The sequence below is a fragment of the Phaethon aethereus genome, assembly GCF_964289735.1.
Source record: "Phaethon aethereus genome assembly, chromosome: 5".
Lineage (NCBI taxonomy): Eukaryota > Metazoa > Chordata > Aves > Phaethontiformes > Phaethontidae > Phaethon > Phaethon aethereus.
Window position 1 is genome coordinate 18,978,994 of NC_138579.1, and position 144,179 is coordinate 19,123,172.

At 40.8% G+C, this 144,179-nt stretch overlaps 1 protein-coding gene across 1 annotated transcript; it reads right to left on the bottom strand.

The window, feature by feature from the left end:
- Positions 1 to 4,527: 4,527 nt before the first annotated feature.
- On the bottom strand, positions 4,528 to 101,652 carry SLC24A4 (solute carrier family 24 member 4; the record flags this gene model as incomplete). The annotated part of the gene is made up of 17 exons (XM_082001060.1): positions 101,159 to 101,652; positions 95,551 to 95,661; positions 38,995 to 39,071; positions 37,719 to 37,793; positions 35,598 to 35,682; positions 32,617 to 32,720; positions 31,817 to 31,891; positions 30,789 to 30,814; positions 30,036 to 30,089; positions 28,820 to 28,962; positions 23,804 to 23,973; positions 21,900 to 22,044; positions 11,620 to 11,786; positions 9,404 to 9,518; positions 7,148 to 7,260; positions 6,440 to 6,505; positions 4,528 to 4,680 (listed from the first exon to the last, which is right to left on the bottom strand). The coding sequence occupies exons 1-17, from the start codon at positions 101,313 to 101,315 to the stop codon at positions 4,528 to 4,530; spliced, it is 1,836 nt and encodes a 611-aa protein (XP_081857186.1). The 5' UTR covers positions 101,316 to 101,652.
- Between the last annotated feature and the right edge of the window lie 42,527 nt (positions 101,653 to 144,179).

Sequence of the window (144,179 nt, forward strand, 5' to 3'; positions counted from 1 at the left end):
CTAGAAAGGAAGACAACAAAACTCATGAGGGATTTGTGCAACTAGAGCAAACACATAATAGAAACAAGTGTATGCAATTAAAGCACAAAGGAAATCAAATACAGAATAGAATCTTCTCTATAATTTCTAAGTATTAAACTAGTAAAGACCTTTTCTACCTGCTTACATGTTGACAGAATGTTTACAAATATAATCTAAACCCACAAACTAATTATATGTTTATTACAGCTGCAGCAAACATATAAAAATAAAATAAAATTGGCACGCCAACGACTGAGCCAGGAGAAAGACGGTGGACTATGCTGTACCTTTTGGGAAGACTTAAGGTATTCTAGGCTACAGTTCAGCCCAGAGAGCAGCCCTCAGATCATCAAATAGCCATTAAGATAACTGTAACTGTAGCTTTTTAGATGTAGACATGTAGATCCTAAGCCTGAAATCTTTACCTAGGCAGTTCCATGAATCAGTAGGATTCAGAGTACCAGGAGCTAGACTTCCATTACACAGCTTCATAACGCAGTACAATTGTTAAGGTATATAAAGGGAATCAGACACTGTTGAACTCAATGGAAACACCCTCACTTGCTCACTACAGACAGGATTGCACTTTGTGGGTCTACAGGGTTTGTGCCACTCTGGTGGAACTGCAGCAGAAAAGAGCTGCTAAAAGCTCTCCTTGGCCAGCTGTAACTCAGTTTTGATCCTGCTTGTACACCAGGGAAGATGCACAGTTTTGAAGTCTGAGACAAGGAACCAGTTCTCTTATCTACAAGACTCGAAAATGCCATCGAAAGTGGCATCAGCAAAGCAGAAGTCCACAGATTCTGGCCAAACCTTTTAATTAGAGTAAGAAATAACATCTTTAAACTACAAAACCAATAAAACATTAAAAGATCTGAATATGATAAAAAACCCAGAAACCATGCTCCACTGCCATTTTAGGAAACAATCCAGCAAGGCACTTGGATATATGCTTAGCTTTAAACATGGAATCAATCCTACTGAAGTTAAGCTTTGCTGGATATGGGGTATCTTTTTCTGAGTTGTACTAGTTTTCAGTGTTAGTATGCTGACAATTTTCAGATCACAGTAACAGCTTTCCCTCTCATACCCACCAGCTTTCTTTTTGCTCTTGAGCTGAACATTAACTTACACAACATTGTGACATACATTCCAACCTCAGCCAGCTAACTTTTGCAATGGTGAGTACAACAAAATGGCTACAAAATTTTACAGACACAGTATGAACAGATGCAATATAGAACTATACTAACCGCAGAGAGCCAAGTACAAATCATTCCTTTTCTTGATTGGAAAATGGTAAAATTTGTAGTGGTTTCCCAACCACATGAGCAAATTTTTTTTTGTATACATGTGAAAGGCACTAGTCCGCTACTAGTCAGCAATAGCCTCCTGAATTACTGATACAGTCCGATGTGGGTTTACCTGACATACAACAGTGTGACAATTAGACCTTTCTCAGGCCATTCAGTTTATCTTCATGGCTTGGTCTATAACTGCCATCTTTATTTATTTTAGCATATGGATAATGACTACATAGGGACTCTCTTAAACTGCTTCATCTGGTTATGTGTCATCAAGGCCCTGATACAGCATATAATAATTCTTTGGCAAACAGTACATCCCTGGTCATGTGGTAGTGTCAGAGGAGAATCCTACTAATGTTATTTATAATGATAAGCATGGCATCATACTTGTCTCATAGCAGAAGATGCATACGAGACCACCTCATGAAATGCAGCATTAGAATTTAATATAAATTGTCCTGAAGTGGGTCTATGTTTTATGGAGGGCCATAGATGACGGACCGGCCATGCAATTCAAGGTCAGTATTACCTTCTGAGACTGTCTCTTGCTACAACAGAGCACTCTAGTTTCCTGGAGCAGGTGATAATTCAATTTCAGCAGAATAATTCTAAATTATGTCTGAAGGATTCATGACATTAGCAAACACAATTTCATGCATATATGGGCTGGGGATCAGCTGCTACAGAACAAATTGGTGCCTCTAGTCTTCTAAAGTTGCCTGGCTCAGAAGTATGAAGGTACAGTACAATTTCCTAGGTCTGGCACTGTAAACATTGATGCCCGCATCACTGTCAACTCAGCTAACCACTAGGCATTCAAAACTAGATTTTGGAACTACTCTTCTGTAGCATAAAGACATTTGAGCTGCTTGAACTGTGCACAGAAGACCAAATGTTTGCTTGGAGACAGCTAGTTATCCAAGCCCACTGAACAGCAGAAGACAGGAAAAACCCATTTACTCAGCCTCTCTCTCTGCTCCTTTCAGCCTCCCATCTAAGCCATCACAAGATTTTCAGCAGCTAACTGTCCTCCTGAAAGATAGTAGGGAAGAGAGTAAGACTAGAGAGGGATGCTCTTACAGTGGTGCAGCAGTATGCTATATCTTCACAGCCTTTCTGCAACAGAAGACTCATCAAGATGAACATGAATTCCATCTCCTCAGCTTTACACTGCAGCAAAAATGTCCTGAATGCCTGGAAATGGGGTCACCGGCATACTTGAGATCAAATGTTTTTACTGTCACGCTTGCCTATTTAATAAAGCAATTTCATAATGCTGTATTTGTTGCCGTCTTTAGGACTGGCTAGTTTAACTACGTTACTACTTAAGGTGAAAAACCCTAAATGGATACCAATACTGACATTTATAATGAAGTGTAAAGCAAATAACAAATATGTTGGTCTTTTTTCCTTCGGATTATATTGAAAGGATCCAATTACTAAAAAAATTAAACAGCAGAATATACTCCTTCATTTGTACTAAAATAATTTTAAAAATAGCCTTAATTGTAAACACATTGCCTGGTGTAAACAGTATTCTGCATGTGAGCTGGCTAAACATAATTATTTATCATGTATGTCAAAATAAGGAACTTTCTGATAAGTATTTTTTTGTTACGGTTTGATAGTATGTTCTCATTGACACAATAATGGGATTTCTTATATATAGTCTCATGTGCAAAATATTAATATATTTAAAAATGCATCAACTGTTAGTTGATAAGATTTATTTTGGTCTATAAACATTAAAAAATTAAAAAATCTATGTATAAAGTTAACTGTGCTTCTTCAGAAACTTTATGTGATCATTCACATACAGCTTTAAAATATTTTTAAACTTTAGGAGCAATTCAAGATACACTCTTTCAGTGATTTGCAATCATATGACTGCTACAATATGGAATGTTACCCATTATTTTTAATACTCTGGGCCAGATCTTGCTATCAATTACATCCAGAGTAATCCCTTGTATCAGATTTATGCTGGTGGAAAGGATATCAAAACTTGGCTTCTACTGGGGGTTAAAAAGAAGTATAACATGCTTCAAAACTTGCACGCAATCAAATCAAGGACCATATTCTCTTGACAGACTTGCTCTTGTCTAGGTGTTTCTTATCTGCCCTGCTCAGTATCAGACACTCATCTTCATTAAGCTTCTGGGAATAAAAAAAAAACATAGAGAAGAATACACCAGCTTCTTCACTGGTAAGTTTCTTCCTCCCACCAATCAAATCAAATCATAATCAGGGAGGGTTTTGTTGTCAGAAAGTCTGGATTATGTTCAGATACTACTCTCAGCTGATAACAATAACTGACAGTTACTGAGCACCCAGTTATATTTTGTGTGTTTAGTTTATTCTGAATTTACACCAATGGGCTTACAAGAGCCAATGCAAAGTTTTTCTTGTGGTGTAATATTCCACAAATGTTAGTTTATATTTATGTATACAGCATTCCTCAGTAATGGTAAAACGTATTTTTCAAGTATGAATTTCTGCATGTAATTCTCTTCTTCAGTATGCAGATACTTTGACTTTTAGTGTGCATCATCACAAGTGATACAACATTGAACCATTTCCTCTTCTTCCTCTGCTGCATTGTTCATGTTCATTGAAAAGAGGGATAAATATTCAACACTGCTATCAAAAACTGTCAGTGCAGTTCCTCTATAAGCAGAGCACTTGAAGGGGGAAATGATGTCCTCAACAGTGCATGCCATGATATGTGCCTTGGACTTTCTGGTCTTGTAGTTGAGATATTTTGATTGAGCCAAGAAAAGTTCCGGACTTGCCTCTTACTCTTCCATCAAAAGTAAATGTCAAAACCAAAAGAACTATAAAGATTTTTCTCCCATCCTCTTGCTAACCTTGGTGGTGGTGGTTGATTGTCTGCAAAAGGAGAATGAAAACCACAACAGATTGTCCCAGAAATGGGTCATTTTAGAGTTCTGCGTAAGATCCACACAGCTTTATGATTGAGCAGCAATAGCCAAAGAGAAGGAAAATGCTTTGGTTGCCTCGAGCTAGCATGTTAAAAGAAAGGTATGCTTTCCTTCCACACAGGTCAAAGTGCCTGTTAGCCGATGAAGCAGGAACGACACTCAAATTACTGATGGAAAGAAGGTAGAAATGTGAAATGCCTCCTGTCATTTACAGCACATGTAGTCAGAAGAATTTCAGTCTCTCTCCTTGTTGGGGTTTAAAGTTCTTCTCGGCACATAGGGAAGTTGACAAAGGTGAAGACATTAAACTCTATCAATGTAGAGAAACACAGGAAAACAGCATAAAGAAACAACACGTAGATGCCTAATTTCCTGTCAAGTTTCCACTTATTTACATGGATTCCAAACACCTGCAAGCAAACAAAGTGTTAGTTAATTAAGCCCCAAAGGAGACTTTTGGAAACAACTATAAGCTAAAAATGAGAGTCCTTCGAATTAGAGATCTGAATGAAGATAAAAATATATTCTCAGTATTTTATAGATGAAAAAAGCAACATATGTTTTTCTGATCAAGAAAAGGAATGTAACAGCCCAAACGAAGAACTCAAACTCTGTCCTGACTCTCAGTTGTCCTAAGATCCTCTTACAAAATATTAAATGAACCCACTTTAAGGCCCCTTCACAAGTTCTTCATGTAACTGTGAAACAGGCCCCTAGGTGCTCGGTTTCAGTCTGTAGTGCATTTTCAGTGCATGGGGCACATTCTAATCAGGCAGCACTCATTCACTGATTCAGTATGAACTGAAGGAATGCACTGAACTACATGAATGCCTCTCCCTCCAGTGTTCCCCTACAAGATCCTTTATGGACCAGTAGTATACCAGCACCTAATGTTCATTTTTTCACCAGCTTCCGAAGAGGTGCTTGCTTTCATGTTTTGCTCAGCTCTAGAACTAAGGGGAGTTACAAGTTACAGGTAGCAAAACAATGAAGTTCTTGTGAAGGCATCTGTTTTCAATGGTGTTGAGTGCCTCTGAATTATTATTTGTTTTGCTCAAAACTCTCCACTGAGTTTTGCTGGGAGGGTCTGTGTGAAACAGCGTATCCAGCAGAACGACTGAGACAATAATAGATGCTTCAAACTTAGGTGATACGGCTTCTGCTATGAAAAGACTCTTTTAGAAAAAGCATGAACAACTAGCATAGTAACACATCTGCATAATCCTCCCATTTTTTTCCAAAGTGCTGATTACCAATAATCATGCAGCAACATCAGATGCAAATGTCTACAGAACATCTTTGTTGTTTCACAGGCACTGTGCAGTATGGCAGAACCAGGGATAGAAAGAAAAAGAACAGACTCCCACAGCTTATATAATCAGATGCATTAGGAAGTTAGAGGCAGAGTGAACAGCCCTGGTCATTCTATCACTTAAGTCATGCACAGGTGATGTGGAGTTTTGTGAGACCTAGTCATGCAACAGTGTGAAATCTCCAGTGATGATTCCCTCCTCTACAGAGACTCCACAGGCAACCAGTGAAAGATGTTAGTATAAGAGGATATTTTTATACCTTTGGGATTTGATTCTTCCCACAGAGGGTTCCCTGGAAGTCAGCAGGATCAGACCTTAAGTACCAGCAAAATTGACTTTTGAGACAAAATTGTTGTTTCACCTTAAAAAGTCATGTGTTACAAGGGCAAATGTCTTATGCTGAGTGACATTTAGCATGCCTATTTGAAGTCCTGAGGTTCACAGTCCTCATACGCTGGTCTTCATTAAAGGTTTTGGCTACAGCACTTGGTTAGTCCAGGCTGGTTTTGTAAATCAGAGACAAGGGCAAAAGGTGATGATGCATACTTGGGTCTTGTCCCACTATAAAGTAGAGACGGGCCTGGGGTATGCAGCTGGACACAAGAGCACAGAAGTATTACTGAATCCCACAATTTCAACACTGCCACTGAAATCAATGGGTCCTACACGTATCTCACACCAAATGTCAGATTTCAGTCCTCACTGAGGACAATGGTAGCTCTTCAACTCATGGCACTGCTAGAAGACTGATACTTTACAAGAATCAATGCTTTGGGGATAGTCAGTATTTCCATTTTATCCTTCTATAACATGTAAATACCTAGAATTTTGCAACTGGAATACTCGAAATACTTACAGTAAGTGCTACTGATCCTAGCAAAAGTGCAACTGAATAGACCAGTCCTTTGCTGTTTATCTTAACCTGTGGGAATTAGGCAGAGAAGAGACCTTTAAAACACTCAGCATATAACTGTGCTTTTGAGATCAGAAATCAATTTACTGATTTATGGTCCACCTCTGTTTTGAATAGTGACCGACTTACACATTGCAAACTATGCAAATCCATGACAGATTTATCATAATGAAGAAGAGGACAATTAAGGAATCAGAACAAATGTGTAAGTAAACCCATCTCCATAAAAAAATAAATCAGTGTTTATAATGGACTTTATGTCAAAAGATCCTCAGCAGAGAGAGAGAGAAATGCTGCTGTTCTCATCTTACAGACAAAAATACTAAGGTACAGGGAGACAGACAGGTGTACTTGAAGCTGTGTAGTAAGAAAATTACAAAGCCCTGAGCAAACATCCATGTCACTATTCTTCTGCTACACAGTATAATGTACTTCAGTTGACAAACTGGCAATTAATTGTAGCTTGTGGAAAGAGAACTGCCTCCTTAACTCCTGGTTCCTTGGCAAAGAACACCTTATTTAGCAACTAATAACATGCTCAGCAGGTTGGGTTTTTTTGTTTTTTTAGTTTTATTTGCATGCTTTCTTTTTAGGATTTTTTTTTTTAAATAGACAAAAAGAACAAATTAAAGATTTTCCAAGTATACATACAGTTGATCCCAAATCAATCACCATGGTCTGCAAACCCCATGGAACGCCAAGGCCCACCAGAATGTCAAAGACATTGCTCCCTATTGTGTTGGATACTGCCATGTCACCGAGGCCTGCAGAGGAAAAAAAAAAACAACAAACAACAAAACTCTTGGGTAAAAACAAAGTATAGGACCGTTATTCTGTGTACTAGAGGAATCTAAAGGGGAATGATCTGCATTATCTAAGCCCCCTTGGACTGTCCAGAGTACATATCTGAAGCAGGGAGACAATCTTTGCATGACTTCTGAAAAAAATGTGCAAAACTTGCTCACTCAGCTACATCTTTCTTGTGTCTTGGAAAGCCTTTACTGGGTATGTTGTATCCATTCAGCATCTGAGTTCAGTGCCAATTAAAAAAACAAGCCTTGTTCTAGGTAGTCTATAGCCATAGGGAACCTGGAGATTATGTACTGGATTTAGTATGTGCATGTGGCCTTTCTCTCACGTGAATAATGAAAAGTGATCCTGAAAAGAACCCAACCAGATGGTAGTCAAAGATACTAAGCACTTTTGTGGGCCTTAATCAGCAATGATTTCACTTCAGGAACAACAGAATGCTACAGGAAAGGAAAAAAAAGTTAATGGTGATGAAGTCCCTAGGCATTACTCGAAATCTGCTCCTAATGCTCACTACTGGCTGGCATCTCATTCTGCAGCACTGTCAACAGATGAGAGGAAGGCAGAATTTTTCTCTGCCCCCGCTAATTTCCCCTAGGCACTGGCCTAACTACTGAACCACTTCCACAAAATGAATACTGGAAAGGAAGAGAAACTCTGACGTAAATGGGACATGTCCCAGAAATACTTTGAGGGTACTCAGTGGAGACAGACACTACCACACCGTAAGTACAGTATCTTCTTGCAGGAAGCTGCCGAGAGAAAGGTTATGCTTTGGATCCATGCTATGGTAGGGTCCATCTCTACTTTTTAGGTATTTCTCTGCAGTCTGTCAGTAAACATTTCTCTTGAATCCAAGTAGTGAGAAGTCCCTGTATTGTCTTTGAGAGAATGGGGCTGCTTTTTGCCAAGTTAATGCTTACCTTCACTTTCAGAGGGAACAATCCCTACAGTAGTTTTGCCTAAGACTAAAGAAGAACTAATCTGAAGAAACAATCTGTTCATTTAAAAATGTAGCACGTTTTCTTTCTGTTCTTGCAAAAATCTGTTTACTTTAATACTACATATGGAAAACTAATTTAGTAGCAAGGTGGTTCCATAAGAATCCTTAATACTTTTTAATACTGCTTTTTGTGAGATTTTCCTGCACATAACAAATAATACAGCCGGAAAATGAAATATTTTAAATATATAATTCTTTTCAGTCAAGCAACATTTAACAGCACTACTCCTTATCTCAAACTACAAAGGTGGGGCGTTTTGAATACTTAATTTATCACTTCAGAACCCTTGTTGTTTGCCCAATGACGTGTGCTGGAGATCTCATTATCTGGAAAAAAATTACTATTTGAATTGGAATAGTGGAAAGGAATACAATTAGGACCTTTTCTTATTCTACTGCAGTACAGGAGATCACATGGTCAGGTTTAATGCTTTTCAACAAGGAGGAATGTGGCTACAGTATTTCTCAAATAAAAAAGGAAATGTAAAGAACCGAAATCAAAACTTAAAGATACACGAGAAAGCCTTTGACAATTTCAATTGGAAAGCTAATGAGGACATAGCTGACATTCATCTAAAACCCATTCCAGTGCGGCTAGTCGTATGTCCCAATGGGAAAGAGGTCTGCATTTGGATGAGAAGTATGCCTGGAGCAATATCACTTCTGCTGGATCTTCTTAAACCACTTCACTTTGCTGGGTTCAAGAGGTCTTCTAGAAATCAGTACTTACATGGACAAGTGCTGGTCAGCATATATTCTTCAAAGTAGTTTTTAACAGCTGATATTCCAGTTTTGTCTACTACTTTTATCTTTTTACCCTGACTGATACATACCATGCATGGGATATCTGAGTGTTGAATGACCTTCTAGAATGCTAGGGTGTGCCCAGTCCCAATAAGCAAAAGATAACAGGACAGGGATTATTTTTTTGGTTCACAATAATTAGCAAAGTGTTTTGGCTTTTAACGAGGCCCTGAAACAGTAAAAATAAAAGAAAAAAAGAACAAAATTGCATTCAGAATTTATGTGTATGGATGAAGCAAATCACAGAGCATGTATGTAAGATTATAGTTATGCTTCAGCAGACACAGTACCTTGTCTTGCTACTATTAAGCTGGCCATACAGTCTGGGACGCTTGTTCCTGCAGCTAGGAAAGTAATGCCCATGATCACATCTGGTATCCCAAGGGTGTATCCAATCACAGTCACCTGAACAGTGAGGAAAATAGATTAACCTATGACATTTGGAAAGTCTCCTCATTCCAATACAGTTTTGGCATACTCTTGACTTTGATTTCTGACATGGACCCTAACACAATTAGACTCAGGATACTTATCCATTTCTGCAAATTAAATAATTGTGGAATAACCAGTCTAAAACCAATCCTGTGAAAAGTACTTTGAGTCATATTATTCAATAACTTATTCATTCAAAAGGACAGCAATCAATTTATATTGTGATATACGGCAGAGATCTAAAGAACTTATTTTATTCCAACACATGAAGAAGGAACCAGTTTCTTGCATGACTTCTGATATAATCCCAAAGTGAGCAAGTCTGGTTATATTATCCCCTGAGAGTCCAGATGCAGCTTTAAAAAAACTTAGGGAATGTCTGAAGCTTGTAGCAGAGCTCTTGGAAAGGACAGGGAACTGTATTTAGCTGGAACATCCGAAGGCGGCTGAAAAAGCATCAACAAAAAGGGCTGAACAGGCAGCTGAAAAGGAAGTAGCTTTGTGAGAGAGAGAAGACTGTATCAGGGACAGGCAGCTGCTTCCCTGCTGAGGGTGGAAGTCTTTAAGGCTCTGTGTTGTTCTCTTGAAATAGTTCGTCGTTCTCTTCCATGAGGAAAACTGGACTCTTTGCCAAAGAAAAGGTGTATTTTCGGAAGCCGCTCACAAACCATATTCTCAGGGGCAACCCGTGACTCAGAAATAGGAGTGGGCATGATTCTCCTGCTACAAGTGGTAACAGGGTATTAAGGTCTAGCTGCCTTTTAAAATTAGCTGTGTTGCAGCCTTCATGAGCACATCTCTCATTTGTGAAGGGGATATCTACAAATGTAACCAAGGTACAGAGCGTGGCCTTGCAAAGGACATACAGCAGGAAATGAATGCATGGCTTTGGCACCGTTACGCCAGGCAGAATGAGTGGCTAATAGATGATTTTCTCCAACACAGTCTACATTAAGAGAAAAGAGGATTACTTTACATTGCAAAACTTATATAGAAAGTTGCAAAACTTACACAGAAAACACAATCTTCCATGAGAGGTAATATAAATATAAAGCAGTTCTCAAATGCCTGACACATTTGAGGAAGGTAGAAATGTTCTGCAACCAAAAATGATTTGGCAGGTAAGAAGTTCTTGAACAAAAATTCTTCCATATGCATGATATGATTAGAAAAGTGTATATATATATGACTATGAGTGTATATATGTAAGGCTATATATATATTCCAGTATGAAACCAGCTGAAGGTTTCTTCACTATATTTTCCCTTAAAAGGAAAAATGGACATACCAATTCTTCAGCAGCATATCCTACCAATCTTCCAGTTACAGTTATATACAACTTTTACCTTTTCCTACATTAAAAGGTGGAAAACCAAATTTTCTAGACTTCAAAAGTATGGCTAATTTTTCCATCACAGAAACTATTTGAGGAGCTTTCCTATTCATGCCTCTTCTCTGACTGAAATTGTAAACTTGTGAAACTGAAAAAGGGCAAGAAAGAAAAAATAGGAACTTATTCAAATCTTCAAGTAAGTGTGCTCCTGAATTGACAACAATTTACAGATCTACACCTGACACACTGCTTCTCACAGATCTAGGGCAAATGGAAACATACCAGCAATCATAATACCCTTCACTAAGAAGGATTTTCTTCCATTATTCCAGTCTACCTGAGGTTTTACACCACTTCTGAGTCTCCAAATTTTACCATCCATCTGCCTTTTACGCACATTTCAGTGTCAGATCCTGGAGCCAAATTTCTAAAGGTGTCTCAGCTGCTGACAGTTAAACGTTTTCATTTAAACTCCCTTTTACTAGTAGGATGTGGATGTCCACGTTCTTTTGAAAATCAAGCTGGCACCTTCCTGTACTGTATTGGGCCCTATACAGTAAAGGCCCAATCATCTGTGCAGAAAAGACCAGCAGAAAGCTAGAATTTTAATAATTAGAGTATGAGCTGAGAAGACTGCACTACAATTGCATGCCCTTTTTTAAACAAATACACAAAAGATCTATTCTCTATTTTGAGATGCACATTTCATTCAGTACGGGAAGTCCTGCTACATGCACTTACCATCCACACCATGAAGTAGGAGAACAAGGCAATCCAGAGAGTGGATAAGATGAATGTAGCCATAAAACACCTCTCCCAGCGTGGTTTGCTGCAGTTTGGAATAGTGCAAAAGAGCACGAATATCAATGGCCATGTCAAAATCCATTTAATTTTGTTCACTTTTCCATCTACAGGAAAAAGAAAGGAAAGAACCAGTTTAGCTTTCCCATTACTATCCCAGGCCCAGTTACACCTCTTTGAACACAGCAGATGATCCCAGAAGATCCCACAAAGACGTTTACAACTGTGCATGTCAACTAATTTTCCAGTGTACCTTTCACTTATACTTGGTATCGTCACTCTCATCCAAGTTCTGCATGCACATCCAGAATCTTATAGTTAAGCCTGCCAAGGTCTATGTAAATCCATGAAAGAATTACAATTATTTGAAAGCACAGCTGATTTTAAAACCAAAATTAACAGTCAGGTTTGTTGCTCTCTCAAACAGCAGTATTGCTATTAATCCAAAATGTAAAAAACTCAAAACCAAACAACCAAAAAAACCCCACCCCCTCACCTTTTAAAAAGGAAGATGGAAATACTTGTAGTGAAAATAACCTGTACCTTCTGTGCAACAACAGAAAATACTTTCACAGAAAACAGAAGCACAGACCCAACCTATGAACATGACAAACTTGTTTCACATGCCTCACTGTGGTCACTTGGGCAGAACTTCAAACTGGTACTTAGGAGATACAGACTTGTTAACTCTCTCCAACTGCACATAGCACCACCTTGAGACGGTCTCTTATCCTCTGTAAAAGGAAACTGAAGATACTGACTTCTCTCACAGTTCTCCAAAATCAACTGGTGAGAAATACCAGAGAACTGTTATTGCTGAAGGCAAGTACACAGCTTCTGATTTTTTAAAAATGTAAACTATTAGATATGTGCACATAAATCTTAATATATGAAAGAAAATTATTTTGTAATTGGGCCATAAATAAATGGGGCACTTATACGTTTCATGAGGTATCCTGCAAGCTGGGTAACAAATTTGTTTATCAGGCTAAAGCAGAGTATCACAGCCAAAGGCATGGTGGGTTTTGTTTGGGTTTTCTTTACATTGTTTTAGAATTATGCTAGTAACGACTTCCATCATCAACTGATAATGATCTGCATGCGATCTAATAAAATATGTCATTTTGAATAAAATGGTTGATCACATTGAAGAAAACTATAATAAATTATTTAGCTAAATTATAAAAGGCAGGTAATAATCAGTGAAAGCTCCTATCAATTTCACCAGGAATCTTCTTTCAGCAAAGACATTGGGATTTAGGATTTGTTTAACAGGAGTTTTTCACAGTGAATTTAATTATATTTAAACCTAGATTACATTTAGACCAGTGTGCACCAGATGCAATGAAATTAAATATTAAACATTTAAAAATTAGTAATACTTTTAGTAATTTGGGAGGCTACTTACTGGTCTAATTTAACTTGGCACGTCCAAAGCAAGTCTTTATTCATTTACATATACATTTCAGTATGTATTCTAGTACTAAATTGTCTTGCTTAAGTTATGAATCCACTCCTTAACTTAAGATTTCCTCTGTGAATTCTGAGATGCCATCAACCCACCAGGAAATCTTAGACTAAGCTTGGCTTTTTATTCCCATTTAGCTTGTGGCTGTGGAACTTCTAACATAAAACCACTGAAGTCTCCTATGGTCAATTCTAATTCTAGAATTTTACATGTTACTGGGGACCTATTACAGATTTTACAGGAAAGTCCTTTTCCCCTCGTTACATATACTGCTACACAGATTTTTAGAACAGCAATCTTACCTGTTCTGTCCAGAAAATTACACTTCTCAGTTCACATCTCACTTGAGTTCTGTTAACAAGGCTGTAAATGTCCTATGGTAATTTATACCTCCTCCTGTTTAATTTGTTACAGTTTGGATCATTAAAAGACTCCTGCTAGTTAATTTGTACTCTTCATCTACCCAAGTTGCTAAGTTTCGTTCACAGTCAAACAAGTCAGCATGGCCTAGGCCAGTAATTTCCTCAGTGCGTAATTCCAAATGCAGGGTGAGTGGGTGACCGTTTGACGGGAAAAAATTATGGATCCGACTCCGATCTGATGTGGGTGTAATCATTTCAGTGCTGCTACATACAGGAGATTCTGTCCCATTTCTCTTTTCAATAACATGAATAAAAGAAACAGAATTGCCTGGAGAACAAATGGAGAATAAATAGACGCACTCAGCCTCTGCAGGGAATAGGTATCTTGTCAGGGATCCTGTCTAGTACCCTGAATTACTTAAACAAATGCTTAACTGTGAGAATTCACAGTGCCTTACCACTGGCATTGCTATGCTTGCCTAGTTCCAGGAAAGCAAAAATATTAGTGGAGGACTTGCCTCTCCCCTGTCTTTGCACAGTTTGCATGGACATGTGTCAGATTAAAACTCCTGGCTCTATTAGTGGTGATGCTTTATGCACACAACATCATGAGTCAGAACTGCTTTTTACAGCTAGATGGTTTGTGGAAGTGACATTTGCGTTCATTACGCAGCAACCAGGCTTGAGACTTCAGGGAATAGCAACTGCATGTAATTCTGGGTTTTGCCGAGTTAACAGAGAAGCTGACTGGCCATGTGCAGTTAGCCTGGAAGGGTCCTGAACCACCATGGCCTAAGCTGCCTACTTGACACACCTTACATTGGCTTCTCCGTTGTGTCAGGGTTTGCTAGCTTTCATAAACTTTAATATAAAGCCTTAAGTATATCTGGCCTTGGTTCCGCCTCAGGCCATTTTCTTCAGCTGCTACTATATGCTGGGTCACGGAACTTGTATGGCACCCAGTGCTAAAGAAGTATATTCTTATACTGTAACTTGCTAGTTTCGTAAGAATTTGGGAAGTAGAATTTAGTTTAGCAGCAACCTCAATAAAACGAGACACCATTTCCTCAGGAATTGAATGACTTCATTTCACCTGGTTTAGATGAATGCACAAACAATATACAGATTGAAATTTTTATTTATGTTTTTTTTAGTTCTTTTGAAATTACTTTTTGTGCTCTTTGCTGTTTTGTTTTTAACTACCAACTCTAAAGTAATCATTAAAATGATTTAGTGATAAATTTGTTAAATTGGGGTATGCTTTTAGCTCATGCCAAATTGTTTTACGATTGTCTCTTAGCTCCCTAGTACATCTGCAAGGAAGAAAACCATCATCCTCATTAAGGTCATTACTTGATACACAGCTGTTCTGCAAAAACAGGCAAACAGTCCCATTACAAGACCTTAGGTCTGTTTTAACAGCAGTACCAGCCACTCCTGTGAGCCCTGGGTCTGAAGGCTCCTGTGGCAACCCACGTAGCTGAAGAAAGGAGTATTTTGTTTGTTGCACCCCCCGCAACAGTAGTTAAAGAATATTGCTTTATTACAGAAAGCAACACTGGTCTATATTCTGTTCACTTAATACTGCTGTAAAACAGAACAATGAGGTTTTTTGCATGAAGTTGTTTTTTCTACATTATCCATTTTTCTGTTTCTCTAGGTATTTGGAAGCTAAGTATTTCAGAGAGGTATCATTACAGAGGAGCCCGATTACAATGTTTCTGACAATGAAGCAGTAGCCCTTATAACATGGAACCTTTTGCTAATTTTCAGTATGTTTCTGGGTTTGACATCTTTCCAGATGTTATGCTCACAATAATTACTTTCACATACAGATAGTGTCCCGGTGAACGAAGACAACAACATACATCACAGCAGTGAAAGGAAATGAATATTTCCTTAAGGCACTAAAGAAAGTGCCTTTTACAGGAAAAATACTGTGCTACTTGCAATATTCACACAGACTTGAGAGGAGCTCAGTATGAAAGTGTGAAACTACATTTGTGTTTTCATTCAGATCAGGAGTGTATCCTTGAAGTAAATCTCCTCAGTGTCCCCATTTACTGTATTTTGGTTTGCAATTTACTGTATTTTACTTTGCAACACAAGCAGCCTTGCACCACAGCAATGAGATTCCCTTAGTATAAAGCTGAACCAGAAGCACAAACTTAAAAGTGCTCCAAATAATAATGGACATTTAGTCCACGGGACCAGGCTAGAGCTAGTCTGAAACAGAACATCCAAACGCACATAGCACAGACAGCCTACATGTCCTGGTCAATAATCTGCATAGAAAATGCTTTTTTTGAGTTTAGACAGACTGGAGTGTGCAACTACACTGTCAGGAGTCAGATCTAAGTTATTGTAGTTAGTTAAATTTGATAGCTTTTCCACTTAGTCTTCCCTTTAAAAGTGTGGCAGTCAAGCACAGATCACCGCTCCACATATAAGCTACTATAGAACATGCCTAAACCTTCACACATGAAAAAACCATCTCCTTACACAATGCAATTAGTAGCTGACTGATCTAAAAAAAAAATGGTAACATCCCTGAAAAGCATGACTAATTGGCACACAGGATTTTCATAACTGTATTGTTATGAATTCACATAAATTTCTAATTTAAGGTAACCTGAAAAATGGGAAAGGTTTTTTCTAATTTAAGTCTATCTGCAAAGTGAGAAAGGCTTCCTGGAGCTTACTACTGGTTTCTATTTTTCTGGGTTTTTTTGCTTTTGACAATAGTAAACTTAGAATAAAAATAAGGAACATCCAGGCTGGCCTAGGAAGATTACTGATGCAGTTTTTTTGGTGCTCCACTTTATAATTTTTAAATTTCCTTTTTTCATTTGGAAAAAAACAAACAAACCCACCCAACTGTTTTTTCTCCATTGAAAAGTGATTTTTAAAATCACCTGTCCCCTTGGTCCTAATTAGGCTTTATATTTACAAAGATATATTTACACCCACATATCATTACCAATATTAATTCAAATCTCAACCTGAAAATGTGTAACAGTAAGACACACACCTCCACACTGCGAGCTTTGTAATAACCCAGACAGCAAGTAAACTTCTGCTAGAAAGTGCTGTTCTTCATCAGAGTTGAGACTGATTACATGTAAATTAGCCAATCTGAAAGCCTAATTCATTTCTCAGCATGTACAGTACCCAAAACACAACAGAGGAATATAAATTTTTGTCCCAAGTATGGGACTTAACATAGAAACAACTAAAATAGAAACAACAAACTCGATCCACTGCGAATTTTCCATCAGAATTATTTTCCACTGAAAAATGCCTTTGTTGCAAAGTACAAAATTTCTGAGAAAATGGTTTTCAATTTGCTGTTAGGAAAATTAACACAGCAGCTGTTTCTCCACCTTCTTGAGAAATCCTTATTTGATTTCAACTCTGCAACTTTCTCTAAGAATTGTAGAGGCAAAAGGTTCTGTGTTACCACACTAGAGACAGGCTATGTAGCATGTAAAAGGGTATCCGAGAAGGCCCAACCTTTGTCAGCCTTCCAAGTGGGCAGTTGATGTATTAAAGCATTTTTATTGCAGTTCTCCTGCAACAGAGCTTTGGGAACAGTTTTTTCTTTCTGTGGAAAATACCGAGGCTTTACTTCTCATCCTCATCCAAAACAGACTATTTTCCAAACTACTGACACTTTTCTCGGAAGTTCCATTTTCCAGAATACAAGTTCCAAATTCCAGACCATGAGATCTGTCCAAAACAACTCAGACTTCTATTTTCAGCCTGTGCCTTTACCACACTTTGCATATTTGGACTTATGCCAATAATTTTCTCTGAAAAACACATTTTAGGTACACTGGCAAAAAGAATTTGCTCCAGTATGAAGAAACAAGCTTTACTCTCAGAGTTATTATAGGTTTACACAGGACAATATTCAACAAAAATAAAATGTAGCTGAGCACAGGTACTCCCCATATCTTGTTTGACTTGGTTGGATTTCGGTATGGTTTATTTTCTATGTTTTAACCTTGCTGTCTACTTTATCAAAATTTTTTTAAGGGAGATCTGGGATTTATAGACTTCCTCAAGTCTCTCTTTGCCCTTTCAAGAATGAAGTGATAAGTTACTAAATTAAATCCTTGCCCACTTCACGCTGTGTATCCCCCTCCAAGATAAAGCACATTCATTGCTCTTCTGGAGCACATTTTCCAGTATTTTCTCTACAAAAGGAGTCTGGTTCATGAGCTCCAAGAACACGACGCAAATCAAAGTGCACTACATGAGGACAACAGTGAGATGTGCCTTAGAAGCACACTCGTGTTCTGAAATAAAATTCTAAGGTAGATGCGCCATTACATAGGCAGTGGCAAGAGGAAGCTCTTCCAAAAAAAGCATTTCAGAATACTACAGTTAGGTCTTGCTCGGAACTACCTTCTTGGAAAAACTTCTCTCTTGCAACATCAAAGAAGCTATGGAAACTAGCTCTCTTCCTAACTCGGCCATCTAAGTCATGTTTCCAAACTTTGGCAAAAGCACCATAAAGTAGGCCAAAAAGAGTCTGAGGAACAACTACAAAGAGGAATCAAAATTCACAGTATTCACAAAATTCACAATAAATCTTACTTCAAACACATTAAGAGCAGGAAGTCTTCTGGGTCCACTGGTGATCAAAGTATAAAGGAGCACAAGAGAAGACAGGGGCACTGCAGAGAAGCTAGAACCCTCTGCATCAGTGTTTGCAGAGACAGAAACCACAGAGGCTTCTACATGGAACTCTTTCCTGCCTCTAGCTCAGCCTTGAGGACATAAAACTCCACAGGGGATATAACAAAGAGCTACAGCGTCCTGGGTGTTCATGTGAGGTACATGGGGTTCTTTGTTCACCACGTTTTCCAATAGAAGAAGACATCAAATGAAGCTAGACGACAGGTTCAAAGCAAGTAAAAGGAGACAGTTCTTCACAAAACCATGAAGCTCCTTCCCAAAGGATGTTGTGGGTGTTAAATGTTTGCAAAGATTCACCAAGAATTAGACAGGTTAATGAAGAAGAAATACATTAAGGATTTTTAAATACTCAGACATTTGATCCAGTCCTGGAAGTTCCTTGAGCTGAAAACAGCTGAAGGCCAACTTGTCCTGTCCAATTTTCTTCCCAAGGCTTCTTCATAAAGTCATGGTTGGAGTCAGAATATTTGGCAAGACAAACGTTTGGTTTGGCCAACTACAAATATTTTTTACGTTTTTAGCAGATACTGTTAATTCTTCTTTGTTTCTATCCTACATGTCGTCTTCATATTTTGGATCCATACAAAAATGGGTAGGATTGCTAATCTCCTTCATTGTCATCTCATTTTAGGTCTGGGAATTATTATTCCTATTTTAGCTAACACCATCATGACTTACATAAAGCATCCATGGTCCAATCCTGTAAGAGAAGGAATTCTTCATTTCTGTGAAACCAGCAGGAGCTGAGAACACTGCATATTTTAAAGGATCCTGAACATGTGACAGTGAATGGGATTTAAGCATCCATTAGGAGCTGCACAGAAGTGCTTTTCAGAGTCTGGGCTCTAAAAGACTACTGAGCTATGCAAGGGCTTTTACACAGCACTTTGTTGTCAACACATGCCTGCTCAGTTTCATCCTGCTTTATTCTGATCTGTGGGGGTTTTTAAAAGTTTAAGACCTGTTTCCAAACAATTGTGACTAAACAAATTGTAAAGCACCAAACAAGCCCTTCTCTTGGAAGATAATCATCATGGCCTAACGGTTAGGTAAAGAAAGAAATTCCTCTTATAAAGAGAATGTTTCTTGCTGCACAGAAACCAAAGGCAAAGGCTGGTTTGTATGATATCGTATGTAGTTTCCAGAAAAACTATATGTGTTTCAAGATGGGCCTGAACCACACCCCGGGGCTGAATCTCTCTGGATGTTTGACACATGGGATCTAGGCTGGATTTTGTACTTCGAGACTGTTTTCATGCTACAATTTTATACTCTATTTCTGTGTGCTACAGCGCTACATTTATTGCTGAGCACTGCCATTGATAGAGGATAAAAGAGAACAGTAAGTAGAACTTACAGATGGCAAATGATTACTGGGAATCACTCACAGATGATGTAGTGCTTTAAACTTCACTTACATTTATTTCTGTTTCAGAAAAAAACTTGTTCTTGCAAAAGTATCTAGAATACACAATTTGAAGGAGGAAAGTCAAACCCCAAACTAGGCTAAAAAGGTGACTACAGAACAGCAGAACAACAGGGTTTGGGCCAACTCATAGCCATTTCTGTTGGAATACTGGAGTGAATTTTCTACTTTGCACACCGCAAGCAGTTGACTTGGAAAGTCCTATTGGAAAGTGAAAGCCTATTCTTCATAGAGCTCTTTATAGTACTGAAAGAATACATGAACTTCTGATCTTTAGAAAATGTATGTGCCTTATTTCTGGCCTGAAAATATATCAAAAGAAAACCAGAGGGGATTCTGGGAAACTGTCTGCAAACTACTGTTTCCCTAAAGCCAGTTTTAAATGTCAAGATTTTTTTAGGCTACTGATTGTGCCACAGTACTTTAACAACAACAAAGCATGATGATGGTTCTTCACATTTTCTCTAAAGTTATTAAAGTGGTACTTCTGAAAGCAAAAATAATTCTCCCTCAGAATATGAGTTGAGCAATGAGAATGCAAGCAATAGATAATCATCTCCAGACAACAGGAGTAACAAAACCTGAAGATAATGATGAGGATTTTAAAACGATCACTTTACCACTTTTATGCAACTCTGAGTTCTTGTTGAACTTCTGCTCCATTCCAGTATGAACTGTATCATCAGTGGTTCCACTTTGGCCTGTTACACCTCAATTATCTTTAAAGACTTTCTCAAAAATGCAGAAAAACTGCATTTAAAAAAAGGCCAATGGCATAACTAACAACTCCCTCCTTAGTTCAAAGCATTTCGTCTATTGCAAAAAGACTTAGGAAGCTCTACTCCAAAATCTACTTTTTAATCACACAGAAGTTGTCTGGGTCTTGAAAAAATCCAAATATGGTCTCCAAGGTAATGTTTGCCACTTGTTAAGATTTCTGTATTGTCCTGGAATGTAAGAAGAAATGGATGATTACACTGCCCTCATTAAAACTTGAATCCAGAAACTTGTTAAAAACAGCTCAGTTAAAAACTTTTCTTTGCCGACACGTGCATTGAATCCTGCATTTTTAAGATGGTTTGGGGGAAACATTTTTGGGTTTTAGAAGTTGGTTATTGCTGTTATTATTGTTGTTATTATTAACAACATGTTCATGTGCACAAGCATATTGCTGACTTGGACACACTTATTTCACGATACAACAGAAACAGTTTTTTCATTATCTCATTGATTATCAGGAGCCCATCTAATGGGCCTATCTTCAATGAATCAGTTTGATTCCATTCTTCACCCGAGGAAAAGTCCGTAACTGTTGACTGCAAGAAGCTCCTGTAAGAGCACACAGTACAGCAACACATGAAAACACAGTTTTATCCAGTCTTCACATAGTATGCTTCAGTGCTTGTTCAGTCACAAACGTCTCTTCTAAAATGATAGCAACTGAAGCAAAGAGGTCTCTAAGAAATTAGAATCACATACAACATGGGAAACTCTTCCTTCTTTTTTATGGCATGTAATATTAATTTATGCCAAGTAATATTTGTGTCAAACAGTAACTGTGTGACAGACGACTACTGACTACATATCTGTGAGGGGTGGTGATCTAATCTCTCCTGTCTAATCTCCAAAGCATTTGGGGGAGAGTCAGCCTGCAACGTGCTAAGGGCAACAGCATAATAAGGTTGGTTAAATATAGCCCTTCACACCAAGGAGTTTCCAAAAAATTTGAAAAGGTGGATATTATTACATACTGCTATTCTAAGAATTTTAAACAGTGTCAAATATATTAAACACTCTTTCTCCCCCTAAGCCTTTCTTCCTCTTCATCCAAGAAGACTCCCCTACAGTCACTAAAGCAAGTTATTATATATTTATATATCTAGTTGCCTCTGGCCTAGCAATCTCCAGCAGGCCATTATTAACTGTTGAGTTCAAAATTACTAGCAGTTCAGTGCTCATCGGGTTGGTCCGACATGTTTTTTAATATAAACCTGTCTTACCTGCTTTCCCTTTGCCTCTGGCAAACCAGCAGTTTCTACCGTTACGGTACATGATGGCTGAAAAACACTTTCCTAAGATCTGCTTTTAGCCATGTAGATCTCCAGCCCAGTTTTACTGTCATCAAATCCAGCCTTCAGACAGTCAAATCAATCCCCTTCCTGCTCTCTCCCCACATATGTTGTCTTTTCTTACAAGCCAGTGTTTGCATTTTCATTATCTTCTGTTTCCTTATTATAAACACCTGGAAAGTAAGCCTTACCTGGCAGTGAAAAGGGTGACAGACTGTCCTGTTCATTTTCCTCCTCTTGGTTCACCACAGAGATGTTCCCATTTTCAATATTCTCATGTCTCCCATTCTGAAGTGGTTTATTTGAGCCATTGGCAGACTGGATTAACCGCTGACGCTGCAGTATCAAAGAAAAAACTGCCATAGTTTGGAAAATACTAACTTTGTTAAATATGGGTTTTGCTGTCTGTCCAGCCCCAGTCACGTGAGCCATGATGTTTCTCCACAAAGCCTTCCTTCCAGTCAGCAACATACAAATCTGTCTGTGGCCTACCTGTCTTCATTAGGCCAGTGTTTACTGTCCACCTCAAAATTACAGGTATGAGTCTTTCAAGCCATGATGGAGAAATTTGTTATATCTGTTCTTCTGCACCATGTTTTAATGGGCATGGTTAGTCTGAAGCTCTTTTCACTCAATGGTTCCCACTCAAACCAGCAACAGCACCATAATCTAGTGGCAACATTCAAGACATTTCCACGCTGCTACTAGTTGGCTTATGAATGACCCCATTACCCAGGATGTCTCCTACTCAGGTCCAACTCTTGTCCCTCCTTCTCGTCCCCATTCCTTGAGGTAAATGTAATGGTCCTACTTAAAATTTCAAAAGCAAGACTAATGCCTGTTGCCCTTGTCCGAGTATACACTTTCATAAAGCTCCTAATTGCCCCTGCAGACATGTATAAGACTGTTAAAGTTCCAATACATAGTACAACAATTGCAGGATAGGTTTTAGACATCAGTATATATACACATTAATACACTGGAGAATTTAAGATGTAATGGCAATTTCCTACTTTTATAAAAAAATAAGTATTTTTAGTTTGTTAGATGAGATAAAGCAGGGTTGAGAAGTGTCCTTTTTTCATGACAAATTGTTGCAACTTCCTAAAAAGTGCTCTGAAATGCCCTGAAAACTAAAGTAACTGCACAACATGCAAAAATATTCTGAAACTAGTGTTAACACACTGTAATTAAAAAGAGAGAAGATTCCTATCTGAATATTTTGCAAAACTTTGGCAGTGAGAATACCTAAGAACATAGATCCAAAATGCTCTGGTTTCAAGAATGTTTTTTGCAGATGTTTAACTAGTAAGTACCAGCTCTCTGTGCACATACCCATTAAGAAAGAAATTTTTTCTGATCAACGAATTGCCTTCAAAGCAGAACTTTAAAAGAGTCAGCTGCTGCTGTGTGCCCTATCTGATCTGCTCTTGACTGTACGCCATCAAGCTGACATCCTAACGAACTTTTAACAGTTTTACTGTTACTTCATACAAGCTCAGAAGAGAGTCACTTGGCCAGTCCTGTCACTTCAGCTGCAGGCTATGAAACAAGCAATATATGGTGGTGACAATATATCAAGTAAGAGTTAATTGAAACTGTTCAGGGCAAATTCCCCTCACAAAAATATTGGTCCATTTTCATTTTGAGCTGATGACTATACTGAAGACTAAACAGGTAGGGAAATATCTGATGTGATCCTGATGTGCTGCTAATATAAGAGCAGTTGTTACAGATTTTTGGCTGCCCTGTCCATTATCCTTTCTTAGCGTGACTGCTTTTGTAATGATCAAAACCAATTCTTCTGCTGCGGATAAAATCCAAATGTGCACGCACACACATGCACAGAAACAAGCATCTTTTGGCAGGGAGACAAGGGAGTCCCTCCTTAGTGACTGCCCTTCCATTAAGACAGGCAGCATCACCAACTGCAAATCCATCTTCAAATCTGCTGTGACATAGCTGCTAGAGAAAGACATAGCTCCAGCCCATCCCTAGGAACATGGGAGAATCTGAATTCCAGAATCACTATGAGCATGGCTCTTTGGCAAGCCCTCTGCCTCATAGTCATTTTTTGCTTTCTTAATGAACTTACCTCATTAATGATGAGTCGGCTTGCCATCCGCATTCTGGTGCGTGGTCCAAATTTATTTGTAATCATAATCCGTAATCCAGCTTCAGGGAACCGGTATTTGGGGGGACTGGAGCAGATGATCTCATCCACCATCACAACACTGTTTTTGCCATACTGCTGCACCCCCTTCACTAATGATCACAACGGACAGAGTTAGTTGTGGAACTGATCTTACCATACTTCCCATCACCCAGTCATTCTTTTCAGGCTTAGGTGGGGGTCATATTCATCTGAATGCTTGAATTTATGAATTACTTTCTTGTCATATTTCTGCAGCCTGCTGAATCTGCTCATCAGCTGTGCACTTCATTTCGATCACATGCTGAAAAGGGATTTCACTCTGCTAAGGTAGCCACCAACCCACTCTCAGATGAACGGGAGCAGTTTTCACCCAGCCATTTATGCTGCAGTACCAATTTTCTTTGCTTTATGTCCCACTACAGTTTTGTAAGCCTTCTCTAAAACAACTTGCACTGTAGCAGTGTAGACAGTGCTCCTGGAACCTCTAAAGCTATCCCATTGGATCAAGGTGCCACACGTCCAGAAGTCCCTAATGTTGTGCTCACTCCTTCTGGAAATCCTCACTTTACCGTCACAGAATATTGTCAGTATCTCTAACATGACAAGATTCGAAACAATGAAAAACAACAATTGTCAAGAACAAATGTATGTTATAAGTAAGCCTTTGTTAATATAAAGGAACTTGTACCAAGGTTAAGAGTTTTGTTTTACTGTGTGAAGAACAGAGACAGAGAGACAACATTGTATTGGGAATCAGCACAAGTACAGGCAAGGACTTTGAGCTCAACAACAAACCAATATTCTCACAAATGCTACAGACTACACATAGAAAGCAGAGGAAGGCTCAGCAGACAGGAGACATACCCATGTGGTGTTAGAAAGCAGGGCAGGAAATATGCATATGACTGTAATAAATATTAATTATTACATGTAATAATATGTACCGGACAAAAATAACAAAATTCTTTGCTGCTTGTTTTCTGCTTTGCTTAGCTTGGCTTCACCCTCCCATACCCCTTTTGCATTAGGTTACTTACATTAAGAGGAGGAAGAGAATTTAGGAGGTAGAAGTGAAAGATAATAATTAGTGCATGGTTCAAGTCAGGAAGCAAAGGAAATCTAAGAAAACATTCAACTCAAACAAAGGAATTAAAACGGACCTGTTCTAAACACAGAAATCTATATTGTTCTTTTTTTGCATTGTGTTGAAATATTTTTGTTTTTCAGGAAGAAGACTGGATCCATGCATGCATGTAAATCACATCATGCAATAAAGGCTTTGCTGTCTTAAGCATCTTCTAACATATTTGAAATTGAAGAAATATATCCTTCCATTATAATTCAACAAGAAAAGCCTAGCAAGCCTGTAACCCACCAGTAAACAGCTATATCTTTTACCCTTTAGCATTTGAGTGTCTTGCTTTGTTTCACTAAAATGAGTTTTCAGTGCGTACGCTGGGGTCACCTGAAGTGTCATAGAAATCTTTGGTTTCACAAAGAAATATGGCCTACACAGAGAATCCAGTCTGTAGTCTCGTCTTGCAGCTTAATATCTCTAATGGAGAATAGAACTAGTAGTAATTTTGCATTTGGTAAATATAAAGGAGCAATTATTCCCCCCCCAGCTCCGACATCTAAAATAAATTAACCTAGCTGAGTACTGCAGCTGATGATGCAAATAAGGAACACATCCATTCCAATGACTCTTATAGTTACAGTGTGGCAGCTTTTCTGTGAAGGAATATAGAGCCAGATAAGCTTCCTGGGAACCAATCCTCATAGAAGAGGACTCAACCACAGTAGCTTACTATTTGCTTTAGTTAGACAAAGAAAAAGAAACGTTTGACATCAATCCTGGTACAGAAAAGGGCCAGATATCTTTTCAACAGTCTCATCAGACTAACTGCTCTCACGTGAGTTTCTCCAGTGAAGTCTCCAAAGTCCTTCTTTATCTTACAGTGTCATGGAAAACATGGAAGCACTGCAGTTACTCTGGAACTGTTTCTTAGAGCGCTAAGGACACAGTGACCAAACATACTCAGCTTTGATGAAATACCATGATAAAAAACTCAGCACTGATGTAGAATAGATCACTATAAACATACATGTATATAAAACTATAAATATATATATAAATAACTGCAGCTGTTTTGACTTACTGCAGCACATTGTTCTTATATTTTCATAACAGCTCTTCAGTTTCACTCCCTATGCCCATACACATACATACCTTGGCCCCATATGGTACCAAAAGGCTCCACCTAAAAATTGCAAAGGTAGTTTTCACAAACGTGAGACAGAGAAAAGCCTTTTTCGCTTCCCCTTTGTGATAGTCCTTAGAAAAATATCTTCTGAGAATGGCTTTTCCTTTCAACAAACTACCTAAGGGTCACCACCATCATGAAGGGTCATCACCAACAACCCTGTCAAAATCAACAGAAAGCTTCTTGCTGACTTTAGTTGACTCCTGATCAGGTCCTCAGAAACCCACTTTTTTCAAGAATTTCTGGTTTTAGGCAGGAATCAAACCATGCCACCTGGTGGAAATTTGGCTCAACATAATAAAAGCCAAGGGCAGTGAGCCACATGTTCGTACTTTTAAAATAGGAGCATTATTCACGAAGTACAAATATTTTGCCTTTACCTGTGTGTGTAGAACTCACCCTTGAAATTGAATTTATCTCATGGTGAAAAGCTCTCCTTTTTCTCTCTGAAACTTGAGTAATGGTAGCTTTTATATGGTACCACTGGAAGCTCTTGAAAGTAATAAAACTTGCAAGCATAAAAGAGAGCTGTGCAGCATGTGAACCCCCCTTTTATCTGCACCTTGAGCAACAGGCTAACCATCGTTGGTAGGAAGAAAGTTCCTCACCCAAAGCAACTGTTCTTTTTTGGGAAGTAATCAGACTTTCCTCCTGTGGAAAATTAGATTAAGGTTAGACCTACACTCTGGTGAAGCCAAGGGAGGTTTTTCAGTGGATCCTGAAACTCACTAACCACTGGTTGGAGGTAAGGCAGAGGCCAGCTCTAGTTCTCTCCCTGCTACTAGCAGTGCTCCTGTTTCTGAAAACTGCTGCTGGGGAAGGTGCAGCTCAGCTTGTGAAGCCAGCCACGTGTCAACTAACAGTGAATCACTGATAGGTCATGGCACATTTTGTCTCAACAGGAGGGAGATGCAACAGGTAGCCATGTGGTGGTTTTCTAGAACAGCGCCTTGACACAAAGCACCCATCTACAAAGCAACTAGGCTAACACTGCCACCCTCTCCCACTGCTCACTCCACACCCTGTCACCTCCTTAATCTCTTCTTCGTGTCCTCTCTTATCCCAGGCAGGTGTTCCTGTGATAATATATACACTCACACTTTGGACAATGGTCACTCCAACACAGCACGTATTTGTGTTAACAGGTGCTGGAGAAGGCAAAGGGCATCTGACTGAAACTGCAATCTCAGTGCATCTTTGAGGGAAATTAGAACAGAAATCTCCTGTGGACATTTGCTAGTGGAGACACCATTCTCACGAATCCAGGTTTTTATTAGCTTTCTTGCTCCTCTTCCTAAAAGTTCTCCATGTTCTTCACAAGCTTTCAATAATCTTCACATTTCCTGAAAAGGAAATAGGTAGACAGCCAAGCCCTCTGTGCTATCACTCCCTTACCACACAGTGGCTAGAGAGAAGAGCATGCAGGGAGAAGACATCAGAACCCAACAAATGCCTCAGAAGTACAACACACTAGTATGTGTGCTCTTTCACTGGATCACCCTTTTCCTGTGTCCCCACTTGCATACATAAGTAACAACTGCCCTAGGAGGTATCCTCTGAACCTTTTATATATGTACCTCCACAGCCAAGTGACAGACTTCACTACATCATAGTCAATGTTCACAGAAATTCATTGTAAAATGAGATCAAAGTATTTTAAAGACATTATCATTTAATTATGCTACAATGTGCCATCAGAAGTAATTTTAAATCTCTATTAAACTATTGTCTGAACATCCCATCTGAGACCAGAGTATCAGTGTGCTGTCATTGCATAAACCTGCAGTAAGTGACAGTATCTACATTGAAGAGATCACAGACTAAATCCTAAAAGCAGAAAAGAGTGGGATTCTCCGAGTCTCCTCTGAATTCCTGTTTGCCACTATTTGTTCTTACATGAGGACCTTTCCAAATGCTACCTACATCGCTGCTCAGCTCAGTCTCCTAGAATGGGAGATGTCTGCAAAGAACAAAGCAAGGGGACCTCACTCATTAAGAGTACCCCAAGAGCTCACTAAATCACCTGGTTTGTGCTTTGAGAAGGTAGGAATGATTTTGCTCTACAGAAAAAAGAGGAGTGGAAGAGGGATAAGACAATGATAAAAACAGGCTTACAAAAAGCCAAAAATACCCAGATACGTTTGCTTACCTTAGTACCAGCAGCTGGGTATCATCTTCCTCCCCTTTATGACAAAGACACAGACAGCAAAGAACCTGCATTTCTTGATTTTACATATGAGCTTGGCAATGTATGCAGAGCTATTTATAGGCATGTGAAAGCCAGTCTTCTGAGGATCTGAACTCAACACATAATCCCTCTTACCCACTGATCTGCCCATGTGCTTTCCTTCAACACCCAAGTCTCAGCTTCTAGTTCCAAACTAGTTTTTGAAGTGAAAATTACCTTCTTCCTGGCAAAAAAAAAATATTTCTTTCACAGTGTTGTAGCTCATCACTGAATAGGAGACAAAAAGGGAGCAAAACTGTCAATGTGCAAAGCAGCTTGTTTTCAGAATATTAAAAAAATAAAGTTTTTTTTTCATCTGGCAGTCTGATTGCTGAATTGACAAGTTAACTCAATAAAAATTCCTGCTTATGATTGAATAGTAACACTGTTTTGATCTGCATTAAAGAAATAAAAAGGATATCCTGTGAACTACTCTTTTTCCAAGTCCTGTCTGCTCAGCCTTACCTTTCCATAGTAATGGAATGGATGGGTCATCACAACTAGAGGCATAACATTTATTACCATCTTCCAGCTCATTGTTGACTGTGTCACCATTTCCAACATTCTTGCTTTTAAGAGAGAAAAAACTTTGCATCCTCGCATTGTACCTGAAAGCATAAAGAAAAGGTCTGAAAAGGTTAGATTGTTGTATTTCCTCATCAAACTTTTAAGTATCTGAGAACAACTTAATGCAGGCAAGCAGTAAAGCCTAGATGCATGTTCTCTGACAACTAATAGAAAGTCACGAGAAAGGACTATCCAATTCAGTGGCAAGCTGATAGGAAAGCAAGGGCTGTACCTATCTCTCATGAGATACATCAAACTGCAAAAAGACACTAGAGCAGATTTCGTGAAGGCAAAACACTGGAGCTGCGGATTTTGGACCCAGGACATTCACTATACAATGGCTTCTTTCCTCCTGCATCAGCTCGCAATTCACCTCACTGTTTCTCTCAATACTGTGTTCCCCATGACAGGTGCTTGAGCATTTCTGGGACTGCTGACCATACCCTTCTAAAGCAAGAATGCATCTCTTTTAGCACTAGAGTGAGATCTAAGAGGGCTGTCAATGAACTCTGCTAAGACCTGATGTAGGAGAAAAGGGAGGCTGAAGTTCCAAAACAGTTGTTTTGTGAGGGGAGGGTACCAAGGGATAAGTCTAGACAACTCGCAGTAGAAGGGTGGACTCACAGATCGTTGCCGTAACAGTCAGACCTCTGACTCTTCTGTCAGAGGCAGTGATACTACAGAAGGGTGTCAGTATGCAATCTGGTATGAGACAGTCTGAAGATCAATACATGCTTAGCAGTCTCTCTAATGTTCTTTGACCTTGTTCTCCAGAGGTTATAAAATATGTATAACAGCTGACATGCTGTGTGCTTACAATCCGGAGTACCCAGTGCACTTTTTCATATATCTTTGTATAAATGACATTTTTCTCTCAACTTTTTCTGAAAGCTACTTTACCTGAGTGCACTATGAAAAGGATGCATGAAAATACTTGCTGTTGACTGAGCACAAACCTAGCGCAAAACTGTTTAAGCAGGAAAAAGCAAGGGCTCTTACACAGAAGCATGACTGGTTGTACTGCCCTCAGCAGGAAGGCCAAGAACAAAACCACACCAAAAGAATTATGGTCAATTAACACCTAAAGGGTATACAGAGGAAAAAAAGCACTTACTTCATGATAAGTATGTAGAATGTATACATAATGATGAGTATAAGGCTTTCCCACCTCAAAGAGACAAAAAAAGGTATTATAAGGCCATTCAAACAGCTGTATGCTTTACAAGTTTTATGTGGGAGTGTGCATTCAACATTTAGTACAAGTCACATTTGTGTACACAGGATTCACATCATTAAGATTAGATGGTGTCTCGGCAGAATGGGGGGGAAGTAGACTCTGAAGTTCCAATAGACACGCAAATAAAATGTAATGCATATACTTCAGAAATGTGCTATGCAGACTGAAACCATAGCTACCCTCTGAGGAGCATAAAGCCAAGGTCTTTTGTCATTTCAGTGCTGAAGCACAGGCCAGGCACTCTTGAGAGGACCCTTTTAGAAGATGCTTATGACCTTCCACTAGGATCCCACCTTGGATTGTTCTTTGGGACACTTAGTACCCCCATAAATGTTAACAGCCACAATCAGAGCAGCAGAACTTTGGTTATCCTCTCTGCACATGTAAGTCTTCAGGCCTTACATGGAGCCTATTTACTTTGTTAATGTTTCCAGGTTCTCAAATTTTCTTTCCGTTTTCCTTGATCATCATAAAAAAATATAACCAAAGAAAATACATAGCATTTCCTAGGTGTCAAATCCAGCTCATACTCCCAGCACGTATGAATGAAAGCTAATTATACTCCAACTCTATTTACTGATCAGTCTCATAGCAAATATGGGACTGTAGGGAATCATTTACACAACTTACCATATTATTTTCTCATCATATATGAACTAGAAGAAGGGGAAAAAAAGGAAACACATAAATTGACCATTTCTCTGCTCTATCTTGAAAAACAGTCAAAGTTATTTAATAAAAATGTGTCATACCTAGCAAGAAGCTAATCAAGTTTTGACCCTTTCTAACCAGAACTTTCACTGTATGGATTGTGCCCCTCACAAAGCACAAACCTTGTGAACAAGGCTTGGATCCTTGGATCCTTCTCAGTGATTGTTATAAATACTATTTAGTTAAACAGTGTGAGCACGTGAAAGACACACAGATATGCACACATGTACCCACACGCTGTGGTATGTAAATGACAGCTAAGTCATGTATTCTGAAAAGACTTAGCTCTGAGTCCTTTTAACAGCTAGACCAGCTTTAGCAAAAAACACAGCCGTTTTACTTCTCTTCTTAGGCCAAGTGGTTATACACATTTTACTCCACCCTGTGTAACTCCTGTAACTGAATGGGCGGCTAGTGATCCATATTTATTACAAAACAAAGTGGATTCTTCCCCTCCCTGCCACCAGACACAGTAAATGTGTTCATTCAGGAACTACTACACTGCTCTAGATGAATAAAGTGGTACTTCATTTGTGATCTATTTAGAAAAATTTACTCAGAATCTGTGAAATAAAATTACTGTGTAGAAACAAGAAACAGCCACCCTCCCTATTTAAAATAGAGGTGCAGCTCAAAATTTTTCATCTCCACAACAAGCAGTCCCCCCAGGTCAGAAGAGAGCCCTAACTGCAGTGTGTAACAGTGGCCTGCTCGCCTGCAGAACTTTACAGACTGGTACAAAGTGGATGGACATTGATGGACACATATTCTGTGGGGTTGTATGAAGTTCTCATATTTGGACCATATTGTGGAGCTGAACCCTCACTTCCAGATGTCACTAGAAACAGGTAGGAAAATAATTGTTTACCAGTGTACACCAATGGTTAGCAGTCTGGTTCTTAAAAAATTCAAGCAATGAAACACATTAATTAGTAAGAGCTACTTACAACAATAAGTACGATCACAGATATCGTGTAGTACACAGAGTCCCGGAACACAGCCCACTTGGTGAGTCTAACCACCTGGAGGGGAAAAAAAAAAAAAAAAAAATCATCACACCTTCAGCCAACAAAGATATGTTATTTTAAAGACAAAACAAAGGCCTCTATCTTGCAATCACTTAGGTGTGTGAGCAGAATTATTATTAGCAATGATTCCGGAACCAATTGCAGTTTTATGCTAGCAGGAAAACATATCAGTCTGCTAGACAATGGATCTATAACAACCATCAGCAATAAAAAATCATATAGAAACTTCCATTAATGAAATACATTTCTTACTAATGACATTCTGATTTGTCACAATTTCAGTTGTAAAGTACAATTCATTGTACTGCAGCAAATCAACAGACTTAATACCTGAAAAAACATGATACACAGTCTAACCATCTACTAAGTAGATGGAGTAAAGCTCATGCTTGTGTCCTAGATTCTTTCATCACCATCAGTACCAGAAAGGATTAGTAGATGCCACTGATCAGTTGACTGTGAACACAGGATTGTATGAAGAGGAACCAGTTTCCTCTGTATGCTACATGTTCAGAGTGCTGAAACTACAGCTGAACTTTTTGGAAACATTTGCTATTTGTAAAGCATTTGTAAATTCTTTCCAACATTTGACATTTTTCACAAAGCCAGCTCATTTTTATTTTTGAGTAATGCTCCTTTTTTTTTTCTTTTAATATTTGCTCATGGAAACCCCTAAATTGTAAGGAATTGAACTCCATAAAGATAAGTATCTTACTAACCTGTCCTGCAAACATTCCACAGACACCAATAATGCAGAGGATGTTGAAAACTGCTGAACCAACAATGGTCCCTACTCCTACATCTCCATGAGTGATAAATACACCTGCAGAGGGAGAAAAACATGCATAATCACCTCTGTCATTTCATTTTAGGTCACAGGCAATTACTTAGAATATGTACTACATTAGAACAAGAGACTGTTTAAAAGTTTAACCAAAACATGTTTCATAATAAACGCTCACTTCTCTGCGGAATTTTTTGTGCTTTTAGTCTAGCTAACAGTTCCCCATTTTTGGCTTAATATCTCTACATATATATTTTTATTAAAAGTAAATTATTTATTAGCTGGTTAGTTCAACAGTAAGTCCTATATTTCACATCTTGTTAGTGGTGCAGTAATCCATTCAAATGAATATAAAACACCTCCAGTCACATCAGAAGCATGGAATTTATTTCAAACAGTATAATAAAGCACAGAAACCTTTCTCCCAGGTATTTGATATTTAGTGTGTTCTCCCTTGCAATGTCTCATGGGAGTAAGAGATTCTTCCCTCAAAAACCTCTGGGTGCTGTAATATGTGCCTTCTGACTCACAGACAACCAGGATTTAGACTTAACCTGTTCTAGTACCAACTTTGAGATTTCCCTTAGTATTGAACCCACCTGTGCCTCAGATATCTATTTGTAACATAATTGTATCAGAATGACAAAAATTAATGGCTGAAGAGGACCTCCAGGGTTTATTTAATGTAATCTTCAGCACTGAGACAGAACCAAAGGTAACGTGAACGCACTACAGAGCTGTACATACTTGTACTTTAAATCCTTATATAAAACGAAGCCTTAAAGGCTTATGCTCCTTACTTATTAAAAAGTTGGAAATGAGGTTAGTGCATTCCTTTAGACTGTATTTCTCGAAAGTTTGTTAAAATGTCAGTTGGGATAGTAGCAGAAAGCCCACTAAGGCTTTACTAAAGACAGATTTATCAAATTTAAGCTACTGTGCTGCTAGAAAGCTATGACCTACTTGCCATTACTAAAACTTGGTAGGACAAATCCCGTGACTGGTGTGCAGCTATCGATGGCTACAGGCTGTTCAGAAGGGACAGGTGAGGAAACAGGGACAGAGGGGATGCTTCTACATCAAGAAATGGATAGGTTGTGAAGACCTGTCTCTGAAGAACAGCCACGAGCAGGTTGAAAGCTTATCGGTAAGAATTAGAGACCGAGACAACAAATTGAACCTTGTGGTTCTACTATAGGCTGCCCGATCCAGGTGAGCCTATTGACAAAGCCTTCTCACTCAAGCTACAGGAAGCATCGCACTCACAGGCTCTTGACCGGCTGGAGGACTTCGACCACCCCGACATCTGCTGGAAAAGTAGCACAGCGAGCTGTAGGCAATCCAGGAGACTCCTGGAGCACAGGCAGCATAACTTCTTAGGACAGCTAATAGACAGCCCTACCACAGCGGATGCAATACTGGACCTGTCGGTCACCAACACAAATGAGCTAATTGGTGACATTAAGATTGGAGGCAGCCTGGGCTGCAGTGATCATGCTCTGGTGGAGTTTGCAGTCCTGAGGGATATGGGGCAGGCAAAGAGTAACGTCAGGACCCTGAATTTTAGGAAAGCAAAATTCCAGCTCTTCAAGGAGTCAGTCTATAGCACCTCCTGGGAAACTGCCCTCAGGGACAGGGGGGCAGAACAGAGCTGGCAGATCTTTAAGGACGCTTTCCATAGAGTTGCAAGAGCTCAGGAAAAGAAGGCAAGAGGCCTGCATGGCTGAGTTGAGACCTGCTGGTCAAACTAAAGGGCAAGAAGGAAATGCACAGGCAGTGGAAGCAGGGACAACAGGTACCCTGGGAAGAGTACAGGGATGACGCTCCCCAGCTGTGTAGGGATGGGGTCAGGAAGGCCAAGGCGCAGCTGGAGCTGAACTTGGCAAAGGATGCAAAGAATAATACGAAGGGCTTCTACAGGTATATCAGCCAGAAAAGGAAGGTCAAAGAAAGTGAGGACAGGCTGAGAGAGTTGGGGTTGTTCAGCCTGAAGAAGAGAAGGCTCCGGGGAGACCTTATTGCAGCCTGCCAGTACTTAAAGGGGGCCTCTGAGAAAGATGGGGACAGACTTTTTAGCAGGGCCTGTTGCAATAGGACAAGGGGTAACAGTTTTAAACTAAAAGAGGGCAGATTTAGAACAGATATAAGGAAGAACTGTTTCACAATGAGGATGGTGAATCACTGGCACAGGTTGCCCAGAGAGGTGGTAGATGCCCCATTCCTGGAAAAATTCAAGGTCAGGCTGGATGGGGCTCTGAGCAACCTGCTCTAGTTGAAGATGTTCCTGCTCACCGCAGGTGGGGTTGGACTAGAAGGCCTTTAAAGGCCCCTTCCAACCCAAACTATTCTATGATTCTATGAAATTTGCTGCTTTCCTCTTTCTCCATCAGTGTAATCCTGTGTCCTTCCTTCTCTTAATAGGTACTACTTTTGCTATTTAGATCTCCTCTCTATGCCAATAATCTTTACTATTTCAGAGATTACTTCAGATAATTCTGTAATGTACACCATGTCCTTCCGCCTTTAACAGATCTGACCTATCTATACATTCATTTGTTCTTTTCCCATGTTCCCTGTTCTCCTACTTCCTTGCTAAAATTAATTCCCTTTATTTGTGAAGAAAGAAGCCAGAGACATTAAATATCTCAAATTCTCTCTCAGAGGACTGCAAAAAATCTCTGCTTTTACTTCCTATGTTCAGAATCAGTCACTCCTCTCTGTGTTTTGAGAGGAGATTCACAGTTTCATGAGATATTTTGAGTAGTTAATTATACCATGAACCACAGACTAGCTGACAGCTGCAATTGCCGATTATAAATTGACAGAAAAATGGTAGCACTTTTGGATACCCCTGCTTCACCTGCTGCTAATTTTTTAACAGCAGATCTCATAAAAGCTAGTGTGTGGGCTCCATACCTATAACAGATGCAAACAGTTCTGGAGTGGAGCTCCCTGCTGCCATGAATGTCGCTCCAGCAACATCTTCACTCAAATGTAGTTTCTGGAAGAAAAGCATTGGTAATTTCACCACTGCTACTGTACTTATATTGCACAGTTCTACAGTTGCAAAGACAGAAGCTCTTCATTTTCTGGCCACAGTGCTGTTAAAGGATGAACAGTCACTATGATACAAAATTAGGGAAGGCAAATATACTTTGGGCATGTAAAATGTTTATACCCTAACTCAGTGAAGTGTCAGATAAAATTACCTACTTATATATAACTGAATAGCCAACTGTAGCTTACATGTAGCTGATTAGAGAAAAGCATCTCTGCAGATTCAAAAAGATTGTAAACATCTCAAATTGTTTTCATTAATTTGCTTCTGGAACTCTAAACACAATCATTGAAGAATTAAAGGCAATTCTTGTGACTTCTAAGATTTGAAAATAAAACTCCATAAGAAAAATATAAGCTCTGTGAAAAAAATCTTACAAACAGCAGGCCTGATTCTGGTTTCTCTTTACAACTGTGTTAATCAAAGTGAGTCTGCTGACTCAGACAAAATTAGTCCAATTAGACACAGAGAGGCCTGTGCACTGTAGACAGATCTATTTTTATGACAGTGTCTCTTAGGCTCTAATAGCATATAGATAACTTTGGAGTTCTCAGACCAGCAGAAGCATGCGTAGCTCCAGAAGTGGGCTGCATCAACTTAATGCTGTCTGAAGATCTTCCCCTTGAACTATAAAGAAGGTTTTATGGAGGAGCTTTTTCCTTTTTGAGGGTCTTTAGACTCATCCTTAGTACCTTATTTTTCTTCTAAGGATAGAAAAGTGATTAGTGACAAAAGGACCAGTACAGAAATCCTGTATTTTTCAGGCAGTATGCAACATTTTGAGCAGATGAAACTGGCATGCTACAGAACTTGACAAACATAAACACAAGCCCTTAATGTACGATTCAATCTATTACCAGTCACACTGTTGCAGGAGCTCAAATGTAAAGCTCTTCTCAGCTTTTTTAACGTTCAGCAAAACATGAAACAAGTGGCAAAGATTTTATGAAGTATCAGTGGCAAGTTAATTGGTACAACCCAAATGGTACAACTTAAATATGGTGTATAAAGTGCATGCTGAAGACAGAACATCTGAAAAGGGAAAGAAAAGATCCCTATTGAGTGTTTTACTATTATTGTCCCTCTCCCTTATTCTTCTATTTGTTGTTCTGCTGCTAAGTGTAAGTACATAGCTCTGAGTAACACTAATAGGAATTTAGTACATATATCTGTAAGAAAATAGATTTTTTAAGTAGCTACAGGAGTTTTTCAGAAATCGATCACGTACATTTTTGTTAAAAAGAGATGAGATTTTCATTTTGCCTGCAAAAGGGAATTAAAATCTTGGTTTGTATTTTGTATTAATTTTGTAGCAGTTCAAAAAGCCTTACTTACCTAACACATTTACATGCCAAGTATAAATTCTACCCTGTCCCGATCAACTCACTTAATTAGAATCCTACATGTAATTTTGCAAAATCTTCTCACCAACTATATAAAGGAATTACATTTATTTACTATTTTTTGCATATAAAAGATGTATTCTCATTTCACATCAAACCAAGGTACATACTTTTCCCATGCATTCTCCCTTTTCTCCACTTTATGCTAGGACTGCATATGCTTGCTTTCTACTTGCTGATACAGTGGTAGATGTGCAATAAAATTTGCATAACCAACACATTAATTTGTCTATGTATGATTTCTTTTCACAGTGACTTTTAAAACTAGGAGTACAATAATAAACCCAACTCATCCATATGTCGTATCGATCCTAGCTACATGCTTCAGGCATTTAAGGGTAGGTTTTGCCATCTGATTTCATTAAATCTTTCCTTTTTGATCCTTGAGTGTGGCCAGGGAGACCAATGTGCACAGATCACAGGTTCATTTTTTGATGGAAAGCTCAAATCATTTGAAAAAGACTGGGGTCAAAAAGTTCACAGGAATAAACGCCAAACAATGATGGCACAAAATGTTTGATTCTATAATATTCTCTAAACAGATTTCCAAAAGAGGAATAAAGTTCTTTAACATACCTCACAAATTTTCTCTAAGGATGGAACAAAGAAGTCATCGCATACTATAGCCAAAGCATAGAACATATAAAGAGCCTGTAAAGAAAATTAATTCAGGAAATACTTCAGATTTTTCCTGTACATGAAAAAAGAAAAGAAGGCAATGCTGTATTTATTCAGACTAGCTGAAATACATAGCTTCATTTTTTATTCCACTCCAGATAAAAATCCATCTGCTGATCAATTTATGGCATAAAAACAGATTCTTGAATGTAAGTTTAAGTTTAGAACAAGAATGTTTGCCAGACCCTAGAATATGAAAGGTACCACAGTTTGACAGAATAGGGTGCCACAACAGACCTCATATAAAGAAAAGTAACAGGTAAGGCTTACAAAGTCACCTAATCATCATCTATATTTTCAATTAATTATCAGACCAAATAATTAAATAGGAAGTAACACCATGTCGATTAACAATACTCAAGAAATCATCACACTTGGAAATAAGCAGACCTTCACCATGGCTCACTGCACCAAGCCTCTTAGGAATGATCCTAGTTCCCTGTATACATGCTATTCTCCCACTCTCTTATGTGGCTTTATGCGCTGTGCTCATGCAGTGGGCCTAATCCTGCTGTTGTCCATCAAACACAACTTTTTACTTTAGTTTCCCTGAGCTGGGAATGGAAAACTGGAGCCCACAAGCCTTACTTGTTTCATTTTTTCTACAATAAAACATAAAACTCCACATGACATTTTCTGTATTTCTTCAGGGTGGTTTTGGGTTTTTTTAATTACAATTGCATCTTTCACATAAAGATAGAATAGGAAAGAAAGAAAATCAAGAATCTTCCACATCATGCTTGGTGTCATCAACAAAGCAACCTCAAACCCTGTTTATACTAGATGAAATACAAAGAAATAGAAGTATGTGATCCATGCGGACAGAATTTTATCTCCAAGTGGATGAATGCATAGGCGCTGTGCAAATTCAGACTTGCATAATTTTCTTAAATAAATCATAGATTCATAGAATCATTTAGGTTGGAAAGGACCATTATGATCACCAAGGTGAACTGTTAACCTAACACTACCAAGTCCACCACTAAATCATGTCCCTAAGATGTTACCTTTTGAGCATTTGTACCCATATAGACATATTAGAAATACTGAAATCAAAGTATTAGAAACATGTGAATATATACAGAGCTCTATTTAGTAAAGCCACTAAGATGATTAACGTCTTACTAGACAAATAAAAGGAAAAAAAATTGAAGCATAGTAGAGGAAAACTTACAGCAATTATATGAAGCAGAACTCCTCCTTGCTGCCTTTCTTTATTTGTAAATACATCTTCAGGAAATTCATTAATGGCTGAAAGAGAAATATACTTTTTTTTTTTAATTTTACAGCATCTATAAACAACGACTGAAAAATAAGGATGCATCTGTAGAAATATATGACCAAACATGAGTGTATCTTCCAATTTATTACATTATAGCTTGTCACTTCAGAATCTCTTTTCTGCTCTGTAGAAAAGAGAGATAACTGGTACTCAGGTGTTATTAATTATCATTATTCCAGTGACTTAAACCAACCTCCAGTGTACTAAGAGTTTCACATTCTTAATGCTTTATTTTTATTATAGTCTCCTCTGTGTCTCCTTTAAATGTACTTCCAAAGTGATAGGTACAGGCACAAAAATTCATCCTGAAATAATACTTCGGGCTTTAAGAGTGCCTTGCCTGAAAAGTTATGCAATGGTTGTAACCTTCCATCAGGTTCTTAACTACAAACTTTTATAGAGCTCCACAGTCTTGCAAATAGTTTCACAAAGATTAAAGTGATTCCAAATACTTTCTCCAGAAAGTCTACTATCTAAATCTGGCAAAGCAAGGAGCAAGACTAAAATCGTAGGTGGACGATAGGAATGTGCAAAGACATGAGTTTTGGGATTATTTCTCGGTGACAGTGAAGTTATGTGGAGCGTCGTTAAAGGATCTGTGTTCCACGCAAAGGCAACAGAGTGATAAAAAGATTCCAGGTGGTGGAGACAAAGACAGCAACTAAATCAAAGGCCTGAAGAAACATATGAGATAAAAAACATCCAGATCGACAAGACAGGCAGGGATTGAGATCTACAGTGCCTCAGACAGGAATCTGGCAAGTTTAAGGGTGAAAATTATTTCAACTGCTGGAATCCAAATGCACTGAACTCATTAAATTATTATTCAGAAAGAGATGTTCCTTTCCGCATGGAGTTGTAGATGTAGGTTGACAACAAGATAAGTTCCAGAAGGTTCTTATGAACTTACCATAATATACTGAAACTTTGGGAAGGAAACAGAGGAAATACATGATCATCTTCCCCATATTCAAGTCTGCCAGTTTGAAGAAATGCTTAAGAGCACAATATATGATACCTATGCTGTTCCATTTTCAATGTCAAAGGCACATTTTCTCAATTTCTCGATATAATTCTGCAAATAATAACTATGAACATAGAAACCAAGAATTCGAGGTATGGTTGATGCTTTTAGCTACTAAACTTCAAACACTCTAAGCTACCCTTATTTTCAGGAGATGTGGCACTGTAACTCTCTGAAGATTACACTTTTTACAGTATCTTAAATTTGAGTTACTTGTAATCACCAAGCACTTAAAAATCTTAGCTGGAGTAAGAGGATAATCTAGTTTTAAAGACCTGAATGACTTCTCATCTCCTCAATCTTTGAGTTCTATATAAATACAAAAATGCCTATTCTCATCTATACTACACACATCTACATATGTTGCATATGTCTAGCTTGACAAAGACTTGAACAGTATCTCCATGCAAAGCTGAAGATCCCATAGCTCTGTTTTTTCCTTAGGGCCCACTACCATAAATGTATTACTTTTGAATTAATACACTGTCAGCAGGCAGTGTTTAAAACCTTATATATCTAAATCATACCTTCCTTTCAAAAGTCAGTGTCACTATTTTATGAAATCTCTCTAAATCCTCCAACATAATATTTAAAAGCCACTATAGTTTTGTTTAAAACTACTAATGGCCTATAAAATAAAAGTTCATCAACAATGACTGACTGCAATTCCGTTACTGATTTTCAGTAGACTTTTCAGTAAGGCCTGTTCTTACTGTTGTATTCTGACTGGAACCAATATCAACACTTGGTATGTTGAATAGAGCTTTCCCAAGATATAGGTGCATCTTTTCTTTTAAATCTTAGGCAACAAAAGCTATATAAAGCTATATGAAATTTTGCTTAGCTACCCCTGAATGGGATTTCCTACTCCTAGGTAAATGTTCTATTCCTGGTCCTCCTTCTGTAATCACCAGGAGAAATGAAAGCCGTAGTGGATAGAAATATACAAATGCATCAGCACAATAGCACAGTAATACCCAGTCACTCATGGAATTATGGAATACCATTCAAGGGTATGCAGAGTACTTCAGCGACTAAAGACCATCAGCACACCAGTGTTTAGCAGGACTAGCTTCAAGAAAGTGGGTATGGGTTGCTATAGAACTCCAGTCTTCAAGGGCCGTGATTTGCACTGTAAAGACATTTGTGACCCTGTGAAACAGCCTGGGGAAACAGCATTGCTATACAAAAGCAAACCACACCGTAAATAAAAGACATTCGTCTATTGAGCCAAACAGATTCAAGTATGTCTAAAATCAAAATATGTGAATAAAACATCTTCCTTTCTGTTTAGTTTTCACCATTGTGACCCTCAAACAAGGAAAAGTATAGTGGAAGTACACAGAAACAGAGAGAAAACTGGCTGCATTGCAGTTCTGAGACACTCTGTATATAGAGTTGACATTCTTACTCTTCTACTGGAAGACAGTGCAGGATAATCCACAAACTATTGGTCAAGATGCAGCAATCTGCAATGCTTTTATCTACAGATAAACCTTTTAAGATGCCAAGAGAAGCTTATATGCATGTAACAGCCAAGCAGGTTCCTTGTAGTAATATACTGCTATATATAGTAATATAGTAATATGTAATACAGTAAAATACAGTAATATTGTTCCCCCCGTGTAGCAATCAGGAAGGAATACCCTTCTGGAATAATATTGGAATACCATCAAATTTAAGAATTTCTTGTCAGCTACATTAGCTGCCAAAAGCAAAATTTCTCAGAGGAGCTATTCCTTACTACATGAAATTATGGCAAAAAATTAATCAACACCCAAAGCATGCGTTTTTAAATAAATTCTCCCCATTGACAATTAATAGTAACTAAAATAATTAATAACTAAAAACTAAAAAAGCATTAAGGGGACTTCTCCTTTGGGAGAAAAGACCCAGAGCTACAACTGCTGTCATCTTACGCAATATGGCTGTTCTTGTATCACTGGCTAAAATACCACACCCACGTGGATTCAGGACATGTGTATTATTTTTCTCATTGCATCCCCCATTTGTCCTCTGTCTCCTCCATTCAAGCAGTGGCTGTGAGTATACATGTATCCCAGCAATGCACTAGGACAGCAGAGACCGGAGCCCCAGCCTGAGTCTCTAGCAATGATAACATGACCCTGCACGTGGGGTACATCCTTTCACGTAATCTGATGCAAAAGGTTGCAGCTCCCATCAAAGGTGCTTGTGCCAGGGGCACCATTCCCCTTACTGCCACCGTATAGGTGTACATGTCCCTGTCCCATAACTTGGCAAAATGGATGCATCATCTGGGAAGCTATTACCTACCTGGTAATCTCATTCAGTTGACTGTAAAGTATTTCACAGTAAAACATTAAAAAATGGTTAAGTCAGTATAAACAGAAGTTTCTAAAAGCATGAATAAAAATCACTATCTTTCTACTTATTCTAATATAACTTTACTTATCCAAAGTTAATACTAAATAGGAAATTGGAAGACGAGAAGATATCAAAGGTAAAAGCCAGAAGATAGAAATTACCTGAGGCATGTGGCCACAAAGCAAAAGCAAACCAGCTTCACTGCAAACCATCTTGCCTCATATACAGTCTGGTGATGTAGTATTCGTAATAAATAGCTACTTGTAATAAGTATCTGCTTGTCTCACAGAGGTAATTTTAAAGAGTTAACATGAAGACAGCTTTTCTCAGAGATACTGCTCCTCCCTACACAGAACTTATGGCATGCAATTGTTCTTACACAGGGACACTACAAAATCTTTAAATGTCAGGGAAACGAAGCAAGGCTCTGAAACTTGGTAAGTAAGATTTCTTCCTTAATGAAATGACCACCTGCCAGTAAGTTCCAACGTGAAGTCTGGAGTTTTTCAGTATAAGCATTTGCTGTCTTTATGGCTTTATTATCCAGACAATCACAGGTTTTGTATAATTGTCATCTATAAATTCTGTATACTTTGTCTACATGCACTGTTCTTTATTTACTTGCTGTATCGTGGTTTCAATATTTTAAACAAAGATTTGGTTTTCTCATCTACTGCTATGATAACCTGGTTGCTCAGGAAAAGGCTGTTTGGATTCCCTTGGCTCCTAGCTTAGGCCTGGGCACCAACATCACTTAACTGAGGGGGGCAGTGGTATTCCCTCATCTGTATAAACCGACAGAGGGGACAGGACATTATCATGGAGTTTGAGAAAGCACGGTCGGCCCTCATGGTACGATCTGATGTGTGTGCACAGCAGGGCACCGCTCTACTTCATACAGAGATATTTTCTCATGTATGGGAGTCGGAGCTATCTGGCAGCTCGAGTGGGAGCTACATCTCCTCGGTTTCTACTGAAAAGAGACAGAACAGATGGGAGAAGGAGATGGAAATGAAGAGCAGTACATCTAATGGAGCTAACCTTTGCCAAAAAAAGGAGGGGAACATACACCAATCATCTTAAAATCAGCTAGAAATACAGAAATATTTATCCTGCTGGTACTGTTGCAAACCCATGGCTCCTGCAGCTCATCTTATCAAGCACGGATTTATTGAGGGGGAAGGGAGGTCACCAAGAAAGCCAAGTCTATATTGGAACTGTCATCATTCCGCAGCTTGTTCCCTCTCCCTGATCACAAACTGAGTGGGGAAACAAAAGCAGATTATCCAGCCATGACTTGGAGGAACACCACCACCTTTTTCTTTGAGTGATGGAAACACATTATGCTATGACAGAAAGGATGATTCACCTTTGATATTGAGCTCTGGCTGAGCTGTCTACGGCTAAAGAGCTACACAAGGCATGCAAATAGCACGCCTCAGAACAGAGTATCATAGCAGGTGCTTAAGCTGTCTGCATGGCTCTGGAGCAAAGATCTGGTATGTAGCAGCCAGGGCATGCTGATTTTGGCTGGGATAGAGTTAATTTTCTTCACAGAAGCTAGTATGAGGCTGTGTTTTGGATTTGGGATGAAAATAATGTTGATAAGGTACTGATGTTTTGAGTTGTTGCTGAGCAGTCAAGGACAGTCCAGCTTCTCACGCTGCCCTGCCAGCGAGCAGGCTGGGGGTGCCCGGGAAGCTGGAGGGGACACAGCCGGCACAGCTGTCCCAGGCTGGCCAAAGGCGTATTCCATACCATACGAGGTCATGCTCAGCATATACAACTGGGGCAAAAAAGAAGAAAGGGAGGGACATTTGGAATTATGGTGTTTGTCCTCCCAAGTAACCATTACGCGTGATGGAGCCCTGCTTTCCTGGAGATGGCTGAACACCTGCCTGCTCACGTGAATTCTGCTCTGCTTGTGTGCACAGTTTTTGCTTTACCTATTAAACTGTCTTTATCTCAACCCACAAGTTTTCTCACTTTTACCCTTCTGATTTACTCCCCCATCCCACCGTGGAGGAGTGAGTGAGCGGCTGTGTGGGGCTTAGTTGCCGGCTGGGGTTAAACCACGACACGGGGTAACCCAGGCATGCCAGTGACACCTGCCCAGACTTAGGCTGTTACCGGATTACTTCTGGGTACCATCAGAGCATTGCTCCCACATGCCCTATCCATACTGTGACAGGCAGTCTGCCAATGAAGTTAAGTTTCAAAATCTCCTAAGCCTGACAGAACATCTCAACAACCACGTGGATCTGTGGTTTTATAACCTGCCTCGACATGTGATTTCTTCACCTTATCAGCAGTTGATTTACTCACAGAGGCAACAAACATGCCAACTCTTAATACCTGCTAAGCGTTCAAGCCTGTTACAACTCTAAGTTTCTCCTCGCAGGGAGAATGGAGCTGTAGCTGTTTGAAAGGACACATGCAATGGGCTCCACTCTGCCTCTGCAGGAAGGAGGTTAGGCAAATGATGTACACAGGAGCCCACTCCTCTTTAATACCTGCATCATGTTCCTCTGTCCCCTCAGGACATGTTACATCGACAGATTGCAATATGTACCTATACTAATATAATCTGTTAGAAGATTTGAGTGAAAGCCAAAAAATCATCGCTTCTTCCAACCACATCTCCTTGAATGCAGAATATATGAGCTGAGTTGCAATGAATGGGATAAGTATATCTTCAAATCACTCTTGCTTTCAAAATATTTGTGGCTTTGGTCCATACTGCTCTTCAAAATCAGTGCACTGGGAAGATTTTTATAGAAAGAAGGTTAGACACTTTGTAAGTGTACTGATGGCAATGGGAGAAATTCCTCCCACATTCTCTTTACCACCAGTGTCAAGAGGGTCAGTCCCCTGTCACGTTTCACATATTAGCTCAGGTGCTGAAGCGGTGACAGTTGCAGAAATGACTGTGGTGAGCTCAGTACAGCCAGCCAGACATGTAGATGTAGGTAGTCTCAGGGAAGGGCATAATACACTCATCTGATCCTCTTGCATAACCTGTGCACTGTCAGTATTGTGGCAGCAATTGTGTACTTTAGAAAAGAAGAGCCGGGTTGCTTTTGCTGATAGAAAAGTATTGACTTGTTGTAGTTATGTATTCCAGTGTCAAAACCGGAAACAAAGCCAACCCAAAGATTGTATTATCACAGTGAAACTAGGTTACTCATATGTAAAATGTGTCATATGAAAGTCCTCCTTTTTGATACCACTTCCCAAATTAGATATAGTAAATTTTAACAGTCATTAGAAAATCATAGATGTGCCATAGTACATTAATGCTATATTTTTTACAGAATTACAGAAAGCCTGAATTAATGAAAAAAAAAAAAAAAATCACATATATCCCAAATCTTAAAGTAACCTTTTCTAACACCACAAGCTAGCATATCCTTAATTCCAAATTGTCAGTGGAGAAAAATGGTATACTCAGCAAGTGCTTTTATGAAAGCTGGTAACTTAAAAAAATCTTACAAGGACCAAAGGAAAAAAAAAAAAAAAAAAAGAACAATTTACTGATAATCCTGGATGCCATCTGGAAAAAGCACGAATTACCAAGCTTCAAGCTCCCATTCCCATTAGACAGCTGTTTCCAGTTTTCTGTAGCAGGATGACATGTGGATTTTTCCTCAAATACTCAGTTCAGCTTCTGCTGGATACTAATCTAGGCGCCAGCGTTAAAGCAATTCAGGAATAGGCAATTCAAATAAATGCACACGTTTACTTGAAAAATTCTGCAAGATAATTCATTTAGGGATAACTCTTTACTAAACTGTTTTCACAGATTATATACCACCTGGACAGCAACAAAGCACCCAAATGAAGTGCAATGAAATGATACAAAATATCACCCAACTTCTTTGAGAGACATTTGTGCATCAGTGTAATGCCATGTGATGCCAAAGATCAAGCTTTCTATGTGCAGGAAAAGTACCATATGGCAGGAGGCACAGTGAGCATCCTCCTCCATAGCCCTCACCTCACAAACAGCAGAATTATGAGCAAGTTTTATCTCTGTGGTATATTAATTCAATTTGCATTGCTCAACCAAAAGAGGACTGCCAAATGCGATTATCCGTGCAATGGTAAGTGGCAGCTTATGAAGCAAATAACTGACTCAACTCTAAATCATTAAATCCATTTAATATATGTATGTAAAGGATGGTGTATTAATGAAATAGCCTTCAAAACTCTCCTTCCATTAGTATGAAATTATGCAAATATCTATACAAGTCTGGATAAACTACAATAAAAAGTAATATTAATACCTTATTAAACCCTGGACTTACATTTCGTTTATCTTCTCTTTTATAAAAAAGAAAAGTATTTGCACTTATTAAGGCAATGTCAAACATTCAAATAAAATTACATTAACCATTATCTGCCAATAAAAGAAAATCGAAAGGCATGATGAAATCTCATCTCCCAATCTAGGGACTCAGTGATGAATGCACAAGTACTGCAACATGGGGATGTATTGGCACATCAGAGTGCAGCATTTCATGTGTACTGGGCTTTCTGTTAATGGTTTTAATGTCCTCAAGATAACTCTAAAAAGACCCCAAGGTTTGGAATCATGGGTTTTATTTTTTTTTCTCCCTGGCCTCCAGCTTTAGAAACTGCCTTTAAAGAGCTAGAGATCAAGAACCTCATGATAAGTTTTCTTTTCTTTCTGAGAAGTTAGTTATTTAACATTATTTTCTCACATGGATAGCTCTTGCCTGATGCTTTCATACAGCTGTATCTCAACCTTATTACTGCAAAGTGGTTCCATAGAAGACAGCTGGAACCTGCCTGGAAAACCTCTACCACAGTCCAGGATTTCAGTACAGCTATCAAACCATAAAGTCCACTCAAATTAACTAAGAATGAGGACATGAACATTTCTAAATCAGTGCTGAACAGAGATGAAATTACCAACACCTACTTTTGTTACAGTCTAAGAACAACTTACATTAAAATATTTTAATTCAGTGGACCGCAGTGCCCTAAATCTGCCCCCGTTGGACAGCTCTCCAGGGCTTACGTGAAATAAGCTGTTGGCCTGTGACCAGTCACAGAATTTCTGAACTCTGCTAACATCTTCCGTGATTATGGTACTGGTTTTCCACAAAATCCATGTGTATTCTTCAAAACCCCACCCAAGGACACCAATCCTTTTATTTTACACCTCAGTGATCCTAAACCAGGATACTAAGATGTTTTTCACCTTCTCCCCTTTTTTAATTACTGTCTCACACTGCCTCAGTTGTGTTTACATTACTCTGAGACAAGGTTACCAAAGCAGTTCAAACTCTAGCAGGGTCCAGCACCGGTGCAGCTTATTCCAACATGTCATTTCCAATCTTAGGGGGAACAATATGGTTCATCGTCCACTCAGCACTGAATAATCACTGTGGAATAATGTGAACAAGTTTCAATTGTACTACCTCGTGACTGTTCTGTGAATTAACCACAGATATCAGTCACCATCAAAAACTGGTATCTTCTCCATGGAATTTCCTCCTGCTTTTTCTCTTTGATCTTCATGCAATCGACCTCCCCTTCACCTCTCCCTCATTTTTTGTTTCCTGAATGTTGACGATTTCTATGGTTAACAGCCTCGTGTTTCATTTGAGGGAGGGAGCCCTCTGGCTATGCAGGGTTTTGGACTCAGCTTGCCTGTGTCCTTTTTGAACAGAGGTAGAAAGCGATGACCCTGGCAAGATTGCTACCTGATAGGAAAAAAAGGTTTGGAAAAGGGGTAATGACTGGGTTAACTATCCATACTATGACTCACATAACAAAGGACAGATATTAAAAGGTCAGGCAATTTTTCATCCCAATAGAAGAAGAATCATTCCTTATGTTTTTCATAGGCAAGCCTTCCAGCTGCAAACAGGCTGGAGAAGCAAACATCACTTGCTTTCTATGAGTTTTTGGTATTACCACTTCAAGCTCAATGAGGTCTTGTTTTGGTGTTTTTTTGCTCCCAGTCAGACTTTAAAATCTCTTCCAGACCTAAAGGATGGAAAATATTTATGCTAGTTGATCAGCCTATCCATTCATAAACTCAGTTTGTTCACCTCTACACAATAAGGCCGGAAGTCTTCTGCCAAGGAGAAGCTGTGTTGTCTGCAACATCAATGATGTCTGCAAGGGGATTTCACTACAAATCCATTAGTAAGCTGTATAGCCAGGGAAAATGACAGTCTGGTTTCAATACCAGACGGCTTTGAAAATCAACCAGGCAAGCTTTAGCATTTCACTGAACAGATTATGAGAAGTGTAACGTAATTTTAAGACTAGTGGACTAGTGGTTACTGTGGACTAGTAACCCTCTTTGAAACACCACCACACTCCATTTGGCACAAAAGAAAGACATTTTTAAAGAAGGTGGGTTATAACACCCCAATTTTGTTACTGAACATACATTGGAGCTGCTTTTATATATACTGTTGTTGTATTATGCCTAACAAACAGCTTGACAATCAGAGCAGACCACTACCTCCCTCTTTATTCCCAAGATGACTCTTTCAGCAGGTGTACAAGGAACAACCACTGCAGAAGTTGTCCTTCGCATACTTCCCTATGAAGTATGTGCTTCACATACTTCCCTATGAAGTATGTGAAGGACAACAGAATTTCATAGCTGGAAGAATCTCTTTTTCTGTGCTGCTTTAATATGCGAGCAAGATGGATCAGTTAAGTGAATCTGGCCCGAGGTTGAAGTCTCCTTCAGCTCTGAACTTCTGAAGAGCTCATTTGGCAGATGTCAGCCGTTTCAGAACTGGGATACATTATTATTCCATTGAAGCTACGTAACAATGGGATCAAGACTAGCCTTCAAAGATAAAAAGAAAAGCTGGCTCCCAGTGACAAGAGCTAATATGAAAGACAATCACATTTATGAACGGATATAGATGGAGTGGCAGGAAATAACAGTTTTCCTCAGAAAATATCACCGATACTGTTTAATGAACATCTCTGCTTGCAAACTGACTATAAAAGTATTTTTCTATACAACCAAGTTCCTTCTTCCAGGCCTCTTCAGTGAATAAAATAGGGTGTTACCACCTCCTCATACCTGCTGGAGATAGACCTCAAGTAACACAGAATACGAGGCTATTTCCTGCCTGGTACAACCTCAGTAGCAGTGACAACCACATTCAAACTGAAAAAAAGTCTGGCAAAATTTGACTTGATCAAAGCCAGACCACAGAAGAAGTTTGAACTGCTGGTAGCTAGGAAAGCTACCAGGTTACCTGAAAACTGAACAGACCACATGTAGAAAACACCAAAAAGAAGAAACAAGCAACTGCCAGAGCTGCCAGAGCAGCTATCTTTCCTAATAGAAGTGCACTTTAAATAAAACTGCTACTGTGACTTCAGCACAGTTAATGCATAATAATATGCTTTTGAATCTCTTCTACTTCAGCAAAAGCTGCAGTATGGCTCATTTAAAAGCAGCTATATTGGCACATGCCATTCGTTTTTCCCAAAGGCATGGAAAAGGAAATGAAATTCAATATTTAAAATAGACCGATTTTTACTGTTTTTCTGATCCCAAATCCAAGTAGTGAATTCAATGACCCAGGATAATTGTGATACTCTCCAAATTGAAACAGCACAAGAACTATAGGTGGTATCTTCTACGAGGCTACTGGTTTTCTCGAAACAAATGGGCAGAGCAATAGCAGACTTAAGTCAGGCCTACAGAGACCAAACAAAGGCAGGCATGAAATAAAGTCAGGCACAGGTATTGTTTGAACTTTCTTTATGTAGAAGTTTTTCTTTCTGGATATAGACTGAAAATGCTAGAAGGCAGCAGTAAAAAGACCTACTCAAACATTTATTCCACCCCCTGGCAATTCAGGATTGTTTCCAACAGTGAGTTTTCTCATGCTTTGTCCAAAAAGCTCCATCAATCAAGAGGGAACAGGTAAAATACAAATATACAATAATAAGGCAAAGGAAGTCCCTCAAGGCTGTTCATTCGGAGACCCTTCTGGGGCCATAATTCTCAAGAGGGTTCACTACTGGCAAGCCAAGATTTTCAAGGAACTCAGCTCACCACGGACACCATGCCAAGCCATTATGAAAACCAGGCTGTTGATGCCAGAAGCTGCGATTAGCTGATTAATTCTCTGAGTTTTGCTTTTATTTTGGAAGGAAGCTGAATTTTGAAAATTTGTTTCAAGTTGCACATATTAAGCTCTCAAAAAAAAAGTGTTAAAAAACACTGGATCTATAACAAAATCAGGTTTTGGAGTCAAGCATTTAGGATAATTTTTTGTTCCATGTGCCCACTGGCGCTTTGAAAAAATTCATTTTCATATGGACAAACAGAAGCACAAGTTTCTCCCTGTGAGCCATGCTCATGTGGTATAGCCAATTCTCATTGCTTCGTTGTAAACCATGTGGTATTTGGTTTTTTACTTTTCCTGAAGCGATAGTCCTGGAATGATGCAATTATGTAAGAATATCAGCTTTCACTTCAAATGAAAAATCTGCTTCTAGGCTTTGTGTTTGTGGAAGAGGGCCCAAGCCCAAAATCTGAAAGACTTATAAAACCCAGAAGACAAACAACAACAACAACAACAACAAGACCCAGACTTGTTTATCTTTTAAACAAACATCACAATTTTGCAGGGCCAGGTTTATACTTTCTCAGCACACAGGATTACTAGCATTACTCCTCAGTTCATATGCTTTAGCTCAAAGTCACAAATACATACACATTTCAGCATGCAGTTTCTGCCCAATGATAGAAAATGATGCCAACATGTTGCTTATACCATAGGCTAAAGACTACTTCACCTTTTCCACACAAGTAATCCCATCTAAGGCAACCAAGACTTAACCCTCCAGCTCCTATGTCATGATTCATTTACTACATAAATAATTTTTCACATGGCAGATTTGCACGGTTCTCTGCCTTTTTTTTCCCCAGCCAACATCCCTTGGGGCATTTTCTTCTTACTCTAGAAATTCAGTAAGGAGCTGTAAACACGACTGGAGTACTTCAAGAATGGTAGCTTTTCAGCTATCTATATCTCTACTATATAGAAATATATCTCTATAGCTCTACTATATACTTCATCAGCCTCACATTTGATAGGAAATCTGGTAAGTAAAAAACAGCTGCTTAAAAGATTTGGAGCCTTCCACATATTTAGCAACATCTTAAGCGGCACTTAATATTTAAGGGAGGGAAAGGGTGGGGTTTTTTTTCCTAAATGGATAGTAATTATTTCAGAATAAAAGCGACCTTTATCCAGAATAGAGGCATACAGCAGGAGAGTCCAACTGCCAGAAGGTAAAAAGATAAACATTACAGTAATTCCACAATCCAAATTTACAGTCCTTCTCACATTTTGTCCATGTGAAATCCTATTCCATGATTATATGTAAATGAATGTTGCAATGAAGCTGATACCAATTCATATAAAGAGAGACATAATCTTCACTTTGAGCAGTGCAAACATGAAGCTGAGTACAAGGCCAAAGGCCACAGAAGTGAAATTAGCAAAAGGAAAGAAAAAGGGAAAAAAGGTGCATTGATTTAGTGATGTCACAGCCGAACCATGAAAGATTAGTACAGGGGTTTTTTTAGACTTTAGAAGTTAAGCATAGAAGAATGTATAGTTTAATACAACACAGGTCTCCCTTTAACCGAGCCAGGTGAGCTGCCAGTAACAGAGGAACTGCTGTCACACAAGCTTCAGCACATATGGTACAAGCCCAGTTGGAAGCCTGGATATATAGGTCATAGCTGGAGCTTCTGCTTCACTGCTGCTGGTATCACAGCTAGTTCGCTTAAACTTGGGTGTTTCTCCATTACTGCAGAAATACTCCGGCTGTAAGTTTGGAGTGTTGCTTTCTAAGAACAAGCATCACACTGTCACAATCCTGCATGCATGTACACTTTCTGAAACCAAGTCAGAGAACAGCACTTCTCATGCCAAAGCAGCCATCAGAAGTGCAAACTATTTAAAAAGTGCTAGCAGATTTTATTTTAATTTCTTCCCAAACTTCATTGGCTGACCAGCAAATTGATGAAAGTGGTACCTAGAGTTCTCTCCAGCTTACTCTTCACTGGTTTACTACCACAGCATGCATACAGACTATGGGGTAACCCTCAGCAGAAAATCCCAAATCAGCACATCAGAAACATATTTGTACGCAATGGACATTTGCACTTGGCTCAACAGGCACCGAACTACATTGGCCTTCAGAAGCAAGAAAGGTACATTTATCTGGAGTCTCAGAAGGACACCGATGGGAAACAATCACTGTCTATAAATATCATTGAGGTAACTATGTAAATGAAGACAGGGAATTATGGAGAGTGTCAGAACATGGTAGGAAAACAATCAACATCTTAAAGCTAAGGAATGAAAACAGAATCTGTTAAATATATGCACTAAATTCTTAACAAGTGGAGAAATAGGAAAATGACATACTCATCTGATCATACCAAACAGTAGCAGGTATTTAAGAGAGATATATTACAAAGCGCTTTCTGAGACCATGTACAGCAACTTTAAAAAAATCTCTAGGAGCACCATCTAAAACATTCTAAGGAAGCATCACACCAAGATGGTGCCCAGCAAAATACATGTAGTTAGAAATAGTTGACTCAAGGGATCTTTTTTAATCTGGTCTGCATGAGGCTTGCCTCCAGCATAACCCACATCATACTTTACAGTGCCACTCAATGCAGTAGGACCACACAAGACATAAGCAGCCATAAAACACACAGGTGCTTTCACACCTGCCCATATAGGAATAATACTGCATTATTCTTCATTCTTAAAAATAAGCTTGTATCATCATCACCTCATTGCATCAGGTGGTTCAGAAACTTTTTGCTCTGCTACCACTTGTTTGCAATGAATCGAAGAGGAAGGCCCACCTTCTTAATATATATTAGAAATACACAGAATATATATACATTCTATTTATATTCTCTCTATATGTATCTATTTAGGTTTGCCTCAAACTGTTAGGTGAAAAAAACCTGCCATGCAGAAATAAGGTGGTTGCTTGTATTCCTGCTGTGCACCAGAAAACAGAGCCAGAATCATAGTAAGAAATCTGACAGAATATGGCTGCAGTAACAGAAGGGTGCTGAAAGACCAGCGTGGTCACAAAAACAAGAAATGTGGACTAGGACAGTGAGTACTCAAAGATAGCAGATCCTCACCACAAACTTCATCTGCCTTCAGCTGATGAAAGATGAGCAGAGCAGGAGTGATGGCTTTAAACTGATGATCGTATCTCACCTGCCCCGAGAGCCAGACCTAACATTTCAAAAGTTAATTGTATGCCCATTTTGGATTACTAAATCTATTAACTTATAGTGTCACTGTGTCATGTAACACCAATCTCTTTCACAGTCAGAGGGAAGACTAAATGTATGAAAATGCCTCATACGGTTTGCACCTCCCTTCAACAGCCTGGCTGAATGTAGCTGATGAATGCAGCGAGCTGACTAACCTGTCTGTGTATTTCTATTTACTTGGATTCAAGAATTTGCAAACCAGTTATGAACGCCAAGGGACATTACTAGATGAGTACCACCCTTCTAGTCTTTTGTTCTGTGAAAATGCTTCTTCTGTTACCTTGCAATCATCAAATACTGGGCATAAAATCTGTGCCTGGTTTGTGAAACAGTAAGGCCTGGTAAACCTTTCTTGCTTATATAACAGATTACACCTTTTAAAATACGTAACTTGAGCATGGCAGTGCTTTGATTCAAGTTGGCTAGCCTGTCAGAAAGTACTAGTTACAGCTTACATTAGCACATCTCATCAGCTGCTAACACAATCACTTTGCAGTCATTCAATCACTGTGTGAAGCTCTTGAGTTATTTTCCAGTGCAGTTGCTCTCATCTATGTTAAACTAATCTGAGATAGATCATTCAAGTTAATTTTGCAGTGAAGACACAAGCTGAATGAGAGAACATGACTTTCCCAACTGCATGGTGTAGTTAGTGCCACACTTGGGAACGATGCGTACCAGTTTGATTTCCAGCAGTTGTTCCATCCACTAGGCAAACCTCCTCCCATTCTTACTGTGAAGCATATATTGTGGTTTAATACAAGACTGGGCACTTGACCAAGTAACAGCTTGGGTTTTTCAGCTTTTTTTTTTTTTCCCCCCTAAATTAAACAGTTGGGAGATTTTGAAATGTGTCTGCAGATGAATCAACAGCTTAAATGGTTCAGTGAGCAAAATAATTGTATGGATTTTTGTTGTTGTTGTTCAACATGGGGATTTTAACATATTTGCAGACATAAGAAATTCAACTAAACTCATTTCAGTTCAATTTCTGTTCTCTTTAACTCTCATTTCTTAACTGTATTTCTGCTGAAAGGCTAATATTGAAATTAAGAAACTTAGCACTACAAAAGTTAATGGAGCTTTGCTGATTTACATCAGCTTGAGATTCCAGCCCACATATTTTTCTTTAATTAGAAAAGTTCAGAGGCATAAACAGGGCAAATACTGCATGTGCAAGATATTGTTCTCAGGTATGAGTTTAGAACTAGACAAAAGAATTCTGAAGTAGAAAAAATGTGTGGATGGTGCATTTCAACAAAGACAGAAACAAAGTTTTCATGGCTTTTCATAACAACTATAAGGCACAAATCAAGGACCTAGGTTCCATAACAGGCTATGACTGCTGCGTCCCTGTAAGGTCATCAGCACAAATCCAGTCCACCAGTTACAGAAGTTACTATTAATGTTGGTCCCATTTCAATTAGACTTCTTGTTTTTTGAGTCAGGCACCTATTTAAGTACTCTGATAAAGCTCCTGTGATGATCTTATCCAAAAAAAAGTTACCATGCAAAGACATATCTGCCTTTGCAGTTTATTTCACTGAAGACAGTTCAAGGTATAACTGAAGAGGAAAACCACATTCTACTAGACTACAGTAGTATTTACACTGAGGAATAATTATAAGAAATTATCACTGGTAGGCAAAACAAAATCCTACACACTGAGAAACATATGTTGACATTTTAGCCATTAATTATAATCAATGGCACTGATGCCCTTTTCTAACAGATTCATACAAGTAAAGTTAACAGAAGTCCAGTTCATGCAGCTACTATAAAAACAGCACAGACAAAATAAAGCCAAGCTAGAACACAGGCTCTGCTAAATATTCAGAATCACCAGGTACTGCTTTCTACACAGCTGATGGGGAAAAGTACCGAGACATCTGTGTCAGACCGGGCTCCTCATTCCGGTTTGCAGTCTAGGCACTGTGGGCACTATGCTCCACTAACTGCATGGCGAACCAGTGGTAGCCCTGGATAGAAACGATCTGAATTACTTAGGCATTCTCCTAAAATGCGATGCCAAAAGAGCTGCCATACCTGAGACAAATTCCTTGTAGAAAGCAATCAGAATATAACCCCTTAAGGAAGCAAGAATAATGTCCGAGTATTAGAGAATTCCAGCCATATACAGTAACATACACTGATAACATCCCAAGCTAAGCTTTACCCCTTTCACTCAAGGCATTTTGTGGCAGTTAGGAATGTGATTGCCATAAATCACTGAAATAAATTCAACTATTTGTGGAAATATTTGGAACACAGGAGATCATCAGAGGACTCAAAGACACAAGTGGTGTTTCACACTGGAAAGAGGTCTGCCCTGGTTTTCAGATGAGGCACACCACACTTAAGACTGGGCTGTGAATGGTGAAAACATAAGGAAATGACAGGTTCTGACACATGCAGTAATAACTGTAGACCTTAACAAATACCAGCAACATACAGTGATGACAGAGGAGGCTGCAGCCAAGGAGGAGTGATGAGATACTGTCCGCAGGGCTCTGCCACAACATCAAGTGGGAAGAAATTTCTTTGAAAACCAAAAGCAGGCACAGCTTCTGAGAAAAGGAGGATGGCACAGCTGTGCCAGCAGGCTGAGGAGGTGTCAGCAGCAGCTGGAAGAAGCTGAGGAGGGGGTGGTAATTGTCTAAAATTAACATTTAAAGAAGGAACAGTGTACCCATAAATAACTGACATGAACCATCACAAGGCGAGTTGAATCTTTTCCCACTATTAAGTGCAGCCACTTTAAGGCATCAGAACATTGATTAACCTGCAGTGAATAAAGCACTGTTAAAAGTATTGACAGCAAGAGCACTGTAGGAAAACTAGATATAGCATACAGAATAATGCTAATGCCTACAGAAAAAAAAAATACATACACAGACTTTACAAAGTCACATTTCCCCACACATTTGATATGCAATCACATATTTAATTTTCCCTCAAGAGAAAAAACCAACCACCTCACCTGGCGTAGCTCTGGGTTAAGGGATACAGACTGAAGGAGGGAAGTGTTGGGAGGAGATAGTTTACATGCATTTGGCTTAAATGCCAGCTGCACTTCTAGCAAGCCTTTAAACACTACCATACTGACATCCTAGAGACACGAGTGAGGTCACAGGCCTGTATATGTTAAAAACAATCAAAGTAATAGCCTAATTTTGCAAGCAATTTCCTACAAATCAAATCCAACAAAGTAGAGCTGCAAATCAGTTCACATAAAGGTCACGCCATCATTATGGCATGTTCCCCTTGTTAGGAGAAGCTGAAGTAGTGGATTATCTTCACAGCATTTTTAAAATTCATTATTACATATACACTATTTCTAAAAGGTATGTACATAATAATACAACTAAGCACAATAGTTAATGTCATATAAACAAAAAGAAATCATAGACAACACTACATAGGATAAAGAGATTACTGATAAAGAAATTAGAATTACAGAATCATTAAGTTTGGAAAAGACCTCGAAGATCATCAAGTCCAACCGATTGCTATGGGAGTAAAACGTTTTAAGGAAAAAATAACAATCAAAGACTTCTTATGAAGACACAAAGAGCTAAGAAAGAGAGGACTGAAACAAGTGCAGAGCCGATGGAAAGAAGTACACCAAATAAAATGAGGACATTCATAAGGAGTGAACCTGTGGGAAACAGAGATGTTCAAAACATTTTAGCCAAAACAATCAAATTGTAATTCCATGAAAAAAACCACAAAAATAAGTAACAAATAAAAAGCCTGATCAAACACCTTCAGTCAGGTAAAAACTGCAGTTCAGGGCAGGTAATCTGCAAGACTTCAGTAATTTGCAATACTGAATTCTAAAACACAGTAAAATAAACCCAGCAGTATTTACTTAAGCCCAGTTATATTAATGGTAGCTTTCTCCTGAAAAATGACTGCACATTTTGTCCCAGCTCAACATCGCTTTTCTTTACATTTAAGAATCTTTTCTCTGCCAATATCTAAATTGCTTTTTGTCTGACATTTGAACACTATTAATTAATAAACGATAACAGTTGGGCTACTATTCTGTTCTCAATTCAGGCAATACCCTGACACATGACCTTGAACAAACCACTTGCATTCAGATCATCTGTTTCCCTTCTCACCATTTTATCTCTTCTGATGATTGGGATACAAAGAGGTTTTACAATTGAAGATTTGGTAAATAATAGTATCTACATAAAATGGCAAGCTAAAAAAATATTTTTCTTGTTATCAGACATAAACATACCAGTAAGAATAAAGAATACAATTTCAAGACATCTACTGAGATATATGAGACCTGGATCATGCAGATATTTGTTAGTTGGACTTGCTATTACTTCAATCTTAGTATCTGTAAAAGCTTAGTTAACAGTATCAAACAGACATGAGCTAGCTGTGTTTTTCTACTTATGATCTATGTGTCTACACAGGCTTACGTGTGTGTATTATTTTAGACAATGCTACATTTCATGCTTTTAAGTGTTAAACTCTACAAACTCTGAGACTATCTGATCCTGTTAGCATGTGCCTTTCCGCTAGCAAAAAGAATCACCGAATTGCAGCAGTAAAAGCAATACTGCTTTTTATCAGGTGAGTTGAAGCAGACTTTGACCACACTGAGCAAAAAAAATGGAGCTGAATGAACAGGAATCATCCTCTTCTACTTGCACTTCCCTGAACTGTATAACCAAGTAAAATAGCATGTTAGCTCAGGTTTGAAACACCTGTGCTACCATGTGCAAGTAAATCCCACTTAACTCAATCCACTAACACATCTTCTTTCTCCCATTCAACCATATAAATCATATAACCCTCCTGAAGAAGGGAAAATAGAAAAATTGCATCTGCTGAGATCAAATTAAGTTCAATGTAAAATAACTTGCACTCTTTAGCTTTTATTAAAACATAAAGCGGGCAATATAATGGGTTACAAGAAACATAGAAGACAGTGCTGTGCTGAACAGCCATACTTAAAAGCAACGCCCTATCAAAATAAGAAAGGAAGAACCCAGCATTAGGGGTAGGGTGTAAATTTTTAAAAACCACCGAATATCACTTTCAAAGTTGTAACTATTATGATTTTTGCAATTATGTTTACATAATTGAAACAGCCCCTAAATTCCATTATTACACTGATTCAAATAAAACTGGGGTATAGGGGGGTGTAGTACTTAAGAGGGGGAGTTTTGAGACCTGAATATGCTATACGAGTGTTTGTTCTAGTTCTGTCCCAAAGAAGAATGAATCTAGATGGCCCAAAATTTTTTTTCCATGTTTTCCAGCCCTATGTTTCTCTGCCTGGAGGTGCAGAAGCTCCATCTGGCTGATTCATTCAAGTGCAGGTGCCCCAAATGAAGTCTGAGCATCATGATCACAGATGTCTCTGAGTAATTATCCAACCTGACCATTTGGTGTCACTTCTCCAGCTTTCAGCTTCACGCTTCCATCTTGCCACCCATGCTCACCTTAGCCTCCCACTCTCTTTATATCAAACTTGCTCTCAGACTTTTTTAAACTGTACTTCTAAGCAATAGCCTTCTTGTCTCAGGTTCAGCACTCGCAGGACCTTCTTGCGTATCAGTCACTTTCCTACATTTTATTTCAGGCCCTAATCTAGACAATCACCTCAAAGCATGGGTAAACATGCTTTCTCAAATAAGGACAGACAGTAACACATGTTATACTAAGCCAAGATCCTGGGGCTGTGCTTGCAGTTGAAAGCTGGGGCGGGGGGGCTCAGTTGTGATAAATGTCGTTCTAGGTATCCTGTTTGGTGGCATCTTGTAAACTTACAGGCCAAGTTCAACAAGGCCAAGTGCAGGGTCCTGCACATGGGTCAGGGCAATCCTTGGTATCGATACAGGCTGGGGGATGAAGGGGTTGAGAGTAGCCCTGAGGAGGACTTGTGCGTGTTGCTTGATGAGAAGCTGGACATGAGCCAGCAATATGCACTTGCAGCCCAGAAGGCCAACTGTATCCTGGGCTGCATCCAAAGCAGCGTGGCCAGCAGGGCGAGGGAGGGGATTCTGCCCCTCTGCTCTGGTGAGCCCCCACCTGTGGTACTGCCTCCAGCTCTGGAGCCCCCAATATAAGAAGGACATGAACCTGATGCAGTGAGTCCAGAGGAGGCCACAAAGATGATCAGAGGGATGGAACACCTCTCCTGTGAGGACAGGCTGAGAGAGTTGGGGTTGTTCAGCCTGGAGAAGAGAAGGATCTGGGAAGACCTCATTGCAGCCTTCCAGTACTTAAAGGGGGCCTACAAGAAAGTTGGAGAGGGACTTCTTACAAGGGCCTGTAGTGACAAGACAAGGGGTAATGGCTTTAAACTGAAAGAGGGCAGATTTAGACTAGATATAAGGAAGAAATTTTTCACAATGAGGGTGGTGAGGCACTGGAACAGGTTGCCCAGAAAAGTTGTGGAAGCCCCATCCCTGGAACTGTTCAAGGCCAGGTTGGATGGGGCTCTGAGCAACCTGGTCTAGTGGAAGGTGTCCCTACCCATGGCAGGGGGGGTGGGAACTAGATATCTTTAAGTTCCCTCCCTCCCAAACCATTCTATGAATCACAGAATCACAGAATCACAGAATCACTAGGTTGGAAAGGACCTTTAAGATCATCAAGTCCAACCATTAATCCAGAACCACCATGTCCCCTAAACCATGTCCTGAAGCGCCACATCCACACGTTTTTTGAACACTTCCAGGGATGGCGACTCCACCACCTCCCTGGGCAGCCTGTTCCAATGCCTGACCACCCTCTCAGTGAAGAAATTTTTCCTAATATCCAATCTAAACCTCCCCTGGCGCAACTTGAGGCCATTTCCTCTTGTCCTATCACTAGTTACTTGGGAGAAGAGACCAACACCCTCGTCGCCACAACCCCCTTTCAGGTAGTTGTAGAGAGCAATAAGGTCTCCCCTCAGCCTCCTCTTCTCCAGACTAAACAACCCCAGTTCCCTCAGCCGCTCCTCATAAGACATGTGCTCCAGACCCCTCACCAGCTTCGTTGCCCTTCTCTGGACACGCTCCAGCACCTCAACATCCTTCTTGTAGTGAGGGGCCCAAAACTGAACACAGTATTCAAGGTGCGGCCTCACCAGTGCCGAGTACAGGGGCACGATCACTTCCCTGCTCCTGCTGGCCACACTATTCCTGATACAGGCCAGGACGCTGTTGGCCTTCTTGGCCACCTGGGCACACTGCCGGCTCATATTCAGCCGGCTGTCAACCAGCACCCCCAGGTCCCTTTCTGCCGGGCTGCTCTCCAGCCACTCCTCCCCAAGCCTGTAGCATTGCATGGGGTTGTTGTGGCCAAAGTGCAGGACCCTGCACTTGGCCTTATTAAACCTCATACAGTTGGCCTCTGCCCATCGATCCAGCCTGTCCAGATCCCTCTGCAGAGCCCTCCTACCCTCCAGCAGATCAACACTCCCACTCAGCTTGGTGTCATCTGCAAACTTACTGAGGGAGCACTCAATTCCCTCATCCAGATCATCTATAAAGATATTGAACAAGACTGGTCCCAGAACCGAGCCCTGGGGAACACCACTCGTGACCGGCCGCCAGCCGGATTTAACGCCATTCACCACAACTCTCTGGGCTCGGCCATCCAGCCAGTTCCTCACCCAGCGAAGAGTAAACCCGTCTAAGCCTCGAGCCGCCAGTTTCTCCAGGAGAATGCTGTGGGAGACGCTGTCAAAGGCTTTACTAAAGTCCAGGTAGACAACGTCCACAGCCTTTCCCTCATCCACTAGGCGGGTCACCTGGTCATAGAAGGAGACCAGGTTGGTCAAGCAGGACCTGCCTTTCATGAACCCATGCTGGCTGGGCCTGATCCTTTGGTTGTCCTGTAGATGCCCTATGAGCACTCTCAAAACCAACCGCTCCATAATCTTCCCTGGAACAGAGGTCAGGCTGACAGGCCTGTAGTTCCCAGGATCCTCCTTCCGGCCTTTCTTGTAGACGGGTGTCACATTGGCAAGCCTCCAGTCTTCTGGGACCTCCCCTGTTAACCAGGACTGCTGATAAACGATGGAGAGTGGCTTGGCAAGCTCCTCCGCCAGCTCTCTCAGTACTCTTGGGTGGATCCCATCAGGCCCCATAGACTTGTGGGTGTCCAGGTGGCTTAGCATGTCCTTGACTGCTTCCTCCTGGATTATGAGGAGTACATTGTGCTCTCCATCCCCGTCTTCCAGCTCAGGGGGCCGAATATCCTGTGGATACCTGGAGTGGCTATTAAAGACTGAGGCGAAGAAGGCATTAAGTACCTCAGCCTTGTCCTCGTCCTTGGAGACAATGTTCCCCGCCATATCCAGTAGGGGATGGAGATTCTCCTTGCCTCTCTTTTTGTTGTTAATATATTTGTAAAAACATTTTTTATTATCCTTTACGACTGTGGCCAGACTGAGCTCTAGCTGGGCTTTTGCCTTTCTAATTTTGTCCCTGCTTGACCTAACGAGATCCTTGTACTCTTCGTGAGTTGCCTTCCCCTTCTTCCAGAGGTGATAAACTCTCCTCTTTTCCCTGAGTCCCAGCAAAATCTCCCTGTTCAGCCAGGCCGGTCGCCTTCCCCGCCAGCTCTTCTTACAGCACATGGGGACCGCCTGCTCCTGCGCCTTTAAGATTTCCTTCTTGAAGACTGTCCAGCCTTCCTGGACCCCTTTGTCCTTCAGGACTGTCTCCCAAGGGACTCTCTCAACCAGCGACCTGAACAGGCCAAAGTCTGCCCTCCGGAAGTCCATGATAGCAGTTTTGCTGAGTCGTCTCCTTACTTCACTCACAACTGAGAATTCTATCATGTCATGGTCGCTAAGCCCAAGATGGCCTCCGACCACCACATCTCTCACCAGTCCTTCTCTGTTTGTAAACAGCAGGTCCAGCAAGGCACCTCCCCTGGTGGGCTCACTCACCAGCTGCATCAGGAAGTTATCCTCCACACACTCCAGGAACCTCCTAGACTGTTTCCTCTCTGCCGTGTTATACTTCCAGCAGATGTCCGGTAGGTTGAAGTCCCCCACAAGAACAAGGGCCAGCGAATGCGAGACCTCCGCCAGTCGCTTATAGAATGTCTCATCCGTCTCTTCATCCTGGTTGGGTGGCCTGTAACAGACTCCCAGCAGGATGTCTGCCTCATTGGCCTTCCCCCTCATCCTTACCCACAAGCACTCTACTTGGTCTTCACAATCTTCGATTTCTATGCAATCAAAACACTCCCTAACATACAGAGCCACCCCACCGCCTCTCCTTCCCATTCTATCCCTTCGGAAGAGCTTATAGCCATCCATTGCAGCACTCCAGTCATGAGAAGCATCCCACCATGTTTCTGTGATGGCAACTACGTCATAGCTGTCGCGCTGCACAATGGCTTCCAGCTCCTCCTGTTTGGTGCCCATGCTGCGTGCATTGGTGTAGATGCACCTGAGCCAGGCTATATATTTCAACTCTGGCACGTTGAACCTACCCCTAGGTTCAACTCTAGTGAGCCCGGTTTTAGCCCCTCCCCCCTCCAATTCTAGTTTAAAGCCCTCTCAATGAGGCCTGCCAGCTCATGAGCAAGAATCCTTTTTCCCCTCGGCGTCAGTTGCACTCCATCATTTGCGAGGAGACCTGGTGCCGTGTAAACCGCCCCGTGGTCAAAAAACCCAAAATTCTGACGACGGCACCAGCCCCTGAGCCATGTGTTGATCAGGTGTGCTTTCCTGTTCCTTTCAGTGTTCTTCCCCGTCACTGAAGGGATTGACGAAAACACTACCTGTGCTCCCGCTCCATTGACCAGTCGCCCCAGTGCTCTCAAGTCCTTTTTGACTGCCTTCGGGCTTCTTAGCGCAACCTCATCGTTGCCAACCTGCATGACCAACAGCGGGTAGTAATCAGTGGGCCGAACCAGACCAGGGAGTTTTCTGGTGATGTCTTTCACCCAGGCCCCAGGGAGGCAGCAGACTTCCCTGTGAGTTGGGTCTGGTCGACATATTGGGCCCTCTGTACCCCTTAGGAGGGAGTCACCTACAACAATCACCCTCCTCTTTTTCTTAACTAAGGACGTCTTGATGCGTGGGGCTGGTTGACACACCCTAGGCACCCCCTCGGATGGACCTTCATCAGGGTCCTCATGTTCCTGTCCCTCATGTTCCAGAGCCCCATACCTGTTGTGTAAGGGCAGCTGGGACGGTGAGGGAGGCCGGGAGGGAATTCGCCGACCTCTCCGAGGAGGGACCTGCTTCCATTTCCCCTCATCTCTTAGGTCCTCTCCTTCTGCCCGGCAGCAAGAGGACAGGGGATCTCCTGCTGCTTGTGGAGCCTCCACCAGCTGCCCCTGCCTCAGGGCCGCCAGGGAGTGGCTCCACCAATCTATCTCCCTCTCACACTCCTTAATGCTCCTCAGCCTCTCCACTTCCTCTTTCAGCTCTGCCACCAGGCTGAGCAGGTCGCTGACCTGGTCGCACCGCACGCAGGTAGTGTCCCCATCGGTCTCTGGGACAACCGACAGGCTCAGGCACTCTCTGCAGCCGGATACTTGGACAGCCACGTGCCTGAGCGGGAGCTCCGTCTGTGTCGCCACAGTCTTTCTGGCCCCGGTTTTCAGCCGAGTGGCGACCATGGCTGAGCCTCCTCTGGAAGGACGATGGCCACTTGTACTGTACCCCGCCCGCACGCCTCCCCTGCACGCCCTGCCCGCGCGAACTGCCGCGCTACGCCCTCCTGACGTGCCACGCCCTGTTTGCCCGCCCTGTTCGCCGCGCTCCGGGCCGCTCGCGCTCCCGGGCGCTGCTCTTGTAGGCGAGGGGTTTTGGCCGCCGCCGCCCTGGGCCCCGCCCACGCTGAGTCAGAGCTGCCGCTCGTTAGGAGCCCGCTCCGCCGGCCGGGGGTCGGGGGGGGAAGCTGGGGCACTCTCTCGCTCCCTGTGCTGCCGCCTTCGCGGTTTGGCCGCCTCGGGAAGGCTCCCCCGGCGCGATCCTTCGCTCCGTAGCCCTTCGCCTCGGTGGCTTCGCCTCCAGAGAAGATCTACACAGATCCCTAGAAATAAGAATCCTGTTCCACAGGATGGAACAATGTTTCAAGTTCCTTTTCATTTACTGAATTAGAACACAATTGAAACTGCTTATAAAGCACAGCTGTAAGAAAATAATAAAAACTGTATTGGGTTTTGGTTTGGGCCTTTTTATTTTAAGAGATTGTTAGCCAGCGCAAGGGTATATAACATTTTCCTGCATATTCTTCCCAGTCTTTTCAATATACAGCTCTCATATATTAAAATATAGCACTAAATAACTAATAATTCCCCCTTCTCCGTCTCTTACCATCTTTTAAAAGTTCTCAAAACCAGTTATTTTAAGGTAACTCTGGTCACAACAGGATATAGAAGGTCTGAGATAAACAGCTTTTGGACCCTACAATGAAAGGAAGCATCATTCTTGGTCTTACAAAACCACAGCACAAAAGAGAAATACTTAGTAGCAAAAGAATGAAGATGCACATTTTCAAAGATGACTAGAGGATTTAGTTCTATTTTGATTTTATTGAAATTGTGTATCCAAATCCCTTAACTATGAAAATTTCAGCTAGGAAGTTCAGATTGCCTAATAGTAGAGGGAAAACAACTAAAATTCTGGTTTCCATGTGCAGAGTAGTATAAGAGATACTACACTCAGTGGATCTAACAGGGAATTCCATTAAGACTCTAGTTTGAATGTTTTCAAGTAAAATAACCAACTTAAACATGTCTAACATGCCAGTTACAATTTGCAGTTGGATTCTAAGGTAAAACAGAATAATTATCTCCAGCTGAAAAGCTGCCATATTGGCAGTCTAAGAGTTCAGCTCCTACCACTGTATGTAAGGAATCAGAGACCTCCAAAATTTCTCTGGGTTGATTCATTTCTTCCTCAAAAAGGAAGAAAGGAAAACCAAAGTATATAAAATATGGAAAGAAAGACAGACAGAAAGACAGGAAATGAAGATACAATAAACAGTATCCTGGAAAACTTTTCCAGTCATAAAGGGTGTGATTAGTACTACCTGGCTGTACATGATGCACTCTTTTCTGAAGTTTCTATGGCTATCTGATACAAGGTCAAAGGCACACCTTCCAGGACTTTTTAGGTGCTTAGAAAAGGAAAAGAAATACTTTCCATCAATAGCTAATACATGTGAAATTTAAGATAGGTATTCAAACCAAATATCACTTGCAAAATGAGGTAGTCAAACCGAATGTTAATAAATCTGTTCTTTCATAATTTCATTCCAATAACTATGTTTCAAGAATAATCTTTAATTTAAGATAAACACTCAAGATGAGTCCCTTACGGATTGTACTATTTCCTTTTGAGAGAATCTGCAATAAAAAAAAATAAAGTGGCAATACACAGTTTATCTTCCCAAGAAAGCATTAACTTGCTGCAATAAGAATTGCAAAGCTTATGTATTACAGCACCACCTGGTGTGGCTTGTCATGGACACAAATTATAAGTGGACAAAACCTACCAGGTCATCTAATTTACCTGTCAACCAGTGCAGAGTTCATCACTGTAACATACCTTTGGTGCTTTTCATTTTCATTATTTGTTTTGGAAAACATAATTCATATCTAATCAGATTTTTGAACAATATTTGATGCATAAGTGGCTTATAAAATCCCAGTTACAAGACTGATAGTTCAGTTTTCATTAACAAATACACTGTTGGTAAAGCCCATGACATCCCACATTATGATGACTGTCAAGCAAGCAAGAAAACATGCCACTATCTTCTTATAAATTTAACTTTATTAAGCGTTTCAAGCAGAAAAATGTGAAATCTCAATGTGAAAACCTAAGGTGGATTAGCAAAGATCAAGATACAAAGCAGTATGACCCCTCACATCCTATGAGAGAAGGTCTTTATCAGCTGATGAAGGGGCATTCTGCTGAGATTACATAGAGGACTACCCAGCACACTTAATTGCATTGTGCTTAGCTGTTTACAGACTTAGCTTCTTGGCAAATTATGAAAGAAAAATTAATATTGATAGAATAATGAAATAATTAGGACAGACAGCCTTAGTAAAGCATGTCTGGAACACTGTAAAACATCTATGTATCTGGGTCACAGGCACCCTATGCATTGCTTTATAGTGTGTTCCATTTCCCCTTACCTTTCTCTGATAAAAAAAAGAGAAGTTATTGTATGACACACATAATCCAACACCCAAAAGGTCTTATTTACCTCTTGTGCTGTCAGAAATGAAGACTAGTTACATGAAATCCAATAGAATGCAAAATTGGTATAGATAGCAGAACATCTGCCCCAAAAGCCTCTACTCCATCAGCCAGACCTTTCTCTGAAATTGGTTTGTGTGCTCAGCTACACCGATTCTCTTTAATGTGCAGATATTAGAGTGCTTATGTTTATTTTTTGTCCCAGGCTACTGGAAGGGAGGTACATCTCTGGCTTGGTACAGAACAAGCTAGCATCTGTCTAGTCACACAGAAGTGCTGAAATTTAGAACAAAATGCAGAAATCTTATTTAATCCTGCCAATTCTGGTGTCTAAATATTCTGTAAAACTGATTTTTGTGTATACGGTAATCCACTGTCCTCCATTCTGCATAAAAGAAGAGCATTCTTGACAACAAATCACTATGTAACTTTCATGAATACCCTGGCATATCTCACTATAAATGTGTACAAAAGAAAAGGTGAAGCTAACACTGAAGGATTGACACAGCTGCTCTCTAAAAAACTCAATAGTAATATTATCTACATTCTTGCTATGTCATTGTCACAAGTTTGGATAAAGGCCAAGCAACTTGCAGGGAGGCCTTTCTTTACAATCAAAAGCTTGCTAAGTTTCTAATTACCTCTCAAATTCTGCCAGACACTTTTGGCAATTTTAAAGTAGTTTTTTTTGTAATTGCAATGCCATTACAAAAAAGAATCTGATAAGCTAAATCACTTCCATAAGTTCTGAGTCTGTATGCAAAAAGCTTATGCACACACATCACCCAATGTCTCATTAGATAACCCCCTAAAAACAGACTGAGTATTAACACTGTCACTCAAGCTGAAACAGCCTAAAGGAACCAATAAATTTCCTTTATTACATTTGTAATTTTGAAGATATGTTACCCAAAAGACACCACCTGCCAAGTTCTTCTGAAGTAGAGGGGTATGTTTAAATGGAAGAAAAAGCATGAACGTTAGTCACAAATACACACAATGCTCAAGTGGTAATTGAAAATTCATTTTGCTGTTTGCTTATCCCCTTCATTTCTCATTTTATGTGTAAGTCATTCAAGTTTCCCTTAGGACCAGTCTACGCTTATTTTTTCAGCTTTTCTTTGAGGTTGAAAGTATGCATTGCCAGAACATCACCAACTGCCAGCAATTAAATTAGGTAAAACAGTATCAGGCAATTTTGAAAATCATTTTCAAAGAAACTACTCCCTCTGCAAGAAAATTAAGTGAGCCAAATATCTGTAACCCGTTGTCAGTATCCTAAAAAACTAATTAGGTCTACGCTTTTGATTAAGTGAGCTGACAAGAACCTTTCACCTCTTCTGTAAGATCCAATTTGCCTTGGAAATTTCTAATTTCTCTTTTGGTGTGTCACATGTGATTCACCCAAATACAAAGCAAAAAAGAAAAAAGGGAGAAAAGGAAAAATCAAGTGCTTTTAGACTTGTACTAATGAAAAATGTTTATCATTATCCCCACTATAGTATAAATTTTCTAAATCTAAACTTTCATGCCTAGCAGTTTATGAAACATACCTTCAAAGTTACCATGAAAATAACTGAAGGATGCTTTTTTACCAAAAATAGTACAAACTGCCAGAAAAGTGGTTTAAATTATGACCTCCATTCTAGTTAGCTATTACCAGAATCTAAACATGTACCTAATAACACCAAATATGTGCAAAAATGGGTTTAGAGAAGTCTCATGGTCCTTGGGAACTGCTGAACCTAGCAGATACCCAGCTCACTGCAGTATAATGTTTTGCCTACTTATTTAAGCAGGTCTATATGCAACACCTTGGTGACTCTTACCGCACAGGGATCTTGGAAAAATGCCTTCCAGCTTACCCATCACTACTTTTGATGTTAGAAGGAAGAAAGCAAACCATTTAGTCTGTTATTAGAATTACATTCTTCATTTGTGGGCAGTCCTGCTTCAGGAAGGCTGAAATCTCTAAACAAAAGACTCAACTGGGACTGGTAATATGTCCAAGAACCTGAATATCTGCAGTTCCCAAAAATGAAGACGCAGGGTGCCCATTTTCTCAGTTACTCTTACGTTTAATTTCAGTATGTTTTCCCGTTTCCTAAGAACCAAGCCAGATCATCTTTCATACCCTGGGCAAGATTTTTTTAACATCCAGTTTCTAAATGCTAACTACTACTCTTCCAAAGAGCAATTGGTGTGGGTTTTTTTTTTTAAATGGTGCCCTTGATAGGGGATCATTTTTTCAGTGTTCTCCCAATGTTCAAATAAGAAATGCAATATTGTTTGTCCTCTGAATATTTCATATCAAGTTCTCAAACAGGTAAAAAAAAGTGAGGTGATATCTTAGCATAAGTTTCTATCACAGCAAATGCTTTTTCCTCTTTTACAATCAATTTTCATAGATTTGCACATCCTGAAGCTAGAAAGGACCTTTCTTATCAGGTATTTTCATCTTCTATTTTAACCTACTGCAGGATAGGTTATGCCAAGAAACCCCACATAATCATTTGTTTATTAATCCACTCTGGATTTAAAGACAATACAGTACGTTGCTAAGTAATCTTTTTTGAAGCTGGATTACATGCATTGTTAAAACATTCATTTGCTTTTTACTGTGAAATTATCATAGACTTGCTTGTGATTTCCATTTCCTGCTACATCAAAGTGCCAGTTTTTCAAAGACTTGAGGACAGTTATACTCATTTATATCAGGTAAGGACCTCATACCCCTGGGTACAGTTCTGCATCATTACTGCTTAAGACGTGATGAGATATAAAACTGCAAGATTTTCAGGAACTTATCTAGTAAGTTATTTCAAATTGCTGATAAGCATATGGGCATTGAGGCATTCAGTTCTGTAACAAGAAAAAAGATGATGGGCTATTTTGGTCAGGGATGGGTGTTCCTGTGTCCCTGAGTCACAGAGGTAGACAAGCTTACCTCTGTAAATGTTTGTAAAAAGCAGGTTCTACTCCTGACAGGAGTTCTTGGTGGCTAATGTAGTATATCTACATTTTATAGACACAAACAGTATTATACTTCAGTGCTGTAAAGTCCTGTAACACTAGGATATCTTAGTTGCATACCCATACTTAGACATCATTGTACAAACATAAAGCAATTACCAAATGCAGCAAATTAATTCACTACTTATTTAGGCAAAATAACAGCTACCCAGGTCTTACGTATATACAGCAGGTAACTTTTATTTGCATTCTTCTTCAATGTTTCACAAGGGAAATTGTTAGGTTTATGTGCCCAAGCCAGTACTATTGAAGCACAAAGTGATCATGAGCAAGGTTGACGCTATTCCTTGGTATTCTACCATGCGGTAAACACCTGCTGCAACCTGTTTCGTGAAAGCAATAGCCCACACCACATCTTTTCAGAACACCCTGAAAAAAAAGTTATTTACATGTTGTGAGAAGGTCCTTTAAATGAGTACATTTAAAAGAGCAACAGGTGCAGAGGTCCTGCTCTTTGCTCCTCATGCACTGACATGCTTTCCAGTCTCTTCAGCTAGATGTACAGGAATACTCCTTAATTAATTCCTGCGTGTTCAGTGAGAACTAGGCCCTACTGTGAAAAGACCACATTGAGAAGTACTTATGGGCTAGAGAGAGAAATATGTAAGCTTGAACAGCTACTAGAACACCTAAACTAGATACTCATGGATTTAAACAAGAGTTAAGTTTTTTAGTAAGAGTTGAGCATGCCTACAGCACTGAAGTCCAGGTTATTCTAGAGATTAAAAATACTTCTAATCACAAAGAGAACATGTATCAAATAGATATAGCATACCTATAAATACCAGCATAAATACCAGCATTACTCCTTATCACTATTAGAGTTCTGACATTCTACTAACAATAAAAACCAATCTGTTTCATTGCACAAAATGCTTATGTACCTCAATTATTACATTGGACCAAATAAGTGAGAGCCACAGTGTGGCGAACAATAGTAAAGGCAGTAATAAGACAAAATATTCTGTAATATTCCTTAGTTACAAAGTGAGTTTCATCTTAAAACCTCAACAGCACTACCACCTTTGTCCTAAACTTTAAGTCATTAAATAAAAATCCACACTAAACCCTGACTGTAGTCAAATGGAGCTTTGATTCAATATAAATAGACGAAATTTCATCAGCAATGAACTACAAGTTCTTTCTAATTGACCTGAGAAAACTGCAGACAGACACCACCTAATGCTGAAGGCACTGTATATAATTGTAACCCCTAGACATATGGAGCCAGACAGAGTTCTGTCTCAGCGTTCCATTCTTTGGTTCCAGTGGCTTTGGTATATTGGATGCCAAGGAAAGTTTGGTTCATGAAACTGAGTAGATTTCACAAATTCTGCTTAGATGGAGAAATCCTTGACCACTGTGATGGAAAAGCCAACACTTTACACATAACCTGGTCAATAAAAGAAAGGAAACTGTGTGGTTTTCAGATATAGTATAGTAATTTAGAGTATTTTTGAAAAGAGTCTCTGAAATTCATTATCAACCCCCAAAAGACAAACATGTTATACTCGGTGTACCAACCTACAGCAAAATGAAGAGCTGCATTTGACTGACTTTGTTATGACCTATATAATAATTTGAGATGAATCAACCGAAGGAACTAACAATCTAATGGTAGCTTTCAGTGATAAAAAGTTGAGCATAAACACATGTGTATAACTTTTATGCTTCCATTTCTTTATTACACTATGTCAACAGAGCACTTAAATTTGCATGTCAGTAGCTCAAATAATATCTAGAAGCTTTTTTGAATTGGGTCCTAAGGCAGCCCAAACAAGTAGAGAAGGCCTGTATCTAGAATCAAAAGACAATTACATAGTAGATACTTCCCAGACCAACATAATTCTTAAGTTCACTTTCAAAATAGCGACAATGACCTCAACTAAATCACACACCTGCCTGTTACACATGTACAAACTTTTTGCTGTTTAATATTCAGAGCTTCCTCATATTGTCAAAGAGCTATTGCAATTGGAAAATGTTCATGCCTGTGGCATCAGAAAGAAATTATCTGCAAGACTACTAATTTTTTTTTTTGCAATGTGGCACAGAAAGTAATTAGTCAGTATTATTTATGCCTTTAAAAATTGCTAATTTCTGCAAGACAAGAACAACCTTTCAAAGCTCTAGATACTACAGAAGAGTAAACAGTGTTTGCAAGCTCCATTCACTAAGTAGAAAGAAAAAAAGAGAGAAGAAAAAAATCACGGTAATGAGGGTCACAGATTCTGTTCTACTACCTACCTGGTCACTTGCTATACCCGCACTATTGTGTTTATCACAGCTGCTGAAAGAATGTTTAACCTTAAAAATACATCTTGAGTAAGGAATAGTTCATATTTGCGTTGCCCAGGATTAAGGTAGGAATCAGAGGCCCATCACCATCATCCTGGCCTGCATATGCATGTTCACATTTCAAAATACAGTATTTATAAGACCTACACCGAGTATCTACTCTCCTAGAAAGCTGACATAATTGTATTTTTTTCAATGTCTCTGGATTTACATCTCAGAGCAGAAAGTGTCCCTCAGTCCTTGGTTTATCAGGGGCAGGGAGAGGAGGTACTTTCTTGGTAGAGGAAGAATCACATATAGGCTCATGGTTTTTTGGAAGTCCCAGACTCGGCAAAGCACTTTTGTGGACCTGCTATGGGCATTTCAGCATTGCACAATACAGGGCTGCACAGGCCTGGATGCAGATTAGGTTTCCTAGGTGCTGCCGCACTAAGGCTGTAACTCCACATGTAATTAAAAAAAGCCCGAGTCTCAGGTAGTAGCAAAGCTGGAGTAAGAAGTTCCTGTCCTGTGTCTGCCCTGCCACAAAATTTTTTCCCGCATTTGTTCCCCACAAGCTGTGCATGTACATCTATTCTGAGATGCCCTCTCAGGGCATCTTTACCTAGTAAATTTAGTATAAACTTAATAAGGGCAGTTCTTTACCTAGAGGTTTACCTGAGCTGCTTTACAGCGCAAGAAGGGTAACAAACAGTAAATGGGAGTAATGAGTGAGAAACAAGACATCAAAGGCTAGGTCTTCTTAAGTCAGTTTTATTGCCATTGCCAGCACCTCACAGAAGGAGCTTTAAGATTTCACATACTTCCAGACAATTCCTACCCAGCTGCACAGCAGCAGAAGTAGCAGTCTAGCACTACTACTCTCGCCTAAGGGCAGGTTCTGACAGATTGCCTGTACTGTACAAATGGGAAGCTGTACACATCCCTTTACTCACCCATACAGACACAAATACTGTAAAAAATAAAAGTTGGGTCTGCTACAGATCCCCCTATCTTCCTTTATGACGTTAGCTGGATTTTCTTCTCTCATTTAATCATGTCACATGTTATATATGTGGGGCATAATTATGTAATGGATGTGTGACATCCATGCCTGCATATGCAATAAATGTGTATTTCAGTAATTGTGTGTATGAGCATCTTGCACTCCATTTTCTTATGCTATCAGCACTTCCCATGCATACATGTGCAGAAAGCACAATATGAACAGAATCAAAATACTCCCTTCATAAGTTGAAAAATATTGTGGTGGGAACAAAATTTCAGCTAGATGCTTTAACACTGTAAGATAACACGTCTAGTAATCTGTAGTAGTAACAAATGGCAGGCATTATCTTGCTTACAGTACAGTAGGTATGATGTTTCAGGAGAGATTTGGAAAAGCTTTTGATGGTTCCCAATTACAATGCTTTTTAGATCAAAATATACTCTGCAATTTCTTCTCTTTTAGCATGTGTTCACAGATGACTCAGTTTTCTGACAAATGCTTATTTAATACTTTTGCTTAATAGAAAAATCAGTGAGAAAACCAGAAAAATACTGATGGGAGATGCATAATGAGAGAAAGGTACATACTTTTTCAACTCTCTTCTTTGCTTTCTGCTAACTCCCAATGTTTGATTTATTGGCTGCCTATTTGGTATCACAGATGTTTTGGGTAGGTGTAATTCCCATCTATTTTTAATACACTAAGAAATTAAGAGATGTATTAAAAAGGGTTACACACCTACAAAAATAATGTCTTGGCAAAAAGCTCCTTCTGCTTTTGCCAAGCGGAATGTTTTGAAGACACTTCAAAAAGAAGTCAGGGGAAAATGTTAGTAGTTCCTCCTTCTGTATGAGCGACCCATAAAGCACATGAAATTATTTCACATTGCTTAAAATATAAGAAAAATGCATGATAAGCTTTAATTTTGGCCAAAAAATAGATCTAGGCTAAGAGCTTATGACCTAGATGAAGAAGATTCAATTACTTAAACCAACATCTGGAAAGATGTTTAGGTTGCATGACACCAAACATCCACCTGCTGATCTGTTAGGGACCAGGAGCAGGAACAGTGAAGTAATAGTATGCCAAAGGGTATCAGTAAAATAATCACTCCTCTTTCTTGAGTTTAATCGTCTGTCTTGGTTCTGGATGCAGGTGTTGAAAAGTAGCCGGCTGTAAGAGCACCTACGATACATGTAAATAATTCCCTTTACACCTGTCTCATCCAACTTGCTGGCTGAATCAAAAGGCTACAGAGTAAGGCACCCCTCTTTCTTGATCAAAGATTAATCTGCCAGTTCCAGGAAAGACAAGAAGTGGTAAACTCTGCGTTACGCAAAGTAGAAATTAATAAACTCTTTTTACCTACATTTACCCTTAGGCACACTAGTGCCATTTTCCTGGCTGCAGAGTCATCCAGTTTCAGCAAGAAGGGTGGACCATACTCCCAGCCAGACTACTGGACAGTCTTGTCATTAGGGTATGCTCCTGGGAAACGTGCCTTTGAATCCACTTAGGCTGTGATGGAAACAGTGCAACTCACTATGAATTCCCCAAGCATGCCTCTCAACTCCTAGACTGCTACACAATATGCAGGCACTGTTGTCCCTCCTTCAGCCACAGCTTTGAGAGAAAATGGCCATAGTTTCCAGATTTTGGGCCAAGTCTCTGAAATTATATGCTCCAAGCACACCATTATACCACTCCTGCAGGAGGAGCTCAGGTTTGCAAATAGTGTTGGCACCTGTACACTGAACATGGGCAATACCTATGGTGCACACCAGAAGTCTGACGTAAATTTTGGTGCTTATTCCTCCCATTGCGCTTTGCGGATCACAAGATCATGGAAAAATTCAGACTGGAAGGGACCTCAGGGGGTCTTCAGTCCAACCTTCTGCTCAGAGTAGAGTGAGCTGTGAAATCAGATCAGATTGCTCAGTGCTTATACAATCACATCTTTAGAAATCTCCAAGGATAGACACTGTATAACCTCTCTGGTCCAACGCCTGGCTTCCCTCATGGTGAAAAACCATTGCCTTACATCCTGTCTGAACCCTTCTGGTTTCAACTTGTGCATAGCCTCTATCCTTTATAAAGGATATTTAAAATTGCTCCTGAGCTCAGTTCTTTGTCTGTAGAATGGGTCCAATGGGTTCTGCCTCTAGGGAGAGGAGAGGTTGTAAGCATAAGTTACTTAATATTACTGATTATTGTTAGATCTATTAAGCAAGGGGCTCACATATGAGAACGTTGTAGGCCACCTATGTGGAAAAGGTACTTTAACACAGAATATATTTCACTAAGCTCTCAGTCGGGAGCAATGTCTGCTGACCAGTTCTGCAGATGCTACATGATCTGTAGAGAAACTTGGTGGGGGGGATAAAAATAGTTGGAATTAGTTCAATACTTCATGCAAGAAGAAACTTCTAGGTTTAGTTGTAAACTCAGAACGGAAGAAATGAAGTGGTGACAGGATGTTCATTCCTTAAGATTTAAAGCACAGCTCTATGTTAATCCTGAGCATAATCCAATGTATGCATAGAATAGGTAATAACTAGAAGACAGATTTTGTTTCTTATACAAGCAATCTTTCTTTTCAATAGTATTGTTTCACAGTGTGTGAAAAGGACAACCCTCTCCCACAATGACATCAGTTCAAAACTAAGAAATTAGATTTTCTTTGAGGTGTCTGTTTAAGAGCATTCAACATTTCTACTTTCAGCGGAGCCCGTTAACAACATGCTCTCCTGAATTAGGGACATAATCAAATTATGTGTTGCATGAGATCAAGCTGGCAGTTGATTTTAAAATATTTCCTTAAAACATCCACAGATGTAGAATTATATAATTAAGCTATTTTAGATCATTTAATGAGGTTGCAAAAATGTACTAATACCAATTTGTCACTTGGAAGCTTGTGCTGTTGGATTTATGGTTACTGAGACAGCCTGCCTTAGTAGACCAAGGGGACAGGAAAGAAAATATTTGAGAAAAAAATACAACCTTCTAAACATTTTACTTAAGAGCAATTTTGCTTTAATATCTAGAGTAAACAAAAATGGAGTAGGATATGGCATACTACATGGGTTTTATTTGTATTCACTTAAGACAACCTCTATTATTCACCAGCATATTCAAACATTGGAAACACTAAAAAAAGTTCACATGACAAAATACAACTGTGTATTCTGCTCCGGCTTCTGTCACTCACCACACGTGCACACATCAGTCACAGCAGGCACGTGACATACATCACAGGATCTCTCAGTTGGGCATCTTAGCCCTAGGTTTTTTTAGATAATTATGCCAGACTAACATGACTTGCTCTTGCAATCTTCTCTCTCAGTTCAAAATTCAGAGTTCTTTCCTGAAGAAATCTCTAACAAGCGCTCCAGGGCATACAATTTACATACAAATGTCCAGAATCATAAAATAATGCTGACCACTGAGTGCTTGAAAAGGACAGGCTTGGTTGCTGTTCCAGAGGTAACAGGACATAATGGAAATGCTCTGCTATAGCAGAGGAACATGGCTATAAGAACTGTTCTTGAGCATGTCTACTCAGACGCTGTATGTTTCCATTTATCTTTATGAGTTTGTCTGGTTAGCCAAATTTCTATTTCCTGTGCTACACTGCACCCATCTGACTGCTATGAGGTGAACTTGCTTTTCACAAAGAGGGGAGAACACAGAACATGGCAGGACTGTAAAGAAAGGGAACAAAATATTTCAACTTTGATGTTTCAGCAAACATGCATACTTACTTACATAAAAAAATGATAATCTTTGTTTTCTGGTCAAATAGCCTCAGTCAGAACATACATATTCCTGTATGGACGGAACCATGTCAGTATTCACACATGGGACTGAGATGTTACGGACATTCCCCAGAAAAGTAATAAGATAAATAAGTGAACACGAGGGCGAGCTGTGAGTGCAGAGGGAGAGAGGCACAAACGGCACCACATCAATCTCTTGTCATGGCCCAATTTCCTCATGATTTCCATTTCCATGAAACATACCCTCTCTTTTCAACTCCTCCAGTTAAAAGACCCACACCACAATGAGTGCCCCGAGTTTATTACAGTTTATGTTCTTTGGATGGAAGAAGCATTTCTATGCATGCCTCAAAATTACGAAGTCTAATTACAACCTCAGCTATTCAGCTGTAACATACTTTGCAAGTGAGACAAATAAGCAGCAAGACATGCAGAAAGCCTGCAGTCCATCCACGTTTTAGTGACATTCCATACAGGAGCTACTGATAATGTACAGTAAGGATATAAAGACTGGGAATTGTTTAAATAGAGAATTTAAAAATACATAGTACGAACAAGATAGTGCTGCTACTGATAGATCGTCTGTGGATGCTCAGTAGAGAAATCAATTAAAAAAAGCACTCAAAGGTATGCTGTAGAAGATAAGAACCAGTAACATGATGTATGATATAGTGTCTAAGGAACAGTCTCAGCTTCTATAGACTTGGTCTTCTGAAGAACTGAATCCTCCAGCACAGGTTTCAGTCACAAGCGAAGAGCGCTGAGCTGCTGCCTGGGGCAGTGACAGCAGCGGTGGCGGCTGGGCTGCCCGACTGACGGAACATGCATGACAAATCTGGCGATGAACCGCGTTTGAGGAGTGAGTCCACAATGCCTGCTTGGTGCAAAAGGTAGATTTGGAGCGCTCTATATTAGCGGGTAAATTGCCAGTCCTGGAAGAGCAAGGAGAGGACAAGAGTCCTAAAATACTCCTGGTGTCCAATATGAGAGCCAGGCCCTGGGAGAAAGAATCAGCTGGCATTTTGGAGTCACGTTCTGCATATGCAGATGGTAACAGTAAGCACCATATCTTAATTTTTACATTCTAAACGTCTTTACTACATGTAATCAATAAGAAATGAACAATAGAAAGGTCCAGTTACACTATACATCTCTTGTCACTTGTTCCGAGAGACAGAGCGGTAATGCCAGCAGCAACACAAATGAGACAACTAAACGTCCTTCAAAGTCACACATATACTAGCTCTTCCAAAATCACATTTGTAGTAGAAAGGTGTCTTAATGAAAAGAATTCACAAAAGCCTATGACAAAGCAAAGCAAAATGAAAAGTCATGGGCAAAATGTAAAGAAATACAATTACAACAGCAATTTAAGAAAGAAGTTGGTCATGCTTCTACCATCTTACCTGGGCCTTTACCAAAATGTACTTAGAATTGTGTCTCTGGAGACTGAACTTCTCTAATGTAACACTGACTGTGAAGGATGCTTGTTTTAGAACAGAAAAGTAGGATATACCAAATTTGTCTGACCCTCAGTGTGCTAGGTATTTGGGGTGCCTGTCTCCCCAAAGGATAAACATTGTCTACATGACTAACAGTCTGAATTTTAAACAGCTAATGTCACATGGAAGTTACTCTTGTGTCAACATGATATGCATTACAGGGAACCAAACTTTTAATAACAAGTGCTCACTACTATCTAAAAAGCCAAATATTCAACAGGTTAAAAAAAAAAACCCCACTGTCATCACTGTTTTTCAATGCTGTGCACATAACTGCCTAGAGTCGAGTATTCTGCAGTTAAGACTGTCTTTCTGCTTGCAGTATTCTGCAGCTTCCACTACTGTAGTATAGCATCTCAATCTAATACATCCAACCACGTTGTTCTTTTGTGAGGCAGAAAAATATTTTTAGTCAAACTCCATAAATGAGGCCTGCAACATGGAGGATTAGATCAGAACCACCAGGTTTAGGACTAAAACAGCACTAATACAGCACTTGAGTAAATAAGACTAAAGAAGCAGTCCAGAAAGCCTGCACTAGCCGTTACCTATCCCTGGAGGAAGCAGGAATTCAGCACCTCCCTGTTTATCTTGCAAGTTCCCTAAGCGATTTCACCTGCGCAGTGCTACCTTCATCTGGGGAAAGAGGCAACTAGCTTTTACCTGAGCAACATTACTCTCCAGTAACAGGCTAAAACAGCATCTGCCAAAACCCCTGGAGAGGCTAGGTCAATGAGGTATGCTCGAAGTACTCCTTACACACCTAAGTAAGACTGAATTGAGCATAAGCCACAGTTATTATGGCCATTTTCATTAAAGAAAGTCAAACCTAAATCCTTCGATTTCCAGACTAGTGCTCTTGCATCTCACTGGTCACTAATTCAAGAGAGTACCACCTCTCCCTAAAAAGAGTATTATAACTATCTCAACTACAGCCCTTAAGCTGATCCATACAGTGTAACAGTTTTGCATCTTTGCACATTTACTAATGTCAGTCCAAAATGAGCAAGAAAGTGTTGCTAGCAAGGCAAAACAGCTCCACAGTTCCACAAAAACTGCTAACTTTTGAACACGAGTTTTCTCTTACAGTCAGAGACTTTTTCTCTCTGCTGCTTCACTGACCCCCACCTCAACATCTCTTTCTGCTTTATCATTCGAAAGATGCTGTAGTGAGGGCAACTCATCGAATCCTACCCAAGGTACTTGTCAAAAACCCATTTTGTGTTCAGAAGTCATCACCGACTTCACTGGGAGTGCTGCAGGTATGATTTGGGGCTAGGGGCCTACAGCACTCGAGAGAAAATACAGTTCCTCTAAAACATGGTAGAAAGTTTTCTTTAAACTTTTCCCCTACTGTTGGAGTGCCAAGATGTCCAGGTACCTAAGGATGCACTTAGTGAGATTGCCAAAGACACCTAACTCCAACCAAGATCTAGAGAATTCAGAACCTTTACTCCAAAGATTTCACAGAGAATCTGTCTCTAAGTACTGAGGCCCTTAAAATCCCACTCTACACCCCATTTCCCTCTCCCATTCAAGGGAATTTTCCTTACTGACTTTAATGAGAATAGATTAACTTTTAGTAATATATCCAGTTATTTCACTGTCAAAGAAACAATTTCTATGGGCAGGAGTACACCACACTCTACAATAATATTTTGCTTTTTTAAGCTGCCAATACCAGTTCCATTGCTTTGGATGCATAGAAATAGGTAAAGGAATTAATTTTCAAGGGGGACATAGTGCTTTCAGACCACACGCAACACTTGCTAACATCAGCTGGCACTTTTCCACGAGCCAAGGTCAAATAAACAGCCTCAAACACAGAGATTTACAGTTTCTGTTTTACCACCCAAAGTCGTCTACCATGATTCAAGGTACTTCTATGCAAAAGACAGCACAGGAAGATTGCCTGGAAGTGATTAATTTTCATCATCTCCCTCTCTGAGAGGGAAACACTTCAAGCAATGACTACTTCGCTTTCCACCAGACAAATTAGTTTCACTGTGATCTTTTTCAGATGTATAACCCATGAATTTTAAGTTGGTTGTAAAAGTCCACAGAAACCCTGTTTAGCATCTTCCATCTGTACTGATTTAAACACTCTTCTTGAGCAGCAACAATAACAGTTTTGAAATGTCCTTTCCTTTGGCTTCCCTCCCCTCCTTCCTCCTACTTATCTATACGCTCTCTAATCATTCTGACAACACGGGGATATTGCAGTACTTTAACTATAAAATTGAGCATGTCCATGTTTTTGCTATGTAACTAGTGGAGGAAATACAAAATCGCAGAGTTTGCTGTCAGGTGTTCGTATGATTTAATATCAGAACAGAGTTTCACTGTTTAAAATGACAAATAAGCTTCACAGACTGCTACATAGTCCTGCTGTGAAAGAAAAATGGTTTCACAATAAATTAAGAGAGAACTTAAAATTTTTCCTGTTTTATAAGGTGTATTAGTAACACAAATTAAGAATAAAGTCTCTGAGTGCCAAAATAAAGGCTATTTCTCTCAGTGGAATTAAGATTTTAATATTTTGCCTTTGATCTGCATTACACAGTATTCTTTAAATCCAAGAGCACAAAGTTCCAGACTTCCGTAAATAACTGGAGCTTGCTAGCACAAATCGGTCAACTAACAAATCCCTCTTCATCTCTCCAAAGGCTGCATTTTTAAAGGTCATTAGATGGTCAGCTCACACACTAGCTTTAGAGATCATACAAATATAATAGACAGAGACATAAAAAAATCTCCATTCCCCATTTCAATTAGAGGTGCTTCTTAAAGAATGTATCATCCCTGATGTGAATCGGAGAACCTGCATGCAAGTAATAGCTGCAGGTAATAACAGCAAAACCCCATCTTCCACTAGATGAAGCAGTCCAACGCTGCATTTGCTGTGTATGGAGAAGCCCTACTGATGTAAACAGCAGCTTAGCAAGGGCCAGTGGGGCCACAATACTAAAATATTCCTTTCAAGAAAAAAAAAAAAAAACCCACAACCTCAAAAACCTCAATTCCTGAGGGAATTTAAGTCCCCATTTTGCCTGAACACAGGCTGAAACATGAATGATTCTTCTTGATAGATACTCAAGGCCTTGGAAATGTCCCAGTTCGAGAAAGGATCAACAACTTCAACTTCAGGTTAATTACATGTTTAAAGTTGTGCATAAAAGCTGAACGAACATTCTGATTTAGTACAAGTAAGGCAAGTGAAATCATGAGTTAGATCTACTGTGAGTATACTTAAAAATCTGTGCTTCAAACTGAAGTGACGGCACTGTAGTATGGGGTATTGCAACAAACTTCCAGCTCTAGACAGCTTTGTCCTGGGGTAAAAATGGTCTCCTCCAGGGACTGCTGTTTGTGTGCTAGTATCTCAACTGCAAAACTCCATTCCATAGTACCCAAAAACGGTAAAACCCATAGTTTCCAAAAAATGGACAAAAAAAGATGTCAATTAAATGAAAAATTAATCCAGACACCAAAAGTAAATAAACACAAACCCTAAATCTAGCCATACGTTTAAACTAACTTTGAGAGATAGGACTCTTTCTGCAGTACTGAAGTGCAACCGTGTTTGTATGGGTCATTTCACTTCAGCTGAGATGTCACTCCAGCCTGTCCTCAACACTATGTGGGAGGTTTACACTAATCAGCTTTTCTGAAGTTTAAATTCTAGCATCACATCATAGCTGTTACACAACATCAAGAAATACGAGCTGTGCTGATTTATGAAAGCCAACCTCGTCCTATTTTCAAGCATCTGAATTAACAGATACTTTCCCCATAAAGTTATTTTACATCATAAAGTTAAATGTTTTGGTTAAGAACAAATAAATACAATGATGCATCATGTTCTAAAAAGCCACAGCTATTTTACAGTTAGCATTAACTTTTGGTAAGCTGGGGCAACACAACAACGGATTTTACCGATTTTTATCATCAATGAATACTTCACAACAGTATGATTTTCCTCACAGCTTTAATTATATGTTTCTACCTTCATATATTGGAGAGTGAACATTTTCCCAGAAGGGAGGAAAAAGCACACTCCTTTCCTGGGTTTGTTTCAAAGAAAGCCGAATAATCTGAATTATTTTCTCATAAGACATGGACTATACAGCTCAACAGCCAGTAAAGCCAAATTTCTAGTCTTCATTTTATTATTTTGCACTGGTAAAGCTGCCTAGCCCTCACATCCTAACAGCAGCATCTGAAGGAACACCCATAGAATTTAAGCCTTTTAAATTCTTCAAAAAAATCTTTCAGCTAACAGAATTTTTCTCTAAAGCAAAAAGAAAAAAGAAAAAAAAGATAAAATAAAAAAGTCAAATGCATGTTAAGTCAAAGTACACATGTATTCATATATTAGACTTCAGGAGGAATTAAAACATAGTGTAACTCTGGTTAATCTCATAATTGCAAGAGGCTTTTATCCATGGCTGTTAAATAATACGATCTACATTGCCTCTCCAAGATTAAGTGTATAAAGTCACCGTGCAACTAAAATAGCAAATCACTGAAGGGTATGCTACAGCATTTACATAAAGAAGAGAAAGATAATTTTTAGTCATTACCCTTGTAAAAGGATTACTATTGTTTCCTTAACACACAAATATATTTACTAAGAGAACATAAATGCATTCATTGGGAACATAGTGACTGTAAAAACTTTGAATTTTTACTCCTGTAAATACCTATTCTGATACAGTTTTTTAAAACAAGCAATCCATTTGTTTTTCACATATTAAAGATTACAGGCAGAAAAAGAGGAAAGGTATTTTTGCAGAAGAGAAAAAATAATTGGAACAATGAACTGAATAATCTGAGGATAAGAAACAGGTGCCTCATTGACAAGCTACACCACATTTACAGTCACTCTATGTATACTGTGGCACCTAAGTAGGTGCAAATGTACCACTGGGAAAGCCATGATCATCTTCATTCTCTATGGAGAGCAAGGCTTACTGTTATACAGATGTTTTTCATGTTCACAGCCCATGTAACTGGAATAATATTTGTAGAAGGGATAAAGAAATCTAGGTTCCCTACTACTGCTCCCTGGGCGGGGGGCGGGAAATATTTTTTGTGGAGTGAAGGAATATGGGAGGAAATCACAAAAGGCAGTCACTGCTGCAGCCACAGCTACAATTGAGGATTTACTGGTCCTCTGTGCCATGCTGAAACACTGGATCTGGGTCTCTTGCAGGAAAGATAGGTGTATAAGGTTATTATGCAGCCCTGTACATTTCATGTCAAGGCACAGAACTACTGGACACAAACTTCACCTGCTACATTAAAATATTGATTAAAGCAAAGAGACAAACATATCTGTAACTTCCAAAAAGCAAGATTTTGTTGTAAAAACTCCAAACAATATGAACAAGACTCTCTCCACTTAGTACAGTGACTGAATTAGTCTTCTACACAAACACACGATAATCTGTTTTTTATAGTAATGATCAAGATGTCAGTTTGGGGTCATGTCTGTGGGCACTTCAGAATCATGAGATATCACCCCCTACTACAGCCTGAGCGCAGCAAAATGTCACAGGGCTAAGCGCCTTAGCACAAGACAGGCACGCAACCAATGTTGTCCAACATAGCAATTTTCCACCCTTCAGGGGCTGGAATTGGGGAGAAAACATTGAATTTTCAAAGTGTCCAACATAACCAAAAAGTTGTATGACCACAGCAACTGTCCTTTTTTCAATGTAGCGTAACTCTTACATGTTCAAATTGGTCTTGTACCTACATCTATGTGTACAAACTGGTAAAACAGTTACTAAATAAGGACAATTTCACAAGTAATTATTTAGCAGAGTCATAATTATTGTTTAGCCAGTGTGCATTTTTTTCTTCAAAGCAAATTTGAGTCCAGAGTGCAAAACTGGTATCATGATTGTTTCATAAACAGTTATAAATACTCCTTTCCACTAGCAACTTTCCACTTTCAACTAGCAATTCATGCTAGTTTTGCTACCTCTGAAACTACATGAAGAGTAATATTATTACTACTGTCAAAACCCCATAACACATTAGAAAAATCAAACTCTGAGTTGGGTGGGACCAGACTCCCATGCTATACAGAAGATAAGACTGAACCAAGTTGACCAATTTCCCTTTACCACTCTGTTGTCTTGCAGAGAATGCAGCCCAGCTCCAACCTTTAATTACCTAAGTAGTACTTAATAAACTTAGTTGCCCTGAATATCCACAGATTAAAGCAGTTCTGGAGATGATCCCAGACTGCCTTTCCAAGTAAGAACTCTCCCATCAGGTGCTATTACTAATCAATCCTGGACAACCAAATAACTATAGCAAACACACACAGAATTAAAAAACATAATTGATTAACTTCAAACCTGAAGTACTTGTTCCATACTTAAAAGTCACTTACGGCCAAGACAAAGCCTCCCCTCATCCTCTGGTCCTCAATCAAATAAAAAAACCCACCCAAATATTCAAAAACCTGAGTCGGGCACAAGCAGCGGTTTGTTCACACAGTGAGCAAATGAGAAAAATACTGCTGAACTCTTTTCTTCCTTTTTCAGCCTACAAACAAGAGGTTCTCATTTTATCCCTGGTACGGCAAAGGAGTCTTGGTATTTTATACTATCCCTTTCACACAGTGGTCCCCTCCAAAAAAATCCCCAGTGGTAGAACCATAACCACAGCAGAGACCTGCAACTTCCCTAGTCACAATTTTTAACCTCCATTCTCTGTGGATAGCAGCTGGCCCACAGATGGGCCAGCCAGGCATCCCCTCACCCCCTTGTGGGAGCAACTGAAGAGATCTATACATTCCAAGGTTCCTACATCAGTCCTTCTCCCTCTAAGTGGAGGAGAAGGAGAAATGATGATTGCTCTGTAATGTAGCGTTCAGCTACCCAACACAACTGGCTGGGAAGTGGTAACCACTTTACTTCCTAGAGGTGAGCTGGATACCTAAAGGTTGTCAAGTGAAGTATGACCGTAAATCAAAAACATTCAGCATTACTGAAGCAATTGTGGGCATATCCTTGCCACATTTATACTAGTAACTAGTCTTGGTGCCCCATGTTAGGCTTTGCAAAAACATACAGTGGGGGAAAAACATCTCTATTGTGAAAAGTTACATCTCATGAAAAAAACACAATAAAAGAGTCAAGTCATTATGAGCTGATCAGGAAGGACAGCAGAGGTGATGGTGGTAGCAGCAACAGCTCCAGGCTCCATGAACTTAGTCTGGCTACAATTTATGATTAAGCAGGGGAAAAATGCAGCTTAGCTACTGATCCTCTCTGCAGACTTTGGGCAAGTCATTTTGCCTTTTTTAGTCTTCTTTTTCCTTTTTCTTGACCATTGCCATTAGGTGCTCTTAGGGACTGCCACTACATCTTAGTGGGCATGGTGTTGGGTTGACAGTTGGACTTGATGATATTAAAGGTCTTTTCCAACCTTAATGATTATATGATTCTACATCTCACAAGGACAGACAACACTATAGCTCTACAGGGACCCTCCTCTTCTCCCTTCACCCTCAACTAGCAAAGCTTCTGTGAACCACTGAAACAGGACTAATTAATATGCCAGCTTTGACTTCTTCACTGTCTAGCCAATCCTGGCTGGCTGACTTCCTGAGAGTACCATGATACTCCTGGCTCATGAAGTGAGATTCAAAACAAGGAGCTAGAGGAACTATAGTATTCCAGACAGCTTCTCTCACATACTGATCTGCAAGGGGCTACATAAAAATAACAAGAAAAGGCAAAAGGACATTGGAAATTCATCTCAAAGTTTCAGTTCAGGTAAAGGATGCAGACAAAGGCTAGCAGCAACCAGTAAGGTTGGCTTGTGAAAGGCTTAAGAAGGTAAGAAAAAGCCTTACAATTTTAGGCAACAGTAGCCAAAGATCCTGTGGAGGGCTTTAAAGAAACGTGACATAATCAGACAAAGAAAGCAACCCCTACGTAGACATGAAAAGTATTTAAAGAGATAATATTCTCACCAAAGAACTAAGCCAGAAACAGCATCTCGCCATCCAGCAACAAATCTCTAGGGCAGAACCTCAGCTGCTGTAAACTGTCATGGCTGTAATTACACAGTGGAGTTATGGCAGTGTACACCAGCACGGATAGGCTCCCAGAAGTCCTAAAGAACAAATGCCTCCCTCTTCAAGAGTCTACGTTTTGGGCTAGGAAGTGACAAAATTCAAAGCACATGTGGATTCACAGTAAATTGGGGGGGAAAAAAAAATATTTCCCCATTTCAGTCTGAGCTTCTAAACATAAATTTCATCCATTTTAACTTTATCATTCCCAAAGTTTAAATGTTTCCCACCATCTGTGAATATTTACATCTTGCTATTCAAAGGTTTAAATACCTCTGTGCAATAGATCCAGTCATATTACCCTCAACCCACTGAACAAGCAAGTGCATCATAATGCAGGGGTAAAAATAATTCATCAGGTTTTGGCAATCTCTGAAAATAGTCCAACAAGCATGTATGGAAACTGAACAGGCAGAGTCTAAATTATCCTCTTGCTTGCAGGAAGGCACATTTGCCACTGTTCGCCAGTATGGGCAGAGAATGTCAGTCTCAAGATCATTAATGCAGTACCTGTCATTAACATTAAACTGTTAATTTAATGTTGCAAAAAAGGAAACAATTGAACAAGCACATACACATATATGTAGCCTGCATTTTACCCAAAGTGCCAGTTCTGCAGTTCTTCAACTTATCAGTAGAGTCCCAGCAGGAATGAATTTTACTCAGTTTCTAAGGCCATTACATTTTTAACTATAATGTCTTCAACGTCTGTCAACTTTAAAGACTAAAGGAAACCATCACTCTTTATTGCCTGAAGGTCTTGCCTTCCTGTAGAACAGGAGTGATACCAGTTTAATTGTCAGCAGGTTCATGGAATATTTTCAACCTGCTAGATGAATAACCACATCTATTCTGTAAAAAGTCGCTGGCACTAATGAATACAGTAAGAGATATGTGTAATAAAATTTTGTAACTTCTGAAAAAATAATTCAATTATGAGGATTCCTATTGGAAATATTAGTAGAACAAAGTTTTAAATTAATTTACTGTAATGAAATTGCACACTGTGCCTAACTGTATTTTTACATCAGTCATTTTGACCCTCAAAACAAACGCTGAGATTCAGAGAGACAGAGTTGAGGCTCAGGAGGGTCTGGTTTTGGTGAGGCTTTCTAAATTGCTTTATATGTAGATGGTGACATTAGTATAAGCTCTGAAAATGTTCTTTGTTGATACACAATCCATGCTAGAAAAAAAAACCAACCACAAAACAAACTAAAAGATAAATAAAAAAATGGATATAAATTGTGAATGCTTCCAGTTTTACGTGCTAAACACAAGGCTAAAAGGTAACTCTTCTGTAACTTAAGCCCTTTTCAGAGACTCCCTTTGCTTTTCATTCTAGACTCCCTGCAGAACCAAAACCAAACCTCTCACTGCTTTTTGATTTTTCATACCTCTTTTAGCACTATCTCTGCTTACTCCTTCCCAGGGCCTGCTTCCTTGCTATTCCCAGGGTTTTCCCATGGTTCATTATCCAAACTCAGCCTGCACTCACTCATGCCTTTGTGCCCCTTTCACTTATTCTCCAACTCCAGGCTCCACAACTGGATAATCTTAGTCTTTCTACAACCTAACTCCAAACCCCAAGTTTCTCTATTCCTCTTGCAGCTTCTGGTGACCATTTTCTACCTCCAGGTGCTTTTGACAATCTACTTCCCTGCAGACCAGTTCTGTGCTTGTCCAGTTTTCCCTGAATCCTCCACACTGGTGGTCCAAGTTACAGACTCATGAGACACTGAGAGCACAGAGATGAAGTAATGAATGCAGAGTTTTAACTTGATATCTATCAAACAATCCAGTACCTCATAAGGGCTCCAAGAGTATGGATTAATGCTCGCAGACTGATTTACAATGCCTTTTCAACCCACCTCCTACAACAGTGAAGAGAGGTGTGGTAACAACTGTGCATGACACAAAGCAAGACAGCACCATTTTCTGTCTCAACTGAAGTACGTGGTGACATGTCACAGACAATACAGTAAAAAGCAAGGAGTGAACATGAAATTGCCATGGATAAGGATGGGTAAACTTAAACACAGCTTTTATAACAACAGCACAATTTTCTGAGTGCAAAATGAGCAGATTTCCACACAAAAAGGTCTATCGGCATGGTCATACTAGTGAAGAACAGACCTAAATACACACACATTATCCCACATTAAAGTGAGACGGTCAGTGATACCATGGAGATCTGCATGCCCAAGTCTCATTAACTTTGATTTTGCAATCCCCAGTTCAGGATTTCAAATGTGTCCTGAGTGAAATATAATTCATTTGGTTTCCATACTAGATCACAGGAAAACTCAGGTCAGATGGAACCTCAGGGGGTCATGTTAGTCCAAGCTTCTGTTCAAACATCATCTTTGCAGAAGCCTCAATCAGGACTAAGGTATCTGGATTTGATTCTTTTTTCTACCACATATTTCCACTTTGACCTTAGGTCACTAATTTACACAGCTGCTACCTGCCCAAGTTGTCTGCAGTCAAAGAAAAAGAGATATTGCATTATTACTACATTAGCATTTGAGAAATGCTCAGCTAATGTGGTTTGAAATATAGGCAATCAGACATCTAAATATTAGAGCTGGACTAATAGGGGAAACTTAGATGTTAGTCTAGCACTCCAGAGCATTCAACCTGGGTCTTTTGTTCCATTCAAAGAAAGTAAGGGCCTGTGTCCATAGGTGGTAAATTTGGTTCTGAAGTTGCAACATTTTAGAAATTCTGATTTTTGTTTCAAGCCTGCTTCTTCGTTTCAGAGCAAAGACTTAGCTTGTAGAAGTCCTTATCTACAGTGTGCTTCAACTGGACCAAAACCAACTGTCAATAAATCTGAGTCACATGAAATAAGCATTATATCAAATAACATTTTTATTAGGTTAAAGAATACACAGTAATATATTAAATAGTGTTTCTTTTTGTTTCATTTGCCCTTGTTTACTGCATCTTTAAATGGCATTTTAGTCAGACACTTATTTACTGTGTGTTAAACTGCTTCCTGCAAACTTGGCACCTAGACCTGGGGAAATGGATAAATTACCCTGGAGTTCATTTTCTGTTCTTAGCTCCCCAGGGGATGCTGCTGGCAGGTTGAGCCTAAGCACAGAGAGATGTTTGTCTCATTTCTTTTGACTATTTTGGATGCCTGTATTAATACACTGCTAGAAAATGAACAGCTCAAGGAGAAGGTTGGTTATTTTTTAAGTTCTAACTTCAAACAAAGCACATTTCCTAAACTGGTTCACCAAAAATAAACAAAACAATTTTCTCAATTAACTTCAGTGACATCTACCTGCCAACCCTTTTAATATCCGTATCAATAAGCCAGGCAAAGAATCAGAAGTTCAACCTAAATCTAGGTGTGGATTCTGATTAGGAGACCTTGGAAGCCACACAAGAAAAACTTGCCATTAAACATTTGGCATTTGCCCTCAACTAGTCCACTAAAAGTAGTTTTAAATTGTCACACATCTATCTCCTCCTGGAAACAGAAACCATCCAAGCAAGATCACAATCAACAAAATTAACCACTCTGCATCTACAGGGACAAGACTGAGTCCAGAGACACCAGGAGGGCAGGGAACAACCCCAAACCGACCCAAAACAAATAAAACCCCACAAGCATATGACACGTGGTTACAGAGATAAGCTACATGCTAGCTGGTTAGTAAGTCTTTCCACTACATAGCTATGTGCATATATACACACATACACACATTCTCACTGGACACTGCACCTATATGTTATGTAAATACCATATGCATAAAGCAACAAAGAAATTTTTTCTTAAACCTTTCTTCACTTTAATTTCCTTTTAGACCAACACAAGAATAGGATATTTAAGGCTGGTAAATTTCCTGGTCTTTGGGGGCATAAGACATTGGAGTAAAGAAATATTTTAAATCAAAATGTATGCACTATCAATAAATCTATTATACTACAGCAGTTGCGCATTTTCTATGCATCAAGACAGAGGGGAAGTCTGACTAAAAGGCTAGTGGGTAACATTTGCAAATAACACAGTTATTGTCCGTATTACCTCAGTGAGACCATGGTCTTTTTGTGCTAGGTACTGTACGAGAATGCATAGTAAGAGAACCTGCAGGTCATGCTGAGCTTACCAATTATTAATACCAACTTCTTCAAAGTGGGGGTCTAAGGCACTTATCCCTGCTACAAAATAGAAGTTTGATCTAGGGAAGATCATGAGCACATTGTTTAGAAGAAATACATATTATTGCATTGTTTAAAGAGAATTTACATGAGCACGAAATGACATATTCCACCAGCAACAAAAGCATGTTTAGATCAGCATTTATTACACGAAGTTTTTATGATCTTATATATTAAAGTGTCTATAAGGATTAAGGAAGAAAAGGATACATCAGTCCATCATACTGAGAATTATGCATTTAACTAAGCACTGCGTTTGTTAAACAAAATTGATGGAAATTGATGCTTCATATAGTGTCTTTACTACAAATGTACAAGAAATAGCTTTTTCTACCCTTTTGGAAAATTACTTTGAAGAGTCAGTCCTGTCTTCTCTAGTCTGTGAGAACATCATCATTGATTTTTGTAGAAAAAGCAACAGGCTCATGCACTCTCTATAGTATTACAAAACTGTCTAAGACTTCTGTAGTTTCTCTACAATGCATCACATCCTACATGAGTCCCCAAGGTTACAACTAACAGTGTAAAATATACACAGACTTAATGACTTTTGATCCTGACTCAGAACTCAGTTATACACGTGCAGATGAGAAACACACTTTATTGCACTGTAGAGGACTGATTCTTTCTCTCTCACTGCAAGAACAGAAAGCATTTCTACAACGTGCCTTTTAATTCTGAAGTAAAAAGGCAGCCATGGCTCAGACATGCTCTAACAGCCTAACACGAGCCAGTGGAGTCACATGGTTAGAAGCATCGCACCACCCCATCACCCCAGCTTGTAATTGCTCTGGATATGTTACTTAGAGTTCTGGTGGACATGGAGTCATGGGAACATCTTGAAACAAGAGGCAAGCCATCGGGGCAGAGAAGCTATAAATCATACTTGCTGGGCAGATGGCACTGCAAGCTAGTGAGCTGATGGCAGATGGAAGCAAGAGCTTGAACAAGGCAAAAAAAAAAATTGGTTGCAAACTAATGAGATCTGTTAAGATGCTAGAAACAACTACTCTCCTGTTCTGATCACTCTAAGCGATGGTCAGATCAACCCCTCCTCCTGCAGAGTCTACCCAGGAAAAGTTTTCAGAGCCATAAAGAAAAGGTAGTTTGGTTTCCCTCAAACACGGATACCCACAGCAGCCATCCAAAAAGTTACTCAATATGATATAAGCATAAGATTCATAATTCAAAAATCCCAGGCTCTCATGAAATTTTTTAAGTCCAGAGCCTTTACATAAAATCTGTAAGCCCTTCAGCCTGGCTCCAGGACAATTTAAAGACTTGTATTTTTTCATGGCAGAAGAGCTTTCAGCAAAGGGGAAGTTTCAAGCCAGAAAGGATCTTCAGTGGAAAAATGCTACACAACATGTTAACTTAGGTAAGAATTTGGTCTTAGTCCAGACTAGAACTGAGGTTGTCTTGGTGCTCACAAATGCTCCACCTCCTTCCTGCAGCTGATCTACGATTCTTTTGCTGCTGTTACGGCATAGATAGTATCTATAACTTCTTATGACTGCAGAATAGTTACTATCAGAAAAAAAGGTGTAGCACCTCTTAAGATATTCATGAATATCAGTCCCTCTAACCTTCAAAATGTAAGAAAAACCTTTCTCCTTTTCTTATATATATACACACACATAAATATTTTCCTTTCCTTTGCCAGAGCCTCAGGGTTCTTTTTTAAAGCACCATTACTAAGACTTCAAAGTTTTTTTCTTTGTTCTGATACAATGGCCCCAGAAGCATTATTAATGTTTCCAGAAGAACACAATACAGAATGATCTACTTCAGTAAATGAGCCAATCTCAGCCAGTGTAGTCAATGTAAGTTTCTAGCAGACTGCAGCTTCCACAAGCTTCTAATATTACTTCTAGATGCTTATGGAGTTTTTCTCCCAAGATGTTATTAAGGGCGAGCCTTTCTTACCACTATCATGAACTGCTAGGATCTCATGGTCTTAAAAACTTCTATAGCTTCAGTTTCTGACAACTGGGGATTTTTTTTATTTGCATGTAAGAAAAGGGGGTGAAGTGGTAAATAAATTAACTTCATCAAAAGCCTTTGGGAAAAGGGAAGTAAAGCTGCAGACTTGTGTCGGAAGCCAATAAAGAGGAAGCACAGCAATAGCACTACAATGACACAAAGGATTAACAGGCTTTCAGCAAGAACTTGCATCTCCTAAGGTATTATGAAGTTCTTGTATCCTAAATACACATAGAAAAACATCCACGTAAGAAAACTGCTATATACCATCTACACAGCCATGCATTTGTAGAGCGTCTACTGCTTAAGGAAGGGACAGAAATGACTGAAAGCTTGCATATTCCAACTGAAAATCCACACTCTCTCACCAGTTTTCTATGCGATCTGGATCAAGTCTCTTAACCTTTCCTGGGACTACTTGCTCCAGATGGGGTTACACAAGCTACATCCCATGGAGATAAACTATGCCACTTGCTCCTTTCTGATAGATTTTAGGTCTTTGTACCTGCCTTCTCATTATGGGGCAAATGTTAAGTCTCTGGCTGCCAGACAAGAAGGGGGGGAGGAGGGAACACAAAAAACCAAAACTAAAACGCAAACCAACCTCTCCCCACACACACAGAAAAACCTAAATCTATAGAAGTTGTTACTGAGCAATAACAATCATGAGTTCTTACAGATCCATTCCTGTCCAACAAACATCCATTTCAGGTATTTTCAGATGCTCCCTTTATTTGCAGCTATCTTATATCTAGCCACTCTTGCAGTATCTAAATCCCCCCTTCAGCTGCAGAAGATAGACAAGAGATAAGCTGTACACAACTGCAAAATAACAGGAAGTGACTAAAAAACGCTATAATTGCAATCCTGTGACATATTTGATCTGTAAATGTGTGTTCTAACAAGAGAAACACCTTTAAAAAGAAAGGCTAATTGCAGCACTGTGGCTATAAATCATTAATGTAATGCAAGTCTCGTGATATTTTTCTTAAAACCTCAGCATCCTGAGGCATATTTGGGCCTCTCTTGTGTCCAGCTCTTGTGGTTAGAGAAAAGTGCACCTCAATGACCTGAATTTCAAAAAGCACATCAAAATGACCCAGCTGTATCTATTTATTCCAGTTGTTCTTAAACAAATCTTGTCATTTTAAAGGAATGGAGTGCGCTGAGTATTGGTTCTAAACATCTGGAAAAGTCAGCACTGGTCCTTACACATAAGCATACGTTTTCTCTTGGCGGTTTTATCGTATCATTGTAAAAAAGTTATCATTCATACTAAATGGAAATCCCCATCAAGAACTTTGATGGGCATCTTTCTGATCCACCTTCTAGGATTTTGTGGCCTTCGTTGGCTTGGCTCCAGGTGTGCTGCTAAGTATGTGTTCAGACATGATCACATTGATGCATCCACATATGTGGAGAAAAATGAAAGATGAGTGGGAAAGAATAGTATTTGCTGACTATTCATCAAGAATAATTACGTTTCCAAAAGGTCATTTCTGTCTTCTTTCTTATGTGTGAACAACTTTGACAGACAAATCAATAGCATCATAAAGTTACAGATGCAGACAACAGCAAACTAACCCACAAAGTTCTTAACAGAAGCACAGAGAAGCTCTTGGACATCAAAACAATACAGTTAAAGCTTTTAGATCCACATACTTTATGCAATGTTCTTCCACTCCTCTCTCAGAAGTGCAGAAGCGCAGTAATGAACCTCAATCTATACAACAGGTGCCTCAGCATTACAACAAACGTGTAACTGAGAGGGGAAGTACTGCTCCACATTCTTCTAGTGCCTGGGGATGAGAGTACCCCAGACCTCACACCATCACTGTCTGCAAGAAGGCACAGACTCTGCTGCCATCAAAGAGTTGATCAAAGTGTCATATTTAAAAAAAAAAAATTAAATGAACTTTAAATTAATTTGGCTGGTGCCATTGGCAAACTGTCTTGTCTCCCACACACTGTAAACCACAGAAAGGCAAGGAGAAAGAAAGGAAATACACACTGGAAAGACAGATGGGAAGATGAAAGCATGGTGGACTAACTGATACTAAGATGCGTCATCTATCCCTGCCCTCAATCAATCATTATCACCTGGCCAGGATAGATATGCTGAAGTAAAATGGATTCTAGGGTTTGCATATTACTTATTTCGTCATGCACCTCCACACAATATAAATTCCTACTCTAAATACATAGTTTATCATTAAGCTAGCAAAACATGATTAAATGTATAATGGTAATGAACACAAATTAGTGTGCTCAGATGGCATCTCAAACACCGCATGTTTAGCTACCCATAGTTTCAAGAAGAGTACACCTCATTAGCAGTGCAATATCTACAGCATCAGCTGGATAGGAATAATCACCAAAAGAAACAAAATCAGAGAAATCAAATTGTCAGCACAAGTCTCATAATGTTCAGGTATAAGAATGTTTTGGAGTCATTAACTTTTACCTTTGACAGATAAAGTCACGGCATTATATAGCACAATAAACCTTATTTCTACACAGAAGAGTCCTGCTTTTTTTTTTTTCCCCTTTCCCGCCCCCCCCGCTAAGTTTGACACTTTTATGTTTACCCTAACATATCAATGCAGCTTGGTCACAACAGTACTACGCAATACTTCTCAAGAGCTTATAAGACACTGCAAAGTTTTCCCATCTTACCTGGCTCTGTACAGTTCTTTTCTTCATGTGTCCCATTAGGTGATGCCATCAACCTTCTATTCCTCCATATTTCTGACAAAACACGTCTGTCTGCAATAGTTGATTCTTGGCCTATATTAAATAGAAAGATGTTATGCCCACTGTCACTATTTTTCTCCTTCATCATCTTAACTGGACTATATGCCCTGACTAGCAAGGAGCATAGACAGACCATCTGTATGTGAATGCAGCAGAATCAAGGTGTGACTGGGGCACATGCAACAATACGTATGTTATGTCCTCCTGGCTACAAAGGGTGAAACCAGCTATGAAGGTGCAGTATCAGAGCTGTTAGCATGTTCTGGCTATCAGAATAGAATCATTTAGCTTGGAAAAGACCTTTAAGATCAAGTCCAACCATTAACCTAACACTGCAAAGTCCACCACTAAACCAATGTCCCTAAGCACCATATCTACATGTCTTTTAAATACCTTCAGGGATGGTGACTCCACCACCTCCCTGGGGAGCCCGTTCCAACGCTTGACAACTCTCTCCGTAAAGAAATTTTTCCCAATATCCAGTCTAAACCTCCCCTGGTGCAACTTGAGGCCATTTCCTCTCATTCTGTCGCTAGTTACTTGGGAGAAGAGACCAACACTCATCTCGCCATAACCCTCTTTCAGGTAGGCATAGACAGTGATACGGTCACCTCAGCCTCCTCTTCTCCAGACTAAACAACCTCACTTCCCTCAGCCGCTCCCCATAAGACTTGTTCTCCAGACCCTTCACCAGCTTCATTGCCCTTCTCTGGACACGCTCCAGCACCTCAATGTCTTTCGTATAGTGAGGAGCCCAAAACTGAACACAATATTTGAGGTGCGGCCTCACCAGTGACGAGTACAGGGGTTCTACAATCACCTCCCTACTCCTGCTGGCCACACTATTTCTGATACAAGCCAGGATGCTACTGGCCTTCTTGGCCACCTCGCTACACCGCTGGCTCGCATTCAGCCAGCTGCTGACCAACACCCCCAGGTTCTTTTCCATGAGGCAGCTCTCCAGCCACTGTTCCCCACGCCTGTAGCATTGCATGGGGTTGTTGCGACCAAAGTGCAGGACCCAGCACTTGGCCTTATTAAACCTCATACAGTTGACCTCGGCCCATTGATCCAGCCGGTCCAGATCTCTCTGTAGAGGCTTCCTACTCTCAAGCAGGTCAACACTCCTGCCCAACTTGGTGTGGTCTACAAACTTACTGAGGATGCACTTGATCCCCTTGTCCAGATCATTGATAAAGATATTAAACAGAACTAGCCACAAAACTGACCCCTGGGGAACACCGCTTGTGACTGGCCGCCAACTGGATTTAACTCCATTCACCACAACTCTTTGGGCTCAGCCATTCAGCCATTTTTTTACCCAGCAAAGAGTACGCCCATACAAGCCATGAGCAGCCAGTTTCTCCAGGAGAATGCTGTGGGAAACAGTGTCAAAGGCTTTACTAAAGTCTAAGTAGACAAAATCCACAGCCTCCCACTCATCCACTAGGCAGGTCACCTTGTCAGAGAAGGACATCAGGTGGGTCAAGCAGGACCTGCCTTTCATAAACCCATCCTGCCAGCCTGATCACCTCGTTGTCCTATGCATGCCACATGATGGCGCTCAAGATAATCTGCTCCATAACCTTCCCCAGCACCGAGGTCAGACTGACAGGTCTATAGTTTCCTAGATCCTCCTTCTGGCCCTTCTTGTAGGTGGGAGTCACATTTGCTAACCCCCAGTCAACTGGGACCTCTCTGGCTAGCCAGGACTGCTGATAAATGATGGAAAGTGGCCCGGTTAGCACTTCTGCCAGCCCCTTCAGTACCCCTAGGTGGATCCCATCCGGCCCCAAAACGGTGTAGCAGGTCACTAACCATTTCCCCTTGGATTATGGGGGCTTCATTCTGCTTCCTGTCCCTGTCTTCCAGATCAGGGGGCTACGTACCTGGAGAACAACTGGTCTGACTATTAAAGACTGAGGCAAAGAAGGCACTAAGTACCCCAGCCTTTGTCACTATGTTTCCCCCTACATCCAATAAAGGATGAAGATTCTCCTTAGACCTCCTTTTGTTGCTAATGTATTTATGGAAATATTTTTTATTGTCTTTTATGGCAGTAGCCAGATTAAGTTCTAGTTGGGCTTTGGCTCATCTAATTTTCTCCCTGCATAACCTCATGACAACCTTGTAGTCCTCCTGAGTTGCCTGCCCCTTCTTTCCAAAGGTCATAAATTCTCCTTTTTTTCCTGCATTCCAGCCAAAGCTCTCTGTTTAGTCAGGCTGATCTTCTTCCCTGCCAGTTTGTCTTTCAACACATGGGGACAGCCTGCTCCACCTTTAAGATTTCCTTCTTGAAGAATGTCCAGCCTTCCTGGACTCATTTGTCCTTCCGGACTCCTTCCCAAGGCACTCTGTCAACCAGCCTCCTAAATAGGCCAAAGCCTGCCCTCCAGAAGTTCAAGGTAGCATTTCTGCTTGACTCCCTTCCTTACTTCTTCAAGAATCAGGAACCCTTATCATTTCATGATCTCTATACCCAAGGCAGTCTCCAACTATCACATCACCCACAAGTCCTTCTCTGTTCACAAACAACAGGTCCAGTGGGGTGCCTTCCCTAGCTGGCTCACTCGCCAGCTGTGTCACGAAGTTATCTTCCACACACCCCAGCAACCTCCTAGACTGTTTCCTCTATGCTGTATTGTATTTCCTGCAGACATCTTGTAAGTTTTTAAGTCCCCCACAAGAACAAGGGCTAGCAATTTTGAGACTTCTCCCAGATGCTTACAGAATATGTCATCTGCCTCTTCATCCTGTTTGGGTGGTCTACAACAGACTCCCACCATGATATCCACCCTGCAGGCCTTCCCCCTGATTCTTACCCATAAACACTCAACACTATTGTCATCGTCGTTAAATTCTAGACAGCGAAAACACTGCCTAACATACAGGGCTACCCCATCGCCTCTTTCCTTGTTTGTCTCTTCTGAAGAGTTTATAGTCATCCATTGCAGCACTCCGATTGTACAAGTCATCCCATCATGTTTCCATGATGGCAACTATACCACAGCTTTCCTGCTGCACAATGGCTTCAGCTCCTCCTGTTAGTTGCCCATGCTGCGTGCATTGCTGTAGATGCACTTCAGTTGGGCTATCGATCCCGACACCTTTTTGGTGGGGAGAAGCCCTAATTCCTATGTGACCATTCTCAGGCACTTCTGTGGTTTCAAATACATCAATAACCCTTGCGTCTTTGCTGTTGCATGGATCTCCATCCTCTACCTCCAGTGAGATGGCAGACTGAAGGACCTTGCTAGCACATTGTCCCTCAAACACTGGCGTGCCGTTCCCATGCTTATCTCTAGCAAGCCTGGTCTTATCCCCTTGCCCCTTCAATACCTGGCTGTGACCCACAATAGGAAAATAATCTGCAACAAGCAAATGCTGAAGCCTGCACCTGTGAAATGCAACACTTAGCAGTTCCTATAGATGAAATCAGCCCAGTTATGCTGACATGAGCAACAATCATAATTCCGTTTAGTCATCTGCACTTGCACATACTACATTACTGATTTCTCAAAAAATAAAAATGCATATGGACATGTTCCAGTTACATTTTGGTTTATTCTGAGTCTAGGGGCTTTTCAGTGTTGGGTATACTTGATAACATCAATCCCTACATGACTTGTCAAAGAAAATGGAAAATAACTGTACCGTGAATCCCCACAAGTCTTAAGAAAAACAAACTTCTTTAGAAGTCAATGGAGCTTTTCCCTAAACTCATATTCTAGAAGCATTCTCAATGGAACTTGCTAAATAGAGTACAGAAGGAGTACTTGTGATAATGCAGGGTATGCAATTATAATAATAAAAGGAAGAATAGAGCCTCTTAATTAAATCACTTCCATCTCAAACTTATCCATTTCAAATGAACATATTATAATAACAAAAATTCTTCCACGGCTGATCTTACGGTTTATATTCAGTTATCATGTAATGCTTGTGCTTTGTTACAGTGACTCTTTAAAAAAAAAAAAAAAAATCTAGCTTGGAAGTTAGTTTGGCTAGAGTATTTGCTAAAATGTTCTAATGCCACAATTATAAGAAACATAGAGAACAGATGGACGATGTTTATGGATACAATATACTGTAAATTAGCCAGCTGGAAAAAAAAAAAAAACTACCTGATGCAGCATACCATCCAAAATTAGGTTAGGAGGGATTTAGTTGATAACCCAGGAGATTAAAAACTTTCATCAGTCATGACATTTTTCATGCAAACCTAAAAAATTTCTGGAAAACTGGAATCTGCAACAAAAAAAACCCCTCAAACTATGTAAACATAATCACACCCCAATTAATTGCCTTCACAAACCAGTAGTTTATGAAAATAAACAGCTGGTGCAAGGGGGAAAAAAAGCATAAGCATGAAAAACAGTTCTAAATAAAGCAAGTAACCATATACTCTAAAACCACAATTGAAGAAAAGTTGAAAGTTCTAAGATAAGCAATATGCTAGTATGTTCTAAGACAATGAATTCTTATATGGATGGCTTGTTGCCATCCTAGATATATCTCAAATAACCCAGGCAATAATTCTAATGCACAAGAGCATTAGAAAGTATGACAAGTTCCACCAGATTTTCCTTCCCTAAAGCACACATTTTAACTTCAGCTTTAATTTAAGCAGATGACCCATCCTAATTCTGTGAAATCTGATTTTCTTATATTAAATGTGGATCTGGGCTTAGTTTGATTTTGTTCTTAAATCCTCAAGGACTGTTGGCAGTCCTACCTAGAGACCCACGTGCTGTCCCAGCAACTTTAGACTTCGTATCTGAGGGATGAAAAGCGTATTGCAGGAATAGGGCCTGAAGCTGCACACTTAGAGCCCAAACTGTGCCAGCAGGCAGGAAGAAAAACACGAATGGGAATGATGTAGTTAGTTATAAATACATCAGTTTACCAGCAAGGCATTTACACCAACGATGCAACAGGCTCTCTATAAAACATGAGATAAGCACTGTTCCTGGCATAAAATGCAGTATTTTCTGTCAAATCCATACTGTGATTTAGGAGGATGATGGAGGGAAAAGATGGAGAAAAGAAGCAGTTGTAGCTGATAGAGGTTTACAACCTAAGGATAAAAACAAAAGGCGGCCCGAAGTTGCAGAGGGGACCGCAAGCGGCTGGAGAGGATTCAGCCCTGATGCAGCGTCAGGCGGGAAATCACTTCAGGGCCGTTCCCAGGCACGCAGCTGCCCCGTGATTCCCCTTCGATTCCCGACCTGAAGCCCTCCGAGAGGCGCCAGGGCGGGCTTGGTGCTTGGGAAGCCCTTGGCCACCAGGCACCAGCGGCGCGGCTGCCGCCTCTCCCCGGGGCCGCGGCCACGCACCTGCCCGGCGCGGGGCTTTCTTCTGAGGAACCCGCGCTGCTGCCCCGCCTCGCCCGCCCGCTGGGCTATTTCCACCGAGAAACTCAGAACGGGGCCAGCGGCGGACGCTAGACCCCGCCAAAGCCCCCCGGGCCGCTCCAGTCACCCTCCCGGCCCTGCCGGGGGCCGCCGGTCCCGCCGCCGCGGCCACTCACCCAGTCTGGACAGCAGGCTGGACATGCACCAGACGAAGAAGAGGATGGCGCAGATGAAGCCCAGCTGCTGCAGCAGCATCTCCCGCCTCTTGCGAACTTTCCTCAGCATAAGCAGCATGGTCTTCGGGGGGGCGAGCGGCGTCTCGTCCGGCTCCATCGGAGCAAGCGCGGGCGCCGAGGGGGCGGCCAGTAGGTCGGTCGGAAAGCGGGGATCACTCCCGGCGGCTCCCCGCAGGCGGCTCCATGTCGGGCGGGCTGCAGCGCGGAGAGAAAGCGATGCCCAACGCCTCAGGTCGGCGGCGGTGAAGCGGAGAGACAGGTGGAGGCGGGCGGGGGCGCGGGGAAGACGGTGGAGGCAGACCGGAGCGGGGGGAGGGCGAGGCGTCGCGCTCACGGGCCGGGCTGAGCCCCGCGCCCCACTCGCACCATGGCCGGCGGCGGAGGAAGCGTCGCGGCGGCGCCCCGCGCTCCTCTGGCAGCGGCCGCTCCGCAGCGCGCCGCGAACTGCGAATCAGCACCGAAGGACGGCGGCATCCATGCGGCTCCCCGCGCGCCCCGGCCAAGTTTAAAGTTTATCCCTTTCCTCTCTCCTTCCCTCCCGCCGCCCCCGCCAGCCGTTGGCGGCGGGTAGGCGTTACAGTGGCCGCCGCGGGAGTAGCTGGTCCCCGGACTCTCAACGAGGCACCGAGGGGCCAGTCAGCCCGGGCGGGCGGGCATCCGAGCGCCCAGCCCCCTTCTCCCCGCCCTTCTCCCGCAACTTTCTGGGTGCTCCTCCGGCACCCATGGCAACGCGCATGTACCCTCCCCTCCCCCACCTGGGGGGGGTGCGTAATTAACTGGCTAAATTAACTCTTTCCTCTATACGGCGCAGGGATTACCCGCTCTGGCTGTGGCGTTCGGCGGGGCCATCCGTGCGAGGAGGGGAACGGGCACGGCCAGCGCCGCCTGAGGTGCGGGAGCCGTTGGGGAGGTGGGAGGACGGGGCCGGGGGCGCGCTGGCGGAGGGGCGAGGGCGGCCGTTGGAGCGGGCGGCAGTGGGGCTGAGAGGGGAGAGCGCCGGGGGTCCGCGGTGAGAGGCGGGCCGGGTGCTGATGGCATCTGGGTTCTTCCACCTGTCCCTCGCGTTTCAAGAGGGACTTCTGCGGGGAGAGAGCGCACTTGTCTGCTGGACGTAGTTTGTGCTGTAACGAACATGTGGTGTTCAGGACAACAAAGTGAATGACCCATTTTGTGAAACAGCAGTTAGTTCCAGACTGTGCCAAAGATGATTTTTTTTTTTCCAAACTAAAATTTGGAATTTACATTAATTGAGGGGTTACTGTTAGCCGATCAGAACAGTTCTGTGAACTTCCCGCAACAGCACAGGCATCGGTTCTGTATTCCTTCCAGGTATCCAGAAGTGCTGTGCGTGTCAGAGAGCACATGTAGACAAAATGGGATTAATTTATCTGATCTTCTTTTTGACACAGCATTTGGTTTACAGTGGAAGGCCTTTCAGGTGATTCCCTCTGGATCTCTGTCCTTGTACTTAAGCATATAATACTTCATATCTGGCATTATCCTAATGGTGTCATAATTCTAATACAGATATCCTAGCCTACAAAAGCAAATCTTCATGAATAAAATATCACTAATCCTCTGCGTTTTCCTGTCTTTGTGCAAGTGTGTTGTTTTCTTAGGTTTATGAATTATATCTGCTATAGTGAGATGCATCAGCGCCGTGCTCGGGGTGCTGTGGTACACACTGCATGTGAAATTGCTCCAGATTCATGCTGAAGGCTGCGCGGTTGTCTCAAGTGCAAAAGGGATTACTCAAACTGGAGAACCAAAGAGCAGCAGTTGTGTTAACTTCCTTGTTTGCTTACATACACACAGTTACAGAAATTTGTGTGCCTTGGCTGTTCGAGCTCCAGGGGCACCTAGGCTCTGATGGGCCTTTGACTTTCTGATTTACATTAAAGCTGGAAAAACAACTGCATGTTAGAAGAAGGGCACAAAGACACGCCCCAGTCTCCTGTCTTTCATTCCCTTTATAGCTGCTGAGAGAGGAAAAGTAACTCTGAAAGCTCCTGCCTACTACAGAAAAGGTGGTAGAGAGGATTACAAGGCAGCTTATGTCTCTCTATTTCTCTCCATGGCCACATAGGAAATTGCACAGTTGAACCCAGAATGATGAAGGCTATCCCTGACTGAAAGGCTTACAGGCTAATTAGACGCTGAGGTGCAGGCAGCTGGATAAAGGCAACTGAAGATCAGGACCATTATTTATAGTGGGCTGTTTTTTTTGCTGAAGACCTTTAAGCTCCAGTGAAGTTGTTGGTTGGCCTTGTCAGTAGAGATGCCACTGCATACCCTGTTAGCTGTCATAATGTCTGAGAGATAATTCTTCTCGTGGCTTTTTATCACCTCTTTCCTGGGACTAAATCTTCCTCTTCCATTCAAAGTGGCAATGTGAACATCAGTCTGCTATCCCCTTGTTCTGTGTTTAATAAGAGTTGCAGTGCTGACAAGACTGTAGTTTTTGTATGAAGATTTTATCTAGCAATGGAAGGATGGTGACACTGGAAGGGACTGCACAAATTTGTCGTTTTGTCAGTATTCACTTGCATTAGTTTATAATCTTTGCTGATAAGGCAGACCAGGGCCATAGCTTCAGAGAGGCTATCCTGATGGTTGGGTCTCTCCCCACAGCTGACAGAGGTTGCTTGTGATTTTTATATTTACCAGGTTTATTCTCTTACTTCCTCTTTACACTGAAGACATTTTCCAAGACATGGCACTCCTGACCTGAAGAGTTACTGATATTAAGACATGTAATGACAAGTTTGTTTGGAATCGAGGTAAATTTGGGTCTGGAGATGAGGCTGTGATTCACAGATATTCCATATTTGTGTCTATAGGTTGTTTACACAAAGACCATGGAATTGAAGCATTGTTAGAGGTCCTGAGTTTCACATGTGACGGATTTTCATTAATTCTGTCGGGTCCTATGAACATCACATGGATCAAACCAAAGCACATGGTTAGTTACAAGAATGCAAGTATAATATTGCCCTTTTTTTGACATAGGGTTTTTTCCTTTTTTTGGCTGTTAAAACGTCGTCTGGTTTAGAGGTAACAGTTAGTGACTATAGAAACCCTGCGGCCTGTGAGGAACCGAAAGCAAGAAATGAAAAAGTGAAGAGAACTTTTGTGAATCCTTTGCACAAAAGAAATCTGCTACCCATGAAAGCAGTTCTTAGTATGACTGTGCATGTCTCTCCCTCTCTGTGTACACAAATGAGGCAGATCAAAGTTCAGACGGTACTAATCTCCTAATCATACAAGCTTCTGATTAGCATTTTTAATCAGTCTGGTGATCACAGGGCAGCCTCAAAATTTTTCTTGAATACTAAACTTTCAAAACAAAATTCCAAATCACTTTTATTTTGGTGTTTCCTGTGAAAATGTGTCAGGTAACTATTTGTGTAGGATGTCTCACAGGGAAGTGGGGCACTGCAGAATTCATCTCTCCCCCAACAGTGAGCAGGACCTGCACCTGCAGGCTCTGTTTGAGTACATTCAAGCCATTCACACCAAGGTCGTTACTGGAATAATGTCCCAACACTTTCTTCTGATCTGAGACATCCATGCTGTGTATGACAGAGTGGTGATAGAATGTCGGAGGAAAAAAAAAACCAAATGCTTTCTGAATAAGGTGTCATTAGAGAAATTTGCATCCATTTCTAAAATCTTAAATTACTGCTATCTCGTACTGCAAGCAGAACAACTGTATATAAATTCAATGAGGTCTTTCCATTAATAGTCTCAAAAAAAAAAAAAAAGAAAAAAAAAAGAATAAGACATGCATCATTTTCTGAGTGATGCCTTCACAGCAAGTGGTTTGGTGATAATCCGGATGTGTTCTGTTTCCATTATAATCAGAAAGAAATGTTTTCCAGACTAGATCTAGGAATTCTCCTGAAATAATTACATTTTGGAAATTAGAGGTATTTGGCAAATATCATCAAAACAAAGTGTAGAGGAAGAAAATATTAAATAGCACTTGTTGTCTTAAACTAAGACAGACTCCAGAAACAAATTCTTTCTTATTACTGTGCTTATCATGGTGATCGTTTAACTTTTGTGTATATCCCATGCTAAAATGTCTCACTAGAAGCACAGACTAATGCTAGCTTCATCTAGCACTGCCGAATTTGCTTCTTTTTCATCTCAAGCACAATTAGTATCTTGAACTGAGTAACAGCCAAAAGGCTTTGAATTAGGAAAGCATCTCACAGGAGATCCATGAAAGCAGCTCATCTGAGAAGAAAATACTGATGCTGCTGAGAGTCAAAGGACAAGTATATTGTTTATTTGGCTTAATTCTCTATGGCACCCCCTAAAACGAGCAGGAAAAGCAACAGCAGCAGCACAGCAGGGTAACTGGAAACTGAGACCCTGTTAGTTGGCCACGAAGACTGTGCCAGCACAGAAGAGCTGGAAGAAGCTGCTGCTTCAGCTGAGAAGCCTGGAGAATTAGGAGGTGATCATTTGTGACAGGCACCCAACCAGCCTTCGAAGCCTGTTCAAGTCCAGCTTTTCCAACCAATACAACCAGCATCACAGTATCAATCCCCCTGTCTGCAGGGTCAAGAGATAGTATCAAAGAAAAGCCAACAATATTCCCTCAATAAAGACCAGAAAATCTCCCATAAGGCATAAAAACTCAACTGAGAAGAAAGGCATTTGTGAGGGAGGAGACAGGGATTCTGCTTTTGCTGGATCCTGCACTTCGGTCACAACAACCCCATGCAACGCTACAGCCTTGGGGAGGAGTGGCTGGAGAGCTGCCCAGCGGAAAGGGACCTGGGGGTGCTGGTTGACAGACGGCTGAACATGAGCCGGCAGCGTGCTCAGGTGGCCAAGGCCAACAGTGTCCTGGCCTGTATCAGAAATAGTGTGGCCAGCAGGAGCAGGGAAGTGATCGTGCCCCTGTACTCGGCACTGGTGAGGCCGCACCTCGAATACTGTGTTCAGTTTTGGGCCCTTCACTACAAGAAGGATGCTGAGGTGTTGGAGTGTGTCCAGAGAAGGGCAACAAAGCTGGTGAGGGATCTGGAGCACAAGTCTTATGAGAAGCAGCTGAGGGAGCTGGAGTTGTTCAGTCTAGAGAAAAGGAGGCTGAGGGGAGACCGTATCACTCTCTACAACTACCTGAAAGGGGGTTGTGGTGAGGTGGGTGTTGGTCTCTTCTCCCAAGTAACCAGCAATAGGACGAGAGGAAATGGCCTCAAGTTGCGCCAGGGGAGGTTTAGATTGGATATTAGGAAAAATTTCTTCACCAAGAGAGTGGTCAAGCATTGGAACAGCCTGCCCAGGGAGGTGGTGGAGTCCGGATCTCTGGAAGTATTCAAAAAACGTGTGGATGTGGCGCTTCGGGACATGGTTTAGGGGGCACGGTGGCACTGGGTTAATGGTTGGACTTGATGATCTTGAAGGTCCTTTCCAACCTTAGTGATTCTGTGATTCTGCTATTTGGTCAAGGTGGTTCATATGAGGGAGCCATGGAGATAACCTTAGGTTGGTGCTGTCCATAATCACCTGCCTGTCAAGAAAGGGACAATCCTGTAATAATTTAGGACTCGGTCCCTGGAAAAGGAGCACACGCTAATATGACTTGATGATATAAGCTTGCAGAAAGCAAATATTAACACATCAATATTTAAATCTTCAACGGTAACTCAAGCCACGATACGTCCTTAGGTGTATACCCAGGTGGCTCTTTAAGCATTAGTGAAAGGTGCTTTGCTGAACCAGACTTGACATTTAGAAAGCAGATCCATTGTTGGCATCAGCACTGAGGGTTCCACCAGAGTCTCCGCAATGGGTAAACTTGAACTGGGACCACTGGATTCACAGAGAAATTCCAACTGTAGGACCCATCAAAGGACTTTTTAAAGTTTCCTCAATGTCTTTCTACTTATTCTCAGATTTTAATGTCTCATCCATTTTCCAGTTCTAGTGGACAGTTGCCAGCTGTGTTATCATATTGTGCTTTTGCATGCTTCAAAGGCAGAAGTTTTCCTTAATACAGTGTTATTTTTGTAGTTTAACTCAGACCTTTGTTTTGCTTACAAGGCTATAAACCTTGAAACAGAATTTAAATGCTATGAAGAAGTCGTCAGTCTCATCCTCTACTGTAATATGGAACCATGTCTTCCTTTAACTTACCCAACTCCTCCCTTGTGTTTTATATGTTGCAGTCTTCCTACTGCTGATTTCTCTTTAATAATCTTGGGTAATGCTACTTTTTATTTCTCATGAGCATCTGTGATTACACCCCATATTCAACACTTGGCTAGCAGCCACACACTCACCCAGACCCTACTTGTGAGCTTAACAATAATGGGATTCTCCCGCAGTATGCAGAAATGCTATAAGCAAGAGTTCCTCATATCCTGCATGCCATAAACAACCTCACATAAGCCCAGGAAGGAGGTCAGGCTGCTACGTATAATCTTCTTGCTATACAATAAGAATAAAAGGTACCAACCAGATCTAGGCTCTTGATGTGATCTACTTTAAGCTACAAGAAAATAAGATCAGTTGATTCCTGATGTCCCACGTGTGCTGTTAACACATTTTATTTAAGGTGCATTGGCTCTATTCATTTCGATAAGCTCACCAAAACATCTTATTGCAGGACAGAACGAGAGACTATGCATATCAGTAGGATTTCCTTTTTCTGCCCACCAGGTTTTAATCAAAATCTGCTCCAAAAAAGGAATTTTTTTAGAAAAACATCAATATTTGTCTCCTTAAATCAATATTTGTCTAAGCCCTCCAAATCCATCACAGCATTTATGTTTAACACCCACTAGATTTCTCAGGCATATAGGCGTCTGCTTAAATGCTTGCCAGATTTTAAGAACTCACACACATGATACCATTTCTGTCTGTCTTAGTTTCTCAAGCTTGCTATCTCCACTGAATCCTAGCCTCAATTGATTTTACTGGTTTTACATTTTGTCAGTGATTTTCTATTCCTCTCTGCCCTTGCAGTCACTTTCTCTTCTGCCTATTTCTCTGCTTCCCCTATTCTTTCCCTCTGTTTGCTCCACATGACTTTGTTCCCCACCTCTTGATCTTCTAGGCCCAGTGTAAATTCTTCATTTGTTCCACCCTCTGTAAACAGAATTCCTTCCTCCTCTTCAAATCCCCCCCTAAATCTACACATGGTTTTGAGCTTAGTATTGACTCTAAGCCCTATTCCCACAGGCTTGGGGAAATTTGACTGTGCCTACCCGTAACTGTGAGGAATGAGGTTAGCTGACGTCATGCTAAACATGAGGGATTCTCGCTCGTCAAAGCTCTGCAGGTTAACTGCAGCACCCTCTTCCATCACTATACAACACCTTTGTTTGCTCTTCATAATCTCATTCCTCTCCCAAATAAAGAAACTAAATTCACTTCTGTAAAATGCTCTCCATTTGTTTTCTTTCTGGAAAGTTTTTGTATGTCTGTGAAATAAGTGAAATTCAAAACAGCTCCTGAGGAGACATCTTCACACTCCTCAATCAGCCACACTTTTCTTCAGCTTTCATACCTACTGGGATCTGTTTCCAAAACCCTTTCCTAGTCCCTCAGAATGAGAAGGATCATTAACTATGCAAAAATTGATTCATTACAGTGAGAAAAATTTTCAACAGCTATGTGTTGTTAGCCCAAACCACAGACTGCTGTGATGTTATGAATACACAGGAGGAAGCTGTGGAGGATACTCACATACAAAAAGCGTCAGATGATGTCAGTGCTTGAAAGCCTGGAGGCCAAAGAGGTTCTGTGAAAGTCCTGTTGGGGCAGCTGAGAGAGATTCAACAGGGCAGCTCCTTTCCCTCATTAGATAGTCCATCAAAATCATTAAGAAGAACAAGCATTCATCCTCAGTGACTGTGGAGAAAACAAACTGCAGACTCCAAAAGCTATGTAAGCAAGTGCAGGAATGTATGTCCTGCCAACAGATGTCCTTGAAACAACAATATTGAAAAGGTGAGAACTTTCTTTATACAGAGACTTGCAGAACATATGCTTGAAGGAACCTGGAGAGGTCATCCTGTTCATTCCATTTTTCTAAGGCAATATCAACTCACCCTAATGTTGGGTGGGCTTGCTCTGAAACTTAATATCCATCTTGATAGCTGAAATTGCTGTTTGACTGCCTATCAAAGCTTTTAAAATAAAATGATGGTGAATAATGTTAAGAAAATTTACATATCCTACTTTGGCTGGCATCTTTTTTTAACACTGTTAGTGAGCAGAACTTGAAGAGTTCTGGGAATTTTGTCCACAGATTTTCAAAAAAGAAAATTTATTCTATTGAAAACTCATCAAGTTAAAGCTAAGAAGAATCATATGTGTCAATCAGAGAAGGGGAAGAATATTCTTACCATGTATTTCTGTAAAGCTAGTAGAAATCATGTTCCTTTATAGACAGTGGGAAGAAAACAACCTTACCCTGGGAAGATAAATTCAGTGTATAAAATCATGTAAAATGATAGTCTAGAGGGAATTGCAATCAGAGGAATCAAGTGAGCGGGAACAGTGCTCAATGGAGTGTTTTGTATGAGGAATTCAGGTCATTTATTTCATTGCTGTTTCATGTTGTCTCCTGTAGAAGGGCTAAGAAAGGAGGGTTAATTTGCTCCCCATTATGATCAGACAAGAGAGGGGAGAACAGAGAAGGCTGGTTCAGAGTCCAGGTTCAGAACAGCAAGGGGAAAGGTGCTTGCCTAAGGAGGCGTTTAAGGGAAGGAACGGAGAGCTTTGGTGCCCAAGAACAGGGAGATGGTTCTAAGCAAGTAGGCTAGGCACAGCCATCTGTGGGAGTAGACAAAGGGAACCTTAATCAAAGTGGATCCGAAGGGCGAGTGAAACAAGCTCAAATGGGGAAATGAGCACCACCACATCCACTTTGAAGACCAAGTTTTGTACTGCAAGTTTGAAAAGGGTCAGTGTAGCAGTAGAGACATCGCTGTAGCTGCAGTACTTTAAGAAAGTCCTCCATAAAAGCTCCCTTTAAGTTTACAAAACTGCCACATCTGCAGCACAGCCTCCTCCAAACCCATATAACTAACGTTCATTACCGTTAATGAAAAGTCATGGTCAAAGCAAACATTGGCCTATTTTCAAGCATTGGCAGGAACAATTTTTACAGTATTTCCATATTAACTTCCTAACAGACTTCACAGTAAAATACTAAGACAATTAGGAGTTATTGCTGATTTCAACAAGAAATGTTTATCACTGGCAAATAATAAATACAGCACTCCCGCAAATCAATTTCTTCGCTATTCCTAACCCCTTGCAGAGGTTAGCAGCAGACTATTTCAGCTGGCCTTGGTCATAAGTGTGCTCAGCTGCCTCTCAGCACCGGGACAGCCCAGGTTCAGCACAGCTCCTCTGAGCTGGCTGCTCTTTTCCAGCTTGTAGTAGGAGAACAGCAAAGGTAATGCTACCCCACAGACCAATTTAATAGCAACTATTGTGGGTGTCACCTACCTGCCATGTCTGACTCACCCCACCATCTTTTTGTTGTTTTCATTTAAATATTTAAACCCTCAAATATTCCAGCCACTTTACATTTCACCTCCTCAGAAAGAAGCAATGTTTCAGAGGTGTTACCATGGGAACAATGGAGTGAGGGGGCAGCTAAACATGAAAGAAAGTCATCCAACAGTAAATCCAGAGACATGCTTTGGGGTAACTTGAAATTAAAAAATGTATAATTAATTGGCCTGCTGCTGAGCATGTGTTTGTACTTACTGCTTTCTTATAAGTGACAAGAGGCCACCTGTTTGCCTGTGACAAGAAAATAAAATCTTCCTTTGCAGATTTTTCAGTACCTAAAGTGCTTTTTGACACGAGATAATACCACTCTTCAGAGATGACCACCAGAATTAGCTATCAGCAAGGTCAGGCAAGTGAAATGGTATTGTTGAGGGTCAGCAACATCAGCTTCCTCAAACAAATCAATCCCTACTGATAGCAGTGGGATGTGAGCGTTGGAGAATCGTGATCCGAGATATTTGCAAAGTTAATCAGACTACAGGAAAAAGAAGATTAGCAGTAGTGGAAGTAAAAATGCGACTAGATATGGCAAGTCCCTTCCAATTATGCAAATGAATACACAAAGCCATTCTGCTCAGAAGTGGGTATTAAATTATCCTTGCGGATAAATATAAACACATACCTTTGTCAATCTGTCACCATATATCCCGAAATATCGTAATTACCTCTCTCAAGCATGGGAGGGAACAACTCTTGGCTATTGCTTATGCTCACATCATAAAACGATTTCCTGAGACTTTATGCAGCCTTAGCTTTACTGAGCTATATGCTGTCTGTAGCGAAGGTAACAAAGGAAAATCCAAAATTTCAAGTATGTGTTAGGCAAGAAAAGCTAAAAAAAAAACCCTGTAATGAAGATTGTATTCACTTATATGCATTGGCAAATTGACCACAGAAACACTTAATACACTTAAATATGCCACACAAAATGTTCTGTTCAGAACAGATTCAGAAACAGAACATTGGAGACTTGAGCTTGCTCTTCATAACCCTTTAGATCATGCTTAAAACCATCGTACTTTCACTGGTGGGCACAGGAAGGGTCCCGGGAGATGTCTAAAACCTTTCCCTAGGGCTGGAAATTGTCTTGATTAAAAGAAGAATCATTCCTGTCATCAATGGCCACTAGAAAAATTCTATCACTGTAGACTGGCATCATGGGATACCTCTCTAGCAAACCAACAGCTCTGGTTTGACTTGTACACCGAGCACCTGGCTGTTGGTGCCCAGGGTGTCCTATAGTATCCACTCCACAGCTGCTCTCCTCAGGAAGGGTGCCCAGCACCTGCTCAAAGGGTCACACCTGGGACCAACTGAGTTTTTTACTGACACTCAGTTTCTCAAGATTCTTTCTCCTTGGAACAATGGTTTTCTTCTTCACATGGATCCACCAGAGATGGAAGCATTACTGGTGGAGCTTCTTGTTCAGAGACTTGGCAGTCTACTCCGCGCAGATAAACAGCTGCCACTGCACATTAGGAGTCTTGAGGAGAGAGAGGACAAGCCAGATCCCATGAGCCTGAAACACTGATTTAACCACGCACTATTGAGAGTGCCTTATGCCTGGAGGGTTGGGCAGAGGGTCAGATGAGGTATTCACATAGCCCACAGCTTAAGTAAACTTTGATGGGGCATGAGGGGACTGGTCTACAGAGGCTTGGGACACTGGTGGGACCTTGCTACCAGCAAACCCCGAGGAGCAGATCCTACCCATACCCAGCTGGCTGGGGAGCACGTGGAAGCGAACAGCCGGGCTAATTCACAACAGGCTGGCAGGGCATGAGGGCTTCAGGTTGTAATAATCGTCATGAAATATATTCGCTCCACAGCTTTTGATAAAAGATCGTTTATACAATTCTCTACACACGCACACACACAAAATCAATTTTCTTTGAACTTGCGTAACAGTACAGCTAAATAAATGTTTTTCTGGAAAAAACTGATCTGCCATCCATTTCACAATCATTTAAAAAAAGTACTGAGTTGCATTTAGCCTTGTAACTGATGGAGTCTCACAGAATGCTGTTGGCATATCTTGTGCAAAGGAAAAGAAGAGATGGGCTGTGGTTTATGCAATTTGTTTTTCCCACTGTTGGAATCTACCATACTTTTCCTGCCCAAATTATCAAGATGGGTGATAAGCTGGAAATAAATCAAGATCATTGAGGTGAATGTTACATAGCAAGCTATTATGTGACTGAACAGTATTTCCTATTTTAGGCTTCCAAACTCTAACAAATTAATTAAAAAAAAAAAAAGGCAAGTATTCTGGAAGATTTAACTAGCCTTAAAATCTGATTTTCAGTTTTTAAATTAATCCTAATTAATGAATTTTTAATTATATGCAAAGCAAAACCACAAAATCTCGAGAGGCTTGGCTGTGACTTTGCCATGAAAACCGAGCGAAAGGGCACAGCTTTGTTTTTGTTGGTTTTGTCCCCCCGGAACAGATCAGAAGCTTCCAGAGCGAGGCTGCCTCCTGCTTTCCTTCTGCTGCGTGCCTGGCACAGCCTGTCCCCGCCATGTGCCGCGGCTGCGTTAGCTGCCGCGGCAGACGTCCTGTCATGCCCACTCGCTTGAGGTGGGAATGCAGCAAGCCCCAGCCTTCGGGACTGGCACTGCTGCATGGTTTGCGGCAGTTAGGAAGTTAATAAGCACATACACCGCTACTCTTTCTTGAATGTTTACATCAAGTACCCTTCCTGAACGAAGACCCACTTTATCTATTGTCTGAAAAATCTCTTTGCTCTTCTGCTTTTCTCGGTGTTTCTGAGTTGCTGCTCACTGACTCCAATGGACCCTGGACCAAGTCCTAAGAGAAGAAAAATCTTGCAGCTCATCGTCAAGTCTCTGAGCAAGCCAGTCATCGAGAAAAAAAACACTTAAAGTCACTCTCAGAATAATAATCATGCCCAGGGTATGATACTTTTCCCCCATGTTTTAACAGGCAGATGAACCAGTTAATGTGAGGAGAGTTACATGAAACCCAGATTGGGTTTTGCTGTCACTGACATGTTGTCCCTGGCTCAGAGCTTTGCGGAGGGGATTACACTGAGTTACTTGTGACCAACAGAGACACTGAGCATTGGCATGCTCACCAGTGATTTTCAAATGCTAACTTACAACAGGTAAGTATCCTAGCTGCTATTTTTCTTACTTCCAGGCTGTTAAAAAAGCCGTAACAAAAAAATCATTACCACAGAATCCAAAACACTGAAAATCTTTTATTTGCCATGATAGAATATCTGGCTAGTATGAATGCTCATGATTTCTCTTGTGAACTCAAAGGTACTATCATTACACTTTAAAAATGTAGTGCTATTTAGCAAGTAAAACATTTTACAGTCTCAGACTTTACTGAGAAGCGGGCTTAGAGGGGCGGGAGATGAAATGTTTTAGCTCTAGCTCAACTGTACTTTTGAACTTCTCAGTCATACCTGTTTTGCTACCTGAGGAATTTTAAGGAATTGAAATCAAATGTCTGTCTGATTTTAGGTGATGTGCAATATTTATTCTGAAGGCTCATGCAGCTTCTTTCACTCTTGAATTATTTACAACATGCACACACTGTCATGTCTCAATAGATGACTCTATAACTCCATCAAGTAAAATGAAAGTAATTTGCACATTGTAAATACATATATGTGTGTGTATGTAGAGACTTAGTAAGAATCAGTATTAATGATCATCTATCCATGCAAAGGACTGACGAATGTAATTTATTAAACATAGGGAGAAGCTTTGCGGGTGGAAACAAATACAAAATACAGCTAGTCCAGCATGTATCTTGACTACGGATAGTATTGGAGGTTGCAAAAAAAGGTTGGAGAAACGGAATCTCAACAAGAAGGCTTATTTTTAATGCCAGGTGGCTGGAGATTAGTTTAAATCCTGAAACTTGGAGCATGTTGATCCTTCAGTTGTTTTGTTTTGTTTTGTGGGTTGTTTGGTTTTTTCACTTTACAGTAGCTAATTAGTCAGGGTACCTGTTATAAACATCCAGCCTCTCCATGAATCTTGGTGATTTCTTAGTCAAACAGCTGACAGGGTGTTTCTCCTAACCTGGCTTCCTACATTTTTTCCTTTGTGCTGAGGACTTATAAAGGGCTGTGCATAATTGCCTATGAAATCATAATTGATGTGATTTACATTAAAAATCCATGTGGGCAAAAGTATTTTCTTTCCAAGAATGTGGCTAGAGTTTTTTCCAGATGTATAATTATGCTTTGGGGTTTTAAGATTGATATGATGATGCATTATAGGGCTAACGAGCTGCTGAATACATATGTTTATTTCATACCCTTTATTTTTAAAATCCGTATGCAAGAAGATATGTACTCTTTCACAGGGGAGTGCGCAAAAGAACAGTGCAGGGCAGAAGGAAATCCAAAACTGGGAACTAGAAAAGTGGTAATTCCACTACATGCTATTCCTGAAGACTGTGGAAACCCACCTGAGTGAACTTGGCAGCCTTGTGATTCAGTGAGAGCTTGGGAGCAGAGACTGGCAGTAAACCCCCTGCCTGGCACACTCATTCTGCCCCACAGAGACCCAGCACGTGTCCCATGCTGTCAAAGCAGCATTCATGTTTTGTCTGAATTTGCACATGCCTCAGAGTGCAGCTTTCTATGCATGTAATAAGGCAGAATAGAGGACAGTCCAAGTGGAGGGTGAAGAAGATGGGGAAGCAGAGGAGCCAAAAGCAAAATCAGAGAAAGCACTGAATATTAGGAAACGCAAGCTTTGTCCATTTCTTGTTTCTAGGAAGCTCCAACCATCTTCTCCAGGATGGCATCTCCTCAGAGAAATTTGGAAATTTCCTGCCTGATCTGCTGGTCATCTTCCTGCCCATTACATGTTTTCTCAGAAGGCAGTTGAAGTGTTAGTTTAAAACAGACTGCCGAAGATAGCAGAATATGCACTTCTGTTGACCATATCATCCCTGAGCCTCACACAGTATTGTGGTAGTGGGGTTGCTGTATCATAGACTGGGTTAGTATTTTTGATCTAGTGGGTGGTGAAATGTGTTTTCCACTAAAGCATTGATAATAGCAACCAAGGAATTCTTGTATTTTGCATTGTCATGATTAGTCACACCATTTTCACTGAGAAAGTAAATAGGCACTAAGAAATCATCACTGAGCACATGCCTTTGTGGTTTGGAGAGGATGGGTGGTGTTTGGAGTGCAGAGGAATGTATTTTGGGTCTTTGTGACTCTGCCCTGTGAGCAAGAAGAAAAACGATGGGTTGTTCAGGGATGTGTTTGTCAATGACAGTAAGGGAGAGAAAGTTGGAAAATAATAAAGAAGATATATGAATATCTCCTTCTAGTCTTGGAAGTCTCTTTTCTCATCTTATTACAATTGCAATTACACACTTTAATTTGGTAATTTTCCATGTCAGTACACAAACTACATTCAAATGCATTTGTCACTAGAATTGTCACACCTGATCTTACCAAACCTTGCCGCTGCCTGCTCTGCTGATGTCACTGGACTTTGAGAATTTAGCCTAATATGTTTTGACCAGTAATGATACAAATGCACATATTCACAAACATTTCAGAAGTTCCTTTTGGACCTGCGTCTACTGCTAACTTCAGATTCTTCAAATAGTGTAGCTTATTTATCTACTGGAAAACTATTGAATTTATTTTACAAAAATGCTGCATTTTTATTAAAAAATAGTATCTATTCCTGTTGTACATGTCTTTTTTTCTTCCATACTCTCTGTTTGCAGCCATTCATCCACATTTGAGGTTTTCTAGATTTACTTACAAAGCTATGTGAAACTCTGTCCTGCTGATCACATCAGAACCCCCAGCGACAGGCAGACAGTTCCTTCTGCAACTGAGACCCGCCTGTCTGGCTAGCCTTCCACCTCCAAAGTCTTTCTTGGTGCCACTCTTCATGCCCTCTGGCAAGCTGTTTCTTCATTTTTCTCATCCTCTCCACATAATTTTACTCCTTCTCCCTGCTGCTCACACAGACAGTGTCTGTATTCACAACCAGTCCCCAGGCAAGCACTCATTTTTGACCACTCATGCAGTCTGTGTTCATGCAATGGCTCCTATAGTTCCTGCTACAGTATTCCACTAAGAAGCTAAATTGCTTCCTACATTTCTCCCAAATTATGAGTATCTGGAATGCCCTTTACTATAACAATATGGGGGGGGGGGGGGGCTGATTTTGATCTCACACAGATATTAATGAGGATTAATTACATAGAGGCTGATGGAAGCAACCCCAGATGAACCCAGCGAGCGCCCTTCAGTTTCAAGTTTCATCACATAAATCACTCTTTCACTCTTTCTCATGGGTTCGCTCATCAGAGATTAGATATTAGCAGGTATCTTTAAACTTGTCACAGGAAAAGGCATTATTCAGTAATGCACATAAGAGGGAGACCTCTGTGTTTATGAAAACAAAGGTATGAAGAAACCATTTACCTTTTCTAACATCTTATTTCTCTTTGCTGGGCTAAGCTGGCTGTGCTAAAAAAAAAAGGAAAACAAAGAATAGCCTCAAGGCAGATGCATTAGTCTCTGCATCAGTACCAGTTTCTCTGCTTCTCCAGAAGTGATTTCACAGTAGGAATTCCAGCAGGAATTAAAATACTTTACTACAAAAGACACAGAGAGAACAAGAGCTGCATGCTGCAGAATACAGATGGGACTCAGAGTCACTAACAAGGCTGATATTTTTCCTTGGTCCATACCATCACATACACACAACCATACAGCCATTAGCCAGCAAAACATTGAAACTTTGAAAGGCTTCCAGCCCTATATTACAAAATTTTTGAGGAACATAAAAACTGAGGATTCATTTGTCAGTTCAGTAACTGTTCCAGCTCTCAGCATTTGAAAACTATTTCTATTGTTCAATGCACCGGTTGTTGTGATCCAGACCCTGACAAGGTTATGACTAAAATGGGGCACAGAACTTGAATCAGCACCAAGACAAATCAATGGGATTTTTTTTTTTTTTTTTTGCTTAATAGGAATCAGATCTTTTCTTTACACCATAGCAAGCCATAGCAAAGAGATTACAATGGAGACAAGAATAAGAGTAATAAATGAATTCTGCCCAATCATCATTATCCAACTATTCCTGGTAGTCATTCCAAGAAGAATAGCTGCTTTCGATCAGTTTGGAAACTGCTCGTTATGGACAAGCTGAGGGAGATGAAAGGAAAGGCTCAGCAAACCTCAGTTGATATAACAACTATGATGGATCCAAGGCTTCTGCAATCACCATCTGATCAGATAAACTTGTACACAGGGCAACATAAAAAATCCAAGATAATATGCCTCACCAAGTCTTCCCAGTGCTCTCTATGAGCATTTTTGAGGCTTGTATAACAAGACTATTTCAGAGAAGTGGGAATTAAGGAAAACTTTTCTGTAGGGCCCTGGCAACACGTTTCTGGGTAATAACCCAGTATTAAAATTTCATTTTTTATTTGTAGAAACCCCATCAAAACCCATAGAGTGTATGTGTGTGTGGAGAGAAACTGCAGTTTCATTCCCTTTGTGTATCTGAGGAATTCCCCTAAACAAAGAGTTTTTCCATATCTGCAGAAAAAGATACTGCTTGTTTATACAACAGATTTCCCTGTGCACCTCTGCAATGCTTGTTTCATATTTTATCTAAGAAAGCAAAAGTTTAATAAAGGTAACATCTCAGAAATAAAGAAATAGAAATCATATTGTGATAAGCTTAGCTACAAATAGAGGGACCAAAACAACTGCTACAGAGCTTACACAGTTGGGATAGAAAGTCATATAATCCTGGCAAAGTTAAATGGAAAAAGGTGCTTAAACGAAACAGTGATATCATTGCAGCCACTATTGAGAAAGACTTACAAAATGGATTGGAATTTTAATGCAAAAAAAAAAGAGTAACAAGGAACAAACTAGGACACTTACAACATGAATCTGTGTGTTAGAAGGAGCCTCAAAGGAAATGTAACAATTCCCCTGAAAACTGGACCTTGTTTATAGGATATGCCACTAATTAAGTCAGCAACTGCAATGCATGTGGGGAACATGACTTTCCAAGTTGTATATATATAAACAGGGAAAAGGAATTCTCTTTTGCATGCACATCAGTTTCTGTTATATTTCTCCATTCCAGCAGGAATTATTAAAAGAACAGAAAGCGAAAGGTATATTAAAAAAACCCTAGAAAATCATCATCATGCACCAATGTGCTTAGCAGTGCAGAAAACACATGACAATTCTATAATTACCAGGGCACACCTAGCAAGTTAACTTTTTGTATGCACATGCTGAACTACGGGGCAATAGGTGATACGTGTTTGTCTGCACAGGTCCATGGAAATATGGGTTGTATGATTACAAAGTGAGAACACTGTACCATCTGTCTATCTAATACTATCCATGCTGCAAGCACATCGCTATTTTAAGCGTCAAGCTCCTTGGTACCAAGGAGGCAGAAGACAAGTGGTGCCATTACATTGTAGTTATATTTATGATGTGTGTACATTTTGACTGGCAGTGAAAATCCAAGACTAGTAGCCAAAAATATTCAGAGAATTATCACAGTACCGGTGCTTTGGACTTTTCACTACACCAGGATGATACTTTGTTATCCCAGAAAGAGCTAATTGTTACCTAAAACTGGCATATCTGCAAAATGCAAAATGCAGAAGAAGAATCCTTGTCTGTCTCTATGAAGATTGAGTTAAAGAAGGGACATCAGTAGGAAGAACAGCCCAGTGGCTAAATGTCACATGCGTGAGAAGCCAGGTAAATACACAGATCAGCTGGCACCAAACCATACTCTGGGTTGCTAAGGGTATCCAATGCCCAAAGCTAGCGAAGGAAATGTAAATAGCAAAACAAAACATGAAGATTATGTCTATGAAGGGAGTTATATATGAAAGGAGTTAATAAATTCATATAGCAAACATTCCATGTGTATCATGAGGCATATTCTGTATCGATATATATGTGTATCTGCTATGAAAAAAGTGATAAGTTATCTAAGCCCTGACTTCCCTTAGCAACAGAGAATATTTTCCTCTCAGTTTAGACCAGTAGCTCTTTCATGCTTTATTACCATATAGTTTTCCAAAGAAGTTAACTTGTGCTAAGAGTGAGTGTCTGCAGGAACTGCAGGAAATTCCTGGCACTTGGTCCTGCCTCTGCAGTTCTGGTTTGAGTGCTCCCTTCAATAGCTGTTGTTTGGCCTACGTCTCTTCTAAGAGCTGACGCTCAAATCTCAAGACAATATTTCACCATCTTCCATCGTCATGTTTTTGTCTCATGTTTGTAGTGACTATACATATTCATGTCCCCATGAAATGTAAGTCTATCCTTTTCCCCAAAAACAGTTAGATCCTTACATGACCCCACAGTCTCACAGTGCTTTAGTTTACCGATTGGCAAGTGTCTCTCTTCTGCCTTTGCAAGCTGGAGTAGTGCTGGTACTGTAATCCCAGCTATAGTATCAGCCATTGTGCTGGGTTACTTTTACGGAGAACTATTAAAAATATTCCTTTATCTGGGAACAGATTATTGCCCATTTTCTTTGCTTTTTGCAGCACTCTCTAAAAACCTTAGCAATTTTATCTGCCTGTTCAGCTTTGCCCATTCTTGAGTCAACCTCTTTGCTTTGGAAATGTGGGGTATTTCTGCTGCTTATCCGTTTGCAATTAAAAATGCCGTAATATTTTGCCAGATATCCATACCCTAGCTCATTAGTTCTCTGCTATCCTGGCTCATCTTGCTTCAGGAAAGAACTTTTCTCATTTTCCAGGTGCTGATGCACCAATGTACCAGGAAAATTTATAGCTCATTTTCCAAGTATCAATGTTTGAGTGGTTTGGAGGCATATTTGAAAGAATGACCTGGGTTTGAAGAGTCAGTTGGTTTGTACAGATAGTGTTCACCTCGCTGTTCATTGACATTTCACAAGAAAGCGGTGTCCGTATTGTTTGCATAGTTCATTTTCTGTTGCTCTTTTTTCATACTAGAAGGCTGCTCTAGATAAGAAAACAGTTGTCTGTCTGTCCCCCTGTCATTACCTTTCTTGTAATATAGAGCAAAGTTGCAGTTCCAATAGCATTCACCAAAAACATTTTGGGTTCCTCGTGGCAATGCTGAAGTGCTTTGAATTGCTCCCTGTCTTTTGATTTGTGAGTCTAAGTCCTAACTTGGAAATACACTATTTCCGGATACCCTCCATCATGTCAAGGGTAGTTTTAGTCTCTTGGCAATACAGAACCTGATGTCTGCAGCTCTCTGCTGAGTTCACATAAATTTTCTGAGCATTCCTAATAGATAGCTTTTACCTTATTTTGATGTGAAAGTTACCTATCCTCTCTGTGGTCCAAAATCTATCTCACTCTGTTCTCTCCATTATATAACTCATTTTTGCTGGATGACAATTCCAGTTTCTCCTCTTCATCTTAAAGAAACTGTTTACTCTTTTTTGATGTTGTGCTACTTCTGCTTGTGTATCACTGCCTGACCTCTGCAGTTAAGGCCAGTCAGATGTTTGAAAATTATTTGCCTTCTACCATATCATATACATATCAAACCTCACATTTGGAGTTGCTGCTTTTTGTCTTAGTATGATGCTTTTTTATTTTTCATTTTACTTATTTGTAAACTCTGCAACAGTTATTGCACATGACCCAATATGCAGGACATTTTCCACTAGCATTTTCCACTCTCCATTGTATCTTCATGTTTTCCTTTATATTCAGTTTGTTTTTGCTGCCTTTTGCATTTGCACAAATATTTGTGTATTTTCTTTGTTTTTCATGAGCAAACTAATTACTGCAGTCTCTTCACTGCTCATGCTCTGCATTTGCAGACGAATGTGTTCATGTGTACGTGTCTATGGCTCTTAGCAAAGTTAATGTGAGCTCCCTGAACAGTCTTAGTCAAGCACGTTTGTCACGTCCCTATCATTTCTGACACACCCACTTTTTTAGAAGTGACAACACAGGAGCTGACTATTTTGTGATATACTGGTCTATTGTTTCTCTAGATCTTTTCTCACAAAGAAACCTTTTATTTACGATATCTTTTGAAAGATGAAATGGTTTTTGAAGCATCACTAGGATTTTACACGGTTTGCCTTGTTTCGGTGGTCCTGCTAACACACGTAGCAGTTTTTACCAATTGCAGCTGATGATGTGGCTAAGCTTACTCTGATTTGCATTATATCTACAAGATGCTAATAGAAGGATTGCAGCCATTCCCTTCCCCTTCAGTAAAAACACTTTTTCCTTTAACTGTAACCACAGTGAAGTAATTACATTAAAATAACCTTTCTGTGAACAAGGTATGGGCTCCTGTCTTAGCAAGATCAATGACTCTTGAAGTCAGAAGCGACTCTTGAAGTCAGAAGTAACTCTTGACTCAGAAGTAACACTGTAAAGGTTTGATCCAGAATGCAGGTCTACACATGAACTACCCTCCCAAAGCAGAATGAGGAGGATTCTCATAGGGTCACAGACAACTTGAGTAAAACCATGCACCAATTTGTCTTTGCAAGTCATTTCAAGTACCAGCAGGGATAAACGATGTACAAGAACTTCCCAAGCAGGCAAATGAACAAGGAGCTCCCTCTCCCCTGTCAGCTTTACATATCTTTAAGCTAATTTAAATCTAATGGTAAAACTCAGAATTTAGGGACTTTCATGGGATTTGTAGCAACTTCAGAAGAATCACAGCCTGATGGGATGAGGAACAGCTCATACCCAGCCAGCCAAATAATCATGACCCACGTGGAAAGGCATTTCATCAACCAGCCAAGTAGAACTCAGCAGAAATTATTATTCTTTCTTGGAAGGAAAAGCAATTCTGTTTTATATAACATTTTCTTAAATGTGCAAGAGAGGACGAAAGGAACTGAAAATGTAGTAGCTTTTGGTGACATCTAGCTTGGATGTCACATTTCTTCTAAACTGAGTAGCAAACACGATCCCATCTGAAGATGATGTTAACACTGTTAACCAGACCTACATTTCTCTATCCTGTTACTCTTAGTTTGCCTGAATTCAAACAGGATTTGTGCTTTAATGCACACTCCCTTCCAGTCTGATTTACCAGATGATAAGAGTTAAAGTACCTCCAAGTCCATGTCCAAGGATTTGCTGGCCCTTATCCATTAGAGAGATAAAGCTACTGCCCAAATGAAAGCTCAAGTTAGCAACACTGTACAGAAGTACCTTGCACAGGTGAAGGGCACATGACACGTGTTTACTCAGTGACACACGATAACAATAATGTTGCTTAAAATGCTGGCGTTACATCCAGGTGTTTGGCTCAGGGACCATATGAGTCATGACACAGGTAAATGGGACTGAGAAGAGATGAGGATTTTTTTAGACAGAAGAACAAGTCTCAGGTGGCAGGTAAAGAGGACTCTGCCAGAACTGCAGAATGATGAGACATTGAACTGTACACACGCCCACAAAGAAGCCAAAAGGGTGCATCAGGGAGATACTGCACATGGACCATAGGGCCACTATTAGAATAAGAGCCACAAAATAAAGAGCTTGTTACCTTTTCTGAGAGATTTATATTCATGTGGTTCTCTGTAATGGTAATTTGCTACTGACAATAGCTTTTTCATATGTTCCAGACAGTTGTTTCACTGAGACCATCAGCAGTAAAGAATCTTTGTCCTTCATTAACTTCTCATGCAAGCATTAATTAGCCCACAGATTCTAGTAATAATAGGGTTATGAAACTGATGTCTGAATGTACCAATAACCTCTGCAGTAAGCTGTGCCATCCATCAGCAAGTCCAGGAAAGTAACTGGGGAGGGAATATACTCTTGACAGTTTCTACCAAGATCCTTTTTTCCTCCATTGCAGGATAGTTGGAAAAGGGATTGAGGAAGCCTGTTTTCATTTTCCAGGCTCATCTTTTCCTTCAGTAGCTTTTAACCACTATGGAGCTTAATTATTAATGTCTCCGAAGTCAGACCCCGGCTATTTAGTGTATATTGCCATGCAGTTCTTTTGAAACAGCATCAAGCACAAAAGGTGCACTGTCCCCTCCTGCCTGTGTCGGTTACTGATGTTACTCTATGGTAATATTGTGCTGGAGCCTGTGGTGTTGGGCACTATTAAACACTATCAAAGCTGCATGCCCCTAGAAACTAGAAAAAGGCAGCTGGTGAGATACACCCAGGGAGCAGAATACAGGGACAAAAGAAGCCGTGTGACAAGTACTGATTCTAGCAGATGAGCAGTCCCAATTCCTAGACTGATTGCTGATGGCCCTGGTCCTTGGAAGATGCCCTGTGTGCCTGAATTACTGCATCTAAGAGGTGGCCACTGAGGCTGCTGGAGCCCTGTGCAGATGCCGTGGCCTTCCACAGGAAGCACCTTTCAAGACTGGGTCCTCTGAATGCACAAAAATGCAGAAAATCTCCTCAGTCTCCCCATCACCTTTAAATGGCACATTGTTTGTCGTATAGCTGAAGGAGATATTTCCTTGGAGTGGGGAGAGTGCTAAGGATGTTTATTTTCTGTGACCACACACTTGGATAGACGTCTTGGCCTACAGTGCCAGTTTTCCAGCAGTCCCTCAGGCCTCAAGCCATCCCTCCTGGAGTCAGAAAACCTGCCAGCATGCAGGTTCTAGAAAGGGGAGTCCAGCACAGTGTTCGGCAAACTAATCCTCCCCACCAGCAAGTATTATTGATATTACAGTGGCTGTTAGATGCCATAAGCTTGGAGAGCACCATCTTATGCTCTGAACTGTGGATTTACATGTGATCCTTTATGCCAGCTCTCTTATTTCTAAAACTATCCTCAGATCACAAGTTAAAAATACTTGAAGTGCCACGGCCTGTTTAGTCATCTATATGAGGAGCAAGTCCTCTGATAGCACCACACAACAATGAAATCTGCGGTGTCCTTATTTTAGTGTGCTTCCTGGTTCTCTGTGATACAGACACTAATGAACTGTAACCTGGGAAACCACTGAAAGTCTGTTGCCTTAATACATGTGAGAAGCTTGGCTAGATTAAGGCGTCTTTCAGAAAGGAAATTGAAGAGATCTTCATCCCCTGCAACCTCATGGTCTTCAGACTGCTCCTTTAGACTAGCAAAGTTTCCTGAAATTCATGGAGCTAGTTTTATTATTTTTTTCTGCCTGCAATGAAGCAACAAGAGGTGACTGGAAGTGGAATAATCTCTAGTTACCAAAATAACTTGTGAAAAGGGGGAAGAAAGGTATTTGCAAGATGAGGGTAAATAATACTTTGCACTTTGAGAACAGGATCATGCAGAGGTTGCTAAGCACTGCACATCTATCAGTTAAACATCATACCATCCAATTAACACTACCTTTGCCTTACACAGGTAGCTGAATGACAGGGAGGGTAAAGGGTAGGACATTCACTCATATTCACACCATGAACTGGACTTGGACTAAAACCAAAAGTCCACAACTTCTCCTCCTGGCCCTCTGTCCATAAAAATGCTGCCCTCCTTCTGTAGCACTTCAGTAGCACTTCTCCACAAACACTTCTGCCCACTCAGCCCTCGCCCACTTTGGTCCTACTCAACACAGTCGCTTTCTGTGGCCAAACTTGCTGGGCATCAGCTCTGTTTTGGGCAAAGTCTGTCTCAGATCCCTCTCTTCTTCCACTGGCTCATTCCAGCAATCAGCTGTAGAAGAAAACAAAAGGCTAACAGGTGCTGGCCGTGGCAGGAAAGTGCAAGGGCTTCACTGTGACAACTCCCACAAAACATCTGCTGTCTACTGTGGCTGGCCAAGCTCATGCCCTTAGGACAACACCTCCTCTCTGCATGAAAAAAAGGCCTCACCAGATGCCTGTTCCTGCTAAAACACGCCCAGCAGAACTTGGTGTGTCAGGAAAGAGAGGGCGATAGAGGGAAAAATATGGCAGCACTGTACTCACTGGGATGTCTAACAACCTGGCTTAAAGCACAGCTCAAAGAGTAGCTCTGAACCAGCCTCCTCCACTGCAACCTGCCAGCCTCTGCTGACCACACTTTTCCTCATAGCTTTGCTTCAATGACTTCTAATTCTCCCTTCCCTCCCTAATTGCTCCTCCTTTGCATTCTCTGCAGCAGCAGTCACCTGAGCAGTCTTCCCAGAGCTCCATCCTTGGTTGTCTACTCTCCATCAATACTTGTTCCTTGGTAATCTCACCAGTTACTAGCCAAGCCAATACACTCACTGTCTGTGTGTAGGTATTTGACAGTCCTATTGCTCCATTCCATCTGGGCCTGCTTTCCTTTGCATGGAAATCTGTCTGCCTCTGGTACCTCCTTATACAATATATGATCCCTAACACAGACTCAACAGGGCTACAGTCTGTCCCACCATGTCTTCTTCCTCTTCTCTAGCTCAGTTTAGATAACACCACCATCCTCTCACCCCTACCCCTCCATGTCTCATTTTCTGTCCCCATGTACAGGCAACATAGCCTGACAGGTTGTTTTTACCCATATCCCTGCTATCTTACTTGTTTCATTCAAAATCCTTCTAGAAAATACTTTTACTGTTCTGCTGCCTGGATCCTTCACTTTCTTCTCCTCTTGCATTGCATGAATGTCTTTTCTTTCTCATCTTTTCACTCCCAGTTCTTCAACCCTCCACACCATCCTAGCTCTTGTCTTGTAGTCGTTCTCAGAGGGATCAAAGCACGCTTCTAATCAGACTGTGTGTCAGGACTCCCTTATCTGGAGCCCTAATACGCATCATCTCTCTTTATCTTGTCCCTCACACAAGATAGGTGCTCTGTGAAGTTCCACAGACATGCTTATGTGCACCCTCAAATGTTTCTTAAATTCTGTTTTGCCATGCTGTCACCAAAATGCTACCAGCTAGCTAGGCTGCTAGGCAGGAGCTGGAGCCTCCTGCCTCTGATAATAAGCCTAATGTCTCCACTGGATCCCACGTATTCCCATTTAGCTGTCTGCATCCTGCTGGATCATATCTTATTCTTAGATGGCAAGCTTGGGGTTAAAGGCAGAAATTGTTCTTTTTGTTCTGTGTTTGCAGAATACCTACCACACTGGGAACCAAGTCCATCATTCCTGAGTCTTTGGCATTAAGGTGATAATAAGAGTGGAAATTACAGTAACAGAATTGTCACAGGGAGAGCAAGTGGCAGCACTGACAACAGAGCAGTGGCAACCTGCCTTCCCTTCTTGCTGTTCATCCCTCAATATTCATTTCAGTAACTCTGTGATTCTGCACCTGCACACATGCAGCCAGTGGAGCAGCAGGAATTGTTACCATCTAGAAGTCTCCTTCTAATTATAAGATCACATGGCTTTCTGCCAGCCAAAGAGTTGTAAGCTCTTCATATACAAGAAGCTTTCACTTGAACTTAGCCACCATAATCCAATTTGCTTGATTTCAGTAAGGTTTAAATTGTTCTTCCTGCTCTTTCTACACTTACAGCCCCAGAACAGTAAGTTAAGAAGATGTAGGTAACGTGTCTGAGAGAGATTTTCGATTATATGTGTTAAAATCTTCCTTTTTGCTCCTAAAAACGTCCTGGCAAGAGAAAATTACTAGTTAAAGACACGTGTTTCTGTCATATCTATCAGCAACCATGTTAAGCTGATTTGCAGCCTTGGACAACCATCACTCTACTTTTAGGTTGCTGAAGACTTGCTGTATAAGCATGCCAAAAGCTAGGATGCTCCCAAAATAGAATATGCTTTAGGATTCTGCTTAGTTAAAGCAGAACATTAAGGTGAAAAAGCAAAGAGTTGATCGTATTTACAGTGGAGTGTAACAGCACACTCCAAAGAAATTAAATCACCTGAATGTTGTGTAAGAGAAGATCTCTTGTATTTATTGAAGATGAGGGGGCAGGGGGAGAGACAGAACTGAGTTAACTGGTTGTGTAGAAGATAGGAAAAAGAAGTGTATTTTTCCCAGCTTGAAAGCTGGGCTATAGCTGGTAAATAGCCTCCCAACCCTAAGCAGGTTTTATGTGTAATGAATATTTTCCTTTGATGTGTCTTCAGAACAAGTAGTCTAGGGCGCTGACCACCGTAAACCTCTTAAATTTCAAGTGCTATTTTTATGGCGTCTTTATGATTGGAGTAACCTCACTTAAAGGATTACAGGGGTTACCTCATGTCTTTGTAGCCAAATGCATTCTGGTAAAGATCAGATTGATCTGAAGTCAACTGTTATCTTTAGCTTTGATTGTTAATCATTCCCAAGACCTTTGTTCTTTGATTCTCACTAGGGAATCTTAAATGCAGGGTATATTAATTAGTGCCTGGCTTATCAGCAAGATGTGCATTATCAAATACAAGAAATATATCCCTGATAGTGCTAGGAAAAGTACCAGAAAGTAAATTTAAAATAATAGTATTCATCTGATGAATCCCACACTGTTTTGCTGGTTTGGCTTTAGTGTTTGCAACTGTTTTACAGTAGAGGTATTTAAAGGGGAAGGCAAGTAGGGTGCTCTATTTTAAAAGGGATGAATGTTCTCTAAGTAAAAGAATTCACGGCTTAGATGATTGAAGCATTTAGACAAACTAAAGTCATATGAACAGGTTTATATATCTACCAGGTTATTCAGTGTCAATTGATAGTAGAGATGATGCAGATACTTGCTTCTTTCATACTAAAGAGCATGTCACAGCTGATCATTAGCAAACATCAGAAAACACAGTAGTGATTGATCACACTCTTGTACTAAAGCTCTATACAGCTTTGCAATGAAAAATACAATTGAAAAGCACAGTCCAAGTGCTATGTCACGAGACCTTTAATAGTGTAAAGAGCTACTTAGTGTCTGTGTACAGCTCTGTACGACTGCCTCACAGTTACCCTGTTGTACCTGGGCCTGCCCAGCCATCAGCTGCCTGAGGGTCACTTCTTGCTGAATTGCTTCACACCTTTTACTTTTTAAGAAGAATGCAAGACCCCCAGTACTGTTCTCCTGTTGCCCAAGCCAAGGTGTGAGTCCAGAGGAAGTCGTGGGTAGCACAAGATGAGCATGATTGTATAACATGTAATCTGGCACCCAGATTCATGTTCATCTGACGCATCTATTTTTAGGCATTCTTCTTCCTGTAGGTGCTTCCTTCAGTCCCAAAGGTCTCAGATAAATTATTCCTTTAATACACTCCCGTTCAAACTATTTAATCTGGGAAAAGAATTACATCAAGAAGTTTTTCTCACGTATTAAGTTAACTAGAGAAAAGAGGCTCAATATTAAATTTGAATCAAACGATAAGTCCATCCTCTGCCTTCACATTCCCTTACAGGGAAAGGTCACAGAAACACAGAATCATAGAATGATTGAGGTTGGTAGGACCTCTGGAGGTCATTTGGTCCAACCCTCCTGATCAAGCAGGGCCACCTAGAGCCACTTGCCCAGGACCATGTCTAGATGGCTTTTGAATCCTCACAGCAAAAATTTTCAGTGTTTCAGATGGAACCTCCTGTATTTCAGTGGCCTCTGATGCTGTCACTGGGCACCACTAAAAAGAGCCCAGCTCCATTCTCTTTAGGTATTTACATATATTTATAAGACCCTCCCCCCCTAGCCTTCTCTTCTCCAGGCTGGACAGTCCCAGCTCTCTCAGCGTTTTGCTCATAGGAGATATACTCCAATCCTTAAGTCCCTGGACTCTCTCCAGTGTTTTCATGTCTCTCTTGTACTGGGGAGCCCAGAACTGGACACAGTACTCCAGGTATGGCCCCACCAGTGCTGAATAGAAGGGAAAGATCATATCCCTGGACCTGCTGGCAATACCTTGCCTAATCAGCCCAGGATACCATTAGCCCTTCTTTGCGGCAAGGGTACATTGCTGGCTCCTTTTCAACTTAGTGTCCATTTCTCCAAAGCTGCTTTTCAGCTGGGTGGCCCCCAGCATATATTGGTGCCTGGCATTGTTCCTCAGGCACAGGACTTGGCACTTCTCCTTGTTGAACTTGATGATGTTCCTCTCAGCCCATTTCTCCAGGTTGTCAAGGTCCCTCTGGATGACAGCATGACCCTCTGGTATATCAGCCACTCCTCCCAGTTTTGCTGAGGGTACACTCTGCCCCATCAACCAGATCATTAATGAAGATGTTAAATGGGATTAGGCCCAATACTGACCCCTTGGGTAAACCACTAGTTACTGGTCTCCAACTTTGTTCCACTGATCGCCACACTGTGGGCCTGGCCATTCAGCCAATTTCCAGTCTACTTCCCTGTCTACTTATTCAGCCCATACTTCATCAGCTTTTCTATGTGCATCTTCTGGGAGACAGCTGAAGTCAAGGTAGACAATATCCATTGCTCTTGACAATCATCTACAAAGACAGTCATTTCATTGTAGAGCGTTACCAGGTTGTTCAAGCATAACTTCCCCTTGGTGAAGCCATGCTGACTGCTCCTGATCACTTGCTTGTCAGAGCAGCCTACCTATGGGATTAAAAGCTATAACAGCAGTATCAAAACCCATGAACAACTTCTTAAATCTTACCCAAGCTCAATTCAATTTTCTTTCAAAAGCATTGGTAAGACACCTTCCTTCATTAAGTATAGCTGGATCAGGCCCTTTATTAAAGACATTTACTTTTCTTGCATTCAGTTCTGTTGTCAAATCTTCCATGCCATTGTTATATTCTCCACAAGACCCCTGCGAGCTGTTCTAGTCTTAATGGCAAATATCCAATGAGAAAATTTCTAAGCTGTCTTCCATTTACTTAAGAGACTGTATCTAGGGTCAGTACATAGCTTAGTCAAGTTTATCACCCAAGATATGGAAGGGTTCCAGTCTCACAGTTAAATATGTAATTAGGCAACTCTTAAAGCACGGTTACCCCCAATTCACCTTGGGGATAAGGAATAGTTCTTAAATAAGAAGTGTTTTGAAGTCTGTAGCATTAAGAACAAGAGGTAGGAATAGGATCTTTACAACCTATACCTTCAATGGGATTGAATTCTGTGGGTTATTTATATTCTTTTTTGAAAGATGATCTCTATGTAATGAACAAAAACCTCATTTCACAAAGCACTCGCTTCTTGTGTGGGTCTGAGATCTGTTTGTGCAATGGAAACATACATAGGTCGTGATAAGCTTTTCTGAAATCCCTACTGGTAACACAAAGCAGATGGGACTTCTACCTCACTGGCAAAGCAATCTACAGACTCTGCATTAACTTTCACTTTCTGAGTGTCATGGTTTAGCCAAAACATAGTCTCACACCAGTTTCTGTGAAGAAAACCAGCTCTATCCTGGCTGAAACCAGGACACTGAGAGATAACCTTACTGGCAGCTCACCACAGAAGTCTTTTAGATCAGATAAGACCAGGTGAGTGTAAACTCTTAATCTACTTCTGACAAATGAACTTAGTCTGTCCTTGACTACAGCTATTACAATGGTAACTATTACTACCACTCTGCTTTGTCATTTTATCTTGCTGCTCATCACTTTAGTAGTACCTGAATGCCTTACAAAACATGCAAACACTAACAAAGTCCTGAGTGGATTTAAAACTCCCACTGACAGCATTTAGAACACTTCTCTGGTCTCCTTCGAGGATGCATTTGTGGCTGCCCACTGTTCAAGAACCAAAATCATTTATTGCTTTCAAGTTTGTGTACAAGGTCCATAGATCATTATAATCACTCAAGTGTCCTCCCAAGACCATGTGAGAATACATAATAAGCACATTTTCTACCATGTTTTTGTCATGTTTTATAATTTTAAAACTATTAAAATAGTGTCTTTGTACCAAAGATCTCTGAAGCCTGATAAATATTGTTCTAATTCAAAACAGGCCAAAATAAAAATTTTCTTCTTGTCTTTTAACTTACTGCTGAGGTCAGTAATTAGTCAGATTTGAGACCTGAAGGAGTTTTGAGGGTGCTTTTCTGTAGGGGATTCTGAGGCCATGCTTATCATTTTTACATAAATTTTTACCTGTGTAACCAAAATATATACGTTGGTGCAGTATTTGCATTGGCTATGGCAAAGAGTGCATCTCTTTGCAGTGCTGCCAGAGTGTCCTGCATGACCGCCTAATCTGAATTGTGGCTACAACAGATGATGGTCTTCTGATGCTTCAGCCTTTGTCATGCGTATTTATTTTGCTCTTCTCTTTTTTTTCTACCCTGCTCCTCTTGGCAGGCTTGTGCATATCAGAAATAGCCTTTGGGAGAGAACAGGCAGAATCAGTCAGCAAAGGCTGCTTCCCATCTTGAAGCTAATGCTAATGCAAGTGCCAGTCATTGCCGACTTGCCTGGCATTCCAGATCATCTGTACAATTTGAACAGTAAATTAAGTTGTTCAACTGTGTTGAACCTTGCTCACAGCAGCCTCCTGAGGAGAAGCAATATCTTGTCCTAACTAGTCTGCAAAAAGGTAAAGTTTGGTTCCTGGAACATAGTTAACACCAGAAACTTGGATATAACTGGAGCTTTTTCTTTTAAAGAATAGGAGGAATTGCAGAAATGTGGCCCTGGTGTGTGAAAGCCCCGGGAAGTAAAGGACCTGAACACATGCACCAACTTACTGCTTGGTTTGTCTGGGCAGTGGTAAGTGAAAAAAGTAATGAACTGAAACGTTCCACACTGGATACCAAGACCTGTATAAGTCCTTCTTAGAATAGAAGTGAATAAAATTCCATTTAACTGCTGTTTACCCTCAGCTCCAGGGAAGTCTTCAAGGTGTAATTATTCAGGCCTTTCTCGTGTGAGCTGAGTAGACTAAAGCTGCTCACACTCCCAGAATGGGAAAAGCACGCAGATACCTGCAGCGCTGCGAGGCAGGCCCCGTATGGCCCGGGCACTGAATGAGGCAGGGACTAAGGGAAGCCGAGACACGTGGCACACAGCAGTGCTGGCAAGCACAGTCTGACAGCCACAGAGACTTGGCTAAAGGCTTTTCATTTAGTCAAAGCAATTCCTTTGCTGCTTATTAAATTGATTAGGATTGCTTTTTAACAAAGTTATTGCTTTGTTCTTAGGCTCAATACGAAGCAAATAAAATAAGGAAACTGTTATTATGAGATAAAATGAAACACTGGAGCTCAATGAAAACGTGAAGGCTTCTTTTCTCCTGGTGCTTGATTAGGGACAATGTTTCAGATGGAGGTTCACGCATAAACAGTTCATTGAGGTTCAATAAGTCACTCTATCTATTTAAATAATGAATTTAAATCATCCTGGCTCTGCACTATCCAGGTGCTCAAGCTGTGTTTACAAGGTGGCACTGAAGAGCAGAGAGTGAGGGCCCCTGGTTTCCTCTGTTGTAAGAGGTATGAGAACCAACGATTCCCCCACACCTCAATTCAAAACCCATTAGCTCTGCTTGGATAGATGGGACTCCAGCACAGCCATACACCCAACATGGCCTTCCCCTCCCTCTTATTCACCAAGTCCACCCTATTGGCAGCCACATAGGAGTTCTCTGCTGCAAGTTTCCCATCTGTATTTTGGGGTAACAGCATTTCTTTCTGTGGTGAAAATTAAATCACTAACAACCAAAAATAGCTTTCAATAACTAATGTTTAAATCAGAACAAGATTTAATACAAATGATCTTTTTAACATATAGATAAAATTAGGGAGAAGTTTATGTATACATATATTATTAGTACACGGTTAGAAGGTGGACAGCATTGTCATAGGCTTCGTATTTTAGAATGGAATTCTAAATTCCAATCTTTAGAGGCTTCACTCCGCCATTTGATGCATAATTACTGTTAACAGCCTCAGCAGCAGTAAACATCATCCACAAGCTTCATGTGGATGTGCCAAAGAAATTTTCTATCCATCAGCTGACACATGCAGACCAGTAACAGAAGTTTTCAACCAAGCAAGAGATGGAGAAAATGAAAGAGAAATATTACTAGCATATGAATCAAATCTGTGTTTCCACAAGATAGCTGTAATGCTAACTTTCTCAGTATCAACTGTGGCTTGCATGATGCAAAGATGCAGTGGGTCTAAATTACCTTCAAGCAAGGTTTAGCCCAACAATATAGATATAATAGTATTTCAGCTGTTAAGTTTCAGTTCCAGCCTACTTCCGCCTTTCAAGATAATTCAAACAAAAGTATTTACCAAATTAAAAGGTTTCATTTTCCTCCCAAATTAGAAGAGAACAGAACACAAGTTTGAGCTAACGGTCCACAAGGGGTGTCTGCTGATCCTCTGATCCTGTCTGCACATGTGCCTGATGAGAGCCAAGCAAAAGGGCATGATGACGCCAGAACAGATACATATGCCATCAGGACAGTTTAGGATGTAGGAAATATGACTGGACTCACTGGAAAAAATTAGCTGCATTGCTCAGCACTTCACATTCCCAGAGGGGGACTCAAGCCATACATAAAACCCGAGAACAAAGTTTTTAGTCAAATACATTACTGCTGAGAAAGAGTGACAGCAGAGATGAACCAGCTGCCTGTGCTTACCTGATCAGTCACCAGTGGCTGAAAATTAATGTTGTTGTTTGCATTGGTTTTCACCCAATCTTTCTGGGTTTTTATGTACAGAGAGCCATTGCTGCTGAAAGAACAGAAAACTCAATATTTTAAAATATATTTTATGGCTTTTGTTAGTATCTGAATAATTGATAATTACTAAAAAGACAACTTCAAAAATTAATCTGAAGAAGCTATAAGTAGCACCTGGGACCTTGGTTATTTGTTCTAGTGCTAGCTGCTTTATCTTCCAACTCTTCATGACTCACAGAAAACAGACACTTACTACTTCAACTAATGGTCTACAGTCAACAACTAAACTAGACTTAGGAACTTGGAACTAAGACATGAAGAAGTTAAAAAATCACCCAAAACCCACAAAAAAGCCTGCAGGTAGCACAAGACCATATCCTCACCAGACTTGGCTTCACGGCTGATCAAAGATGAAACTGGGATCATATCAGCCCACACTGCTGAGTTTCACAGAAAGTCTTCACAGTGATTTATATCCTCATAGGGCTACTGCTGGGCTTGTCTACCTGGAAAGGAAAACAACCACACCTGACTACTCTGCAGGAAGAACTGATTCCTTTTAACCCTTCCACATACAATACAGCCTTTTCCAGAGCCTAAGTGCTCCTCTATGTATGATTGTGAGTAAATGTTATAATCCATTGAGCTAAATAAGTAAAGATATTTCCTAGTATAGCCATGGAAAAAGTAGTTTATTAGTATACCTTGTCTCCAGGGGAGGTTTAGACAGGACGTTAGGAAGCATTTCTTCACCAAGACAGTGGTCAAACACTGGAACAGGCCTCCTAGAGAGGTGGTCAATGCCCCAAGCCTGTCAGTGTTTAAGAGGCATTTGGACAGTGCCCTTAATAACATGCTTTAACCTGGTCAGGCCTGAATTGGTCAGGCAGTTAGACTAGATGGTCATTGTAGGTCCCTTCCAACTGAAATAGTCCAGTCTAGTCTAGTCTAGTCTAGTCTATGCTTTATTTTCCAGGAGTGATGGTAATACAAGAAAAATCTGCCTTTTCTCTATGAGAAGACAGTGGATCAGATAATGCATAGAGTATTGAAATGCAGCATGGCTAGCCGAGTCTTACTGGGATTCAGAGGAGCACAAGCCTTCTGACTTTTTAAAAGACTGTCTTTGGATTAGCACAGGAAGAGAGGACTCCGGAGGGAACTATGAGAATGCTGTTAGGTCTCTGCAAAAGTTTGTCTCATATTTGTTTAGCTCAGAGGCTGCAGTGTCCAACCTGCCCCTGTGTAATATGCAAAGTTAGAGGATACAACACACTAATGTTTTACCTTTCTTGAGACCTGTCTTTCAAACTAGGATCACTCACAAGGAAGACAAATTTGATACTTTGACCTGAGGGCTAAATCCAAAGGTGAACTGAATTAGTCAGAACTGGAGAGACCTCACAGTCCTGGGTAGGGTGTTTGAGGCTCCCCAGGTAATGTCACGGAGCAGTAGAAAGTGGAGCTGGCTTCACTGGAAACGGGCAAACAAAGCAAAGGGCTGTCTGAGCCTAGCCAACAGGGAAGGCCACCAAGAAGAACATGTAGTTGTGTCTGCTTAGAAATGTAAGCTGTAAGTCCATTTCTGAAACTGGCTGTTTAAAGCCAGAGAGAAACAGGTCCAGCTAATGGTTAGATAATTTCAGATCACCACTTTTGGCTACTTTGGAGCAAGGACTTGAACACTGTAATGCAAGCCTGCATGGTCTTTTTGAGCTCTGTAGACTTGCATCATGCCAAAGACACTTTAGGAAATTCTAGCCCCTAGAAGACAGAGTCCTTTTTCACCAAGTAATTTCCTTTTATTACTAGCTTTCAAACCAAAGACTATGTCCTGGTTTCAGCCAGGGTAGAGTTAATTTTCTTCATAGAAGCTAGCATGAGGCTATGTTTTGGATTTGGGATGAGAAAATGTTGATAAGGTGCTGATGTTTTGAGTTGTTGCTAAGTAGTCAAGGACAGTCCAGCTTCTCATGCTGGCCTGCAGCGAGCAGGCTGGGGGTGCACAGGAAGCTGGAGGGGACACAGCCGGCACAGCTGACCCAGGCTGGCCAAAGAGATATTCCATACCATATAACGTCATGCTCAGTATATAAAGCTGGGACAAAGAAGAAGGAAGGGTGGAGGGACGTTCGGAGTTATGGCGTCTGTCTTCCCAAGAAACCATTACGCGTGACGGAGCCCTGCTTCCCTGGAGATGGCTGAACACCTGCCTGCCCATGGGGAGTGGTGAACAAATTCCTTGTTTTGCTTTGCTTGCGTGCGCGGCTTTTGCTTTACTTATTAAACTGTCTTTATCTCAAACCATGAGTTTCCTCACTTTTACTCTTCCAATTCTCTCCCCCGTGCCACCGTGGGGGAGTGAGCGAGCGGCTGCGTGGTGCGTAGTTGCTGGCTGGGGCTAAACCACGACAGACCAACATCCTTGAATCCCCCGAGAGACAAAAAGGAAGTACGACTCTTTGGCCTGCTGAGTAGATCCGTTGGACAAGTGGATGAGGGAATCCCCCAGGTCCTGATCACTGCTCCATGGACTGTTTATACATTTCCTTCAGTAGCCAGCCTTCACCTGCCAAGTCAGTGCACCACTTACTCTTCCCTACCATCTCTGGTCCAGCCAACATTCAATCTTTTTTTTAAAATCACAACTTTAATAGCCAAGGCAAAAAGCCAGAGCAGTACATAGCCAACAGGGCAGGGTGGTAAGAATTTGACTCCTTTTAAGCAGAGGAAGGGACTGAATATATGCCATGGGCATATACTCCAGCCACAAGAGGAACCATTTTTGCAGAAACCTGTTCTATGGTTGTATTTTAAATGTGCTCCAAGGATGCTACCTTTAGTGGGTTAGCCTTGGCCAATGGTCAAGCTCGCACCCAGCTGCTCACTCTCCACCTTCATGCCCCCAATGGGCTAGGGAAGAAAATAGGGGAAAAAAACCCAGAAACAAGAAAGCTCATGTGTTGAGAAAAAGACAGGGAGATCACTTAGTAATTACTGTTGTGGGCAAAACTGATTTGACTTGGGGTAAGAAAGGGAAAATAGGCACAAAAATGGTCAGAGGGCTGGAACACCTCTCCAGTGAATAAAGGCTGAGACAGTTGGTGTTGTTCAGTGTGGAGAAGAAAAGGCTCCAGGGAGACCTTATTGAGGCCTTTCAATATATAAAGGGGGCTTAAAAGAAAAGGAAAAAGGCATTTTACCAGGGCCTGTAGTGACAGGAGAAAGGTCAACAGTTTTAAACTAAAAGAGGGTAGATTTAGATTGGATATAAGGGAGAAATATTTTATGATGAGGGTGGTGAGACAGCGGAACAGGTTGCCCAGAGAAGCTGTGGGTGCCCCATCCCTGGAGGTGTTAAAGGTCAGTTTAGACAGGGCTTTGAGCAAACTTGTCTAGTGAAAGATGTCCCTGCCCATGGCACAGGAGTTGAACTAGATGATCTTTAAAGGTCCCTTCCAATCCAAACTATTCTGTGATTCTAAATGAACTTAATTTGTTGCCAGTTAAAATGAATATTTAATTACTGATTTAGGGAGTGAGAAACAAGGAGACAAGCATTAAACCAACACTTTTCTTGCACCCTTTCCTAGGGTCAACTTTACTCCTTCACTCCAGACTCTTCCTCTCACCCCAAGTTGCATGGAGGAGTTTCTCTCTGTTGCTTCTTCCTTGTCACACTTTTTTTCTGCTCCAGCTTGGGTCCTCCCCAGGCTGCAGTGGTTGGCTATCTCCTCTGGCACCATGGAGCACCTTCGCCCCTCCTTCTCTCACCTTGGTGTTCCCTTTGCTGTTTCTCATTCTTTTTGTTCCCACCTCCTCTCTGTGGCATTTTTTGCCCTTTTTCTTAAATATGCTTTCACAGAGGTGCCACCAGCCTGGCTGAAGGGCTCAGGTGGGTCCTGCTGTGGGTCCATTGCAGAGCTGGCTAGAACCAGCTGTGTCCAGCATGGGGGCAACCCCAGCCTCTGCTCACAGAAGCCACTCCTGCATCCCCACTCCCCACGCCCTAGTATCAAAACCTTGCCATCTACACCCAATACACCACCAGAATAAGCCTCTGAGCAATCTGGTCTTCATAGCAGCACGATACAGGCTGCTGTGAAGAAAATTTACTCCATCCCAGCCCGACCCAGTACAGCCTGTCATATGAGCAAAGCAGTTTTCCTGCTTGGCCCTACTAAAAACAACTTTTGAAGGTGTCTGCAGAACATCTTAGTAACACATGCAGATACCTACGGAGGTTAGAAGTCTCCAAGGTTAGGAAGAAATTGGCAGGGAGAGGGAACAGAGATGAACCCCACTCCTGCAGATTGGGAACTGGGCACCAAAATTTGGCCTCGGTCCTTTCTGGGTCTTGGTCGTACATCACTGTAGATGGAGTGCTTAGTCATTACTGGATGTTTGTACAAATGCAATAAAACACATCCGACAGTGGCATTTGCTGGTGCAGCAAAGGTTAGGGCAGAGGTTCTTGCAGGTAAGGCTCCAAAATGGTGGCAGAACTGAGGGCAGAAAGTAGGCGAGTTTTGCTCAGCCTCATCTGGTGCATGCTGCACTGGTGGAAGGGAACCAGAGCACCCACCTAAAACCCCTGGTCCTCGCCAGGGCCTCCGCACTGGCAGGCTGCGCTACTGGAGCAGGAGGCTTTGGCACAATGTTTGAGCTACAGATGGGCTGTGTCTGCATTACATGAGTAACCCTGATGTCCTATGGAAACGTCTGCTTGCTACAGTCCTTTCTGGCTTCTTTCTGGGAGCTTGGAAAGTTTTGTAGCTGTTAGTAAAACAAGTTCCCTAGAGGAGAAGGATGTGAATGTGCAAAAGTCTAACTAAAAATGAAATTTAATTCATCTTTGTGGGTGAAATGGAAAGCTATTACTTTCTGTGCTCCTGGAGGATGCCTTTCTGAAAAGATGATAATTTTCTGAATTGTCTTAAAGGCTTGCAAATAAATTGCTCAGTTTCAGGTTTTATTATAGACTTGAGGTTCAGTAGGAAGTTGCTAAAACATTTGAGCAATGCTGATTAAACATTTGAGTGAACCCAGTGGAATTCAGATTCCAAATGAAAGTCACATAAACATTAGTCTCACTCAGCTTTCACGAAACAAGCAAAATAAGGGCATTGGCTTTTCCTTTGACATTGTGGACCATATTCAAAGGGAATGAACTGCTGCTGTATCTAGATGATGAAGACAGCAAGACAAATCCAAAGAGTGATTTGCTGACCCTGTCACTAGGCTGAGTGGAAAGACTTCTAAAGTCAGCTAACAGATAATACTCAGCACAGGAATACAGGTGTGGTCGAGGCTGTCTCATATGGCCCTTCCCACTTGGTTCCTTTTAGAGGAACACCACATGCAAGATGAAGGAAAGGACAAGCAGGCCGTTACAAAACAAGAACAAAGAAAAGGCTTGCTCAGCTTATGGGCAACCAACGATACCCCCAAGCTGTAATCTAGTTCTTCTCGTCAGGGGATCTTTTCTGCAAACATGATCAGCCACTGTCCTACTTTGCATGCAAGGAAATGGAGTTACAAAGGTTAAATTAGTTACAGGACCTTCACCACTGCCCAGCATTGCTAGGGCAAAGCCAGGAGTAAAGCATTAGCATTCAGTCCTCTGTTGACAGGGCCTAACTCTGCATTCATTAGTTGGTAACAGCCTCCATAATTTCCAGCTGTTAAAGCCTAAGGCTAGTGTCTCACTACTGAAAATTTCAGACTTATGCCTCCTAGTGAGCCTTATGAAATGCAGCCGCTGGGTTTTGGTAAAGGTTGTGATCTGCAGATGTCATGCCTGGTTTATTTGCAAGACGCGTCACCTGAGATTTGCTGTTAACTCCCCACATTGCAGACATACATACCCAACTCCTGCCAGCGTTACCAGGTGTATCAGAGCTTAGTGCATGAGCCTCTGACTTCAGTAGTTTCAAAACACTGCAAGTCCAAAGCACTACATTTTTCCCCCTCTACTTCTATTGCACCATTTATATCTAGGTTCTAAAAATAACAATAGAAAAAACAAGTAACCACTTGTTGCTAGTCAGTAACTACAGTTGTAGGGAGCACAAACCACAGAATTTGTAGCGGACATGCCTGACCAAAAAGTACTTCCTATTTTCTGTTTCTGTGAGGAAAAAACCTTGCAGAGTTGCACAAAAGAAAATTATCAGAAATAACTGCTTTTTTTTTTAATATTCCGATAGAGGCAGATATTCACATCTGTGATCAAGCTCATTCATCCTAGCTTTGTTCTAGCTGTCAGTGCCAGAGCTTGGAGAAGCGTCAAATGTGCAGAAGTTCCCACTGGGCACAACTTCTGCTGCATTTAACTCTGGTACCAAATAGCACTGGGGGGAAAAAAAAAAGCCAAAACAGGTTCAGGCTGTCAACTTTCCCCAGAAGTCCCAGCACAAAGGGGAGAGACATTCACCCAAGTGTAGTTGTCTACCTGGCTTCAGTGTGTGCTTTGCTTCACCAAGATCTAAAGATCTCTCAGACACCTAAAATAGGACATAGGAATCATGTGACTTTTGCCCTAGATTATGTGCTGGAGACCTGGACAACTAGCACAGATAAATCCCAACAGGCAATGGCTATTTCAGCCTTCCCTTCAGGGCATGACTTTTTGGCTGCACCATCAGCTTGCATAAATCCCGAAATGACATTACTGTTGGCCCAAAGAAGAGCCTTTTGCCAGTGCCTCTGTGCTGCAGATGGCTTTTCCCCATTTGTCCTCAACACCAAGAGCTCCCTCAGCTCCAGGTCTCATAGTCAGCACCCCCATCACCTGGCCTTGCCCCACAGAGGTACCTGGCTCCAGACCTCCAGCCTCTCTGCCTGTATCTGTACTGCTGAATAACAACAGGACCAAGACTGAGGCCAAGTGACCCACAGTGGGTCACATCCACACTGCATGGACTTTGCCGTGCACATCCTCTGGGGCTCATGTAATGCTTTGGGGCCTTAAGACATTATTGGGACAGGGGATGGTGTTTAATTCAAAATGCCTGAAATCATGGGTCTTAAACACATCACGTGATTTCAGCAGAGTGATAATTTTATAGCAAGTGCATGTGAAATATTTGTGCCATGCAGCATGGCATAAGAGCATACAGGAGTGTTGGAGGAAGCAAGGCTTGCTGAAGTGTGTCAGGGGACTGAGGAGGGAGGCAGACGCTGCACCGTGTCTTCCATCCTGCCTGTGAATGATGGTCTCCGGAGGATCATCTTCCTCTAGCCACACAGACTGACAGCTGGCATAGCCCCGCCATGGCAGGGGGTAACCTGCCAACTAAGTGGTATTGGATAACTGCTGTCCAGTACTTAAGCTCACTACTGGATGTTGTTTTATTTAGCTATATGGACACAGAGTCTTATATCCAAACACTTGCCCAGAAAAGGGTCATTTCTCAGAAAGAGAAGGACTAGCCCTAAAAGTGCAGATAACCTTACTACCCCAAGAGCTCAAATCTCATGGATATTTTTGCCCTTACTTTCTCCCTCCATCAATTTCCTATCAGCAAAAAGTGGATAATAGCAAACCAGGGATGGAGCAATCAATTCACTGCAGTCCACAGAGCATGGAGAGGGCAATAAGCACCAGGAAAAAGCCTGCCCAGAAAACACTAATTCTGCTTTCAGAGGGGACTCAAAGAGCACACAGGAAATACTGCTACCAACCCTACTGTGACTAACAAGAGCAGCCTCCAACACACGGGACAGGGTCCTGTGCTCTGTGATGCTGTTTTTAACTCCACTACAGATGCACAAAAGGCAGGAGGCAGTAACCTGGATTCATCCCACCACACTTCAGGCATGTAACTTGAGTCAAACAAGTTAGAAGCTCAGTCACCCCTGGCTTCTACTGCTTAATGGGGAGAAATGAGGCAGAACTTTGTAAGATCCACCTAAGACCTCAATTAGGATAGTTATCTACAGTGGAAGAGGATGAATCTAGAAGTGAAGGGTTGATTTTGCAATTTAAATTATCCTTTCAGGCTGTTTTTTTCTGGAAAAGGTCATAGTTGAATGATGCAGAGCCAACAGTGTGCTGCACATGAATGTGCCAGTGTATATGGCCCTACAAAGGAAACAGGCAGCACAGAGACTATTTAAAGAAAATAAAGAAATTGATTAGATTTTTTCCAGGAAAAATGTAAAAAACATTCAGAGAAAAGCAAGCAAAAGTTTCTTACACAATCCCATTTTCCATAATCTGAAAAAATATGAGCAATTGCAAGCAAGGAAGGCATTTACAAAACCCAATGCTGTCTCTGCGATTAAAAAAAAAAAAAGTTACTGAATAGCATTTGCAAAAAGTTTTGAGCCATCCTTTACTTAAGAACAGGCCCACCTCAAAGCAGAGCTAAGTAGGTTGCTCTGTTGCAGGTCGTCACAGATTTCTTCACCTGGTATCTCTTATAAAAAGACCAAAAGGAGGTATTGTTATTAACAGTGAATAATATATGTGGATGTTCCGTGTCATCTTTTTGATACTGTTCTTACAAAAAGGTTTCTAGAAAACAACAGAAATCTTTTCAGAGGCCATTTCCACTGAACTGGGCCACTAGGTAGCTAATGGCTGTGAGAACTATCAGTGAGGCAGAGCAGTGTTTTGGGCACAATGGTTTTCTAGGTTTTCCTTTTTCACTGAATACTCTCAACAGATTTGTGATGGATTAAAGAAATCATTTACAAGACAATGGGGGAAGAAGAATAAAACAATTACTTTAATTATAAAAAATAATTCATCATTTGTTAGGAAAAATATTAAGCTACTAAATTTGTTTCAGAATATATGGAATTGTTTTCAAGGTGTCTGTTAGAGGATCTGCTCATGTATTCAAAGATTAGCTGCAGAAAATGTCCTTGTTTGAGATCAGCGATGCAAGACATTCATTGCCAGTGACATCACGACTCAACAGAGACAGGATTGTGTTTCTAGACACTGTAAGCTAAATGTGTCCCTTCATTCTAAGTCACATATTTGATGAAAATACAAACATTAATATAAATTCCTCGCTAAAGAGAGATGCTGACCTCATGGTTCTCTTACTGAGCTCCTCCAGACTGGATCCTGGCTGTCAAAACAGTACCTGTGCACAGCTCCAGGAACACAAAGAAGCCGTAAACCGGTTCCAAGAAGCAGGTACACATTGCGTCTGCATGGAGAAATCTTCAGGTAGTGTTGAGAAGACAAGGTAAAGTCTGTGTGCTGTTAATGCCCAGGGTACACGCCCTGTAGGGACAAATTGCTTGCAGAAGGGCCCTGGGGAGGTCTAACCAGCGTGAGCGTGCTGCTGTGAGTGATCATGAGCCAGGCCAAGCCAGAGCAGCACTGAGGCTGCATTAACACTTGCTAGGAGAACATCAACACCCTGGAACTCACAAAAGCTGTGCTAGGCCCTCTTTATGCATGTTACATTCCTCTGTCAAGTAGAACTCCGCCTGATGCCCAGGCCTGAGGTTTTTACCCTCCTAGGCAGCCTGTTTTCTTACCTCTAGGCACAACACTTGCAGTGCTAGCTATATACCACGCAGCAGAGATGCTCTGATAACACGCAAAGCTGCCACGTGCCAGGAACTACCAAGACAAAAATATGCAGTGAAAAACCAGCAACCTTGAGAAATGCTGGAGGAAGGTCATTTGCAATATGACTGCAACCTACGTTCAGTCTGATTTGAGGCCTCAGACCAGTTGCAGTGCTGAGTACAAAGACTGAGGCTGGCCAGAAACTTTATTTCAAAACCTTTTTCAACAGACAGTATACAATTTATATGAAAGATTTATATGATCTCAAGAGAAACTAGAGCATGTTTCAGCTAAATGCTTTCTTGAGTAAAGTTCTTTTAAAAAAATATTTTTTTCTTTGGAAAGCCAAAATATAGATAAACTTGGCTAAGGTGAAAAACCGACAGTTTCCTGGAGTTCACCTGCTGACA